The sequence below is a fragment of the Haliaeetus leucocephalus genome, unplaced genomic scaffold (genome assembly GCF_000737465.1).
Source record: "Haliaeetus leucocephalus isolate CR32 unplaced genomic scaffold, Haliaeetus_leucocephalus-4.0 Scaffold184, whole genome shotgun sequence".
Classification (NCBI taxonomy): Eukaryota; Metazoa; Chordata; class Aves; order Accipitriformes; family Accipitridae; genus Haliaeetus; species Haliaeetus leucocephalus.
This window is the reverse complement of record NW_010972620.1, coordinates 3021426-3139641: the sequence shown is the minus strand read 5'-3', so window position 1 is coordinate 3139641 and position 118216 is coordinate 3021426. Positions and strand designations below refer to the sequence as shown.

Here is a 118216-nt window from a genome sequence, read left to right as displayed (position 1 = left end):
TTTTTAAATCTAATGTGAGGTTCATCATTTGGGTGCAGAAATCCTGTGTGTGAATCACACTGGGCAACTCTGTTCTGTCCCACCCTAACAACTAGCTATTCCAGAATACTTCAGTGAGGTTTACCAGAAGGTGTTAATGATATGCATTACACCAGGCTAAATGTGAGTGATGAACAGGTGTGTTTCAAATTATGCAGCAATAATTCTGAGATGTCAGAATCCAATCACCTCTTACGAAGTTTGCCAGAGGAGCTTGCTTAGGAGGTTTGCAGCAAAGTTGACAAATCAGCTGTCTGCCTTCTCAGCCTCATTGCTTCAGTACCCTTACCATCTCCACCCGAGCGGAGTAGGATCCAGAAACCATCCCGAGCAGGGAGCTCAGCCTCCTCTACCCCTTAGGGAAACTCCTTAGGCAAGACCCTCTTCTTGCATTAAGTAGGGACTCCCTTCTTCTGCACTTCCCTGGACAAGTACAAAACACCCCCCCAGGTACTTCTGTGCAGTTGGGAAATACCTGTAGCTAGTAATTACACCATCTCTGACATCCTTCTTAAATCAGGCATGGCTCTCTGCCCCAGAGTAGCACAAATAAAGGAGACTCAGGGAAAGAAGAAGGAAGACTTATTTTCCCTTTCTTACAGCCAGGAACTGAAGCAAAGGAAATGTAAATATTTTCCTTGGGGTCACAAAAAAGCGTGCAGCAGGGCCAGGCACTGGACTGGGGCACTGGATTTAATGACATGAGACAGCAGAGTGAGCAGTGCAATGCAGGCCATCGCTTCCCACAAGAAGGAAGCACTGTCCTGTTCAACTCAAGACTTCTATAAAGCCCATCCCCTTCTGCCTCCGTACTTGGCTGTGCTACTTTGAAATTCTAAAAATTAATTTGATGTTTTTATGAATAATAAATAATCTTCTTACTTTCAAAAACACAAGCTTTCATTTTGTTTAATTTTAAGCTGTTGATTTCAACAGCATTCTGATAAAACATGACTGCTTGTATGGGCTGATGAATTCTGCTGTAAATGTGGTCCAGCTGATTAGACCACTTAAAAATATACATTTCCTCACCCAATCAGTTCAGCTAAAAATAAAATATTGCATTGATTTCTTCCCCTTCTGTTGTCCTGTTTTGCATTTTTGTCATAGACTGTTTCTTGAGGTAATTTTCATTCTTTGGTATAGTAAACATCAACACTGCACTTCTTTGCTAATAAATCTATAAACATAGCAAGAGAGATTTATTTTTATGAGCTAAAGGTGAAAAAAAATATTGACAGTAGCTGTGTGTTGCTGGTAGCAAATAGTCTTTCTCCCGTTTCTTTCTGTGTTTAAAAATTAAATTTTTACTTGTATGAAACCTTTGGATACTACCACTTTGTATTAATGGAGACAGTCAAAAAAATGCAAGGGTTTGATATTTCGCAAGACAATCTGCCTTTGACAAAGACTGGAACAGATAATTCTTTCATACCTTCACAACAAGGTAAGCCAGTTATTCTGAACAGTTTAAATTGCATCTTTAAGATGTCAAGTGAGATGCACCATTTGATAGATTTGACTGTCATGTTGAAATGTAGCTTCTTTTTTTTTTTATCAGATGTGCTTCATTTGTCTAGGGTTTTTAAAGACATGTTATGATTTGCATTCAGTCTTTTACATTACTTAAATATTCTGCAACCCTATGAGTGCTTCAGAATTACAATACAAATTTCATTTAACACTCCTTAAGCATTTGTTCACTACAAAAACTATGCCAAAGTTAAATTACTAACAAAGCCATTTTAAAGCATTCAGCCTCAGTCCCTTTTCTTTCTCATGACACTCTTTGGCAACGGGGTAAGGTAAAACACACACACGTACAAACAAACCTGTTAAATATTTTATAGAAGAAGGGAACAGCAATAATAAGTAATCCAAAATACTAACTCTCTGCTCCACTTACATCATCTGTATTTACTTTATATGTAACATCAGAAAAATAATTTTAGGAGAAAATGTATGTTTGTCATAAAGTGATATAAGCAGGTATGCTAATGAGAAAACAAGGACCATTTTTGTCAGACTTCTCCATTAACAGGAATAAAATACTCTATTGCATAGCACAGCAAACTCTCTTCTTTCCCAAAAGCACAGCCTATCAAAATGTCCCTCGTAAATATTTGTGAGCTCAGAACCAAAAGCATAAGAATAATAAAAATTAAATAGAACTAATAGGCAGAGACCTCAACGTTCAGTTTACGCAGTCATCTCTCTTCCCACTTTTGATCCTATCTATTTTATTCCTGTGGCTTTTCAGATTTTTTCATGTTACTCTAATATCTTAGAATATATTGATAAAATCCTTTTAAATGAACTACGAATTTGCAATTAACTACGAATTTGCAGAAATAAGCCTACTAAGTCCTTTTGGTCTTTCATCTTTGTTAGAGATGAAGCTTGACAAGGCTTTTGTACAGAAAGCCTCCTCGGTGCCTTCGTTCTGCCTTTAAGACTATCTCCTTTCTGATTATATCGTTTTATAGCCCAGTCACTTGCCAGCATCTTTCCTTAGAGAAACTCCATGGGAAACCATAATTTTCTCCAGGTAAAAATACATCAGGCTTTTTTTTCTTCTCTAGATAATCTGTATTTCACATGTTCCCACATGATTTTTTATCAGTTTTTGTTTCTCTCTTCAGGCTTCTGTTTCCCCAAGAAAAGCTAATTCTTTTCTGCAAAGCTGCATTTTGATAAGTTTTTTCTGACTTCTCCCTTTACATTTAATTTAGGTTAGAGTCTTTATCTCTGGTATACCAGAAGTGAGTGAATGATTACAGTGGTTCAATGCCTGGGAACACACAACCTGAAGGTACTTTTGGTAGATCTGAGAACTGGTTTTAATTTTTTCCATCCCACAGCTGTGTCCAACCCACCTGTAAGATCATATCGACTGGGAGCAAGTCTATTTTCCCAGGTAGTATTCTTGCAGGGGCATCACCTCACTCCCTTCTCTTGCATTTCCTCCTAGATATTCTTATAGCAAAATTATTTACCTACAGTTCGCCCACTGTCTTCCTTCAGTGCAAATTACTGATTTTTCCTAAAGCAGGCTTCAATTGTCAAATGTGTGTCTGTTATATAGAAGGCAAAATAAAATCTTTGGAAAGTGATTTTGCTGAGACTTTAATGCAGTCAGGGTATTTCTGGGTAACCCCCAGCTCTAACAGTTACATTTGGCAGGCTTCTGCAACAGAAGCAAAAATGAAAATCTTTGTGCATTCCCAACATTTGAGTTATTCTTCCAAAACCAAAGCTGACTGGGGTTGGAATTGCCACTGGGAGGGTAAACAATTGCTCACTGACCTATCAGCAAATCTATCTGCACGGGCTCTCTGCAAAACTTGTGGTTCTCCTATTCTTCTTTTGTAACAACACGGTATCAGGGACTTTGTAATTTCAAATAGCGTCCAAGCTCCTTCAAGTTATTCTGTTTCCAATAATTAGGAAGCAAAAGTTGATAGCATGTGCAAATCTATTTTTATGGCCTATTTCCAAGACAAAACAGAGCCAAGAGTCTGTTCTTTATCTCTAACTACCAAGGATCTCAAAACTTCCGGAAAGAACATGCATCATCACCAACCCTTGCACAAACAGAGCACGCCTACATTGCTGTGCTGCAGAAACATGTACCTCTCCTCCCAGCTACAGCAAGGTTGGATGGGGCAAGTGTCTTGCAACACCGGAAGTGTAAGCAATGCCTGAAAACACAGGCTGGCATTGGCGTCGGTCCCCTGTTCATCCCATAATTTTTTCCTTTTTTTGACACTAGGAAAGCTTGGGACCAAACGTAGGAGATGCCCAGAGTCCTAGATGGCTAGCTTTGTTCCAAGCCACTGGTCTGTATCCAAGCTGGTCAGAGCCGTTCTTTCATCGATCTAAACATTCACAAAGATTTGCATTTGCCTTTCAATCTCCAAGGCAAATCTACAGTAATTCCCTTTTATTTCACCTGCTTCTTTCAAATAAGTTTAATATTCTAGCATTAATAGGAGATCAAGCATTCAGAATAATGGAATTCACCCTCTTCCCTTTACTTCTGCCCATTACTTGTAAAGCCAGCCTAGCTGTCCCTACTGACTCCTCTCTGTCTTCAGTTACTTTCATCATCCGCTCTAAAATTCTCTCCCAGTGTTATTTCCTTTAAATGGTACTATGCTCCATCAGTCTCCAGGTCACAAAACCAGAATTTAACATTATCTTTGCTTGCTTTGACTGATTTAATTAGCAGGCAATGTGTATTATGGAAGGTCATAAATATTTATAAATTCCAAAATATTCCTTTTATTGCTGTTGTGCAATACTGGAACAGATACACTAAGGCAAATTGGGTTTGCCTCTATTTATTGTAAGATTTGTTCACTTGACCAGAATGAACACATTGGAGTTAGACAATAGAAATATCAAGAAAGTCTTTTACTCATGGCTTTGCCACTCAGAGACTAAAGGTAAGATTCTCCAAGGAGGTGAGTGGCCTTTGTCTATATGTATTAGCTGTTCTCTAGGGGATGGAATACAGAAAGCTACTTCCAGATGACCTCCATCCAAGCTAAGAAATTCATTAACCATCTTCAATCTAAAATTGAAACGAGAGAGAAAAATGTTGCTTTTATAATTTCATTCACTTGTCTTTCTATGAAAGCTTTGGTAATTTATATATTGCTGCACTTGAAACACAGTTGCTGAGATTGGAGAACATGACTCTCAGTGAGTGTTTTGATCCTCTTTTTCCTACCTATGTGAAGGCCACTACTATCAGAATGCATTTATGTCCTTGATAATTCTCAAGCTGACATTTATAAAACCACCTGGATGTGTTCAATTGCGTATTGTCAGAGGCAACTGCAGAAGTCAGCCTTTTCTGAGTGTCCATGAAAACCTACTGATCCTCTTAAGACATAAAACCAGGCCCAGAAAAACTGACCATTCCTAAAAGAAGCTAGACCTCAAAACCCTACAACATGGGCTAGAAATTCTTTCTATTACTAATTCCAACTTGTCACACTGGCCTACATTAATTTAATCTGCACCACTGTGTATTCCCTTTGAAATATGCCGGCAGTGAAACTCCGTGTTTAAAATGTATATAGTCCCCCTGTATCGACCAGGTTGCCACTTACCAATGTACAGAGTAGATCAAAAAGCAAACTAAAGAAGTTAGTAAACTTCTATTCTTGCCAAAAGCAATTTTCAGCTATTTGTGTACATTTGTCCCTGGAGGTATTCTTGCAAGCCTGTACTTCTCTTTCAATTTGTAACTGTACTGCTGGGGGGGTCTCAGTAGCACTGTTTCAACACGCACGCAAAGAACTAACTCTGGGGAAAGTACAGCAAAATATTTGAGCATATCCAGCAATCCTGGTCCCCTAAAAAAAAAAAAAAAAAAAAACACATTTCAAAGGGGCCTGATTTTCACACAAAGTTGTTCAGCAATTTCTGAAGATGTTTCATCATTAACAGAGGCACCATTTTCACTGGCTGATTTCCATTTAACTTACATGCCAGTATTTTGACAAATGGGGCACATGACATTCCTTATTTCTTTTCCATGGCACCCCAGCTTCATTCCTCCCCAGACTTATCTAAGGAGCTACGTCATTCTGAGGAGATACAGGTCCCATAACTGCTGCCAAATTTCCATCTTCCAGTCGATGAACATAGACTAGACTATAGATAATTTCTTATTAGCTAGGTCTGTTCTGTCTTATCTGAAATTACATATGTGTCTTCAGTGTAAGCAGTAATTAAATACAAGATCCACTCACTGACTAGCCACTGCTTCCTCCAGATTCCTCTGAGACTTCTTTTTAATGATTATCATTGTACATGGCACTGGCTTGCACCACTTTACCAGCAAGAACCAGACTCAGACCCAAACATTCATATAGGTGCCACGTCCTACAAGGAGTGACAGACATTCTTGACTTGGTTTTTACAATGGCTAGCAGGCTGAGTGCATTATGTATAGCTCAGCAAATGGAAAAACATACTTTTGGTGTTATTTCTGAAATTATATCTCCTCTCAGGCAATGCACTATCTCAAGACCACAAATTGGCTTCTTATATGACCTGCAGATTCAACCCAAGTTACTTCCTGCCCTTAGGCACTTGAATCACTCCTTGTATAAGGATGACAGTCGCTCTTATACAGTTGCCTGAGCAGGTGATTATGGCAGCACCCATCCTGCAGATAGCAGTGTAGTGACTTCAGGTCTTGCCCAGGAACTGAGAGACCTGGCTTGTGACATAGCTGTGACCCACAACCTCCAGAGCACAGAAGAGAACCTGAGACTTACATGATGGACAAGTCACGAAGCCATTACAGAGAAAAAGATGAATGACATGATTATCATCATCCTATCCTTCTCCTCCTGACACAGTTTGGAATGAAAGTGGCTGTGGTTTCTCTGCTCTAAGTGGATCACAATATTGTCAGTAGATGCCAGTTATATTCAGAGCCTGCCAACCGATGAGAGAGCCTGGTACAGAGACCCAGAAACTGTGAATCCCACATGGCCTAAGAGGACATAGATTAGTCAAAATGGTAGTGGGTAGACAGAGCTCGAGTAACTTCATTAGAAAAAGCTAATAAATGCTCCGGCACCTATATTTTCCCTAAGTTGTAACACAATTTTTTCTTACTCCCCCCTTTTTAAAAGAAGCTAGCCTGCTTTATGTAAAAAATATAAACAGCTTTAATTATATGAAAACGTACAAGGGTTTACTCCACAGGGCATGTACGTCAGACAGATAACAAACAGATAGCTGGTGAATTCCAGTGGGTGAGACAGGGCAGCAAAATTAAGCTACTGCTCTGAACTTCCCCACAGAGGAGGTTCAGCCCATCGCCTGAAACAGGAGTTTACGATAACCAGCTAACTCAGGTAAGCATTTCACGTTGAGTGTTACGAATGTTACATACAGGAACCCCTCTGAGGGCTAAAATGGCCTCATCCTGCTTTTCTTCAAACCCATAACAAAACTTCAAGAGGTGCAAATTTGGATGAATTAGATATGATGAGAGACAAGAAAAGGCAACATCTGTTATATCCAGCAATAAGGGTATCATTCTTACAAAGGTTCTCAGTCACCCACATGAAGCCTATAATTAGATGCCGTGTGGGCAGGTCCGCACCCACCGCCGTGGGACTGATTCCAAGTGAAAAGAGCCGGTAGCAACCAGGATTTGACAGGGAGCTGGCTGAACGGAGCTTGCAAAGCAGCAACCCTTTCTGCATTCAGAGTGGTAAGTGGCTGAAAACTTGGGAGGGTTTCTGGGCAAGTGTCCTTACTAACTCCTGGTTGGGGCTGGAGGACTGTAAGGACTCCTGCTTAAAAAAAGACCGGCTAAACGGTATGGTCTGAGTCAACAGGCGAAAAGCAAACAGCAGCACTCAGAGTGATCCTGAGAAGACCCTGGCAGCAGTTACAAGGCTTAAAACTTTTCAATTCCAGGAAATCCCAGTAGGAGACGAGAATTTCTGGGCTATGACAATGTAATGCAGCTAGGAAAACTGGGTGGATTCAGTGGGGCTAAGGTAATTTAAGACTGAATACATCACTATGTTTTTAAAAGAAGAACAAAATGGCAGTATTTGCACATGAAATCTGGACTTTTTTTTTTTTTAAGGGAAAATGCATGAGAACACAAATAACAGCTGAAATGAAAAAGGAGGACAAATTAGGCTACAAATCAAGCATTATTAGGAGCACTGCAAATTTAAAAGTGAGAATGGAAGTGGGAAAGAATTACAGAACTGTTACATGAAAGAATGTGGCAAATGATGTATTTTGGTAGAATACCATATACAGAGAAACTTGAACTAGTCATCAGCAAGGGTCATTCTGCACTTCAGAAATGGCAAAAGGAAAATAGTGTTGGTCTTGGAGATCACTAAATTTAACAACAGTCTGATCGTGAAGAGGAACAGTGAAGGTCCTCCTGGAAAGACAGACAAGTGGCCAGATGCTGGCTGCAAGTTGGATGAAGGCTCCCTAGTTAGCACAGAACTGGCACAGCCACCTCCCAAAACTGAATCATGTTTGTTGGGTTTTTTATGATGCTTGTAGTCAGGTTAAATGATCATAATTGTCTCTGTAAATTTAAATGTATGAATATCAGTATAGGGTCAAGGTGAGAACCCTATAATTTAGGAAATCAGAGCAGGTACTGCACAAAGTCCTGAAGTGGGAAGCCAAGGACTTGATATTTAATAGGTTTTCTTTACTATTATCTTGCAATTTCTTTACATTGTTCACTATTTCTAAGCAACTGACCTAAACACCTTAAAAGCCCAAATCTTACTGAATCCTCCAATGACGAACAAATCTATGTAGAACTTTGCCTACATATTAACCTTTTATTGGAACACTTCCCATGTTAAACGCCTCAAAAAAGAATTTGCATCACTATTCTGAGTCATTATTTCAGGTTAATGCCCTAGTCCACTGTCTCAGAATCAGTTTAAGAGGTCAGTAGATACACAGAAAACTCTACTACCTAGACCAGACAACATATGTGAGCCCTGCCTTGCCCTGGCTACTACTTCGTATTGGGTGGTTTGGAGAAGGAAATCTACAAAAGGTTCTGGACATCTTTGCTCCACTACAAAATTGATTTATCTAATGTTAAATTTGTGGGTTTCAGAGCTATTCAGTTAGGATCAGTTTCCTCCTGGAGAACTTAACTCTACGCAAAAACTGGTGAGCCAGCAAGAATGGAGACTGGCTAATGCCAAGATGGACTTTTACTTAGTATTACTCGTTTGTATTGAAGTAGTGCCAAAGGGCCTTCATCCAGAATCAGAACCCTACTATGGGCTATTTATGGGGAAGGAGCTGAAGGTGAAATTAAGTCTTTTATCAATTATGCCAATTACTCTGCTACCTGAATTAGTACACCATATCACCAGCACTTTATCCAGTACCGTGCACACAAGTTTTCCGTATTTGATAGTCTGTGTCTGAGCTACCAAATGGGGACTGTGCCTAGAAGAGATGATATTCTTTGTATACTTGTAAAGAATGGGCTGAACAACAAAATTACATTCAAATAAAACAGAAAAAATTATAGCATACTTTCAAGTTTTTGCATATGGGTAAATACATACCTGATCCCCTTTATGAGGCCTAAAGATATGATTGTAATATTTTTTTCCTTAGTGTCTCTTACCATTTTGGGTAATGTTACAATGCTTGGGTGTGCAATTAGCAAGTGTCCTCTAAGTGCCTCAGGCTCAAAGCCATGCAAGAATTTGCTGAGAGAACGGGAAATTTAACCTGTAACTTCTGTGCCCAAGGCTTATATGCTAAACTCTAGATGGCTTCTTCTCCTTTGTGTTGCCCTTACACTGTTAACTGAGTGCTGTGCCAAACTACTGAAAAATATGAAAGGCTAAAATAAAACACTGAAAAGACAGTACTGACAAAAATATTCTCTCTTTAAGGACAATGCCAGTTCAGAAATTATAAGAAGTATTGTTGGAGTGGTAAGGCAAGAAAAGATGGGGAAAAAAATATAAATGGTGAAAATTAAAAAGACTTGAAAGAAGGTACAGAACTTAAACTTCAGTACTGAAGGGGAAAAAGCAGACCTGAAAATTGTAAAGACAATATAAGACTGAAGGGACAGAAGATACCATGCTTAGCTTTGTTGACAGATGAAAACGAGCTAGCACTGCAGATCGTTACTGCAGAAGGAGCTGCTCCTGCTCTACTGCTGCTTGCTCTGAACATAATGATATTAACAAAGGCTGTTCCCCACCTCAGCATAGGCCGCTGAGGTGACCCTTTAACTTACCATTTGGCTTCTTTGAAACACAGGATGAAGAAGTGGAAGGCACCATCTAGGTCACTGACTCTCATCCATGCCACTTCTCACTGTCACATTAAAATGCGATAAAACTCCATCTTAAAACTAGCTATGTTTTTTGCCCTGTGACTCCAGCTGGATGGCTGTTTCAGGACAACATGCTGGACTTCATTTTTTCATGGCTAGTTCTTGTTCCACCACTACTGCTTTGTTTAAGTATCACTGCTCCTCTTCTGGTCTCAGGTTATATCTTTGGGAAACAACCATTTACACTCTGAGCCTTTGTACCTCTAGTCTAAAAGTCCTCCCTTCACTTCTTGCTCTGCAGTCCCTCTTTTCCATTCTCATGATGATCCAAGAAGACTTTCTCTCAATCTTCTCCATTTTCTCAATATCCCTCTTGAACTGTGCATGCAGCACCAATGAAATCTCTGTACTTTTTAATTAATACCCCCATCTATATATTGAATACAATATATATGCTGAAAATACTATTGTCCCAACTGTCTATGTGGAAACAGACTAACAAGTTGCCTGGCACTTCAAAAGTCACTAATAATACATTAGCAAGACTTCAAAGGCCTTTTCAGTTATTGCTTCCTCAGATGTTCACCTCCACTCTGTATGATATGCAGTGTGACAGCATTTACTTTCCCAAACAATAAAAAATAATCCCACATTCATGACCTGTATTTTTTATTTAGTAATCCCTTAGTCTGGATGTCAGTATTTTTTCAGTATGAGCTCATGTCCAGCAATACCAGTGTTGAAAGTTGGCATGCAGCGTAATGCCAGGAACTGATTCCTCTAAAACCCTAATCAGTGATGATCCATCATGAGCAGTAATTATAGGGTCAAAAAACAGGGCTAAAAGAACATGATCACAGCTTGATCATGATGTGATGCGAGGGTGCACAGTAGGAAGAGCTCTATTTGTAAATCCAGGAGTTGCCTTCTAGTTCTTTGCCTTTAGAGTCCGAGATGCAATAATTACTTAATTTTTAATCTACTTAATCCATGCATTTAATTTTTAATCTACTTAACTGTTGTAGTAGTGCATGTATATAATTTTAATTTCTTAACCAAAATACCAAGTAGCAGAGCAGATCTTATTAAAATCCGAGTATCATGAGACTTACAAAGTTGATCTTATAAAAGTGTCACGTTAGTTTGTCATGTCATGTAACTGAATTCAATTATACAACTTAATCTTTTAACAGTTTCTCACAATTTTTCTTTCATGAGTGAGTAACCTGTGGAGAGTTTCATTATTCTGCCTCAGGCTGATATCAGACTGAAACTCCATGGGTCTGAAATTCCTCAGGTCATTCATCCTATTTTTTTTTTGCCTGTTAGTATATCAGTTTTCTTCAAACCTGGACTTTTATTACTAATCAATAACTTAACAAAAATTTGTCATAAGGTCTTTCTATAGCTTCTTATTTTTTTAAGGATCCCAGCTATGAGTTACCAAAGTCCAATGATTTTAAAATATGTAGTTCCAGCAGCTGTTCTAAAGCAGATCTAGCATTACTGTCTGAACAGGGTATCTCCATGAACTTTTTTTCTGGTGTGAACATCAGCTGGTTTTGGTAAAGAGAGAAAAAGAAAAGTGTAAACATTTCACTTCAGTTGCATCATTGCCTTTTTTTTCCATTTTATCTAGTAATGGACCAAAAACATTGCATCTTTTTAATTCTTCCATGCATGAAGGACTCCTTAATTCATGTGTTAATTCTACTGGCCATAAATTTACACGTTGGCAATGCCATTTTCCTTATGAAACCTGTGTGACTTCTAGCTATTCATTCCCAGTTACCAATATTCCCCTTTTTTTTTTACTCTTGTATCCTTCCAGTTTCTTTCACTTTACCAAGTTGCCTGTAGGTTTTTAATCTCTTTTCTATCACTTTTTTTTTCCAGTATAAAGGTACCTAATCTTCATTAAAGAAAACGGTGGCTGTTTTGTATCCTGTTACTGTTCACCAGGAAAAAAGATAAGAAGAGTAATAAGAGAATGGTGAGTAAAATTCTTAGCAATTAGATAAATAACATATGTTGTTTAAAATTTAAAAAAAAAAAAAAAATCTATTTATTGTAGTGAGATTATTAGGTTAAAAATGCTGATAATTAAAACCCCTGAGATTTGGGCTTCCTTCTCATGAATAAACTGTGTGCCTGTTTGTGCGTGTCCTGAGGAAGGTGTGTGGGTATATGTGTGGGACTTAAAAATACACTGTTGACAGTCATTATGCAGACTTTCTCATATCTCAAACCATCCACTAGTGGCCCATGAATCACAGGTTGAGCAACAGTGTCCCGAAGGTGACTTGATGGCCTATTGTGAAGGACAACTACTGCTCCAGCATAGGTTTTATATATTAGGATGTCAGTCCAGGAATATTTGTAATTTATTACTATTTTTTTCTGAGCTGAACAGCAATTTGGAAATATTTAGTGCTGTTTTCCTTCAGAAGTGCATATCCTCTGTCCATTGAGTATAACAATTGAGCTCAGCATTCAGCAGCCTTCTTGCCAGCAATACTGGCTAGGCTGAGATCACATTCACAAACAAGTCATTCCAGTTCCTCTTGTTCAGCAGTAAGCTTTTTAAATGCCTAGTGGAAGAATTTTCCCCCATCAAACTGCATGTTGCCTCAACTCTTTTTACAAAGACATAATTTCTTAACCTCTTTGCAATCTTTTTGTCATTAAGTTAACATAGACCAATATAGAAAGCCTATCCACTAAAAAATTGTCTCCTACCCAAACTACACCTCTCTTTTTAACAGAATGAATCATTATTCCACAAAAAAATAAAAATTAAAAAATAATTTTCCTGCATCTTCTATTACTTACCTAGCTACATGTTAATTTCTGTTTTCTGCCTTCAAAAGAAGAACCTCTGAAAGGAAACTACTGATCACTTTTATTTGGCAACAACCTCCCACATTTTCTAAAATCATTACTCATTAGCTGCCTTTCAGATTTTGGGTCTGAAAAGAAATTATACTACCCCTCCTGCTGTAGTGTTCCCAACACGGACTATACATCTCCTGAGTATGAGAGCTCTCCATTAAATATAAGCAAATCCCACTGAGCTCTCCAATTCATTTGATGAGCCACATCTTCTGTGATTTTCCTGCACTGTCATCAGGTTCTCATCATGATGATGGGTACTTCTTGACAGATACTCCAGCTGAACAGAGGTCCTCCTTTTGGCTAACAGCTAGGACCTCTCTGTTCTTGTCTGTCACCAGCTGCTTAGAGTAACTCCTGATCCTTTATCCCTCCTACTCTTACTCACTGCCAGACTTCCTCTCCACTTTCCACTCTCCTCCAGCAGCTAGTTTTCTTCTCTGTTAACTACATCAATGGATGTGTTAGGCTTGGGAACAGAATTGTATTTCCAAGGAAATTCATGATTCCTCTCAGCTCTGCGCTTTGCAACTCCAGCTCACTGTTCAGATATTCAGCCTTGCTCCTCTGCCCTACCACAGAAACAATGAGCTATTACCACACAGGGACTTCAGAGCTGATTGGAGAGTGCTCAGAGAAACACACTCTGCCCTCTGACCTTACCCCATTTGGCTTGGTTAGAAAAGCATGTCATTACAGCCAAATAATCCAACTTCCACCAAAAAAAGCACATAGGTGGACCACATATGCCTCCTGTCTGTCATTTGACACACAAGCTTCAAGGACAAATTCTGTGAAATTCCCAATTGTTTCATGTTTGTTTCTGAGAGCATTTATTAGTATGAATGACCTTCGGAGCATTGATTTTCTAGCTTTCTCACATTGCCAAATCTCTAAAAATATCCCTTGGAGACAGTTTCCCACCAAGGAAGACTGTACCTACTAAATTTACCATTTTTTCTTAATTACTTCTAATAAGCTATCTCAGTGGCCAGGGGAGACAGCTCAAAATTTTTGCTTTACAAGAAAAGCAGTATGTTGAAAATGGGAGGCAGGTACCATAGGAAACACCTAGAAGAAGAGGAAGTTGAGACCAAGGCAAACAGGAGGGGAGAACGGTGAAATATATGGAACCCCTGCCACAGGAAAGCCAAGTGAGGAGAGGAATCTGAATAAAGTCAGGGATACAAAGGTGCATAGATGCAAAGAACCCTGGGTAAAAACAGCATAAACAGCCTGAAGATACAATCATAGAATCATTTAGGTTTGAAAAGACCTTTAAGATCATTGAGTCCAACCGTTAACCTAACACTGCCAAATCTACCACTAAACCACGTCCCTAAGCACCACATCCGCATGTCTTTTAAATACCTCCAGGAATGGTGACTCAAGCACTTCCCTGGGCAGCCTGTTCCAATGCCTGACAACCCTTCTGGTGAAGAAATTTCTCCTAATATCCAATCTAAACCTCCCCTGGCACAACTTGAGGCCATTTCCTCTAGTCCTATCACTAGTTACTTGATAGAAAAGACCAGCACCCACCTCACTACAACCTCCTTTCAGGTAGTTGTAGAGAGCGATCAGGTCTCCCCTCAGCCTCCTCTTCTCCAGACTAACCAGCCCCAGTTCCCTCAGCCGCTCCTCATAAGACTTGTGCTCCAGGCCCTTCACCAGCTTCATTGCCCTCCTCTGGACACACTCCGGCACCTCAGTGTCCTTCTTGTAGTGAGCGACCCAAGCTGTCAAGCATGTAAACTTTACCAAGTTACAGGTATCACTGTCTTCATTCTACCACACGTCCCACCTGTCTCCTCACAGCTGGCAAAAATCAGGACCTTGTGATCTGATTCACTCCCTCAGCAACGTGCATGCAGCATTGGCTGTGCAAGAAATGCAACGTACAGCAAAACTGAGTGGAGGGGAAGGATCAACTCCCTTGTTCTGCTGGCAACACTCCTCCTGATGCAGCTCAGGATGTTACTGGCTGCCTTTGCTGCAAGGGCATGTTACTGGCTTATGGTCAATTGGTGTCCACCAGGACCCTCAGGTCTCTTTCTGTAAAGCTTCTTTCTGGCTGATGGGTCCCCAGTATGTACCAACCAGTGTTCAGGTGCAGGTCTTTGCATTTCTCTTTGTATTACACTCTTTTTAAAAGGACAAATCACTCTAAATAAAATGCTTAATGTATATATTCCATTTGCTTTAGGTGGTTGGAATGTGGATTATTGCATTTTATCTCCTTGGCACAGTAGCAGGTGAGACACTATATCTATAAAAACTATCACTAGAAGGTGTATTCAGATGAAAGAATATATAGGAGATGATGACTGGTATTTTCCCTTACATTGAAGCTGTAGTATGATTTGTGGGTCATTGTATGACAATGTCTATTACTGTGCATAGAATTAATGCTAAAAGGCTCTGCTCTGTTTAAATTTTATTATTAAGAATACAAGAGACATAACTCTGTCCTGAAAATTCACAGAGAAATTCAGAGCCACGTGTCCTCCTTCTATAAAGACAGTGCACGAGCTGTCTTTACATGACTGCTGTATACAAAGAACCGCTCAGGAACAGGGTGCTTAGCACAACAGACAGTGTTAAAATATAAAAGTTGAACATAAGTGAGCAAGAGACCTGCTTGATCTAGAAAAAGCTACTATATTGAAAGAAATGATCATTTCATTCACAGTACAAGGTTACTGCTTAGATATCCTTCATTCCAATGAGCAGAGACACAATGCTTTGGAGGAGGAAGCATGCAGGAGCAATTCTAACAAGCACTTCTTAAAAGACTTTTTTTAAAAGAAATTGAATTAATCCTTTACAAGCCTAGAAAATGGTGTCAAAACAGTGTCTGGGTCTTTACTTGGTTTATCCTCAAATTATTTAGCTCCCCTCGTGTTACCTGCTTCAGGCAATATCTATAAAGGAAACAAGAATGAATCTCAGTTTCCAAATTAATCATAAAATGAAATCCTTAGTTTTCTGCTCTTCAGACTATACATCATCAAGCGTAAGAGAGTCCAACATATAAAGAAGTTGTTTCTTCTACTCTAGGTAAAGAAGTTTGCTACCCCAGGCTTGGCTGTTTTACAGATGACCCACCCTGGTCTGGGGTACCGGGGAGACTGCTGACAGGTTTGCCTGACTCTCCAGAACATATGAACATCAGCTTCAATCTCTACACTAGAGAAACAGGAAATAACTCACAGGTGACATTTATTTTTAACATCAAGAACTAACTAAACCTACAAATGTTTGTTGACTTGTTAAAAAGTCTACGTCAGTCATCATAGGCAAACAAGTCAGAATAAGAAGATAGTTTGAAAGTACAGTAATGAATGTACTTGGGGTAAAGCATGAAAAAAAAATGTTGTGAATGAACTGTAGGACACAACGGCTTTCCTGGCATTTTCCTGCATGAGGATATGGGTTATGGCAGACTACCTTTTGCATGCATTTAGCTCTCTGAGGAAAGTTGAAGACTTGTTCAAATAAACAGCTTTCTGAGTATTCAGATAGGAGAGCAAATACTGCTGACTTACAGGAACGCTGAGCTAGGAAGGTATTGTGACTTTTAAAAATAAAAGTCTGAAGAAGACTGATTTTATGCGATTTCCAAACCCACATTCCACCCTGAAATCTAAGTGATTTTACATTCTTACCTGTCTCTCTGCACTCTGAAAATAAGACAGAAGTCCTCAAGTTGCTTATGCCCTGAAATACTGAGCAGAGCAATGCAGAGGAACCTGTAAGATCAGGAGCTAGGACCACATCACTTCAGTAAATGCTTATGGAGCTACTAAATGCCTTTCCGGCTCCCAAACCTAGCGTCCCGTGAGCTGTACAGGGATGTTTAGGATTCCTCTGGCATGAACTGTGATACCATCACTGCTGTTGCAGACATCATTGCTTGCAGCAAACCTGGTTGCCACGCTGAGAATCCAACTCAGGCTCTCTAAAGATGAAAGGTTATACCCATAATAAACTTTTACAATCTGCAGAGCAGGGACAGGTGAGCACACAAGATGCATTCAGCAGCAGGTTACTCAGCACTTCTGTTGTTGATAAAATAAGTCAAAATACACCTTGCACTACTTCCTAGCCACTAAACTTAAATGTATCTATGATCTAGGGCACAGCCCTTCCACACCCAAACTCCCTGAGCTCACATCACAGACCCTGTATTTGTCTGAAAACAATACAGACAGTCAACTATCATTCTCAGAGAAAAAGGAAAGCATACAATTAAGCAGCTTGCAGCAATATGTGAAGATCAGCTTCACCCCTATTGCATGCAGCTCTTGCATGAAATTCTTTCAGCCTTTCTGGAGTAGCAAAACAGGCATAGAAACATCACCTATCCACAAAAAAAAAAAAAAAAAAAAAAAAAAGCTGTTGCTTAGATGCAGAGCAGCACGTTGAAACCAAAGGTCAGGTCAGTAAAAGAGCAAGCTGAACCAGGAGGTGCAGAGCTGGTGGGTTGCTTTCTGGAGGAACTCGTCCAACTCGGCCCAACAGGCATCATGCGACACTGTGGCCCTTTTAGGTTGCTTCATATTCCACATAAGGGGGTTCTCCCTGCATTAAGCAAAATAGATAGGAGCAGCAGAAACCACATGGGCACAACTTCTTTGGAAACCATAGTGGAACGGAGAAAGGTGAGATACAAGGGACCCTAGACCCAAAATCACAGACTTTGTCCAGTCAAAGTAGTCCCTTCAGTCCTATAGAGGGGATGACCTAGCTGACTTTTTTCAAATGTTTGAAAGTATGAATAGATAAATTTTTTTTCTATTTTTTTTTTTCTTTTTTTACACACAGGTGATCTCAGCAATAAATTCATCAACCATCCAAAACTCACATTTTTCCTCACGTAGGAAAACCTCTTTCATCATTCATGGATTTGGCAGCACTGGAAAAAAAGGCTGGGTGGTAGAAATGTGCTTGGTATGAGAGAGTATCCTCTGATTTCCATCAGCAGTTGTAACTACAATCTGTCAGTATCTTTTAGGTGCTAATGCTCGCCTTCCATTTTGCAATTCATTAGGTAATAGCAGATACCAATCAAGAAGTAAATTTCACAAAAGCCAAAATGTTCCCACTCTGGAAGATGCAGCATAGTCAAGGCTTCTTGGTCATCTCTGACATTTTGCTTCTCCAGAGAGTTTCCATCCTCAAACCCTACAGATCAGATCAAAGCCATAAACTGAACACAGATGTCCCCAGTCTCTACACCAATGTCAGAATATCGGATTAGACACACCAATTCACTACCTCTCCCATTAGGAGCAATTGAACCGTCCTTCAGTCAAAAGGCCTTCCTGAGTTGTAAAGCTCAAGTTTCATTCTGCAAATAGTATTCTTGTTCACCACTATTCAGTTCTTAAAAAAAAAACCCACACCAAAACACAAAACTTTTTGTTTGATCATAGAGTGCAACGTAAAAAGATTTGAAATGTGGAAACTACCACAAAACCAGCAGAACGTACTGTGTCAATGACAGCCTTGGCTCTGATGGATAAGCAAAACCTACTCTAGTTTCTGCTTCTTCCACAGTGGCAGGGAAAAGGACAAGCTAGAAAAAGACCACCACTGAATCTGCAGTCACAGATCTGCAGCATTATTTTTGTTCATAAATCTATGAAAACTTTTAATCTAGAATATTAACTTTCCAATTTTTTCAGTTGAAAAGAAACAGCAATTCTATCTGCCTCTCCACACTACAAACTTATGGTGCCTACAGGAGAGAAGAGAGTCCAGGATTCAATATGCTATCACTTCAAGCTTCTGTCTTCCTTGTCCTTCACCTTCAGCTGTTTATCATGGATTAATTTTTGTTTCCACTCCTTGTTCTTTCTCAAACCTTAAGTAAGCCTTAGTGACAGAGAGCTACAACTGCAGACTTTAATACATGATTCTTCCAGTGGAAAAATCACTGATGTCTGCAAGACTGACCAGTACCAAAGCGACCAATGCATTAGTTTGCTTTGCTGAAATAGCAACTTTCTACTCTGCTCCAAAACTTTCCAGTCTGACATGACTTTCTCAGTTTTAAAGGCACTTGGTAAATAAGTCTACTTCCTATGCTAGTCAGTTAAACCACCAACATCCCTCAAAGAAAGTCACATACCGTATATAGAAACTACTGTGCAGTTGTGTGGCTTTTTCATATTATTTCAAATATGTATACAAACGGCTTATAATGTAAAATATTTTTATTAAGGTCTTTCATAATTGATACTTTTTGGATGAATGCCTTGTTATATTCCACTTTGTAAGAAGATGCATGTTTCAGTGTCATACAGGCTACAGTGAAGAGTACGGGTTAGTAAAGAATGAGAAATTCCATTATTATATTACCTTTTAACATTTATTCTGATTTAAGTTGAATCTCTGTTTGTTATTTTGTTTCCTTAAATACTTTGCTTTATGTGTTCCCACATCAGCTCTTACTGGAAGTGGAAAATATCAACTGCATTGCTGTCGATTGGCACGAAGGTGCAAAAGGCACCTACGTCAGTGCAGTGAACAACATCCGTGTGATTGGGGCTGAGGTTGCTTATTTCATAAAAACTTTGCAGGTAAAAGACACAGCTACAATTCTTAAGTGTTTGTAGTGGGGTTATGATGCTGCTGCTTTGATTTTGAACCTTGTCCAGTACGGTCAGCCAGTGCTTCAGGAAGAGCTGTACAATGCATGCAGTTGAGATCCATCTAATTATACTAATTATCAACTCTGGAAGGACTTCTCACAGTCACAAAAGACGCAAATTAAGCTAATGTGGTTGAAAAGAGGTGCCAATTAATTAAAGACCAGTAGGTGGCAACATTTCCATATGATGATACAGGCAAGAAGGCATTCAATAGAAATGAGGCAAGGCCTACAAGTTCAGCGCTTACAGGATTTTTTCCAGCATTATATAAGTGTGCTAGAAGTAAATTAGTATCTCAGCACCACTGAAACGAGCAGGAGCTGGCTCACTTGATAATGCCATATTTGCCTGTCTACAGGCACCAGAAACTGTCCAGCTGTTGCCTTCTACCTGTGAATTTCCTGAAGGCAAATGTTCATTTACACATATAGCGCAGAACTGCTTAGCTGCAAAGTTTAAGAGTACCAGTATTTCCCACTGACTTCAGAAAGACTTGTGAGTACTTAGAACTGCTGAAAATCAGAACCCTGCCTAGCTATGGACTTGATCCTGGTCAGGAGGTGTTCATCTTAAAGTGCTGCAATAGAGAGTTCAGAGCCCACAAAGCAAAGCTCCAACTTTTTGAGCACCTGAGTATCAAAGAACACCTCCCCAGAATCTGCTGGGGTACAATCTACTGTTTCTACCTAGGAAACTCCTACCTAGCCTCACACGTTTGCTTCTGTATCTTTCTTCTTTGTGTACAAATCCCAGGGCACTCAAAGATGGGCTCAGTTTCTCATTTAGTATCTCTATTACTGCCCCATTTGCAGTCTAGGCCTCTCTTTCTTCCATTACAAAAATGCATAAATGATCCTTAGACTTTCTTTTCTTTTCCCCAATTTAAAAGCTTCTGAAGTTTGACTTTAGGAAAAAAATAAGCTGCATGGTAAATAGAAGCACTGCAATAAAATGTATTCAGAGGAATCTGCTGTCTAACAATAAAGGTAGACAGGCCAGTACTACCCATATTTTTTTAATTTGGTAGATGCATGACAAAACAAAACCAAACCATGTAAAAACCTCAAGCAATTAGCAACCAATCCTTGTTGTCTTTGGTCACTACAAAACCAAGCAAACCCCTGGATGAAATATGACCCTGCATGCAGCCTACACGCTGATTAATCTCCATTTCCACCTTCAACACATGCGTAATATCTCAGCAGTGCAGGTCTTGTACAGGTGACATCTGCCAAAGAGGACAATGAATGTCACCCCACTAAACTTGTCAGTGGAAATATTATTGAGTGATATGATCACACGTTCTAAGCAGACACATGGAGAACAGACTTGATAAAAAAGGGCTCCATAACAGAGTAAATAAAGAAAAAATAAGATCATTTTGATAGAAGATGAAATTAGGGGTTGATCCACATGAGAAAGAACGTTCGTATTTTGTCACCAAGGGTAGCTGAATACGGTAACCATATGCCAACACTACAACAGTGAATCTGTCATCACTAGACATTTAAAATTCTAGATTGGATCATTTTTCTTTCAAGTCTTAGTGTAATTCAAACAATAATTAACTCGTACTCTCACCCTGTTTGCTACGCAGAAAGTCAGTCTAGATGGTCCCAAAGGCCCATCATGTAAGACACCCTCTTTGCTTGCTATTTAAAGCCTGTGTTCTTGTCTCCCACCACCACCTTAACAATCAGAAAATCTTCAGATATTCCCCTCGGGAAATCCATTTAATTGGCCACAGTCTGGGAGCACATACTGCAGGAGAGGCGGGAAGAAGGATCCAAGGCATCAGACGGATAACAGGTAGGCTGTTCACCGAGGTGCAGAGCTAACATAGCACGGTTCTAAAGGAAAGAAACTTGCAACACACTGGTCTGTAGACTGGAATTAAATCATTGGCAGTGCTGGAGACACCTTGCATAAGAGCAGGCAAACTTTATGCTTCTCAGAAACAAGGGTAATTATTACATCTTCTTTCTCTAGTTAGGTTAAAAACTCTTTAGTGGAAGACTTTAGTGGAAGGACAAACATAGTTAATAAGTTTGTAACATTATTGTCATTCACTGGGTTACATCAAGCCCTACACAAAGACAAAGCAACATACCAAGAATCCTTAGTTTTTCCTATTCGTAAAGCTTTACAGGCTAGTAATAAGCTCACAGGTTATAAAATACCTCCTTCATAGTAATACAATGCCATTATACAGTCTATTGGAAAATATTTTACATCTGTTGGAATAAGTTTGCCAAAAGGTTCATAAAACCATATGATTGCATGTTTTTTTCAGTTTAGCTCAGAATTCACATCATTATTATTCAAGATGCTTTCTGCAATACTCAATATGTGATGTTGTAAGTTGGCAAAAGACATACTAACACGTGCAACACTTCTCTCCCTCCCTCAACCAATAAATGTGGGGTTTTTTTAGGCTTAGATCCTGCTGGGCCCTATTTTGAAGGTACTCCTCCTGAGGTGAGACTGGATCCTTCAGATGCAGACTTTGTTGATATTATTCACAGTAACGCTGCTCACTTCCCTGCCATAGGTAAGTGTTCATGTGCAAGTAAATATCTGCAGGGATGGGCATGCCACTAAGACACTGGTGACACATGTGTATCTCAGGGTTTGGAATGTATAACACCACCGGTCACCTGGACTTTTACCCAAACGGAGGAAGTGTGATGCCTGGATGCACTGATTTCATTCCAGAGATGAAGCAAAGTGATTTTGAAGTTATCATTGCAGGTAAACATACATTCCCAACATGCATAGTACTTTATTTTCGTTCAATCCTGAAACATGAACTGTGAAAGTAACTGTCTGTTTGGGAGAAAACAGCAAAACAAAATTGATTTTTGCTTATTTACTCATAAATTAGAAAAGGCAGTAAGAAACAATAAAGGCTGGATCAGAAAAGTGTTACCCAGGGAACGCTGTAGGGAAAGGAGGTATAATACAGGCCTAAGCTTTACTTCTGTAATTTGAAATTGGACCTGCAGAACACATAAAGGCACAGAACAGGGAGTGTGCAAGTCCAACAGCCCAACCACCCCAGCAGGAGGTTTTCCAGGCTGAGATAGGCCAGCGTCATGACTAAACCGACAGTATGTCACCACCACCTTTGGTTCCTTGCAGATGCTGCAAAGAGCATCCAACACTTTCAAAGGCATGAATTAGACAAAAGCACTCAGTGTTTCCAGGGACTGTACATGCTTCACCTCTCCACCTGAGACTTCTCTCTCTTCACAGGCTTTGGAGAGGTTGGCAGAAGGCTGGTAGATTCCTCTTGCTCTATTAAGCCTTTTAAAACTATAAATAATGTCATCTTGCTGTGACATCTCATATATATGTGGCTGTCTTCTTAAAAGGGACTATTACACCATAGCAGACTAATGCATCTCACTTGAAATTTTGGCATAACTGGCACACAGTTCTCTGGATAAAACACAGACAAAACAGTAACTTTTACTGCAACTTGAAATGTGTAAAACTGGATGAAAAATTATTACAAGACCATGCTGCTCTTCTGTTCCATGCCTTGGCTGTTTCCATGGTGAGGCAAGTGCAACTTCTTGTACCGGAGAACAGGAGGTTATTTCACAGATGCTCATAAACTTTGTTCCAACAGATGCTACAATCATTGGGGGGTGCCATCACTCACGCAGCCATGAGTTTTATTTTGAAAGTATCCTCCATCCCACTGGATACCTTGGATATCCCTGTGAAACGTACAAATCTTTTGAGGCAGTAAGTATATCAACCCAGGAATGGGTGAGCTGTAAAGAAAATAATCCAGGTCTCCTCACTCACGATAGGTCCCACTATGTGCACAGAGCGCTTGGATGCTGATGGTTGTGCTTTCATGGTGTGGTTTGGTAGGAAGAAGCACACAGCGAAGCACAGGCACAGTGGCTCCATCAACTATTCCGCTCTGAAAAATGAATCCTGAAGCACAGATGATATCACCCAATAGGAAAAAAAATTAAACCCCATACAATCCTCACTCTAAACTTTTATGCAAAGAGCACATAGGTTAGATGTATCTACCCTACTAATTCCTGGGTGAAAGAAGAGACATTTGGAGCCTCCAAAATCATTGACTCTTCTCTAATTTACACTGGGCACTGATTAGAGCACCTAAACAAATGCACTTACGAATGATGTTCCTTTTTTCCCCCTCCATATCGTGTTGCAAAGTGGATACAGGCAAGTTCCCTTCCACCGGGAGGGTAAAATTGGCTTATATTTTGTCCTAGACTCTAGCTGAAAAATATTTGAACTAGGGATTTTCAAACCATCATCCACACAGGTATTAAACCTGCTTATTCCACACACCACTGGTATGCCTAAGTGCAGACGCCGTTATCTGAAACAAGTTTATCAGGTTTTGGTGGTAAGATATGACAACACACAGCACTGCCACAGCCTTGCAAGATCAGAACAGCATCTTGATCTTTAATTTTGTCAGAGCTAGGATGAAAAAAACCCACTCCTCATTAACTGATGCTTGTCTTTTCCCTAGGGAGACTGCTTCCCATGTTCCCAGGAGGGATGTCCAATGATGGGCCACTATGCTGACAGATTCCCAGCTAAATTGAAGAGGGTAAACCAAAAGTATTTTTTAAATACAGCAGCAGACCCACCTTTTGCTAGTAAGTGGAGGAGGTTTGTTACAGTTGATCATCTGTTTGAAAAGTGATTGCCTTGATGTGATTTACAGCCATGCACTTCTGTTGCTTCTATAAACAAGTGCTAACATCTCTGACAAAAAAATGCTACATTAGTTACCAAAATTCAAGCTCACCGAGTCTTTCATTTGCCAACATGAATGAATTCCAGTTAGGAAAGAAAGAACTTTCCAGTATACTAGCATTTTTAGATCTCTCATATCAATGACAATCTAGTTTTATTTTGCTTGTCTTTATGCAGCTTGGAGACAAAAAGTATTTATCAAACTGTCTGGTGTAAAGAAAATGAGGGGGGACATAAACCTAGTTTTCCATGACACAGAGGGGAACACAAAAGAATATGAAATTGCCAGGTAAGATAAACTAATATTTCCCTATAGCATTTAATGCTGCTAACCTTAATCTACACATTTTCCACATATTTAAGCAGTGCAAACACTTATTTTGTGTTGCAGACATTCTACTTAACATCAGATATGAAAAAAAGTTATCCTGTAGATAAGACCTATGAGGGCAGATGGATGGTTGCAAAAAGGAAATGAAAGTCACTTCCTTTCCATGAATTATGTGACTTTACAATAAATTAGGAATACAGTTTGACAGAAGTGCTGTGTTTCCCTGAGTTGCTCCTAAAAAAAATAAATTTACACCTCTGGAATGCATGTAATTCATAGAGTGCTCACTCGTTACATACATGCTTTAGCACTGTCGCTCCCACATTAGCATGGCATCACACGTGTCAGCATACTCTCTCCACGTGCTGACAAGACTCTCTGCTCTGCCAGTGACTTGCTGTATGATCTCAGGCAAGGTAATCCTGTGCCTGAACTTATCAAATTTGCTAAATGGTACATTTATATAATCTGGCCAGTGAGCTTCATTCACAGCTCACATCATCTCCCACTGACTACCAAAATAGCAGCTCCCACTGTCTTCTGTACCTGCTCCAAACCAAGCACTTCCACGCATTCTCCTGCCATACTCTGTGCATGTGCAGACCAAAGCCCCACAGAAGTTCCCAGATCTTCTATAAAATCCTCCCTAAAAACTTTGCCTGGAGCTCTTCCTGCAGTGATACCTGCAAAATTCAGCACCCTTGGAGGCTGGAGGCAGCGTCACCCTTATCTCCCGGTGGTCTCCTGCCACATGCATATTTAAAGTTTCCAATATTGTTTTTCACCCTCTCCCTGTTCAGAGCATAACACCCCAGAGTCCTGGTCCAGTGCTCTGTAATGTTGCAAAGAACAGCAAAAGTGCAAATTTCTGTTGTAGCAAAGGGGAAAACCCAACTCTTGTGGAGAATGTGATTTAGTTCAGTAATCTCTAAACTGTTAAACTTAGCATTGCTGTCTTCATTTTATTTGCAGTGGAGTCCTCTCTCAAGACCAAGTTTATACAAAATACCTTGATGTTGAAATTAACCCCCAAAATACTAAAAAAATTGAATTTCTCTGGAATAAAACCATATTCACTCTGCTCTGGGCAAGACTGGGAGCAGAAACAGTCAATATAACTCATGGAGAAGATGGACATAGGTAAGTATATCCCTTTTACAGGTCAGAAGGAATGGGAAAGGAGTGCAAAAACTCTGGGACACAGGATTGAAAACTGATCTTAATAAATTGGACACATGGTTTGTAATCAACAATGTGAATTTCAGTAACGACAAGAACAAGATATTACACTGTGGACAGAAAATCAAATGTTCGAGTACAAGCCAGGGAATAACTGTCTGGAAAGGAATACAGCAGTGAATAATTTGGAATGTATACTGTTTTGCCACTGCAAAACAATTACAAACCAAGATAAAGCAAGTCTCATTCCCAGGTGCATTACCAGGAGTACTGTACAGAAGATCCAGGGAGTAATTATTCTAATTTGAATAATTGGGGTAAGACTGTAACCAGAAGCAGGGTCATTTTCAAGGTTGGAGACTATACTTCAGGAACAATGCACACAGACTGAAGTCTGGAAAAAATAGCAAAAGAGATTTAGAAAACTTGATCTGTGTAGAGCAGCTGAAGGAAATGTGTTTCTCAATAAAGAAAAGCCTGGAGAGGAGCATAAAAACATATGCATAAAGTGTCCATGAAAGGCAACAGTCAACTATTCCACATATCTACTGGGTTTAGGTCAAGGTTTAATTGATGTATTTTACAACAGAAGAAATATTGGTTAGATATTAGGAAAAAAACTTCTTCACAGTTTGGCATTGACAAGGATTATTTGGAGAAGCTGATGAACTCCCTTTCAGTGTGAGCTCCTAAAAGAAAAGCTGCAAAGCTTTGATTGGGGAAATCTAGTTAAGCACCTAGCCTAAATAAAGGGAGCTTAACAAAACGCCTTTTTGACTTTATCTAGAGCTCTGTATTTATGAATTTAGAGATTATTTTTATTCATGTATTAAAACTCAAATTTTACAGCTGCTCCCCAAAAGAAGGAAATTCAGCTTGTTACTGTTAATATGCAGATGCTAATATTCTGTACAGCAGGCTTTTAAGAAGGCTTAAGTGGGATTATGGATTGAACTAACAACCCTCAAGGTGACAGCTGACAACCTTTCGTTTTTCTTTGGGGGAAAATAGATAAATAAATCTTGATTCAAGTATTTTTTTCTTCTCAGGTCAACTTTTTGTGGCCATGGAACTGTGACATATGGAGTTCCCCAATTGCTTACACCTTGCGAGAAGGTCACCGGGTACAACTGTTCTGTAAACAGCAGCTGAGCAAACCATCAGTCCTGTGCATGAGAATGTTCGTACACAAGGCTATTAAAGCAAAAAATCAAACTGCCTATTGCTTCCTTTATTTTTTCAGTTCTTTGCAAACACACTTGTCAATTTTTTTCATGTTTGGACCAAGTTTATTGTGCTTGTAATTACGGAGGCAACTGGAAATCATATATGCTAAAATCCATTTATAACAGTGCACAGTCTTACTCTACCAGTGCCTCAAGATAAGAGCTGTTTCCCACCACGTTGATAATTTGCCAGATTTTCTGTCTATCAAACACTCTCAAGGCAGCACATTACCTCAGCACACCCCTGGGGCTGGGAATAGTCCCAAACACCTCCTTTCTGCAACCTATGCTACTGCTCAAAATTTTCCAGCCCCACACAAGAGCACTGCCCTCAGAAGATGCTGTGGGATGAGGCAGGAGCAGAACAAGACCAAGATATTTCTTCAGCGGGTCAGAACAGGACTTTGTACGCTGCACCTTCATGGAAGCAACAGATGAAGGCAAACATCAAGTGTTCCCCGCTTTGGAAGAAACGAAACAGCTCAATCACAGCACCTGGCTACTGCTTAATTTCAAACACATACCTTTGCTATGGCCTCTGACAATCCTGGAGAGAAACTCTGACTTTGAATAACTCCAGGCTTTGCAAAACCTAGGACTGACTATTTCACATTAAAATGAACACTACTGCTCTGCAAAGCATGGCACGAGTAAGCCACCTGGAGCTTTAGGAGACCAAGGCAGTGGATATTTTTCTAAGTATAAAAACCAACTTGAGCTAATGAATAGGAAGCAAGAGTTAATAATTTATTCAGTCTCATTTCCCCATGTTTGATAAACAATGTACAAGCACTTGGGCACATAAACTTCTAAGAAATAGGAGTAGAAATACAATATTAAGAACATATTTATAATGAGTATAAATATCTGAATGAATTTTTTTAAAAAAAAAGAACAACAGTCATTGTTGTATCCTTGACTAAACACTAATCAAGCCTGTATGAAATTAGAAGCATAATTAAACACAAGCCTGAGGTTCAGCCAAGGGAGACCTGCAGTCCCGAGTACTGCAAGTGCCCCAGGGACTTGAGGGGTGGCAAGGGAAACGTGAACAATGGTGGGAAGCACCGTGCCGCATCCCAGGAGAGAGACACAGCATCCTGCAGCACCAGAAATCCAGTCCTCTCCTCTGCCTGCTTCCTATTCCAGACTACAGCTTCTTCAGGACTGCAGAAACATAGCTAGGCCTTTATTTATCACTTTCTTTCTCAAAAGCTGTCTTTCTTCCAACAGCTCCTGGCTGTAAGGTCGCAAGGACCAGAACAGCTCCTCCAGGCACAGAGAGCATCCTGCATTGTACTGGGGACACACATCCCAGCCCTACCCCTTCTTCCCAAAGGAGAGGCAAGCAGCTGAAACCCATCTGACCACGGCCTAAAGAATGTCTAGTTGGTCAGTTTGCCCTGTGTTAACACTGTGTTGAATAAGAGCAGCAGACTAACTATGATAAAATCCTAACTCAGATCTTTTCCACCAGCTCTTAAATTAAATGGGAAAGACTGTTCCCCCCTCATTTTGAACAAGTGTTAAAACTTGTCAGTGTACTAGGGCATGTACCGGTTCTCCTGTATCACTGATAAGAACATGTTTATAGACTAAAATGCTACTTCAATTAAGGACGGGAGCACTGAGCTCTAAATTAGTATCAAAGGTGATATTTTAGAAAAATTTAAAACTTCACTACTGTTTAAAGAAATAAACCCCACTAGTACGGATGATAGCAGTGTAATACCTATACACACAGCTGGTATCCATTTGGTCGTTCCCAGAGGTGGAGATTAGGGAACATCAGCTCTGTAAAGATAGATGGCCACAGCAAAAAAGCATAGCCACACTGACAAAGCTTTCTCGGTAAAGAGTTAGCAGAGGTCTCGCTGCTTCTTGAGTTCACTTACAGCCTTCTCCTGGAGAAGAACAGGACCAAGGGGTTCCCAGAGCTAGTCCTGTTCATTTGCACAGGCTGTTTTTCACCTTTCATTTGATGTGTCTCATCACTCAGAGAAGAGCTTTCTCAAAACTTGGGTTACATGGGTAGTATAGAAAGAATCCAAAGGGGTAGACAATTGTCCTTCTATATCTATTTATTTCAACAAGGAAATGAAAGGGACACCAGAAGAAGGTCAGGCTCTTTCACTATGAAAAGACATACTAGGCCCACTAAGAAGTTTACCTAAAGGGATAAGGCTTAGCCAAACTGAGCTGATGTCAGGAAATGGGCACAGAAGACCCAGAAGCACAGGAGCATTCCACATCCAAAGTCACTTGATGCAAGGCAGGGGAGGGGACTTAAAGATGATGTGGCTCCCTGCTAACTTCCCCAGCAGACCCCCTACATCTCAACTACACAACACTAAAAACAAAATCCTTCCCAGCCAAGACAAGCCCATAAATGCACTGCCACACAGATCCACAAAATTCTTTAATGTCCCACTCCTGATGTGATGCTGCCTGGGGATTACCCTACCTCTGGACCTCCAATCCTATTCTGGGCTCCAGCACACCAATTCAAGAAGTCTATGTCCATGGATTTGGGAGTTTTCAGAGAAACCAACCATTAAAGCTGTTTTCCAGCTTAGTTATAAACTATAATCTGAAATAAACATTCCTATCTTTCCGGGAACATTTCCAAGGATAAAGCAGACTATAAAAAGTACATGTAAAGTTTGCACATTAGCACATGGGGCTTCAAGGCTGCAGCGTAAGTAGTTCAGGTTTGGGGGTTTTTCTTTTGCCTCATCAGGTGTATGGCTTCCCAAGACCCAGCAGTATAAAGGGGAATGGCAGCTCACATAGGCATCCTTATGCTACTTATGAATTAGCTACTATACCTCCAATTAGAGCTGTAGCCTCAGCAGGACAAAAAACACTCTGGATTTAAGCTATAGTAGATTTAGGAGCCCCACAGTCTCTAGTGGAGCAAGCAAACATAAAGCTGACTCATACATATCTCACATAGATACATGTTGCAGAGAAGAGAGACACAGCACCCTTTTCACCTTGAGAAAATTCAGCACCAGAAAGCTAAGTGCATTTGCTAATCAAGCGGGTTAGCAAATCCTAGCTGCTTCTTTTTCTACTGTTCTAGATGATTGGAATTTGGATACTTGCACTATTTCTGCTCAGCACAGCAGAAGGTAAGCATATGGGGTTAGTATTTATATAGCCTTTCTATGCTGCTATATTTTGTGAGATATTATTCTACACTATGATGCCTTAAAACTTACTGATTGAGGTTACATAGTTCACTTTCCTATACAAGAACAGTGAAACAAGTGTGTGTGCATGTTGTCCTTCCTCTTCTCCACTCTGGAAATCCCACCCTAGGAGTGTGCAAGAAATGCTGGTGGTTTCCATCTCATAGCAAAGCTATTGCTCTACCAAACCTAGGAAAGTATTTGTTGTACTCTTCTTTAGTGATGGAAATGGAGAAAAAGCCAGGGGTGGGGGGCAGAGGCAGTCTAATGAGGGTATAACTTCATATTCAGCAGAAGCCGCTGGCTTGTATAGTATAAGAGTTCTCATGTACAGTGTAGTCAGCTCTTCAGCACAGTCTCAAGTTATTGCTGATTATTTGCAATATCCTGGCTTGGTATTAGGAGAAACTCATCAGCTGTCTTTGCCTTAGGCAAAACACAGCTGGGGAAAGACCCAAGGTATGGTACAGGATACCCATGGAGAAACTTCACTGAATACTTTGTTGATGAGCAATAGGATGGTTTCTTTCCTTGGGGCAAACTGTAGCCTTTGAAGATCTGAGAGAGGGCAACTACTGGTCTTTGCTTTCTGTAAACCGTAGGAGTTTCAGGAAACCAAGAGACCTCCAGAGAAGAGGTGCTATGAGTTATGACTAGCCTGCTCCACTTCTTTGCTCATTCACATATTATTGATCTCATCTGTGGGCTACAGGCAATGAAGTTTGCTATGAAAGGCTTGGATGTTTCTCAGATGATATACCATGGTCTGGGACTGCAGAAAGACCAATCCATAAGTTACCCTGGGATCCAAAAAAGATAGACATTCACTTCCTCCTGTACACAAGAGAAAATCCTACTGTCTTTCAAGTAAGTATTGCGGTTTAAACATTAGTAAGTCATATGCAAAAAGAATAAATAAACACAGACTCCAGCTGTGTTCCTGGAAAGTATTAGAAATGGCCAAGCCTCCACTTTATGCAGGAGACAAGCTCTTCCATCTCCTTGGCAGGGTCTCGGGGACAGAATACCCTCCTCCAACCCTCACAAAGCAGCACTCCCCCATTTTTTTCCTGTATGGCCACTGAGAAGTACTGGAAAACTGTGCATTTTTTAAATTGTTGAGTAATTTTTTTTCCACAGACAAGATAAAAACACATTAAAATAAAGTCCTGGCTGCTCTAAGACATGTGTCAAAGCTTGCTTTGAATGGAGATACAGATCTCAAGCCACAGTCACATAAACACTTGCAGATGAGTTTAACATTGCATAACTTTTAAATGCCTGTACAGATGAGCATAGTTCAGGTCTTTGCAATTTTGACAAACTATTTACAGAAAGCAGATTTAAATGTTTATTAATTAATTTAACATCTACAACAGGAGATCTCTGCAGTTGATGCCGTAACAATTGACTACTCAAATTTTAATGCAAGTAGGATAACCAGATTTATCGTACATGGATTTATAGATGATGGAGAAGAAAACTGGCTGTCAGACATGTGCAAGGTAGGTACCATGGGGAAACTGTGTCCCTGTGAAGTTCCTTAGTTTGCATTTATAAACACATTCCTATAAATTGCCTGTTTTCTCTATTTCTAACCAATTTCTCTCATGGTACTTGTAGTGATAAGAAAGGTTAAAAGGCCACATTTTCAAATTGTTAGCAACTTACATATGTAGCTCTGCACCTTGAGGAAAAGCAGGAGGTAAAATGCATTCAATTCTTTTCTTTAGTGAAGTGAGTGACAACAAGATTTGGCTCGTAAGCGTCCTTTTTCTTTGTGAAAACAATACAAACCCTGGAGCAAGATACTGCTTAGGAACTAGGGTGATTCCAGAAATAATTGCAGACTCATAACTATTGCATCATATTTCTCCAAACAAGAGACAGGTTTCTAGATGTGGAAAGTCCATCACAAAGGTATGGGCTGCCACGCGGGTGTTGGAGGCTGAGGACATGGGCTGACCATTAACAGAAGCAATAAAGCTGTAGAAACGTACATCTGGAAGGGAACTCAAGGGCATCATTTAGAACAAAGCTTTCAATCTAGAACTTGCTATGAACAGTGAATGAAATAAAACACTCTGCTTTATTAATTTTGGTGCTAATTCTCCAAGTTATTTCTTAATCTTGTCCCCATATAAAGTTGCAATTCCAGCTTGTGGTCTTCTCAAATCCTATAAACATGCTTTCTGTTGCAGCTGCAGCTAACGAAAGCTACTAGTCATACAGCACAGAGCAAAATACCAGTTGATGGCACATGACACTTTTAGGATAAGATTTTTTTCAGCTAACTATTGACACAACTACATTTTTGTTCAAATTCTGTATTCCTATTTCACTTATGAGAACACTGTGAGAAACAAGTGAAAGTCCACTAAAATCAAGGTATTTCACATTTATTGCATCCCTGTTACCTGGTTCTCTTTAATACTAGGTCAAAAGAATATAAATTAAACTTATTTGACAGTTTCTTGTTGAAAAAAAGCTATGTTGATTATCAATTTATGAACATTGAGGAATGACTGTTAGATTTGTTAGTTAATAATTTGTTCAAAGTATCAGAAGCAGATTGATGTTTTTATATTTCTCAGTCTCCCATTTTCCCACTCTTAAAATAGAGATTTTTTTCTAGAACCTCACAATCTACAAGATAGCTCACATTTTGCTTCAGCTTAAATCCTTTTTATCAATTTTCACAAGGATGTAGACGCATCAGATAAATCTTTAAATTCTTTCTCTATTACGGTGACCTATGTTTTATCACAATACTCCAATTTATCGAAAAAAATAAAAATAAAAAAATTGGTCTCAGTGAATCTTTTCAGTAAAGAGCAGAGCAAATAGGATCGTGACTAGATCAGCCCCTCCTATGTGTATCTGTTATTTACTTTCCTTCCCATTAAGTAATAATCCTATCTGCACATTTATTTTTACCACTTCTAACATAGCCACAGACAATTCTATTGCCTTTTTTGTACTTTGCCAGTCGTAACTTGTTTTGGATGTTTTACAATGTCTGAACTTAAAGCAAAGAATAAATATACTAAAGCTGCTAAAGCAAAACACATTTAGCCAAACAACCCAGCTCAGAGGAGAAAAGCAAAGCTTCAGATTCTGCAGCAGACAATAAAGTATCTGCCTGCATATACATTGTCCCAATTAAAGCCATAAATCTGAAAAGAATATTCAGTGACACCAGCAATTTATGCACCCTCTTATAAAAACACAGTCTCTTTCTTACAAATCTGTATCAGAAAAACGATTATCATCAATAAATATAATTTCTAATTGAATTTGAATTAAAGAAGTACTTTTAAATCACTCGAATCAGTACAAGAGTAGAGCTCTTATTTAGTGTTACATATAAAGTTTGATTGAAATTAAAAATTAAAAGTATCAGTATTTGTAGTGTTTTCCCTTCTGCAAAAAATACTGCTACAGCTATTTGAAATGATGGTGTGGCCATTACTGCAGCATACCACCCTATTTCAGCATTGTGTGAGCACACATACACCTGTGAGCAGGCAGGGCCACATATATATGCTAAGGTTTTGGTTCTTAAAATGTTCTTATACAAATTCATGCACCATTTATGAATTGAGCTCTAATAAGCAACATGAACCAATTCCAGATTGCATTTACTGTGGGGATCTTTGGTTTTTACTTTTGTTTTACAAAACAGAGGATGCTTTCTGTGGAAGATGTGAACTGCATCTGCATAAACTGGAAAAAAGGCGCAAGATGTCAGTACACCCAGGCATCAAACAATGTCCGTGTTGTGGGCGCTGAAATAGCTTATTTTATAAATGTTCTTACGGTAAGAATCTTGCAGTTATAAAGCTATAGTTATAATGCTGATTTGAAAGAAATACTATTCAAGAACTTTCATGAGTGTGAATGTAACCAGCAGAAAACATTTTCTTCTACTCAGTGATCATTTTAGAAGTTGTGCTGAAGACAGACTTTTTTTTTTTTTTAAGTTAGAGAACTATGTCATAACAGCAGGGTTAGCCAACTTAGGGATATGAAGTTCTACAAGATGTCCCCATAGTATAGCCAAACAGTTATTCCATAGATGTTAACAGATGTAAAGTGTGTAGTTTTAAATGCGCAAATAGACACAGCAGACTGCCTTCTCAGGAAGACAAAACCTACCAAACTGCTCTTAAGAATGCCAGAAAATCAGCTGGCAGCCAGCAGCAGCTGGAGGACAACTGTTTTCCAGTGAGCAACAATACCTGGGGACAAATAGGACCCAGCCAGCTGCCTCAGGGGAAGGTCACTGTGTACACTGCCCAAATCTACAGAAGGTACCACATGCCCCCTTTCTTAGCCAGCTTCACATGGGAAGCGATGCTTGGTTTGAAGCCTTCTTTTAATCTAAGTGCTTTCAACACACAATTCCCATAAAAGAACTGTAAACTACTTAGATAGTAGGCTGGGTCTAGAAGTGCTCTGACCCATGTCTCACTCTCTACATCTGCATTGCAGCCACTGACTCACTGTCCAAAAAGGGTGAAGGCATCTCTCGTCTCATGTCCTCCTCCAGCTGCATGTGGTTCCTGACCTGCCAGGTGTAATTAAGAGTTCCTGCCTGGCTGAAACTTGCAAGCCAGATAAGCATCCTGTGAATCTTACTGGGTCTAGGATGTAAAATAGATACAGAGCCTCTCAGGACTCTGTTGACAGAGCTGTCTAGAGTTTTTGCAGCCTTCAAATGAGAGCAGCACATGAATAAGGAGTTTTGAAAAATCTATGTATTGGGCATAATTACCTAAACTGGGAAACAGATGCTGAAATACTACAGGAGTTCCTGAGTCTGTAGTCAAATTGAAAGTAGTTTTTCAGCCCCTTTTTACTCTTCCCTGTTGCAGATGAAAACAGATGTAGTGATTTTTTATATTGCTATTTTCTCAGGAAAAATATAGATACTCTCCAGCTGATGTTCACATAATTGCCCACAGCCTTGGAGCACATGTGGCAGGTGAGGCTGGCAGGAGGGTGCCAGGGATTGGAAGAATAACTGGTAAGTCAGTGACTAAAGACTTCACAGCTTAACAAAATGTTGCTGTTCAATTTCTGTTATGATTGTATCTGACTGTGGGCCATAGTTTAGTCAAGGGTAATTCGGACATTACAGAACTTAGCTTCTTTTCATAGTACACCAGGGAGTGGTACCCTGGTAAGTGTGGGAAAACAGTCAGTGTGATGATTATTTTGCTTGCATATGTTTACACAGCAAAGGAAAGGCTCTGTACAGCTAACAGAGACAGAAGGCCCCCTGCAATACATTAATTGACTTGCTGATAAACATTAATGGTTGTGGCAATCTCTGCAGAGCTTGCTTTCTGGTGCTTCAACGTAGCGGTGTTGCTGCCCAGACCAGTGCTAGTTTGGAGCAGGAAGGGAGCGATGCTATAACATAACAATACTCCATTGTCGCTGCTAAAAACGAACTTGCAATAGCTACCATACAACCAGAACCAGCTTTAGTTGCCATGATTGCTTTTCATAATGATTTGTCCAACACTAATGTAATAAAACAGACCAGGAGAGTAATCCCTACCTTCCCTGTCCTAGCAGCTTTTCTCCTGCCATTGTCATCTTTCATTAATCTGGCCTGTTATACAGCAGCACATCTGATGCACAATATCACCCACTGCTTGCAGGTCCCTCCAAAGCATGCTAGAAGCAGCACAACAGCGAGCAGTTATTTTGTACTGTAGTTTTTCTAACAAATATCATTTTCCAGAAAAGGATGGATTAAACCTGACATTTCAGAAGCTGTAGGCTAACCTTCCTGATGTACTCATTATCACCTTGCTTTGCTATGTCTACGTAAACTTTTCACCTAGTAGAGTACATTAACGGTAATTAAATTACCTTTTTTGTTGTTTTTATTTCCTGCAAACTTTCTAAAGTTTCATTTCTTCACTTAACTGTTGATACACTGATCTCTGTATTTCCTTGGCAGCAAAAATTGAGTCGCACAGGATTATATCATCTGTCCATATTCAAGTAGACTTACTAAGAAACTGCACTCATACTTAAAGAAACAGTCAGATTTCAACTGAATCCCTTTTTTTTTCTTCCTGAGGGAGATCACAGGCATTATGTTTAGACAACCTGTATTAGTTTGAGCTACATGAGCTCCCTCTTACTTTCCAGATAATATCAGAGCTGACTGATCAGAAAGCAGCCCCCCATTTTCACTATATTCCTAAGTAATAGGTGTCCCTTTTAAGTGCTCCCACATTTCAGAGTTTAGACGTTTGTAAGGAATATGATGTTGTTCTCTTAATTTTTGGTCAGCTGTACTGATTCACTTTTCGCCTGCCCAGCACTGAATTGCTCTGTTGTCTTTCCCTGTTGCAAGTTACACACTCTATGCTCTGAGAAAGTGAGAAAGCCTCTTGCTAAGCCAGGTTTTCCTGTTCAATTCTATCAGGGAGGGCATTTTTGGTTCTGGTTTGTTTTATAGCTGTCCACATATGGCTCTGAATACGCAGAATCTGGACATCCTCCACCGGTCCTATAAATAGTGTCTGTGTCTTGCAAGATCTAACAGATCAAGCCTCTGTGACTATTGGCCAGAAGCGTTTTCTTCTTCCCTTTGATCCAACAGCAAGTTTTCCTTTTTCAGCATCCTTTGGCTTGTAATCTGCTCTCTACCCACACTAGCTGAGAGCAAACGACTCTTGAAGGAACCATTTTGCAACACTGCAAGACTTAAATGATGAAAATGCGTACGGCCAAGAGGCAAAGCGAAGTTCCATGGAAGCGCAGGCTGTCTCAGATCTCTGCCCACAGCAGGAGCATCAGTGCAACATAGCCACCGCATAACCGTTCACCCTATCCCTGTGCTGTTCTTCAAGGGATAGCCCTCATCTTTCTTAAAACGTTTAACTGACTCTTTAAGAAAGAAAATGGCAATCAAACAGGCATATTTATTGCAACATGAATTCATTTCTAAAAAAGATATTCAGATATTCCAGAGACCTCACAAAGCAGAGACACCATTTCGAGCATTTTAAAACCTCCAATAATGTCCCAGAGAACAAAACTGAAGAGAGGTATTATCAGCTAAACTTGTGATCAAACCACGCCTTTCTCAAAATACAGGAAACTCACCCTGCAGTCTGCATTCTTTAGCAATTTTTTAATATGTTCAGCATTTCCAGAGTTTAAAGCTATGGGCTTGATCTCCTTATTCATCATGGAGGCAGCGCCAAGGGCGGTGTGCATTAAGCAGAGTGACCTTTCATACACAAAAGACAATTTTGGTTATTATTAACGCAGCCCTTTTCAATTGTTACTTTTCCTCTGGGATTTCAGGCTTGATGAACCTTGGACTAATAGTCTACAAAATAGTTTACTAAGAGCAAAACCAAATCTGCTGCCCAGGGACAACAAGAGATGCAAGTATAAGGTAGCAAAAATTATGCAATTTGCAAGACTTTACAAGCTCCTGAAATTGCTGCAGCAATTTGGGAAGCAAATGAATTCTGTTTTCTGCTAGGATCAAAAGCAAAGATCATCACTTCAAAACTAGATGTTTTTCCAAAACCTGACTGGAGCCACAAGTAGGCAAGCTGGTTCCAACACCTCCAAGCACATGGGGTGCTATCAGCATCAATTACTGTTTGAGTACATTGAGTTACATGGGATGCAGACGCAGTCACCTCAATTTGAGCAACATTATTAAAGGGAAGTTCAATTTTTAAAAAAAGTTACATCCGAGTGCTGGGAGTCAATATTCATGTAAATCAGTAAAATTTAATAGGCTTCACACAGATAACCCTTTCTCCTTCCTGAAAAGCCACTTGGTAAGAGAGAGCACATGTTATCATTTTATTAATGCCTATACTACTTAGATATAAGGAACCATAGGCAACTATATATGTAATATTCGTTATATACAATCATAGTGTTATGTAAAATGATACATCTATATCTCCTTATCTATACATAACACTAGTCTTTTTCTTTCAGGACTGGACCCTGCTCAACCTTATTTCCAAGATACTCCACTTGAAGTCAGACTGGATAAATCTGATGCAGAGTTTGTTGACATTATCCACACAGATTCAGCTCCCACAATCCCCTACTTAGGTGAATATTCAGCTCTACTGTATTAATACTAAATTATTTATGCTTTGTGGCACTTAAGTGCCTAATCATTCATCAAGACTCAGTTGTGCTGGGTGGTGCATAAACACAGAACAAATACACCATTCTGGTCACTAACAGCTCATATCCTAAAATACCAAGCACAGACAAACTTCAAGCCAGTAGCTATAGGTATGAGAAAATACTAGACAATATTAATTTCAAACCTACTTACCCCTGCTTTAAATGCTTCAGGTTTTGGCATGCCCACAGCTATAGGACATCTTGACTTTTACCCAAACGGAGGAAAGCAAATGCCAGGGTGTGGGAAGAACCCTGTTTCACAGATTGTAGATCTCGATGGTATCTGGGAAGGTAAGTGTGTTGATTACATTACAAATTCAGGGGAAGCTCACCCCTCAAAATGTAAGGACTTAACTTTTCTTAATTCAGGTGTTTTATATTAGCTTTTGGTGTGTCCATCAGCAATGGCAGCTGCAGAGTGCAGTGAAACTGTTGATATGCTCAAAACACACTATTTCCCAAAGCTTATTCAAAAATAAACAAGACAAAGGCGTTGCCTCTGGAAAATATGCCTCCTCTAAAGTATTTTACAGCAGAAACAAAAGTTACTGAAACTGTGCTAAAAAGTTTGAAGGGTCTGTAACAACACATTTCACTTTGTTTCTATTTAGTTGCCCAGCAGCAATACTGGGTGGAGCAGGGCAATGATGCTCACAGCTATTTCTGTTAGGGTATCTTCAGCTGCAGTTCTTCTGAGATAGAGCAATTTAATTTTTTTTTAATTACCTATTATAATCTGGGTTGCATTAAAGCAACATCATTGTGTCTATTTTTAGTCAGCTAAAAAAAAGATTGGCACATAGCTGCTCAAATACACTGTTCTCTGTTGTTTTACATGGTTCTAATAAAAGCTCTAAATATTAGAAAATTTCCTTATAAAGTTTAATTGTACATAACATTAAAAAAAACTCCAAGATTTCTGCTGTAGAGATTTTTCAGTATATTATCTGAGCTCTTTCCTACTTTACTGCAAACACCTTAAACTCTGAGAAACCATGAACTTATTTGTGATGACTAGCCTTTTTCTCCAGGTTTTATTCAATGCAGCTAGAGGCATTACTTTTTCTTTTTTTCTTTTTTTTTTTAATAAACTTGTTATCAATAATGGGGAATTAAGGCACAAAGAAATAACTGTGTTGTATATGATCTTCTTTTTAACCTAAAGTCAGGAAAATAAAGGCAACACAAAGGAAAATAATATATTCATTATTTTAATTTTAAGAGTCTCCCTTCCTTAAGCACCCCCCCAATACTAATAATTTTGTTTTGAAGTCCTCAGCTGGAGCAAATCAGCATTGCCCTAGGAAGTTCACTGTTAAATACTTTTCATTTGGTTTTCTTTTGTTATGGTAATGCAGCTGTTGCCTACAAAAGACCTGCTTCATGCAGTTCTCATTTCTATTGTGAAACTCGGTCAGATTGCTTGAATAAGTGTTTGTGAGGGAAGGTGAGGGCCTGGGCTGAGCTGAGCTGCACAGTTGGGCTCCACAAAGCATTTCAAGTTTGCATTTTATACCTGTTGAGTCAGTGACATTCCTTAGAGCATCAATTCATTGGGAGAGCAAGCTTCAAACCTTACGTTTGATACTCCAAGAATTGTGATGAGGCTTTTGAGGAGGAACGATGTATCCCAATGACATGGCAAGGGCTGTGCCAGTGTCTTTCCTCGAATGGTAACAGAAAGGGAGAACTAACCTGGGAGCATCTTTTCACAGGAACTCGGGACTTTGTGGCTTGCAATCATTTGCGGAGTTACAAGTATTACTCTGACAGTATTATCTACCCTGATGGATTTCTAGGCTATTCTTGTGCTTCATATGATGTTTTTGACACAGTAAGTATTTCTCAGAGCCTCAGTATGGACCATATCAAAAATAGTGTCTCTTATATATGCATCTGAAATTCAATTTATTTATGCTAGCTTGCACCCAATGAGTGCATCTGTAAGAGAAGTAAGGGTCAGACATCCTAAAGTATTATACCTCGTTCAGCTGACATGGGTCAAAGTAGAAAAAGGCAACAACAAACAGGGACATCCCTCGTTCTGTGCTGGTGTGACAGCCCTGAGGTACTACTGGAGCTAGTGTGGCTTCTGCAGGTCTGCTCTGCTGCATCAAACTGGGGAAGAGGTAAGGAGAAGAGCCTGTCCCTGTAATCACCAAATGTATTTATCAAACTGCAACGAGTGGAATCCCATACTGTAGCTGATGAACTTTCCAACACAGCTTAAATGTTTTCTTTTCAAAACAACAAGAAGGAAAATAACATGTGATGACCTGATGGGGTCAGTCCATGATCAAAGTACTTTGGTGACTTAAGATGGCCTCAGGGACAAAGCACAATGGTTTATGGACCAAGGTCAGGAAGCCCTTCCCTGTCCCAGACTGGGACATGAGGAGCTACAGCCCAAGAGTAGCAGGGAGGCAACGGGCTTGTCATATCCTACAGACAGAGGTATAAACTTACATAGTGCTTAGATTGACCTTTACACGTTCTGAGCAGGTAATAGAAGAGATCACACTTCTCACGTCACTTTGGGAGAAGGTGACTACCTGCTTCTGTCACCATAGTAGAAAACTGCTTTCATGACAAAAATGAGCTTTGTTTTCAAGACAAAGCCTTTCTTGGCCCAACCTGAAGGTATAAGGAGACATAATTCTTTCTCATCAGTTGCTGGGAAGGACACCTCCTCCTCCCCGCTCCAGTTCAAGACTACTCAAGGATGTCACTGCTGTGGCTGGATTGAGCTAGATGGCATGAGAAAAAACATAGAGCCCTGAAAAATCAGAACCTTTGAGAAACTTGTCTAGCTTATATGATCTTTCCTAAGTCACAGAAAGTGTTACTTCAAATTTGTTGTTGCTGTGATACAGGGCCAGTTAGGTGGGTATGTTAAAAATAAGTCCTATGACTAATTTTTTTTTTTCTTGGCTGGCTGGATAATTTTATTAATAGATATATTTGTTTTCAATAGGAAACCTGTTTCCCTTGCCCACGAGACGGATGTCCAAATATGGGTCACTTTGCAGATAAATTCAAAGGGAAAATTAAAAACGATTTCCTGAAACTTTACCTGAATACTGGAGAAGCCAGGGATTTTCCTCGTGAGTTTCAATTGCTTCCATTGCTACCTACTCCTTGTAAACAACCCTTTTAATTTTCCTGTTTTACAATTAATTTTAACAGATGAACAGACCTCATAGCAGTGCAGTGGCTGTTCAGTCCTTCATGCCTTTTTCTCTTTTGGTCCAACACTAGTGCACAATTTTGGGCCCTCCAGTACAAGTAAGATACTGACAAACTATAGAGTCTAGTGGAGGTCACTGAGATGTTTAGTGGGCTGCACTACAACGTGCAAGGAGAAAGGTTAGGCAATGCACAGAAGTTGCAGCAAGGGAATTTCTTAATTAAATAGTATGAAAATTACTGTCACAATGACAGTAGTTAATTGCAGGAAGAGGGGCCCAGAGAAGCTGGGAAATCGCCATCTTTGGAGATGTTCAAAACTCCATTTGACAAAGGCCAAGAGCAAGCTGATTGTAACTGGCCTTGTTTGAGAAGTGGATGGACGAGATGATCTCCTTTACAACCTCAGTTATCCTAAATGTCAGCTCTCACAAGACTGTTCTTCCTTCACCTTTGTAAACAAGAATCAGAGGGGGAACAGCCGCTTTTGCTAATTGCACACTCAAAGAAAGTTCCCACCCACAAAAATAATTTTCCTTGAGCTTCAGAACTTTTTTACACTCCTTCTACACTGCTTATATTCTGGTATGTATCAATATTTATTCCTAACACCTCCTTCTTTCCAACTTCACTGTATATGAAAACCTTCATGGTCAAAATGCTGAGGTCTACATTGTGTTTACCATGTTACAGACTAGCGCTTTCTTTTTTTCTTCCCAGAAAGTAACACAAATGTCTACCCATTTCTCATGTTGATCTCATTAGGGCATAATGACAGATCTGACTTGCTGGTGTTTTGTATTTGTTTTGCTAAGTTATAACCCAAGGAAGAACAACAAGCACCAAGATTAATGTGTGAGAGCATTGTGTTAACCCCTTTGAGTCCAGACAGCCTGTGATGTAGCCTTGAGCTGAAAGTGAAGGACAGCAATGATTTTCTTTTCTTTCAACTACAGTGTACAGACTGAAAAAAAAGACAACACTTGATATTTTGGAGACTGTTTCTGCCTGGGTACAATCTAACTTACTGTATTTCTTCTGTGTAGTGTGGAGGTACAAAGTAACCGTGACCCTCTCTGGAAGGAGTAAACTAAAAGGATATGTAAATATTGCCCTGTATGGAAGTGGTGGGAACACAAGACAGCATCAGATCATCAAGTAAGTTAAAAATTCAATAGAAAAGAAACTTCTCTTCTAGAATATTTAATTCATATTTTTAATTAATATTTCTGTTTAAGTTGGTCTTATTTTAGAGGTAAAATTCTACCCCCGATGTAAATGCAGCGACAGTTTGCTCACTCTGGCTTTACATTTGAAGGGAGAAGGTTAGAATGCAGGATTTTAAAATGTTACAATTTGATGTTACTTGTCTGCTGTCCCACTAAGGTCTTGCTGGACCTACACTAGTGGAGTTCTTATCTTTTTGTCTTTCACAGGCTTGTAAAATGTTCCTGCCACAGCTGCTTACAGCTAAAGTTACCTCATGATTTACCATATAAAAATCTATTTTTTTTATTGCTCATAACTTTGCCTGCTTACACTGAAGCTGCTTGCTTGCCTTATGTGGTTTTGTTTATTTGCATTTTTCTTGTTTGTTTCAACTAAAATATCTGAAATGATGAAAAATAGGGAGAAGGCATTTTGATGTGGGTTTTGAGTTTTATTTTTTGGTTTTGTTTTTTGTTTATTGACAACTATGTCACTTCCACTTTTCCAAGAAGGACTTTGCATCTTCACACTTGGCAGCAGGTGTTTGCTATGAGCTGATCCCAGTTTGCTGGCATCCATGCATTCACCTGACACGAGTCTGCCAGTACTGAATGCACTCCAGCACTCTCTAGCTGCCGTTTGCAGGGCCTGTGTCAATTCAATTGCTGGAAATGAACTTTATTTTCCTCAGCAAATCTTGCTCTAACCTACCAGGCACCACTGTGGAGCCAGTAAAGAAACAAAAGGCAAAGGGATTTTGTTCTGTCTCTCATTACTTCCCCTACCATAAGCCTTTTAATATGGAGAAGAGTAAATATCATCTTCTGAAGGCAGATGAATGAGAAAGTGCAAAGCTAGGGGAAGGAATAAAAATCCTCATGAAGCTTGTTAAAACAGTACAGGTTTCTGCTGGGTGGTTCTGCCGGGTCCTTTGCTTCTCCCCCTGCCGCCCCCCCCCCCGCCGTATCTCTCAGGTCGTGTCTAGAATAACAGTTCTGCAGTGATAAGGCATCACACATTCAAATGTCTCTTGACTTCATACAGCAGGAGTAAATTTAAGAAAGTAGCCCTTCACCTTCAGAGCATGGGGGTGGGACGGGGCAAAGGAGAGGATCAGAGAAGCATTGGCTCATATTCAGTGAGATGTAGTAGCTGAAGCCATTACCAGTCTCAGACTGCTGCCATTTAGAGCTTTGATGCGCGTGAAATGAGTAGCCAGATTAAAACTATGGTTACCCAAGAGCAGATGTACATTTGACTCGGCCACAGTGCTGCAAGTGTGGGAATCTCTGCTAGAGAGCAGGGCTGAGCAGCTGGTAGATAATCCTTTTGGCCAACCGCCAAAAATGCAACATCTGTATCATATAAATTAATTAATATTAAGTGAAAATTTCATTAATGTGCAAAAAAACCTGCCTACATAAGCAACAGGGAGCAAGCTCTACCTTCTCCACAGGGATTGTCCTGTAACTGGATCTTCATTGTGAGGTGTGACTGCGGCATATCAGGCCTACCTGCCTTTGCTGCTTCTGACAAACACTGATTTGGGATGAATTATGTTGGAAAATGGGCAATAATGATGTTACTATATTATAAGCTAAATACTGTCTCTCTGTTAACTTTCTACTTACTTGCTACCACAGCCAATCAGTTAACAGGACTGGTAATTCATATTAAATGCTAGCATGCCTCACATCCTTAAAATGTTATTTTTTCACAGGGGAACCCTCAAACCAGACAACACTTACATAAACTTTATTGATGCAGAAGTTAATGTTGGAACTGTTACAAAAGTTAAATTTCTTTGGAACAACGACCGGTTAAATCCAACTTTTCCTAAATTAGGAGCTGCAACTATCACAGTACAATCTGGACAAAATGGAAAAGAGTAAGTATATGCATTGTGAAAATCTTGAAAGTTACTCAGTAATACAGGTGACAAAATTATATGTGGGCTTTCACAAGAAAAGCTATTGAAAGCATTAAAAGAAAAAGACTCTCAAGAAAACCTTTTATTTCCTTCCTTTCAAGACACTGTTCCTCTATAGTTCAATTCACTACTACTTCAACTCTTTGCCTTAAATAACTTCAAAGAAAAACTTAAAATATTTCCAGGCTTCAGAAGAGCAAACTTCCTGTATAAACCTTTGGGTGAGAAAAATTAGCCATGGCTTGGATTATCAGCATCATTCTTGCCAGGCTCCTACTGTCCACAAGAATAGGTTATCTGTGCCTGAGCTTGCATTAGGACGTCTGACTTACTGTCAGCTGGAACCAGCAGACATTTTCCATTGATATTGATGGTCCCTGAGATCATAATTGATAAAAGAGGACAGTGATAATATGCCTACCCCTCCAATGAGCAAGGCTAATACTTGGAAGCTGCGCTTAAAAGGCTACATATAAAGTTGAGGGAGAGAGGCTAAAGCTGATTTCTCCAGACTTTGTGGAATATGGCTTGGATGTTCAGGTTATAGAATTATGATTTACTGATCCAGCTTTAGTCATTTTCCTGGACGCTTTAAACCAAACTCCCTCATTTGCCTGATCAGTTATTTTATTTTATCCACCCCACGACTGGGTATCTGGAAGAGGAGGTAGAGTATATGTTTTAGACCCATATACAAATTCATAGTTAAAATGCCATCACTTAAAAGACAACATGGGAGACGGAAACAGTTTCAAGCAAAGCAAAATGATTACAGACCAGCAGCATTACCTTTAAGCAGAGGTCCTAAGTCCAGTTGTAGTTTCTATTCACCAAAGCACATTGCTGATGAAGCGTACACCTGTAGAGAGGCCCTCACTCTTCTATTGACTCACGGCCTTTGCACAAGTAGTTGTGACAATCTGCGTAGTGATGGTAGCACAAAATCTGGAAAAAAAAAAAAAGAAACTAAAACTGAAGGAAGGCAGGCAGTGAACCAGAATGAATACAGTCCTTCACTGCTTTCCCTAGCAGTAATATTTCAAACTTAGGAGCTCAAAGTATGTTGTGTTCAGTTGTGTCAAATGACAAACCAGGTTACTTATATTAAAACAAATCTACTTATATATTCTCAACAAATGTTGACAACTCAAGGCACTTGTATCTTTTTTTCTTCAGATTCCGTTTCTGTGGTTCCGAGACAGTGAGGGAGGATGTTCTGCAAACTCTTACTGCTTGCTAACAGCACATACAGATGCCCAAAACCTTGCTACCAATAAAAGCTAGTCATGCATAAAACACTGGAGTCTGCGGTCGCTGGAGTTCTAATACTGGTGATGTGTGTTGGGGGTTTTTTTGCTGGTTTGGGAGGTGGGGGTTAAGTCTGTGGATACCTCTCTATAGACAGAATTTTTAGAGTAGCTTTAGGAGTGAATGAGCCAAAGCCTGTTGAAAAATTCCCCTGATTTCAGCCTGTTTAAAAATAATTTCAGACAAGAGGAGGAAAGTGGGCAGGTAACAGAATCTGGAGTGTGGCTCCTGGGCAGTACCAAGAGAAAGCAGACCTGCTTGTGAGTAGAAAGCTCCAGGGAGACCATATAGCAGCCTTCCTGTACCTAAAGGCAGCCTACAAGAAAGCTGGGGAGGGACTTTTTACAAGGGCATGTAGTGATAGGATGAGGGGTAACGGTTTTAAACTGAAGGAGGGCAGATTTAGATTAGGTATTAGGAAGAAATTCTTCACTGTGAGGGTGGTGAGGCACTGGAACAGGTTGCCCAGAGAAGCTGTGGATGACCTATCCCTGGAAGTGTTCCAGGCCAGGCTGGATGGGGCTTTGAGCAACCTGGTCTAGTGGAAGGTGTCCCTGCCCATGGCAGGGGGGGTGGAACAAGATGATCTTTAAGGTCCCTTCAACACAAACCATTCTATGATTCTATGAGAGGATTAAGGAAGCTGATGTTCTTAAACTGAAGGCTAAACCCAGAATTAGTGTGAGATAAAGATGAAACAGAGATAGGAGGGTGAGTGGTTACAAAATGAGGACAGAAGTTTAATTTTAGTTCCCTGTGAGAGAGGGAACAGTGAACATGATGGAGAACTGGTATTGTGTTCTGGTATGTTAATGCTGAACTAAGCTTGTACCATATAATCTGGACAGAATGAGAATCTAAAAAAGCTGCAGAGCAAATTTCAAATGTTAATGAAGTTTCACTAAAATGCTTATAATCAGAACAATCACCAAAGCATCCTGAAATCCCATATCCTGGCCCTCAGCCTTGAACAAAACTGCCAGATGATGAGGTCAAAACAGGTAATGCAATAAGGGACTCACTTTTTCCCTGCTTTTTGATAAACACATTCAGCTGAAGTGTGGATAGTTCACAAATTAATTTCTGTCCCTACGTAATCCTGTCTCGGCTCCCTCAGGCTGCTGCTGCTTCTCCTCTGCTGCCAGGGCAACCCCATCCTCACTGAAAAAAAACACAGAACCACCGGGGCCTGGAGATCTACCACTCCTTGGGACCTTTTGTCTTCACCAGTTTCTCTTGAGGTTCCCCAGACTGGGGCACTCCACTCTTTCTGCCTCTCTGTCTGGCCTTTCCTCCCCCAGAATGTCTTGTCCTGAAGGACATCAACCCCCTAGCAAGGCTTTGGATTCCCCTTGTAGTGGTGGAGGTGGAAACCGATTTATTCGGTGTTGGAGCACTACTTTACTTTTCTAATACAGAACAAAAAGCAGTTTGATTAATTCAGTGTATTCTGCCAGCTCTCGCAGGGTGATGGGAGGGAGAGGGGGCTGTAAAGAGTACAAAAAGAACCATCAGCACTGAAGACTGGCAACCTGTGGGCACGCTCAGAGCTGGAACAAGTTCCTTATGGGAAAACCAAACTGTTCCTTGGTTTAACCTAACTGAAAAGAATATGCCCCAGCAACTTCAGTTTTAGTCAGAGATGTGCAGGCTTGCTTTTATGTTTAAAAACTAAACTGCACTTGTGCTTCTTGCCCAGATTAAAAGTCGTTACCCAATTGTGCTGCCCCAGGAGCACAGCATGAACCAAATTTTGATGTGGAGAATCACTGTTTTCTGAGTCCCTGAAACCTTGGCTTTAGGAGGATAACAGGGAATAAATACATGAATTAGTAAAGGAGACACCGCTTGCTATGCTGTCATAGATGTGTGGGGTAGTAAACTGCTAAGCCAATTTCTTGTCCAACTTCTCTCAAGAGGGAAAAATGGATGTTTTTCACCCTGACGATATTACTTGTGTCTTCCCCTCGTTACATTGCTTCTCTCCCTGTGCAGCTCCTCATGGCAGCAGCAAGTGCACAGCAAAGTTTGCTTTCTGTGTTTTCTCCCCAGCCTACACTGTCTGTGAGGGGTATAAGCTAACACTTATTTTGGCTCCAGTTTTTCCCATCTGTGTTCAGCCTTATAGTAGAATAAGGGGGTAAGGTTTAATAATTTCAAGGATGTTAATTGTTTGTCCTGCATCAGGCTGTGATGAATCCAGTTTTGGGTTGCTCCTGCAAAGCCTTTCTCAGCTCTCCGCAGCTGCACGGCCACGGCTGTGCAGGAGGCAGAGGATCCAGCTGCAGGACTCTACGCGCTTTCACACTTCATTCATGTCATCCAGTCCATGGAGAAACACACCTCCCCCCTCCAGGGCGATAAATAGTTATGGGTTTACTCAGAGGACGCATAGCCATAGACATGGGAGCTGGCATTTGATGTTGGGTTTCCATGTACCTCGCGTCCCTTTGACATCGCCTGCTTCCTTCGGCCTTGACTGTTTGTCTCTTCTAGAATTTGGCTTCCTGATCTCAGTACCTCCTGCTGAGGAAACCTCAACAGGGTTATTAACTTCCTAACACTGCAGAAGGGTTTCTCCTTTGTCTTTTGTTCCTTTACCTTAGTATAAGCAGATTCTTGCCTACACAATTGTTTTGACAGTCATGATATTCTCTGCATTATCCTTTGCCATAGCCACTTCAGCAGCCCATGTAATTTTAACAAACACATAACAGAATCAAGATGTTAAAGTTGACAATAGCATAATAAAAAATCTCCTTTTAATAATGAACTGGAGCTGCCGTCATCTTGTTTTAGCAGAGTAAAATCTCTCCCCCCCACCCTGAACACTTTACAAAGCTATTACATAAAACGCAATGTTAAATGAACAACAAATTACTTTCCCTTTAGCTAGCTTTTAATGCTAATGGTGCTATTTATTCGTGACCTTTTGAAATATTAGATTTTTTAAATGACAACATAAAAAGAATTCTTGTTTGAAAACGCAAGCGACTTTAAACCACATGTTATTACTTGTAAGTATAGCATGCACATGCATCATTCATTTCAGTGTCCCATTTATGGCTAATTGGTATATATTTCAGTTGACATATATTGTTCTCCTGCAAACGTGTCAAATTCCTTAACGATGTCGGTGACAAAAGCATAGTGCTCGAGATATATAAATTACGCTCTTTACCATATAATCATTCTTATCTATTGGGAATGCTATTTGTGACAAATCATGTTCAAAAATACACACTAAATTGATTATTTTTTTTAAACTTTAATATCACACCATTCGTGGCAAGTCTTTGATTGAATCTTTAAATGTAGAAATGTTTTGATTTTTATCTGCACGATTTTGTAGCTTTTGAAAAGCTCACTTTCTTTATTAAAGGAAGAGTAACACAGCGCAGATCTTAGAATGTATCTTTTGTTATCAGCATAAGAAAAAAAATGGGCTATAATTGTGGATATGGAATGAGTAATTTGGTGAACAACACTTTGTGCTGTAGTTTAGGTTTTATAATTCCTGCCAGAAATTACTATTATTTTGTTGGTGGGCAGCATTGCAATCAGAATTTTAAATACAGGAGCAAGTTGGGCCACGTATTTTCATTACATTTTAGGTTGCCATGTGCAATGTATTTCTCTCCTGTATTACAAATCATCTGAGAACAATTAAAAAAAAAAGAAGATTTCAAGTGACTCTAATTATTACTGAGATATAGCAGTGCTCATTGTTGTCTTTAGACAATGCCGTCTATAGTCATTACTTTGCTCCATAAATCAGTAGGATAATGAGGTTCTATCTTTCAAGAAATGTTTGAGTGTATCTTAATTTGGCATTGATGAATTCTCCTTCCTGAACCTCTTGAGGTTTTTTTTAATCTAGTTTGTCATATTAGAGCTTTCATCACCTAGCCACAGCTGACAGTGTTATGTACACATATTTATTTCCATACCTTTCTGGGATGTGTCCTCAGAGGTTGCAATAGGAATTTTATGATGTTATGCCTGAAGGCTATTTTGTTCTTAATCTGAGTGTAAATCACAAGCTATTTTGCCACACCCTCATACTTCAGAAATATATACTCTGTATGGTTCTATTTAACTGTGAAAAAAACAAGGCTAAACTTGTTAACATCTTGTTACTTATAAGAATTGGAAACAGTTTCTTTGACAAAAGAGATATTTACTTGAAGAAAATACCATCTTTCGCCAAAGAAATTATATAATAAGTTCAGATACCCATTTTTTTTTCCTCTGCAAACCCTCTCAAATTTGAAGACAATGAAAGGGTAAAATGTATCAGCATTCTTAATCAGTCAAAACAGAAGGCTTCAGTAGGGGGCAGAGGAAGAAAGGAGAAGGTCGATGTGATGCTCCCACAGCCCTAAATGAAAAAATACTAATCGTGGCCTACATGCCACTTACTTCTAAATTGTGCCTGTATACAAACAGAAAGGAGAAGCAAAGTACTCTTTAAATTAGTCTAAATGTTGTATTCAATTACACAATAACAACTGAGTGGCTACTACACTTGCTAGCACACTGAAGACATATATTATGTGAGACCCAAAGACAAAAGTTGCATTCAAGTCCCTCTCTGTGCTATGGCCCTTGTAATTATTGTTGCGGTACATATCCTATGAAAAATCTTACCATTAATTGCATTAAGTGGATAATTGCTTCACAGCAAACCAATTAGGGAGGTGAAGGGGAAAAAAAGGGGATCTAAACCTCCAAAGCAATGCACTTTTTTTCATAATAATTTGCCTTATTATAATTTTGCATATAAGTTTAGATAAATGTAAGTCTCACTTGCTCTCATTAAAAACAACAGCAATGAACAATACTGGTGGCTTGGGTGCCTCAGTTTGGGGTGTGCAGTTTCAGAGTCTGGATTCCCCTGGGAGTGTTGATTATCCTCTTTGGAAAGTGAGGTCTCCCGTGAGAGTGGTACCATTTCTTACTCAGAGGAGGTTCTTCATGGAGGAGGAATATAGTCATCACCTTAATTACACAGTATACAAAATACACAGTGAGCATGTGTATGTCTTGCCTGTGATGATGGAAGAGTAGAAGCCATGCCCTCCTCTGAACATGGAGTGCTGTGTCTGCTGACCACAGCCCGAGTCAGGCTACAGAAACTTCTAAAGGAGCTGCTTAAAAATAAACCCAGTCTCTTGTTTTAGACTGACAACCTTTTCCTTACTGTCCTTAGTTCCTTACTCAAACACCAGCCATCTCTCATTTGATGAGGGAATAAAAATCAACAGGAGAGAAGCATGAAAAGAAGTTCTCCACCACATTCAGCTCTCACCAAGGCTGCTGTCAGTTCCTCAAGGAGGGTCTGTGGCCAGACCTCACCAACTTTTCTCATCTCCCCTTTGCTGGCAGTTTGGAAACTGGTGCCATCTGACTGTTTTATACCCCTGCAGAGGCACACTAAGTTCAGCAGGGAGTCAAAGAGGAGGATGCGTTTACTCCTTCTGCACCCTCACTCTGCAATCATCCTTCTCCAAACCTGCATCTCCCACAGAACATGGGGAGGGAGGGCTTGGGAAAGGAGCTTTCTCCACGTCATTAAAGAGAGACTGTAGATCCTCAAGCCTTTGCTTTAATCCAAAAAAGGACTCAAAAATGTCTTTGCCGGGTCATGAAAATCAGCTTCTCGGTTCCTCCCACTGAACCTGAATTACAAACCCTCTCCCGGCGGCTGCGACAGAAAGGACATTGAAGGGCAGTTCATCGCAGCGATGTAACATTTCTTGCTGGGTCTGAAGGGATGGCGACATGGCAGCAGAAAGGAGCATATTTTTGTTGCAAAGGGTGCTTGTAGGGGATGAAAAACTTCTTTTTAACCAAGGAAAACATTAAAAGTGAAGAGAAAAGTGACTGCACCAAAGAATAATCCTCCTTTTGACCCACAGAGAAAGAGGTGCCTAATGAAAATATATGATCACGGACAGTGTGAAGGTAACTGTCTGATCAGATAATGGAATTGTTTTCAGTGATAAGAATGAATCCATTACTAATGCAAATAACGATAATAATTATAATTTGCAATACAGTAAAAATCACCTAGTCTACCTCCTCCTCTGACAGGAGACTGTATAATAAATTATAGGCTGAGAAAAAAAAAATTCAAAGGGATAAAGGTTAAAAGATTAAAAAAAATTCTGAAACTTAAATGCTTAACAGGGAAGTCAAGACCTGAAAGCAGAAATTGGTGCTATTAAATAAAGCAATTGTAAAGAATGAGATATTATGGAATTGATTAACAAACCAGAAACCAAACGTTTCCTCATATCACTACCTCTTGTCACAGATTTCAATAATTTTGAAAGAACAAAAAATTAAGAGTTGGCGTGTAACAAGAAAATTAATTATTTAAATGTAGGTGAATATGCTAATAGTACTCTGGGAAGATGAATATAACTTAACACACAAAAGGCCCCCTAGAAGCGTTCAAAAAATTTGAGGAGTTTCACCAGTTGTTTTTGCTTTGCTTTGGTATCCAAAACAGGTCCAGCTGTTCTGTCACCCCCAACCAGGACTGCATTTGCAGACCATGCATATCTATAGGCCAGATCTTTTGGGGTTCTCTGGGCACACCAAGATGCTCATATCAATTCCATAATCTTCTTTGTTCATGTGAAGGCTTTTGGGTATGGATACAGTGTGAAAAATGCTTCATTTCACCTTTGTGGAGAAGTAGAATAGGGCAGATGAAACAAATTTTGTATTACAGAGTTTGCACTACAGTGAGCTGTTTTATTGTTTACAGCAATTCTGCTTTCTCAGTCAGTTAAGCAGAGAGGAAATAGTGCTACATACCATACATTGCTGGCATCATACCAGTCATATAAATTTAGGTGATGGAGCATTGGGAATCTACCAAGAGATCATGTGATTCTTCCACACCCATCAATTCTGAGTAAAACAGCAATTAAGTGACCAAGTCTAAAGCACTGTCTTCCAACACTCTTCATTTAGATCCTTGTTTACCAAAGCACAGTTTGTCCCGTAACAGCCACATAAGAAGAGCCGGGGATTTTTATGACCAGGGGTGTATAAGGGAGATTTAAAGACCAGAGGTGCTGACACGTAGTCAAAAGTAGGGGTGATGACCAGATGAAATTAGTTTTTAACCTCAGAGTGGAGCCCGGTTTTCTGCAGTTGGAGTATTTTATTGCATTTTAAGTTCACGGTTAAAAGCTCAATGTACCCTGCCTAAACTTCCCCAGCAAGTCATTCAGGAAGTTAAGAGATTTCTCACCCTCTTTGAAGTTTTTCATTGCAGCATGTTTCATGTCGCTGAAAAGCTCAACACACTTCAGGTCAGTAAAGCACAAGTAGTTTATCAGAACTTCCACAGTATAGGAGTTCAAGGAAAATGCTTCGATGATGCAAATTCTAAAAGCAAAATGAGTGCAAAACTCACAGTATATTTCATAATCATGATTTGTGGTTATCTCATAAGTGCAATTTATCAAAAATACACCCAGCTAATATAATATTAACTACCGTAACAAGCTCCTAAAGTTTAAACATGCACTCTTCAGATTGCACACAAGAAGGCCTTTAATCAATGTTTGCAAAAGTCAAAACCATAAAGTGCCTCAACTACTCACATCACATTTCATTGTTTGTTGATACTTCTCCACGGCTTTCTGCTTCGTAATGGGATGTGCACAACACAAGTCCTCCATGTATGTGCACACAGAATGATTTCAGCATCGGTTTCCAAATGTCCTTCCAACAATGAGATGTTAATCTGCAAGAAACCAACATCCGCTGTTGGATGTTCCATACAGAAAATCCCTTTGGTCAGTTGGGGTCAGCTGTCCCAGCTGTGTCCCCTCACAACTTCTTGTGCCCCCCCAGCCTCCTCACTGGTGGGGTGGGGTGAGAAGCAGAAAAGGCCTTGACTCTGGGTAAGCACTGCTCAGCAGTAATGAAAACATCCCCGAATTATCAACATTGTTTTCAGCACAAATCCAAAACATAGCCCCATACTAGCTAGTATGAAGAAAATTAACTCTATCCCAGCCAAAACCAGCACAACTGTCTAACCTTCAAAGCTGCCAACAGAGCCATAAAAAAGATCACAGGTCTATAAAATGTGATTGAAAGACCTGGGGTTTAATTAGGGAATTAGATTCAGGGCAAGCGTGAAACTAGTCTTCAGATATGCCAAAAGCTGTCAGAGCAGGGATACGATGAAATGTTCTCATGTTCTCTAGGGGTAGGACAGCCACAGAGAGTCAGAGTTGACATTATGTAAAACTTTAGAAAGGTGAAGACAGCAAAACACAAATAAACTGCCGGGGCAGATAGCACCATTGCAGTATCAGGAGGTTTAAAACCAGATTAACCCAAAGTTGGAGTAGCTTAGGCAGAACTGTTTTGCAGCAGGACAGTGAGATATGTCTGATGTCCTCCTTTTATGTGAGATGTTCGAGGTCCTTTCCAGCTACATGCATCTCCTGTGATGCTGATAGAGCTGCAATTGCAGCCAGCAAAAATACTGGATATGTCAGCACAGAGGTAGAGAAGAAAAAAGGGAGAAAAATCTAAAGCCACAATTAATACTATATACTACCTGACTCTGAAGGAGAGAAATTATAGATGTTTCTGTAGGATGTGATCAGTGTATTTTAGCAACATGCCCTCAGTCCTGTAGCACCTTTGGTAAGTGTGTGGTACTTTCTGATCTTTGATCTCATGTGTCTCACCGCTAAGACAAAACAAAATAACTACAAAATTAATTTAAATGTGTTTTGGAACACCCTTATTCATGTTACCTGATTCTTCAAATGCCTTACACCATTATCAGACTTAAATGCTGACCTTGTTGCCCTGAGCTGACAAAACATCTCTTCTCCTGCCCACCTATGTACTACTTGCTAAGGACTTTTTCATGGACAAGGCAGCTAGCTGTGTGTTCCCAACACCCTCCAGATACTACCGCCATCTGGGACCTCTGCTTACACAACGAACATAGGGAGAAAATTATCTGAAGTAGGATGCTGTAATGTTGTTCGTGGAAAAAACACGCTTAAATACAGGAACCCCTGCCTATGTCATGCAGGACCAGCATCTTTTCTGCTGGATTCACTTCTGCTCACAGTTAACTTCCTTCAACCCACTCAGTTTGAGGAGTCGACAGTAACTTAGATGAAGAGTGTGTGTCTGTGTGTGTGTCCCCAGGAGGGAACGGGCTGAGAAAATACATTATGATTTTCACTAGATAAAAAGTAAAAGTTCTGTGAATAATACATTATACTGCATTTCTTTAACTGCAACCTTGGTATGTGTTAGCAAATACGCAGTGATGGCACGTGTAAAGTATGCAGTGTACTTGTGTGGGGGAAGCATCAGGTCAGCATTGAGGTTGCTCTTTGTACTACAGAGGAAGAGGATATGTTCAGTCTGGTGTCCGCTCTTATCAGCTGATGGCAGACGGAAGTTCCTACTGGAGGTGCAGAGCTTATTCCTCAGAGGGAAGGAAATACTCCTTGTCCTCAGGAAAGAGAGAGACACCTTTCTAACTCCTTCATTTCTACAGTTTAGCAAACTCTGGCATTCACAGCTGTCAGTCTCACCACTCCTTTCTACTTTGAAACCTTGCCTGATCTTCAGTTACTGCTGGAGCACACCAGTGCCTCCAATCTCTCACATTCAAATCCTAGTTACACACCTCTTCAGCCAATACCTTCGGTTTCCTTACACTCAATAAAGTATTGTCCTCCTTTTACTTGTTGGCTCTGCTGCAGCACACAATATTCCTGGAGTAAGCTTATATTGTATCTTTCATTTCTGCATGTTTATGTAAGCTCACCTGTGGACACTGATAGAAGGATCATAGCAGTTGCAATCTACCAAGTTCTTAATTTTTTGCGATCACATGGTAGCGAACACTATGTCCTAGTTCGATGACTTCTGCTCTGGGCACAAAGCCAGTGCTCCTGGGATATACCATCTAGTAAACTTTTCCCTATTATTACAGTCCCTGAAAAATGAGAAGATACTATTTCAAAATTATAGCCAGCACCTACACAACTCTATGTTAAACAAAGAAGATGATACAGAATTTCTTGGTTTGCAGAAAAATGTTTGCAGTTAACTAACTTAATTTATTGCACTTAGTCCCTTTATATCAGTGAGGTATATGCTCAGCTGCTTTCGATATACCCCTTAGTGATACCAAGATCATCTTACTTTTTTTTTATCCATGAGCCTGTCCACATGTTAAGTTGCAGATATGAAAACAGATTTTTCATGAACTCATACATCACAAATACACCATGAACATCTTCACCTCCCCAGAGGCTACTCAGCACTCGTGACATTTGCTGTGATGCATTTTCAGGATGGCATAAGACTGTTTTTGCTTCAAGAAATTGATCTTTGCATCTGTGGAACTGCACAGGCTGTAGTGCAAACTTCTTCCTTTGTTTGAATACCCACTTTCAGATCTCTAATTTGAAGGAAAAAAAGCATAAAAAAGTGCCTAATGAGATTGGCAAATAACAGGCCTGAGTCCCAGTTACACAAAGCATCTGCAGTTCTCACCAATCTATCCAAGCTGCATCTCTTGAAAATCAGGCAGCTCTTGCACTGAGTAAGGGGACTCTGAATCCATTGTTTTTAAGACAGATGTCTGGGTGGTGTTTAATGTAGCTGCTTAGGAAACCGAAAGGAGAGAACCTCTTTGGGGAAATTGGACACTGCTGTCATAGAGGTTGTTTTATAAATTGTTTTATTCCATGGCTACTAACATGAAAACACCATCCGCAAATTTCAGTAAGTATTTATGTGCTCTTGGTAGAGCCAATAATTTATACAAACTCCTTCCTATCAAGATGGGGCTGTAACTTTAAATATAAATGCACTCATATGAGAAAACCTTAAGATTTAGAAAAGTCCAGTGAAAGGACCAAATTCTGAATGCACATACATGAAACTCCCCTGGAAACCAGAGCAATGTGCTAGAACACTGAAAGCAAAATTTGGTTCTTAATGTGTCCCTGAAGACTGTAATTATATTTCCCATTGTACTAGTAACATTAATTGAATGTTTAGCTGAAATCAAGTTCATTACAAGTTAAATACAGTACCTAGCCTATTAGGATGGTGTTTATAATTATAGTCATAAAGCACTTGTAAAACATCTTCATTGCAGCAAATAGGTGGAAGTTGGGGTGTAGTGGCTGCTATGCATCTCAGTTCATTCTCTTCATCTTTGCATCTGAGCAGTATTGTAGACTAAGGTCACACACACCACTGAATCTTCTCCATAGCTAGTGCCAATGCTGCCAAATTCGAGAGGGACATGGCCTGCAATGGTGAGCAGAAAAATACAATATTGCACAAACCGTTATGCAAGTTTTTTTCAGCGCAGCTGGACCTTACTAACCATTCCTACATCTAGAAACACACAATAAAGATGTACACACTCATGCAAAAATACCTGGTTATTGACCAGCTTATTGACCTGATAATACAGTTTTAACAATAAACCAGCCTTTGACAAGGCCTAAGAGACCACAGTCCTCTTTGATATATCAATTTTTATATTTGATTTCCTGGCGCTCTCAGAGCATCGTTACAGAAAATACCTAATCTGCTTTTGGTATTGTCCAAAGTCTTTCTGTCTTAACTCCAACAGACACCGTACTCAGAGCTACACCAGCTTTGGTGGAAGTCAAGTAATCACCAGCAGTGGACTTCTACCTTGGGCACATACGGACCCCCCTAGAAAGTACACAAGTGAACTAAAAATGCAGCAGCCTCTTGTCGAAGAGTTGTGTGTGCTGCACAGGGGCCTGCAAGCCCTTGGCAAAGACTCTAGGTGTCCGCACATCTAAACAGTTGAAGAAATCGCATAAGCAGTACATACAGTTGGTGTCACTTTTGCTCAGTTACACATATGAAGGAACATCCAAATGCAAGTATAACCACTTGGCCTTTCTCACTTTCATAATAGATTAAGTTTCTTTTTATAGCCATTTTCATAAAAATAGTAACACCCCAAAAGAAAAATTAGTTTTACAGTATTTTATTTGACATGACTGAAGACACAAGAACACTCAAGATACAATCCAGACAAGTTGTGAACAGCTCCAAACATCAGTGAAATCTGAATTTATCTTGCACAGAGGTGAACAAGACCACAATGGTTGGTTTTATAATATAGTTTAAGACTATTTCAAGCAGGTGAGTACTGTGACGTTATGCCCAACAACTTTTATACTATTCATCCGCTTAAGCCACTTCATATCATAAATATGCAGCTTATCTTGGCGATTAAATCTCTGCAATATATAATTAGCCTTCTCATAATAATGCATTAAAACTCCTGTATATAAATATTGGTATATTCATACCAATGTAAACTCCTAACCATCACTGCACATTTATCATATTCTAGCACAATTAATCATTCCATCACAATTAGCTGCTAACTTTCAGCCTAAAGTTAAGTAACCTGGACCCAAACTTGCAAGCTGCTGCCTAGAGCGAAACTTCTGCCAAGACTTTCTGCTTTCCCTAAGGATAGCAGGCCTTGCCTTTTCAACATCAAGTTGCACAATGTCATCTGAAACCCCTACCAAAAAAGTGCTCTGCAGGGAATCTCCTGCAAAAGTATCAGAACTACTATTCTAAAAATTACTTATTTCCTAATAAATTTCATATTAGTTTTACAGCCTAACATCCTTTATCAAAATAGGCATCCACATGCCACTTACAATGTAAAGTTGTTTAACTGGGTTATAGACTACAGACCACAGCATAATATTCTACCTACAATTCTAATTCCTTAGAGAGACAAGCTAATTTTCCATTCTTAGATTTAAAGAGGGCAACAAGGACAGCTGGGCGTTTGTTCAGTACTTCAGTGCTCTGCAAAGATAAGCTTGATAGTGCTCTCATCAGAATGAATGAGGAAGTGCAAAAATATGCCAACCACATTTTACAGTTACAGTAGAGTAATTTCAGCAAGAAACCCCTGCTTGGATCCAGATGGGATCTTACAAAAGGTGAATAAGAAAGGGCAGAGAATCACTACTGTGCAGGGAACTATGCTTCAGAAGAGCTGCAGAAACTACCCTTAGTATTCCCTGCAGACAGGCTGAAAACACCACAAAAATCATGGGCCACCTGATCTTGAAGTTCACCTTCTCTTCAGAGAGGAGAGGGGGAGGTTGCAACCATTTATTAGACCAAATTCTGTGTTAACTTAAGGCCACTGGAAACAAATCTGTGCAGAACTGGACCAATTCAGTTTAACATAGGATGCAAAGACACTGAAGCCTATTCTTTAAGGATTTTGTCTTGTGGTAGTGGTAGTCAGAGACTGGCTCTTGCCTGCAGCTACAATAAAACAGTGTTGCCTGGCTTTGGAAGTTAGTTTCGTGGGTTTTTTGTTTTTTTTTTAAACTAGAGAAGATCCTTAACAAAACCCCAAAAGCTAGTGAGGAACCTGTATATCCAGATCATACAATCTAATTTTTAGCTTGGTTTTACAGGAGAATTCATCCATTATTATGATGAACTGCTGGAGATGGAATGGTCACCATCTGAAACAAAGAAATGAAAATCCCAGCAACGTACTAGTGCATCGTGTAATATGCTTAACTGGTATGACTTGCATTGCAGGAAGAATGTTGTATTCTCTGACACACCAACATTTCTTTCCTATTATTATAAGATCAGCCTTTTACATTTCATATCTTACCATCTTCAAAAGCCTATAATTACAGAAGCTGATTGAGAAACTATGTTATTTAAAATTAACAGCTGAATGAAATCAACAGAGGCAAAGAGCATTTTTATACAAGAAAATAGCACTGTAGAAAGAAAGAGTCTGTACAATATTTAAATATTGTATATACATAAAATTATATTGTTCATAACTCATCTTAAAGTTTCTCTTGTTTGTAAACCATAGAAAGCAACACACAAAAAAATCCCAGTATTTAGCTTTTAAAGCATTTAGCAGGCAGCAGGAAACTGAATGCTAGCAAGCACACTTTGTAATTATAGAAAGTATCCAGCCGGATACTGTGACTAGCATTCTCCATAGTCCTTTTTTTTTTTTTTTTTCTTTTTTCTTTTTTAAAGCTGAATGCAGAACAGATTTCACATTTGACTAGGGAATTCTGCAGGAGACACGGAAAACTCAATGGCAAAATGCAGTAGATCAGTTCTGCAGCTCTTTACTGTGGCAACACTCCAGGCTAAACACAGAAAGCTTCAGTGCAGGATTGGAACGTAAATTAGTGAAATAATTGATAAAGCTTTCATTTCCCAAAAGTGTCAGTAATGGCTTTAACTCATGCTCAACTTATTAGAAAGGAAGGTTTAGTTTAACAATTAACATTTCAAAGTTTCAAAAATGTAATGAATTCCAGCAGGTAATCAGGCAGCTCTGTATAAAAGCTCTGAAAGTGTCAGCATTTTAGGGTGATTCTATAGGTTAGTACCAGTCTGCCAATTTGGAGTGGGATTTAGATTTGAATCTGAAGTTGTCAGCTCATGGCAGATACAGACTGTAGGTTTCAGAAGTTATCCACCTGAAGCATTTTGCAAAACAGAAACTGTTCCAGTTGCAGAAGAAATTTTCCAGGTGAATGTGCTTAAGAAAACATTTCCAGAAAGTTATTATTTGGAAAACAAGTTTCTACCATGACCATCATTGTATTTCACCTGCGTTAAGAGTTGTGTGCTTATAGCCATGTAAGGAATGTTTTATTTAATGCTATTTGTAGTTTCATTCTCTTGGCTTCTGCCTTCCACTTAACTGGCCATTCAACTCAACCCAGAAATATATTTTACTCAGTTAAAATGCTTGCTACTCAAAATATATTACGTCACTTTTGATCTGGGTGTTTCTCTCTTTTAAGTTGTTTAAATTTTCCTGGACAGCCATCATCTAACTGTACTTCCAAATCTTAACACAGGGATTAACAAGAAAAGAAATATAAACACTTGGAGAAGTGCTTGATAAACCAGATGGGTCAGAGAGACCTCAACAGGCTGGAGAAATGTGCAGACAGAAACCTCATAAAGTTCAACAAAGCAAAAAGTGCAAAGTCCTGAACCTGGGGAGAAATAACCCCAGGCACCAGTATATGCTGTGGGCCAACTGGCTGGGAAGCAGCTTGGCAGAAAAAGACCTCGGGGTCTTGGTAGACACAAAGTTGAGTGTGAGCCAGCAATGTGCCCTTGCAACAAAGAAAGCCAATAGCCTCCTGGGCTGCATTAGGAAGAACATTGCCAGTAGGTCGAGGAAAAGTGATTATTCCCCTTTATTCAGCCCTGGTGAGACCACATCTGGAGTGCCAGGTCTAGTTCTGTGCTTCTACAAGAGAGACATGGACATACTGGACTGAGACCAGCAAAGGGTCATGAAGATGATTAAGGGATTGGGGTATCTGTCATGTGAGGAGAGGCTTAGAGAGCTGAGACTGTTTAGACACGAGAAGGCTCAGGAGATGCTAGGAATGTGTATAAATGACTGATGAAGACAGTAATGGAGACAGATGTTTCAGAGGTATCCAGTGAAGGAACAAGAGGCAATGAGCACAAACTGAAACTCAAGAAATTCCTTTTAAACATAAGAAAAACTTTTTTTCAGTGAGGGTTGTCAAATACTGGAACAGGTTGCCCAGAGTTTAGGCATTTGGGGATATTCAAAACTGGACAAAGCATCCTGCTCTAGTTGACACTGCTTAAGGCTGAGAGATTGGACCAGATACTCAATGGTTGTCCCCTCCAACCTCAACTATCTGTGATTCTATGATTTCAGATGGAGACTAATAAAAATGAGTTTCAAAGACCCAAAAGGGAAATAGCTTTGTTCTTAATAATTTTCCAAAGTATAATGAGGGTAATGCTAGCTATTTAATCCAACAGCTTATTCTGAGGGCTTTGACAATAAAGGCCTTGTTTTCAAACTGCAGCAATCAATATTAGGCTCCTTATATGTATATATTTCCTAAATTTAATTTTAAGGATTTCTGAGGATTTTCTTTTCAGTATGATCTCAGAATTTAAGAAATTCAGTTCCCATTTCTTTAAGTCATTGATTTTCAGCACTTAAAATTTTGAAAGCACAGGGCAAAATCAAACAAACAAAAGAATACTATAGACTACTAATTTGTTCCCATTGACACAGGACGGTGCTGTTTAAACAGATAACCCACAGATACATCCCCTACAACAACCATGTTGGTTACTGAGTTTTTCTTGGGAGAAAAAGGAAGAGGAAGAAGAATAAGGCAAAGAGATTACAATTTTATATCTTTTTAACTAATCTTCAGGATGCACCAATAATCAGTATTTACTTAATAAAGGTAGATCTTTAAGCATGCTTGAGTAACTCGGGAACTCTTACTACCTCTGGAACTTTTGCTCCCAAAACTTTTTAAGGGTCTTTCACAATCCAGCCTTTGGTCATCAAAGGGCACACATTATGACATACCCCACCTTACTAGCTGTTCTCATATAGCCTGCTGAAATTCAAGTTGATTACGTGATATATGAAAGTCAAAAAATGGAATAGTGGAAGATCAGTCTCACAAACAGGCTGTGGTGGGGAAAACAGGCTGTTAGTAGTTTAAGAAATCAATACCAACTTTGACACTTTTAGAGGTGGCAACATCAATGGCCATGGCTTTGATCTCAGTGTCCCCAAACTGCATGAGTGTTTTGATCTCCCGCCGGCTTGGCACTGAAGCATCAGTTCCCGTGAGATCCAAACGAAGGGTGCCACACTTTTTCACTCCAGATTCGGTGATGAAGCTAACATTATCTTGTTCTGAGCTATAGATATTGATCACTATTACTAACTGAGAAGGTTTGGCAGGTGTGTAACTGCGTGTCACAGTTTCTCCAAGGGCTACAGATTGGTCAGCTGAGATAAATTTGTCAAAGACATCAGTGCACCAGCGTGTGCCATCTTTGATTAGAAGCTTCTCTGGTGGATGCTTCCCTTCCACAAACCGATTCAGCACACCCACACCGTAGGTGAGAGGTGAACGCCGCACTTTGATGACAGCAGGGTCTAGACCAAAGAGAACAGCTCCTTTGAGGATAGTGAGCCCCACATCCTGAGGAATGATGACCCGACATCTCGAACCAAAAGCGCTCTGGACAGCTTGTTGGAGCAAGGGGGATTCAGCGAAGCCACCCACCAGGAACAGAAATTTGACATTGGTCACTTCTGGCTTATCAAACACATCACCTAAACAGAAACAGAGCCCATTCAATACGGAAAAATTCACTGTGACAAGGCAATGCAGGTGAAACTCCTAATGACTGAGTGCACTGAATGTCCCATGCACATGCACAAGATCTGAAACTGCCACATCTATGCCCACACTGCCACTCTCAGCATGCACTTGTTCCCCTTCTGTAGTCTCTTCTATACTCTGTTTCACTGTGAATGGAAACTTACCTCAAAGCATACAATATTCCTGACGTGGCACTTAAAACAGAATTTTTATTTACCTTCTACTTGTAAAGGGAGACACAGTTTTCCTGCAAAGAAATCTTGCCAGTCACATTATAGGTAGTAGGGAAACAGACATCATCTTGCCACTTCAAGTATCAGTGAGATATTCCCAAATTTAACCAATTCACATACCCTTTACTGCATTCCAGATAAGTCACCCCATTTTAAATTCACTTATTATTTCTGATCCTAGCATTTTAATCACAATAAGTACCATCTGCAAAATAATACTTCCTTAAATTTTACAGATGTTCCTTCTTAGCTGAAGCCCACATCCCCTACTTTCAAGAAAACCATACAGTTCAATTGTAGGCTCACCCTTAGCTCAAATAATTGATGCAGCATGACTGAGTTATCTGTCACAACTATTCTAAGTCTGGGTCTCTCCCTCTCTGCTCAAGTACAAGCTGTTCCGTACTAGTTGTCTTACTAAGTTGTGACCTCTGAAATTTACCTAGTAATTCCTCACATATAGTGAGCAAAGCTGGATATTCCATTCCAAATGCAATTCAATTAGTGCTTTATAATGTGTAGAACAGCAATACTTTGCTCAGTATATATATTATACTCTATCTTCCTCCAGGAAGACTTTAAATAACAAATTTACCAGTAAGCCTATGTCACTTTCCATTACTGGATAAATATATTCGGTGCTGCTTAAGCCATGTCTGGAAGTACTTTTACCATAATGCATCATTTATTATTTGTGTTTTAGAGATGTCAGTGATTTGGATGGTCATGAACAAATGTGACCTTCCACTGAGGAGAAATGACCTAGAGGTCTTAATAGCAGGAATAATCAGAAACTAGTTACATCTTTGGCATTATTTAGTTGTGGCCTGAAACAGGAAAAAGAAAAGCAGGATCTGGGTTAGTAAGTGCATTTCAGCCTTCTGAATGCTTGCAGCCTTGGAAGTACAGAATAATTGAAGCTTAGGCAGTAACAGGACTGAATCACACTCAGTAATTAGTACTAGAACTAGGTAGCAATATGTGTTAAGGTGATGTCCCTTACTTCTGTTATTTTCTTAACTACTTTGTAGAGAACTGCAAGTTTCAGAACTAAATTCCTTGCCCACATTTGGTGCGTACTAGGGGAATTGTTTGACTTTAATGCCAGTTACTGGTGTGAAACAGGTAAGCAAAGCTTCAGTTTCAGCTCAGCCGCAAAGTGGAATTACATGCAGATACATACTAAGGTGCTGAATGATCTGGTCAATTGTAGGTTTGAAAAGAGCATTCATTGCATCCGGGCTCATCCTCAACATTCCCTGGGATGACCACTTCACAAAGTCCACACTGGAAAAGAACAGTTAGAAAGGACATTAAAATATTACAGCTGAGCTGTAAGAAACAGCCTAGCACTCACAAGACACACTAAATAAATAAATAAATAAATGAGTTTACAGAATCCGCATGCATTCTGCTTGGAAGAAAGTGCCTCACCACCTCGCCCTCGCCCCATATCAACTGCAGCAATGTAAAATTTCAAGGGAGAATTGTTATTTTTGCTTGTCTAATTGTTGTTTTCTTTGCCTGACTGCCTTCTGCAGCATTACCAATGCTCAGCTGCTTCCTGAAACAGCTGGCAGTCAATCCAGTGCTCGCTGATCTGAAACAGCACTGATTTATCCCCAGAAGGGCAACATTTAGATATAGCAGTAGCAGGCCAAAGCCACTGGAAACACACATGGAAAACAAGCAAGTATGGGAAGCCTCAGGAGGCAGAAGGGAGCACAGCATTTTTAATGAGGCATAACATTTGTTAAATGAATACAAGCATTATGTTATTCCATCACTGATACACATACATATAGCTCAGTAATCTCTCCATTCATGCACATTATATGTCACCTCTATGCTCTTTGTATCCCGTTACCCAATTAATTTAATTTTATTTGAAGGAAACATTTAGCATTCCCTCTAAGATTCACCATTAAGACTATTAATAAGAAGGAGATGGTCTTGTGAGGGGGAGTATTTCCAGAAATTTTTAATGATTTCAGAATCTCAGTCTCTTAGGAGGTGACTCTGAACTGAATTCCAAGTCATTTAGGCCTAAAGTACATTTACCAATAATTTTAGGAAGAGATGCAGAAGTTTCAGCCTGCATGCTTGCCCTGAATTTTTCAGCTTCTCACACCCAGCCAGCAAGAAGGCTGGAGGGCCACAAGAAGTTGGGAGGGGACACAGCCAGGGCAGCTGACCCAAACTGGCCAAAGGGATATTCCATACCATGTGATGTCATGCCCAGTATACAAACTGGGGGGAGTTGGCCGGGGGTGGCGGATCGCTTCTTGGGAACTAACTGGGCATCAGTTGGTGAGTGGTGAGGAATTGCATTGTGCATCACTTGTTTTGTATATTCCAATTCTTTTATTACTGTCTTTTTTTTTTTTTTCTTCCTTTCTGTCCTATTAAATTGTCTTTATCTCAACCTATGAGTTTTACTTTTTTTTCAATTCTCTCCTCCATCCCACTGGGTGGGGGGAGTGAGCAAGCAGCTGCGTGGTGCTTAGCTGCTAGCTGTGGTTGAACCACAACAATGCTACATTCAACATTCACTGGATTAAAAAACACAGAAAGAAGCCAAGGTACAGGTACTAAATAATCATGTTTTCTGCTCTCAGGTCCCAAGCATTCTGCCCTAGATTTGCAGGCTCTCTTGTTCATTCTCTTTTATGTCATTAATCTCCAGGTCTCCTGTAGTATATAATTTCAAAAGATGAAAATGCCCACTTCTACTTTCTCTTCACTTCCTTTTCTATAGCAGCCCATGATTAGGGTACCTTCTTGATACTGAAAATCATGAATTAAAATCTCTGGATGGGATTATGTCTCCCCACCTACCGAGCAAATTATTGAACTGGTAAAATACTAGAAGAAAAGAAAGCCTGCCATCACTTCAAAAGAAGAATGCTTTCCCTTTGCAGAGCTCTATGCAGTAGTATATGTTTTCACCAGTGATCTGGTATTGTTAATAAATTTCCTCAAGCCACGAACATATTTACACATCATTGCACTCAAGATCTTGGTTTTGTTCCAGGGCCCAGGCCGCTAAAAATTAAGGTTCTTGGTAACTAACTTTTAGACATCAAATTCTGTATTTGATCTGATGTTCCTAATCAACACATAAGGGACTCAAAATATATGGTCAAACTCAGGAAAGTGATGCAGTGGTGGCCTGACAAAAGTCATAGAAAGCAATACCAGAAGAGTGCAAGTCTTGTACAGAAAAGCTTTTGCAAGAAATTGATCAGAACTTTCCATTTTGGAAACTGCACTTCAGGCAATCCCATTTTCTCATCCTTATACTACATTTTTACATTATTATCTTGCAGTCTACATGTAATTAGGATATTTTACTTATTTGTCTTTGCTACCAGTAGTTAATTCTGCATCCATTTGTGTTCAATTGTCTACTCACTTGCTTTTCCTCAAGGCATGTTCTACACTGTGACCTCGAAACTTCTTGTAATAGTCAATGAAGGAGAAAGGCAGAGTGATGTTTAGTGGATTGGTCCTGTCTGGAGCTGCTGCCCGTTTACGGGACTCAAATGCTATCATCAGATCAACCCAGGCAGCGGGACGCTTGATTTTAAATTGCTCAATAAAGTCTTCTCCAAATATTTTACACAGAAGCTTTTCAAATTCATAGTCCACACCTAGAGAACCATATGGCCCACCTGTATTACAAACAAAACACAGTTTTAATACTCTGAACTGCTTATGAGATTTTGCGTTGACCAAATACACATCAGATCGACACTACTAGGACTATCATGGGAGAAGGTCTACAGAAAGAGGTATCTTTCCTAAATGTAACAGTTGTTCTAATACAGAACATAATCTTACCTTTGCCTCACTTTTACTCCCATACCATTATAGCCACTGTAACACTATCACTATAAAACAGAAACATTTTTATTAGAAGCAGAGGAAACTGACTCCTTATCCACACATGAGAAAGTGTGGGTTAGACTCATATTTAGGGGTAGACGGACTTGATGTACACTGTCCCATTTGCTCTTACTAGGTTGTTTCCTGAGGTAGTCTTACAGCCACCAAGACTGAGAAGGCTCAGTGACGAACCATACAGATGAAGATTAACTTGGTATAGAGACACAGCAACAAATAATAGGCTGACTCGTGTGCTTAACAGCTTAGCCACAGGACAAAGTCAAAGGGGATCTGGAGTTCAGGGACGGAATACCATTCAAGGATTGCACTTTATATCTTTGTTGGGGACCAATTATTGTACATTTTTTCCAGGGGATGGTAGACCATCCTTGTTACACTGCCTGTGAAATTACTGGACTATATAAGATTCCCCTTAAATCTAGGGAAACTTCTGTTCTGCCAACAGCCACTTTACAAGGATCTTGTGACACATCTATTTGTATCTCCATGATACATCTCTGAATACCTGGACAGAGCAGCAATACACAGGTGACCTCTCGAAGGACAGGAAGGTGACAATTCTCCTAGCAGAAGTCAGACCAGGACCATGGCAGGAGGTCATGGCCTGAATAGGAGTGAGTAACACAGGAGATGGCAGATTCTTACTCTCCCAATGTGAGGTTTACCATCCAAAAGCTTCAGAAGCATTAAGTGATTTACCAATGTCTGCTGACATGTAGCTAGGTTATACTAATTCTGAATGCTGCTCTTATTTCAGGAAGAACTTTTAGTAGTGAATAATAAAGGCATACACTTCCTTCACTGACAAGTCAAAATATTGCATAAATAAAGCAAGCAGTGGAAGTGACATTACCTGTTGCCTTGTACAGCTCCTTAAGATGTCCTTCAGGGAGCCTGATCTGATGGACAGTCATATCCACTGTGCCTCCTCCACTGTCAACAACGATGTAACGGTCACCTAGTTTGCCAAACGGTATTTACATTAGTGTTATCACAACAGCATATTGCAATGAAAGCTTCTCAGGGGCATTATCACCATGAGAGATAATGACTTACAGAAAGTCATGAATGTCTACGCTGAAGACTTGGTCTTTTTTAGTAATTATAATGCAATGATTGATAACAAATATGAAATTCAGATGTCAAAAGTTATTGATTTACACAGATAAAAAGTAGGTTAGTGGAATTGCTCACGTTGCTGGTGTACATTCTAGTGGGCTACCAACTTAATATTATGGCGTATTTACGAGGCCTATTCTGAGGAAAATATTCTGGTTGCATTTTAAAACCTGGATTGCCTTCTACCATCTCCTTAATAAACCACATTTTGCTAGAGCATACAGAATTGCAGTTCAGCCTTAGTAACTAAGAGCAGCACATGAACTTGTATTTTTTTCTTTTCCTATTTATAATCACTGTGAGAACAACGCAGCGCACAGCACATTTGTTGGAAACACAACGTTTGCCTGCAATATAAAACCAGTGAGAGCAAAGTTTATTCAAGAAAGCATACTACCTTCCTCCAGTTCAGACCAGATCTCTCCTATGACGTTTTCCACCAAAAAGGTACGACTCTGTCGATTACGACGGACGTGTTCCTTAGCTAGTCATTGACAGAGAAAAAATAACTGAGTATGAGAAAGCATGAAGAAGTTGATATCATAAGCTGCAGGAAACAAGTGCAAGCAGGCTGACAGATCTGTTTGTACTGCTTTTTAACAAAACAAATGAGCAAAAATTACTGCATTAGAATCAGCAACATTATAACATCGTTCCTAGAAAGAAGGAAAAATGTTTTTCAGCCGCACTGATCTTCATTGATACTAACTGGATTAAAACCAATAACCTCATATGAAAGGCATAAACAGGTCTGATTTATTTTTTTAATATATTCTGTTTTTTAAAGCACCGCCTGGAACCAGGGGGGGGCTTGCAGCCAGCCTGTGCCGCCAGGCGGCAGCCCGAGCCCGCTGCCAGACCCACCTGCGCTGCCCGGGGCCAGCGAGACCATCCCCACGTTTCCAAAAGCCACTGCCGATTTTGGGTGCGCAGGCAAAGATGCCTCCTGAGCCTCTCAGGATGTCAGTCTGTCTCAAAACGAGCAGCCGAAAGCTCTGCTGCTCACATTTATAACTTCTTAAGGCCACAGTGATCACCAAGGCTGACCCTCATAATATTTTAAATATACACCAGTTGAAAACTAAGCATAATCTAGCAATACTATTATAACAATCAGTTAACTTACAAGACTTAGACTTTTAGAAGATGCAGAACAGGCTGTAAAGACAAAGCAGAGTAGTGAGAGCCTTTGCTATTATGCTTCTAAATCAACCTCTACAACTGACTGATCAAAAAAAATCATTCCCTGTGTAAACTTCACTCACCCTCAAAGGCACTTCCATAAAACACTAGAGAAGAAGAGGCATTCTGTCATGCATGCAAATATCATTCTTTCTGAAAATATCAGCATGCAAATCACTGAATGCATTTTGCTTCTCATTTCTATAGTGCCTATCATCAGAAAAAGACCAGCAGCTCCACTTGCACACGCACTCTACCCTCCCCATAAAGACCCTATGATGCAGACAAGCCGCATTAGCTTTGCTGCACTGACTTAGCAGCACACAGTGAGAGCTTAGATGACGAAGCGTTCAAGGACCGAACAAGCTCTAGGTCCAAGCAAGGGCCTGACAGAGAGCCCACAGAAGTCAATGGGAGTTCTTTCATTCACTTCTGTGGGCTAGAAGTGAACACAAGAGCCAGCCTTTAGCTACGACTGAAGTAAGCTTATCCTGGCCACTATGAAAAGTAAAATTTTTCTTTTGACTTCAACAGCAATAATATGGTCCTTGGAGTACTTCTCTCTGTTTATATTTAAAGGGTTTTTCTCCTTAATCTGTTCTCAGCTTGTCTTGGGTCCCTGCCATGTCTTTATGAAATTTTAATTCTAACCCCAAATTAATTCACTCCAAACTTTGTTTTCATTAATTTTGACATGAAACCTTTCTCATCCCCAATAGCTTTTACCATACAAAGTCAGGAAGAAGAATGGTACCCCCCATCCAAGAAAAAGCCCAATAGCAGAAATCCATGATCTGTCAAATTCTGCCCAGCTTCAAAACCTTAACCAGAGAAACTCTTTTCTTTTATTATTTTCCCAGAGGCAAATCCTTGTGTAGCCTGAAAGCGAGTTCATGTAAAATCACATGGAACTAGAATGGTTCAGGACATGAACAAGGGGGTCAGAAGGTGAGGGGCTCCTGAAGGGACTGTGTCCTGAAAACTGATTTTGTCCTGTGCTCTGTATGGGCCTCCATAACGCTGAACACATCTGACAAGTGCTGGCTAGGAGAGGCACGGATTTGAGAGAATGATGTAGTGACTCTGCCTAACTAAAAAAAATACCCTCCGGTAACTACAGGAATAGCTTTATTAGCTTAATCTTCCATTTGTCTGTACTGTTTTGACCTAGTAAATACGATAAAATACAAATTCTTCTGAAAAATTCCTTCTGGCACAGATTGGCACACTACCACCAATATCAGTGCAACTGTTACAATTCACAGAGATAAGAAAACTGCATTATGCAGCAATCACGTCTTACTGCTGCTTCGTTTTCCTGTTTTGTTCCTCTCATTTTCCTCCAATCTCAGGTAGGATACCAAGCTCAAAAATCCTTGGTAACAAAGGATCTTTTGGCAAGTGACTTACACTGTGGTCCAATCTCTGTCCCTCACTGTCAGTCAGTCTTCAAACATTGATATTAGCAACAGACCCCAGGTTGATAAATCAGAAGTGCCGTATCTAGTTGCTCATCTACGAGCAGATAAATTCATTGCTTTATTCCAATACTGTGTGTTCACCTGAGTGTTGAAACTAATTAATGATATTTCATAAAGATGACATCAGAAAGCATCCGCCAAAACTCTGCAATGCCTCAGACTAAAAATCTCATTGCAGATCCAGTTATTTAACACTGTTTCAATAATGCAGCTAAATAAACCCATAATTGTTTCCAAAAAATTAAATTTAAAAAATGACACAACACAAAGTATTGATTTTAATTAAGGCAGAAAAATACTGTTGTGAAAATACTAAAAGACTCCCACAACATTCCAATAAAGTCAAGGCAATGAAGCTACCTGCATGCTAAAATTCAAGTGCATGCAAACATGTCTGCTGATCAATCCCTAAACTAGTCTAATTACAGTAAACAGCAAATCAGTTTATAAAAGCAAATTGATGCTAGCCTGAAACATCTCAAGAGCAAAGACAAGAAATGGTAAGAAAACAGCCCTCATGGACAAAGCAAACTCAGGCATAAGAATCTGAAGAAGTGAGTTAATAGAAGAAGTACCCTGTGTAAATCCAGTTCCAATAGTGTCACTTGGGCTATAACCATTGACAGGTGCCCTACTACTCAGGTCTATCATCTGGTGCAGGCGGAGCTTTCGGCAGTAGATAGAGGCAGCCTCGGGTTCCAGGGCAATGATCAGCTGCTCGGGATTTTCAGGAGATGCCATTCCTGCCTGCGAGAGAGAATTGATCAGAGAAGTGGAGTGGGAAATACCACAACCTAGCAGACCCTTTTCAGCAAGTGAACAAGCCTTTCCCCAGCTCTCGGTTTCAGTTAGGTCAGCCCTCCAAGTTCAACACGCAAAGGAGCTGCTGCTGTTTGCTAAAGATCTTGATCTGGAATGGTCCTGCCCACAATGTATAGCACAACTTCACAGGCTGTAACAGGGAAGTATGCATGCACTTACCATGCTAAGTGTCTAACCCAGCAGCTGTGTACATGACAGGTGGAGAAAGGAAGTCGTTTTGAAACCTGTAACGAATGGACTAAAACCTGAACCCCTAATTAACCCGTGAATCTGCCTGCTAAGAGGGGCCCCAGCCTCTTTTAAGGAATAAAGGAATACCTTTGGCCTCTCCTCCCCACAACAATATTTTAAGTATGCCTTTCTTTATATCTCGAATATACATAGTCCTTGCTGAAATGGACTCCCCGCACTGTGTAGTTTACTAGGAATATACGATACACTTTGCCAGCAACACTCTTCTGACTTAAAACCAACATTTTCTATTTCAAAATCCATTACTTTTAAGCACATTCACTTTTATAGCATCTTCAAAATGCTCAGTATACTCAAGGTCTCAAAATACAATAGGGCAGGTTCCCTAAAATGTAATGAGAACAAGCCTAAAAATAATCCCACATTATAAAATCAACATTTGCCATTCTTTCTATTTTCTTTCTGCATTTTCAGCCTCCAGACACATAGATTTTCAAGAATCCACAAGTTCTCATGTAACCACATCACTCTCAGAGCGGGGCTTAGAGAAAAATATCAAAGGGCAGTTGACAAAATTGTGTTTTCATTTCTTTTCTCCTGTACTTCTCCCTACTGTATGATTTTCTGTTAAAATAGATAACAGTATCTTTCAACAATTTTTGCCCAACTTTTGGTGTACCTGCTATTGTTTTTCAGATAAGTGCCTGCGTACTAAAGCATGCTAACAAACAAATACACGTATAAACATTTTTCTGCTTCCGCTGTCAGTCTCCCAGCAAACCTTCACTTCAATTCATACACAACCACTGTGGTGGCTCCAGAGCACCCCCAAAAAAAACGCAGACTCACAGGGAAAGACTGCGGACCTGGACTGGAATTTGGCTTCCTTCATAGAGCTACACTGTGGGCTGTGGGAATTGCTGGCTAATTTACACCTGCAGCTAGAAACTCAAAGTAAAGCTTGTTCAAAAAGCAATACTAGGGTAACACTTGGAGACATAAAATTGTCCTTCATGTTTACTGACTCATTTTACCCCCTCCATCTTAATAGATGAGATAAATAGATTTTTATAGAAAGCATCTTCCTCATTGTTGATAACAAAAAAAGGAAAAAAAAGTACAAATAAATTCCAAAATAAGAAAGGGTTAAACTAATCGTGATTGTTCATTATTTTAAAAGTACACCTCATGATTGGGATTATGGTCACTTTACATGCTTTATTGCTGTTGGGTAAAACCTTCTGCTTCGGTTACATCCACTGGACTCAACAGCATGATCAGAAATTAGTAGAACTGTCTGGGAAGGACAATACTGTGCAAATACCACAGAATATCAAACCTTGCAGCCTTGTGGCAATGCATATTGAAAAATATTATCTTGAAAATAATGTTTGCAACCAAACTTTCAAAATTTGGAAAGCGCTGATTTACAGCAACCAGAGTAACCCTAAACCATATAAAAAGACTATCAATCAAGTACAGGTCCAAGCCAGACTCTCCTGCCATCATACCACTTGCATGCAAGCATGTTGGCAGGCACAGGCTTAGATAAAGGTCTGGAGTTGTACTTGGGATGAAGATGAAGTTCTTGCATCATGCCTCAGTATAAACCCAATCTTTCCTCCAACTGGTCTGGATGTACTAGGCACAAGCAGGGCTGGTTTCATGACAGCTCACTTCATCACTTATTTCCAGCTGAGCTCTTCAGAGCTTTAATTTGTTGCCCTGGAAAGGGCAACATTCAAGATATGAATCAATACTTGGTCCCTGACAGATATTTATCTAATCTGTTAAAAAATTCCAAAAATGTATGGTCTCTGCACACAAACTCTCAGCCCTTTGCTGTCTTTGCCTTTGGGAAGTTTTGCTAAAAGCCTAATTTGAATCTTTCTTGCTGCAATTTTAAGGCCAGCACTTCTTGCCCTATCCAGTAAGGGCATGGAGAACAAAGAGCTCCCTACTACCCTGCTGCAGTTTTCACATATATTAAATCCATTATCATGTCTTGTGAGAGCTCTGAATCTGAGCAGCAAGTGTTTTTTTAATATCCAGCAATGTGGATAAACTTAGCGTGCTCAGTCTGCTCCATGTATTGGATAAATGTTAGTAGCACAAACAAAGCAATTCTTAGTCTCCTGTCTAACCTACGCAATAGAAGAGAAAATTGTATTTTAGGGAGAAAATAGTTTGCTGCTAAGGATATTAAAATCCAAAGGCTACATCATAAAGAATTTGCAGAGGTGACAAGAACTGAGTTGCACACGCAGGGAATGTACTGGTATTTCCTAACTTGAGGGGAGGAAAAAAAAGATCGTATTAATTGCAGTCGTCTGTTCTAGGGGGGGATTTTGGTACAAATTTCCAAGGCTGGTTCTGCTAAAAGAAAACAGTAAACCATTAACAATAACACTTGCTTCCTCCCCTCCTCCAGCAGTAGTCTGTACCATGAACTTTTCACATTGCAGCCTGCACGTCAGGCAAGGAAGGCAGTGACCTGCAGCGGATGGACTCAGATCCATGTTCTCAGACTCTCCAAGTATAGCAGATGCTATTCTTGCTACTTTTTCTCTCTAGATATTATTTTAACATACTCAAAATATCTCCTGAGGAAAACATTCAACAGAAATGACAGTTTTTAACAGTTCAAAGCACAGCTGATCCTAACAGAATTTCATGAAGAAAATGTTGGGGGGTTTTGTTAAAAAGCTTTTCTTACAGAGTTTGAAAGGCCAGTTACAATGAAAAATGTGTTATTTCACATCATAAGAAGACCATACAAAGAATCTTGTACAGTGAAAGGTAAAAGGCATCCAACATGTATGTAATTTTATATGTACATATACATATATATGTATGGATCGATAGACTATTCCATACCTTGTGTATGTAGTATTTCTACTTAGATCATCAGAGATAGCACATTACTGGACATACACATCTGTAGACAGCACAGAGAGAATGGGGGAAGGGGCGATGAGAAAGAAACATGAGCACATACATACTGCTAGGGAGGAATGGAGCAATGAGGTTGCTTTAATACAAGCTCTGAGAAGATGAAGACTTAGGAGACAGTACCTCTGGCCCATCATTACAGCCAAGGAGAAAGGGACAGATGGGAGAAAAATATCTAGTGTGCAGAGAAAGAGGAGTGAAAACAGCAGGCAGTCAACACAAAGAAACAGTGATGCATTCATTAAAAATATTAACTGTAGAAGTTTGGGAATTTGTTATATTTTTACATTTGTTCATTTCTATCATCTGCCTCACTCCATGCCCTCACCCACTGCTGCCCCAGTACTACTGTAACTAAGAACAGAGATTCACAAGTTAACAGACTTGAACAGGACAGATCTAAACAATGTCTTGGTAGTCAACATTATTATAGATCATTCTGGCAGTGGGACAGATGCATCATGTTGCTTTTGCCTAGGGCAGCTTATAGCAGACTTTATAACAGAGCCATGTCTTGACTCCAGTCTGCTAAGGAGATTTTCTTTCTCCCATTATACTCACTAGCAGTATAAACCCAGTCATCACTTAGGAAACATGAAAGCAGCAGACAGAGGTTTTCCCAAAACCACAAACGTGGAAAACCCGTCATGGAATTACAACAATTCTTTGAACACCAGAAAGTTCTTAAAAATGAATTTATTTGCAGGACATTGCTGCATTTATATACATGGAAGAAGCCAAGAACACTATGAAAAGAACTACTTTAAAAGAATGCCCCAGACTGACTTTGCTTATATGCCTGAGGACTAGGATTTCATGCTTTGACAACTGAACTCCCAGATTTTCACTCACTCCAGTAAAACAGGTCTATGAGCTGGTGCCAGTGCATTGCTGTTCAAAATGCATCATCGACAGCAGATCTCAAATTGCTTCAAAGCCTCACATACTGGAGCACAAATAATTTTACCATCCAGATGTAGCTGAATTCTCAACCTGGCGCACTTGGTCTGCTTTTATAGCCAGAGATGTGTCACCAGACGAGAGCCACAGCTGACCACAAATACATTACTGATTCCCTGAACAGCATCAGCTGCCAAGTGTTAGACTAATTCATCATTAGCAAATAGTGAGATCTGGACTGAAGCTCAGTATAGCAGTCTGAGCATTTCCAGAGAACTAAACGATATTCACTCATTCCATACACAGAATCATCATTATTACAGATTAAAAGATGGTACTTTTAAAACCCAGCCTCACATGCCATGATGCACAATGAAAAAAGCAATGCACTTTTTTTTTATAACATATTGTAATGTATATGGCCTTAAAGACAGCATTATAGTAGAATATTCCATGTAGTTTGAGCCTTTTTAAAAGGCAATGAAGCCACGAGGTAGGCCTAGATGAAAAGCTCCCATCTCTGAAAGCAGCCATAATTAGAAGCATCAGCATTTAGCTGGAGTATTCCTGTATTTCATAACACAGCCAGGCAGAATGCTGTTGCTCTATCAGGCTTTATTTATTACACCATGGTGATCTCAGAAGGAATAGCATATTAGAAAACATGCTATCATTGACAAGGTACACGTTTCCTATTATTGTCATTTCAAACTATTGAAAGCAAAAGTTAGATGTCCTTTTTTGCTTTTTCAGAAGGATACATCAGGCATCTTTTTACAGGCAAACAATAAAAAAACCTGACCACCGACGCGTAACACAAGGAACATGCCTTACATGGACTGCACCCTTGAGCCTGCATTTCCTTGAGCTATAAAACTGATTAAAATAACTGATACTAAGGTCTTAAATAGTGCAACCATTCCCCCCCTCCCCCGAAGAAAAGTACTCCATCTGTTGGATTTAAGACACCGATTTATTATTAGAATTGTATGTTAAACTGGAGTCAGCCCCATGTATTTTGTATTCATCTTTATTTCCTTGAGCTTTATCTGCCTGGAAATCCCCTCTTTCTCTTTCATGTACATACATTTCCTCTTCACTCAAAAAACTTTAAAGTCAAACTTGTTTTCTGAATACTAAAACTTCTGAAATCTCACGGCTGACTGCTATGAGGGCTGGCAGGCTCTCAGCTCACACTGCAGCTTTTCCCACTGTCAGGGAACAACACATAACCATGCTTTCCTGCACACAGCAGCCTATTTTCAATCATTTCTGAAGCTTCTGCCATTCCATCAACACTGGGTGATAACATAAGCAGGTACACACACTTTCACAAGATCACTGCATAGGTCTGTCTAGCTTACTTTTGGAACCAGATCATTAAAAAAGGCCAAACCTGCAGAATGAAACTACACGAGGGGCACAACAGCAATGATCAAAACACCACCCTGTCTTGTGCAGTTTTTTCCAAGAACTTTTCTCCGTCCAAAAGGAAAGTATTTGTGTTAAGTTTGTACATAAAATAATTAGATTGTTACATCCCTCAGGTTGCGTGGAGGTTGTGTGGAGGAAGAATAGTCCATAGCAGGGCTGTCAAACCTGACTGAAGCTGTGGGCCAGCCCCTAGGCTCCTCTGCAGGCTAGTGGTGCTACCCTGCCAAGCCAGGTAGGAAAGCAGCAGCTCACACGACCAAATCAGCCCCACACAGGCAAATTCTGAGAAAGACTGTTAGTGGAGGGATCTGCCTTGATTATGTTCTTCAGCACAGGGGGTGGGGGAGATAAAAGCATTAAATAAATAAATAAATAAATAAAATAAAGGATGAGGTAAATTTTACCCCCCACACATAGGATTAGATTCAAATGGTTCTTGCACCTCAGTGTTATGTTAACACAGGCAAAAAAGCCTCAACTGGTTAAGATGCAGCTGTACATATTATTATAAACTCAGCATCTTCTATATGGCAAAAATATGGTGAAAATATATCTTAACACAGCCTCTGAAAAAGGTCCGAAAAGTAAAAGAGAAATGGTTAAGATTTAGTATATACTGGAAATAATGGAGGTACAAAGGAGCACTACACAGATTTAGGATTAATCAAATCTGCGCAGGGCCAGAGCAAACTGCAGCTGGGTCTACTTCAGTGCTAATGCTTACATTAACTTGCAGAGTGCTGGTTTTCACCACTGCAAAAGGAACACAGAGGCCACTGTGACCCCTTGATTCCCCTTTGGTCAAGGGAGTAGTTCAGGGCACTTCTCTGAACTAGAGAAAATAATCTGATCGAGACCCATTTTTTACCCATTTAATAACATTTCCTACAGCACTTTCAGGGTCAAATGGAATAAGTAAATTATTCCAACATATACTCACAAATTTTAAAAAATGTATTTTCTCTGGATAAGAACTGTTCTTATACTCAGAAGTGAATTTTACTTTCTGTTGCAGTGCTAACCAGTGAGACGATCCTGGCAGACTCTATACTCCTTCCTAGCCCAGATTACCTATCTGTAGAACACATATACTAGTGCCTTTGTGCTTTATGCATTGAAAACCACTAAAGGAAAACATTTTGTAAACTAAGTATAGAGTAATATATGATATTACTTTCATGGCAGTTAAATTTGATCTTTGAGAAAGAGAAAAACTAAGAATGAGGTCTGATTGGATAAATTCTAATTTACTGCTCTGATAAATTTTGTAGTCATTTAAGATCGGATTCAGTACTACATCAGTGCTGTAGGCACTGCATTCACAATTAATAATTTCCAGATACAAAAATGTAGCATAAATAAACTAAACAGATAAACATGTGCAAGAGAAGAACCACCCTCATTAGACAGTTAGAAAAACAAGGCACAGAGACTAAAAGCCTTGGCTAATGTTGCACAGGAACCCACGATAAGGTGGGAATTCACTCCACAACCCCAGAACTACAGTTCAGTGTCCCAGCCAAATGCTACTCTTTGCCAAACAGCAAGCTTCAATTTCTGCATGTGACACATAGCACGAGCAGAAACTGCAGGGACAGCTCCATCACAGCCTTGGGTCCCCATTCTGTTTTCACAGTTTGCCATCTCCACCAACTGCATTACTTTAAACACTTCTGAAGCAACACTGCAGACCAGATGAGTGTAATGATACATTCTTCTGGGTAGTAGAAAGAACCTTTTAAACCTGTTTTACCACTAAAGCCACATTTGTAGGCACCAGAGAGACAATTTAAAAGTTGGAGCCCATGAAATAGCTCCATAAAGATAATGTGCTTCATTAGTAAATGAAGCTCTACAGGACAACATCATTCAGCCAAAAAACCAGAAGCTGTGAATTAACATCAACATTTTTCTATTTTCCAAGATATTTATTATAATTAGTAACAATAGGAAAGCCATGATTGCAAGTTAAGCACCACATAGCCCGCATGAAGAAAGTATTGTGTGACTGAATCAAGGCAACACAAAACAACAGTTGGAAATTAAGTGCCTTGTGAAATTTACACCGTTTAAACTAATCAGTTCATTGTGTTAAGGGATTCATGATAACACCATCCACTTAGTGCCCTGGTAAGTGAGCTCTTCTCTAATCCTCCTCCTTTTTCACTAGCTAGCACTTTCTCCAGTTCTATGGCATCAAACTGGGATGTCACAAATAAACGACTGAGATCTAATTACAGAGGCAGAGCATGCCAGGAAAGAAGATGAGCAACATGGAAAAAAGACTCCCAGCATTACCAATCACAAAGAGGCACGTAAGGGAGAGCTGGATTGGCAGAGAGTGGGGCTAGTGGACATCACAAAGCTGCATGAAAAGCACAGCACATGCAGTTTTGCTAGATCTTCAGCCTTGAGACTTAAGAAGCCTTCACAAAAAATGTTTGAAAATCATTACGCCATCACATACACTGATGCTTTACCGTTAGTCTTCAGAGTGATGAAGAGTACTGCAGCACAATAAGTATCGTGAATAAATACAACAGAGTGAGGCCAGACAGCCCATTTAGCTCAGTCCACTTATCGGTTCAAAGACAGATTCTTAAAATTGCTCAACAGCCACAAAACAAACCGGATTTTCAAAGGCACCCAGATTCCTCTTAGTGACCACAGCAAAGAGGCTGTGTTTGCCAAAGGCAGGAGGAAGAGCTCCTGGGTGCTCCCCTCCTTTCAAAAATTCATCCTCAGGATTTAAAAGCCTAGATGAAAACTGAGAATTAACATCTTTCTTTTTCTTTTTTTCTTTTTCTTTTTTTTTTTTGAAACAATGTTTGGATGGTGGTTGATCCTGCAAAGATCTAACATCTACAGTGTCACAGAGGCACTTTTTGCTCTACAGAACCAAGAGCTTTTTGCTTTCTCTTAAACAACACCTGCTATACATACATGCATATATATAATAGATATACATAAATGCATACATTTTCACACTATTGCTGCCTGTTGAGCTAAAATTAGGTTTGTGGCACAGGCTGTCCTTCGTCCTATTCTGATCAGGTGCCACTGGTAGTTTGCATTTCACAAGTGAGAACATAGTGGATAATTATCACAGCTGCAGAATTCTTTCAGTGTCAGCTTCCCTATTTGTAACATTTCACTGTTAAGTGACAGGACAAAGATGCTCATCTCTCTGTGAGAAAACTGCTTGAAAGAGCATAAATGAAATCTCAGGCTATGGTAAAATAGTAGTAACTTCATTTTGCAGACAAGAGAAATATAAATTAGGAAAGGTGAAAAGTGGAAAAGCCATAGGTTTAATGGAGGGGGCACAAAACTGTAAGTTGAGAGACCCCTGTAATAGTTTTCATTTATTCACTTGGCACTAGCGTAAGTGATTAAATAACGTGAAAGACATAGAAGGATGAAGCCCAATGTAAAAATTGGCCTTTAAATTGTCCTTAGGATTTTGGGATTATCCTGAGACCTCTCTGAGAGCCCAGATATCTTCCCTTCTGCCATGATGAAGCAGTTACTGTTACTATATATTTATACAGCTTTTCCTTGCTTTTAAAATACCAGAGTAGGCTTTGCAGTGCTTTTTGAATTCCCAGGGCTTGCCCATACCAGAAGCTCATACAAAGTAACTAACCCACAGAAAATTCAAAGCCATCCTACAGCCTTCATGTAGGCTGAACTTACTGCTGCTCACACTTCAAAGGTAGAACCCATAAGCTATGAACTCCTGTGAAGGGAGTTTTTAGACTAAATCCTCGAATCTGCAGGAAATCAGGATAGATGATAATAAGGTACCTCTCACTTGCACCCATATACCTGGTGTGGTGAACTTCACCAGATGAGATATAAATTTATTCCAGTTAATAGCAACACTACTCCCCATTTAAGAGTTTGTGCATGAATGTATATGTTGAAAGGGCAAGAGGCTTAGATTACTATTTTATTTATAATTAGACTTAGTTTTATGGTGGAAGAAACTCTTGGATACCAACTTCAAAAAGCTGGGATGAAAATATGTAATCACTGTGTAAACTATTATTATTATTACTGTTAATTCCAAAGAAACCACTAGAATCACTTACAGCCCTCTACTACAGCACTTACTTCCTTGTTATTTCTTAGTACAAGTATTCATGACTGCCAATTTCCATGAGTAACGGCTACAGAATGAGCTCTGTAAGGGCTATCCACTGAACACTTTTACACCCCTCAGTTCACGACAGACATGGAGAAAGTGGAGAGGGTTCAAGGAGGACTGCTAGAGAACATGTTCTGTAAGGGCAGACTGAGGGAGCTTGGTGTGTTTAGTCTGGTAAAAAGGCGGCCAAGGAGGAATCTAATAGCTGCCTGCAGCTATCTGAAAGGCAGTTACAAAGATAGCAGAACACGGCTTTTCTCAGTCTTGCCAGGAGATATAGCAAGGGGCAACAGCCACATATTGCAGCTTGCAGAGTTCAAATTAGGTATTACAAATTGGGTATTATTAGGAATGTGATGCAGCACTGGAACAGCTGCCCAGAGAGGCATCTCTGTCCTTGGAGATTTTTAAAACTTGGCTCAACAAAGCCACTGCTGACCTGGTGTTGGCAATAACCCTGCTTCAAATGGAAGGTCAGACTAGATGATCTCCAACAAACACTTCCAATGAATGCTTCCATGATTCTAAAATGGTGCAGGTATTACACACTGAGAAAGACCAGAACTGCTGGTAGGAATCTCCCAAACGCCAAAGACCTACACACTTTCTCATTCCTTGCCTTTGTAAATGCCATGTCAAATCATTGCCTGTATCAGTGAGAGGGAGCCCATCGTGTCTGACAGTATGACAGCAGTACCAGACTCACCGTAACAAGCCTGCAGTTATTCAGGGCATCACAGGTTTCCGTGTGGAGTTCAGTCAATTAGAACTTTTATTTAAGTGTCTTGGGATCAAAAGGAAACATTTGTCACAGTGCACTTTTTTTTTTAATCTGAAAGCTACTCTTTTAAAATCTGAAAATATAAAGAGCACAACAGTCCTAAGCAGTCCTTTAGCCTTAAACATCAGCCATCAGTCACTTTTTAAAGTGATTCAATATAGCAAAAGCAGTTAGTTTAATGCATCACGGATGCACAAGTTGAATTTACAACACTAATACAATCTGCACCAAAAAAAACCAATCTGCCTCAGTCCAGTGTCTTGTCAGACAGGGAAATTCAATTCCTAATTAATTCATTTTCCTGTATTTGGTTGTAGAGAAAAAATGGTCTTGTGCTTAAAAGCATGAGAATACAAACAGCAGACCTGGACTTGAAGCTCAATTCTTCTGCGTTCAGCTCTGCTACAAGCTCCCCACGTAACATTTTGCAAGTCACTTAGACCAAACTTTGTGAAACAATCCACTAAAGCAAATGCATCAATTTCTGAGTATCCAACTCAATACCAAGGTTTACAATGGAGCTATTGCCAAAGTTTGTTGGAATGGGGGATGCTTGGACTCTGAATAATCAAGCTATCCGTCATACACCTACCTGATCATGCTACTTAGCAAGCTGGTTTGGACCAAAGCAGAATTCATTTCATTACTGTTTAGTAACCTATCAATAAAGCTACTCCTATGATAAGAAATAAAGTACAGCCTATAACATTGCTCCCTCCTAATGGCTGTTTAGAAACTCTGGCATTATCCCATTCTGAAAAGCAAGAAGATAAATGAGGCACCTAGAACTGTAATGAATTGTGACTTTTACTTTCAGCACACTCTGAATAATGAATTTTGTGGAGCTGCACTGGCTACAGCCAAAACGGCTGTATTTGTGTGGTCACTGATTAGATGAACTGATTTGTTATAGATGGCTAGGCTGTCTTATTGAGATAAACGCCTTTGCTAAGCATGGTCAGACTGCCTCAATTTATTTTTCCTGGGGTTGCTGTTACCCAGCTAAGAGCACAGACTGCTTTACCAGTGCATTTCTATACTTTATATTTTATACATTATTTTTATAATCTATTCTTTGTATTTTCAACCTGACCTTGGAATTCTTTGGGACTGTAAGCACTGTTTGATTCTATTATTAAAACCCATACTCATGAGGTCTTCTAGATTTTGTATTATAATTTCCCTTTTTAAATTTATAAAACAATAACATTTACTAAATGTAGGCTATAATACAAACTTTTGAAACTCTCAAAATGCATAATGGAAACCAGCGAAGGAAGAGAAGCAGATAGTCTCAAAGGCTTCTGAGCTCTGTGAAGTATTACTCGTGCAAACATGAAGTTATCCTGAGCAGTAGGAGCAATGAGAGGACAGAGAACGGGAAATATTGTCAGATCCCTATATGTGACACTAGCAGAATTGCAGAATATTGAAAGAATACAGTATTCACTATATAACTGTTACAAGGATTAAGATTATACTTCTAGTCCAAATGCTAAGGTAAATGCGGCTTCTTGCAGAAAACAACCATGATGACAAAAAGGGCTCCTCTCTGTCAAGCCTTCCAAAACGTCACCCTCCTCTCACAGTTAGACGAAGTCCTTTAACCGGTCTGTCTTAGTTCAAAAACCTGAGGAAATTTATAATTTAAAACTGTACTGTGGCAGCTCTGATAGGGGAACGTCACCCTACCCCAAAACTAGCAGACATGTCCTACGACCCAAAGAAAAAGGTCCTTGGGACAATCCTGAACTATTTTATACCTGTCAGAAATCACCAAGAAATGTGTAGAAGCTGTTTATCCTAAAGTTATCCTTTCATTGAAAAAATAAATCTTTCATTTTTGAAGGACTGTTGGTCATTTGTTTACTTCTCAAAGGAAAAGACCATTCATGCTGAACTCCCCATGGAGGTGATTTCAGGGTTTTACAGGGCCCTGCAGACCTGAGGGCTAATGTGGAAGGAAAGAATCTTCTGTTCTGTCTTGGCAAAGGTGAGAGATGGAAATCAGAGATAAAAATGTAGGAAAATGTGTGTACTGCACCTGTGGGAGGATCTGGGAAGAGGGTCAGGAGGAACTGCCACATACCACTGCCTGTTCTACCCCCTCAGTCTTTAACTCCCCTCTTCATGCACATACTTGAGCAAGCTCATGAGTTTGGGCTCAGATCTGCACCAGCCACAGCCACAGGAGCGGTGTTGGCTCACTGAGGGTTCACATCTGTTTTGAACAGATTGTGCAGAGATGGGAAGGGCTGCCACATCTCCCAGCAGCACAAGACAGCACCCAAAACTCCAAACACGCTGCTATCTGAATGCTTTCTGATGCAGTCACTGAGCCTATATCCCTGTCATAAGCCTCCTGCTTTCTCTCTTCTCCCCTGTACTGGAACCTGCATCGCCAGGAGGTGCATCCATAGAACACTCTCAGTGGAAACAAAGTATTTCAGCTGCCTTTTGCCAACTACTGAGAGGAGTGGTGTGAAAATTCAGTTGCCATTTTGCACTGTATGGTGGTCTGCCCCGAATGTCTCCTAATGTAAAAAGATTCTGCTGTCCTTATTAAGACAGAAAATGAGAGCTTATCTACCCCCAGAAGGCGTGTCTGTTCTCCACTGCCTTTAGAAGATGCCCACTGGAACTGAATTTCTAGAAGTGGCTGCTTTCCAGACAGAAACAGAGATACATAAGTCCTACTTCATGGCATGATGAGAAGATTATTCCTGTTGCTATCTTAAATCCAAAAATGTCCTCTTCCAATTATACTTCACTTTTCTAGGGAAGAGCTCTGTAGTTTGCAGAGAAACAACACTCACAGGTTATAACAGTGAGATGGATGAATCCAAGAACAGATCTGAGCAGAGTGGTTTGGAAATTAGTACTGTAGCATGTGCTGATGAACAGGCCTTGAGGAAGGAAAGTGGAACATAAGGAAGGAAATATCTGAATTACGAACACTGGCTAACGATCATGAAGCAGCATTAAAACCACTTCTGTTTACAATGCATGGAGAAGGTTCTGCAGTTTACCTGTGGCTATTCCTCAAAAAGCTTTTGTGAACCACTGATAAGAAAGAAAGATGATTTGCTACATACAGGCAAGGCACAAGCTTTCTGGCTCATCATGAGAGAGAAAAGGATTTCTTGTATTTGTGAGACAGAAAAGAACACCAATAACTGCAGCAGACCTTACTTAGGACATCACCTCTAGTCTATCACACTTTGGTCTCAGAAGTAATCCCAGATATGTAGACACAATTTTCTAAGGGGAAGAATCTTGGATGCCTTACAAGGTAAGGAAAAAACACAAGACTCTGAAATCACCAACTTTTCTCTTTGCACAACAGGCTACACAAAATCTCCAGATTGCTTGTTTTGTTGTGCCCCTGCCCTTTCATTCCTCCAAATTTTTCACAGGTATTAGGACCACAAATCCAAATTAGCATTACTGAAGCTGACTCGCATACTGCCAAACAATAACGTGCTACAAGAGAGGTTATGTTTGTTGACAGGTTGATGGTAAATGGGACCACAGTGGCATTGAGTCCATACTTCCACTAGGGTGACGTTGCTGCAGCTCACTCCCAAGTGACTGTTGCCACAGATCACATTTGTGCAGTAAATGAAAGCTTAGCTCAAAGTGGCATTACCAAGAATTTTTTGCTGCATTACATTATATCCCCCAAGGTGCAGGAGGACATTAGTTGCAAATTTTATGAGTAGCATGCATTAGAAAAATGAAGCCATTAAATTCACATAAGCTTTTCAATTTTTCATGTTACATTATTCTAGAAATGGTTTCTGTACCATGGGCATGCTCCAGTTACCACAACAGCAAAGCCTGACTCTCTTCCTATTTAAGTATTCTCCTAGTGTCTTAGGCTCCCCCCTTCCCTTTGTTTCAAAATATCCTCACTGTAGGTCCTTATGGCTCAGGCTGATTTTATTAAAGAGACACAAGTGGCCCTGACTGAGAGCAGTTTCACCAAGAAAACTATATGCTTGCTATTTTCTGTTAGTTGCATCTTATTTTGTACCTTGGGCTTTCTGATTTTGCCTTAATATTTTTCAGCTTGTATTTCTTTTCCCTGCCTTTGTACTTGAATACTGGCATCTAAGATGCCTTTTAGACCTATCTATTATCCTCCTTCATTGTCCTTTCTATGAACTTGTTACAGACAATCCTACCCGCTAGTTTTAGACCTTGTCCACACTGATTTATATTTGTTTCTGGACTTCTAGCACTCCCACCACTCCTCCTGATTGTAATTTAAAGCCTTTAAGACTGTCGTTTTCTTCTTTTGGCTGGAAAACCCCGTCTAGCACAGTCCTTCCGCCAGGCAGAGGGAAGATTCTAATTTTTTGCTATTTCTGTTGGTTCAAGTGCCCTTTCAGGCAATTTCCAAGATCCTGAGAAACATGTTCCACAGCTTTCTAAGACAGGCACAGCTCTTTCTACCTATTCTTACCTAGAATGCTACAAAAACCTCCTATTTTACTTGCTTAGCAAAATAAAAAGAAAACCTCCAAATATTCCAACTTGTGCCACAGAATTGGACAAACAGAAATGTACAGAACTGGATTAGCAGATGGCTTTGTCAACTGCCTCTGCTTTCACTTGAACATGGCTGGGTAATTAAAATGCGTAAACCAAGATCAATTAGTACACGTTTCCCACTGTGCTGAGTTCCCACTCTGTAATCTTCACCCCTCAATTAGTTATCCTTTCCTAATTAAACATAGCTACAAGATGCAGAATCCTCCCTATCATATCACTTAATAAACATTTTAATCCTTATGATTAAAAAGATATTAATATCACAAAAGTGAAAGCATGGACTCAAGAGAACCCCAGAAGCTACAAATAATCAGGATGGTTGATGCATTAACGCACTTCTGCTTCATCTGCCTCCACTAACAAGTACAGTTTCAAAGAAATCACCAGCTTCCCAGTGCTGCTTATGCCTGAACATCCATTGCCTTTTTATGTAGTTTATAGCAGAAGTCTGTTACACTGTGCCTAGACAAATAAATTTCAGTTGTGTGTATTTTATGTACCAAAGATAATACTTAGAAAGGAGTTAAGCGTAGCTCAGCTTCACAGATATCGATCTGGTTAAGTCTCTCTAGTCATCTTTTTAAAAACCAAACACATTTCACATCATGTTTTTATTAGCAAGGAATTTTATGTGTCATCACATTACTCTCTCACCAAATGCGTTCACTTTTCTCCGAAGGTTTCTACAGAGCAGGCTAGTACTGATCAATGTAATGTAACCGTGGAACACAACGTGTTAAATAATTCTCATCATGCACATTCAATGATGAAACTGATGTGAAAACATTAATAAATATTCAGCATAAGAGCTGGTTAAAGAAAGCCTCTGGAATTTCAGGCTCACTGGACCTAGACTGCCTCTCTATTTATACGAGCTTAACATGCGAATGATTTTATTTGCTATTTGTAATTGAAAGATAAATCTACTTCAGAGCTCTAGAACTCCATTTCAAAATCAACAGTTCATATGAAAAAGAAAAAGAACTCTCGATATCTCTAAGTAGACCAGCTGACTGATGTTTGTAAGCCTACAGAACATTTGGGGAAAGCTTAGAAAAATGCACTATCCTTCCCTTTCCTTTGCTCTGCCTTGAGTGCATTTGGTGTGCCATGTTTTACTTTCTTATTTTATAGCTTCTGCATTCACATACTCCTGTCACACTCCTAACTCTTCCTTAAAACCTTATTCCTATTGGCATGTTCACAGAATTCCAGCCTGCAGATTCTGCTCTGCACTTACTGTGCCCAAAGAATGTGTATTAAAAGATGAGCTGGAAAAATGCCTTTACTAAAAAGAAACACTCTGCCAAGAATATTGGATGCTGTGTTCCTCTAATAAACAATCTACAGTGCCTGAATTTCATTTGGGTAAAGGATTAAAAGTGGTGCTCATAGTAATATATCAAGACAGCAAAGTGCTGTTAAGACTGAACCAACTATTCATGCCTACCTAGATTCAATGGATTTCTACACAAATCATCTTGAATACTTTTAGAGTTTCACCTTTCCATTAGAAGACACACTTTTTTTTTTTGTCATCAGTAATACAAGACTAAGAAAACACTGAATCTTCTTGTGTCAGTAGGACCTCAGATGACACAGAGGTGGGATCCTGGTTTTGTGTCCATGTTAACACACCATTCTGATGAGGCAGTAAGTGCCAGGCCATGTTCACGAGCAAGAAGTGGCTTGCCTCCACACCTAAGCCATCTTTTCACGTTGGGGTCTAAACCTCAGGGCCAGTGCAGGTAGTTGCATTTGCCTGCTTCTGCAAGGACAAGAATAAGGGCAGGTCCCACCCAAATGAGCAGGATGGAGTCCTACTACATGTTGTCCCACCAGACCATGCTGCCAAGGTCTCCAAAATAAGAAAATACATCAACAATTTGAATTTATTACTCACGATGCGAGTTCTTCATGAGAATGGGATTCCTTCTAATACTGGTAAATGCAGCACTTCTGACAACTACACCAAAGCAAAAAAATTTAAACAGAACAACTAGGACACGGAAACAAGAAAAGTTAACGCTATTTATGATGCCTTATATTTTACTGGTGGGGACAATGGCAAACCTGACTAACGCATCCCAAGAGTCATTATTCAGGATGTAACGAACACAGATGCAGTGCACACTTATCCCAGCAGACATGCTTTGAGAAAGGAAACTTAAGCCAAAGTGGGTCTTACAGAGATGATACTCTGCTCTTGCCACAGAGCTCACTCCAAGTGTGACCAGACCCCAACAAGTGTCACACAGCTTTAGAACTATCTCTGGACACATAGAAATTAAGCATGAGGGACAGGAAGAAGCATCTGTGAACTGTTATTCAGGAACAGAGCAATTTTGATTCAGCAAAGTGAAGCTGTAAAGACATGCGGCTCTACAGCCTACCAGACTTAGTCCCTCGGGAGGGCCCAGAGAGCAAGGCAAATGAGAATAAACAAACACCTGCTTCAAAGAGGTAATGACTCAAGTATAAAAAGAGTTAAGGATACAAAAAGCACAATAGATGAATACAGATGGGGCAGGCAGAGTAACAGCAAGAAGCAATGAGGAGCAGTTTTCACATATCAGTAGGTTAATCACAGTCAAGTTTTTGTATGCATGAATAAAACAGCATTTTAGAGGGGGTTTCAGAGGAGGAAAATGAGTTTGCATTACAGATGTTCATGTCCAGGACATGCAGCTTATGTCTGAGATGACACAAATGAAGGAGTCAAATGTAGGTTGATTCCCTGTCAAATGTGAGGCCACAAAACCCTTTAGCGGCAATATTCTGAAGAGATAGAGAACAGGCCAGATGACAGTTGCCAAAGCCAAGGAAATGATGTTGCAGTAACCAAGATGCAAAATCAGTTACAGCTTTGATGAAAGCTCAGCAGTATGTACAGACAGGAAAAGCTATCATGCAGATAGCATTAGCAGGATTTTGATAGGCTGGATGGAAAGAGAGAAGAACTGTGAGCTGAAGGGAACACTCAGATTACTCATTCAAATGAGAAAGCAGCACAGCAGCTGGAAGGGGGTGTCACAGGAGCCCTGGGGCAGATTAAGAGTTCCAGGTTAGCAATGTTTTGTTTAAGGCAAAACAGAAATGAGGGCATGTCAGAGATGCACTGAGATTGTAGGCTGTACAAAAGCTGATGGATGTTGAGTGCAGAAGCAGACCTACAACACTACTTACTTGACTTTATTAATTCCATGCAATATTTAGCTTTGCCTAGACAACTACTTAACCATTCCAGAAAGGCAAGTCTTTACATTGTGAACCACTGACCAAAGCCGTTAGTATTTTTGTTCTCTTAGAGCCATGTCACTTGCCACAGATTTCTACAGCTCATTAACATTTCCCACTAGTTAAATCTCAGCTTAGACTAGTGGTTGTACTTCGGTGTGTTACCAGTAACAAAATTTCTACTGCTCCCTTTTCACACTTTTCTCTACTCGATGCCCCGATTACTCTTACGACAAGCTCTCATTTTCAGGATGCTAGCATGTTCCAATAGCTAGAAAAAAGAGCTGCAACTTCTGATCCATCTGTACATATTGGTTTGACAAATGTGTTGGATCCAGCAACAGGAATATGAAAGACTGAATGGCAATGCAGAATTCTCAGTTTTCTGCACTTCTTTCTTCATCCCCATTACTTTACAAAAAATCAACCGTGTGTCAAGTAAACATCAATTATTCCCCTAAACTCATGTTTTCCTGCAATTGATCACACACCCTGAGTTAAAAGCCTTGTCAGTCCTTGCTGTTTATCAAGCTTGCCGATAAAAATACACAATCACAGACACAACCACAGACACAGACACTAATTAACAACATTCCATTGTGCCACAAATGAGAAATGCCAAGAGATCTACCTTACCCTGCCCTGCTCCTTACACAGCTCCCAGTACACGAGCACACATGCACACAGACAGCAGGCAGACAACAATATACAAAGATAATGAATGGGTCTCTAGTGTTTCAGATTTACCTACAACCGTGTCCTTCCATCAGAACTTTAAGAGTGTTTTGCTTCTGGCACTAGCATTAGCAATCCCACAATAAAGACTGTTAAGAAAAATGTTGCTCAACATTAGAGATAGTTAGAAACAGAGTTAGAAAAATCTGGGTGCTTCCCAGGAGCACTCTGCAAATTACTCATTAACTACTAGATATTTTATAAACTGTGCATCACAGAGCTGCTGCCAATGGGTTATGCAAGTCTCTGACCAAAAATAAAAAAAAAAAAAAACAAAACAGAAAATGAATATCCTGATGAAAAGAAGAATGTGTACATCTCGTGTATTAAAGACGCAAACTGAATTTGAAATAAAGGACATGCATATGGAAAGTGCATATGGAATATTTGGGGGGCATTTGGGGGGAAAGAGTTAAATGCAGATAAGCCTCTTACTGGTGAAAATAACATTTGAATTTAATTTTATATCCAGACTATCCGGTTCACAGTCCTTTCATTCCTACTGTGGGAAAATGGGAACTGGAAAATAAGTCCCACCGAGGAGGCTCTTTGCTTTCCCTCCTCTTCCTTTTTTTTTTTTTTCTTTAAAAGTCTGTGATGACCTAAAGAAAGTAACAAAACAAAACTGTACCCAGTATGTTAAAATCAGCTTTCCCTTGGGTCTCAAAACTGCATCTGTTCCATGTGCACTGAATTCAGCAGGAATACAGTGTACAAGATGACTAAAACATCAGAATCTGCAGTGAAGGAGACCAATATATAAAAGTAAATAGAAAGAAAAAGGCATTTAAGAGGTGAATGCGTATGACTTAAAGCTACTGCTTTGTAGAGTTAACACCTCTTTAAATGTTTCTAGTCTCACTCTTTTCTAGACCATTTTTATACAGTTTATACCACAGCTAATTGCCCCAAATACAGTTTATCATCTAGTCTATCAACTAGGGCTTTAAAGGGGCAATTCTATGTTCAGCCTGTAATCTTACCTTGTAGGCAGCTTGTCTCATAAACTGCTTTGCAGGCTGCTTCCAAATAGCAGGCACTGTAATGACCCATCTTACTTCAGTGTTTTCAAAGTCTGAGCCTCCTTGGTCACTGAGCTCCTAAATAAAAGGAAAATAGAAGTGAATGCAAAATGATGAGTGTCAACTTTATAAGAAAACATTATTTCCTGCTAGCTCTAGTAACAGTAACTTTCTCTTTTCAATTTTTTTCCTGTTACATCTATGCTACAAATCAGAATTATTGCCAACCTGTCAAGAATGCTTTACTGTGCCAAAAGCTGGGATTAGGGTTGATGCCTTCTCAAGGAGGCCTATAGAAAAGTTTACTGCTTAACATTTAAGTAGAAAAGTTAGTTTTTCCAAAAGCAGCTCATTCACTGCTGAATATTACAGAATGTTTATGTACATTCTTAGTCACAGTGTGGGATTTGCTGTTAGCTTGAAGAATTCACACTTGCATCTTGATTAATACCCAGAAAAATATTTGAGGTATCACTGATGAACATTATGTTTTACAATCTGGATTTTTTCAATAACTTCTTTATACACAACTCACCTTTAAATCAAATTTTTACAACTCTGTTAACAAGGGAAAAGTTACAGTTAAACCCTTTAAAAAAATTGACTGATTGCTCCTTGAAAATTTTGCTTTAAGCTAACATTCAAGTCTAGTTTAGTACTTTTATTGTCCTTTTTTTTCCATTAAAAAGAGGAAAGTCTGTATTGCATTTGCAAATTAGGTGATATACTGACATGTTTTGGGAAAGGTTCCAAGTAAAATGTCATTACCATATGTCCTATCTAAATCTCCATTCAAACAGGGAAAGGTTCAGAAAGGTGAACAAAGGGCCTTTAGAATGTAAAAAAAAAGTTTCTGCATGTGCTGTGCCAAGGTGTTGTGTTTGTTTAGCTATGCTGCAGTTTAAAACTCCATGCTAGAAAAGTAGTACCTTTATACTGCACAGGGCACTAGAAACGGACAGATTATAGTGGAAAGTAACAGTTCATTTACATCGCTTGTCTAATTAGTTTCAGCATGCACTCACAAATCACAAGGATTTATTTATTAACATCAAGAAAGGATGCAGCCCTGAAGAGGCAGCACAGCAAGTATATGGGATTGTACCCAACAGCATTCATATTCACTAAGAATTTCGCCAGGCTATGCACGGGTTCAAGTCTGTGACTCCACAATCAACCCCAAAATCTAGTTAAGTAAGTCTTTGACAAGATGAGGATTGTTTCTCTATAGCCATAAAGAATACAGTGAGATCTCATAGAGAATAAATTAAACCCATTCAAAAAAGTACATTAGTTTTTAACAACAAGGCTGTTTTAAACAATGCTTATTTGGATGAATATTCTCATCTGACCCAGCAACTGCTATGCTTACTTTGACTTTATAGAGGCACATTTGAAGCCAATGTGTACTTAATTTACATTTGACTGTTTACATGAGATTTTAAATCTCAAAAACTGTTTAATGGGGACATGTATTTCACAGGAGAATGTGAAAAAAAAATCGTGTGACCCAAGAATAATATTACAAGAAATTAGTATTGCAACATTTCAAATGGGAAATGGAAAATAAAATGCATTTTCCTTACCAACACCAGCCACAGTTGAAAGAAAAGAAAAAAAAGATAGAAAAAAAAAAAGGCAACATAAATGGAAGCAGTCCATACAGCAGAACACAGTATGAATTTACAAATTAAACCCCTGACAGATGTCTGTCTTACTTTTTGTTCTCCTCAATGCTTGTTAGATTTTCTGCATAAACATGCATTCAGGATCAGGGCAACCAAATAACACAGATGACACCAAGTTGGGCAGTGTTGATCTGCTCGAGGGTACGAAGGGTCTACAGAGGGATCTGGACAGGCTGGATCAATGGCCTGAGGCCAGTTGTATGAGGTTCAACAAGGCTGAGTGCTGGGTCCTGCACCTGGGTCACAACAACCCCATGCAACCCTCCAGGCTTGGGGAAGAGTGGCTGGAAAGCTGCCCGGCGGAAAAGGACCTGGGGGTGTTGGTTGATAGCCGGCTGGATATGAGCCGGCCGTGTGCCCGGGTGGCCAAGAAGGCCAACGGCATCAGAAACACTGTGGCCAGCAGGAGCAGCGAAGTGATCGTCCCCGTGTACTCGGCACTGGTGAGGCCGCACAACGAATACTGTGTTCAGTTTTGGGCCCCTCACTACAAGAAAGACATGGAGGTGCTGCAGTGTGTCCAGAGAAGGGCACCGAAGCTGGTGAAGGGCCTGGAGCACAAGTCCTGTGAGGAGCAGCTGAGGGAACTGGGGTTGTTTAGCCAGGAGAAAAGGAGGCTGAGGGGAGACCTTATCGCTCTCTACAACTACCTGAAAGGAGGTTGTAGTGAGGAGGATGTCAGTGTCTTCTCCTAAGTAACAAGCAATAGGACAAGAGGAAATGGCCTCAAGTTGCAGCAGGGGAGGTTTAGATTGGATATTAGGAAAAATTTCTTCACCAAAAGGGTTATCAAGCATTGGAACAGGCTGCCCAGGGAAGTACTTGAGTCACCATCCCTGGAGGTATTTAAAAGATGTGTGGATGTGGCACTTAGGTACATGGTTTAGTGGTGGACTTGGTAGTGTTAGGTTAACAGTTGCACAAAATGATCTCAAAGGTCTTTTCCAACCTAAACGATTCTACAGTTCTATCTCACAGCACAGCGACATGAAATTCACCCCTGCAAAGGGTCAGTGGTTCTTTGGCACACATACTACAGTTTAACTGTGTAAAACAGAATAAAGGAGTGTTGTGCAAAGGTACCTGTGTTGGTAATGGAGGCTATTTATCTGCGCTGGTGCAGAATTCCACATAGGCTACTATACTGAATGTCTCAGTGCAATCAAGTGGTCTGTAGAAATCATTGTACAGGCATAATTACACTATTTCCACCAGGTTAGCCAGCTTGTACACCTCAGCACGTCATCTTTGTACAGACTTACAGTGAGATTCAAGTCACCAAATTATAAATGAGCTTTTAATAATCTTTCTATTACAAAATAAATCCAGCTCATCCAACTTCCCTTTGCTTAATCAGTGAAGACAAAGTCAGGTTGGGGCAGGAGACACATCTAGGTGCCCATCCTATTGCGTTTCACAGTGCCAACTCTTTAGCATAAGAGAGAACCTTGTGTGAACACAGAATAACCCATCAACCCAGCAGCAGAAGTGCAGGGGACAAGGACAGGACCCAGTCTCAAATTTAATTCCTGAGCTTCAGCTCCTACACTTTTAAATTTTCTTTTCAAATCAATGTTTTTCCATGAAAAAAGCAGTAGAAAATATTCAAGCCAGTAAGAAGATAATCAGAACTCTGCACCACAGTGATACACTTACTATTAATGAATCAAGCTTCCCTTGTGTGAGGGGAAATCACTTCAGGCTATTGTGAGCTCTCCGGAGTCCACAGCTTGCCTAGAGTTTCTACAGCTGCCTTGCTTTGTTTACATCAAGTACTACTGAGGTCAAAGCTTGGCAAGGTTAGAAGTGTTAAGCTCACATTTATACCAGTTATAAATACAGAAAATCCAGATAAGGAAACATTACCCTACCTTTAATGCCTGTTCCTTAAAGAACTGCAGAGCGTAAGCAAATATCTCAAGTGCTTTGACTTTTTTGCCATTTGCAGCTGTCAGGTCTGTCTCCATGGTAAGATTCTACATGAAAGAAAATAACTGGAAGTTATTAAAAGGAAAAGGTAAACATGAAATTAAATACCACTGCTTGAGGAAAGGGAACTCTTCATTATCCACCCGGTTAGGAAAAAGTGACAAAATTGTTCTGAAGAGGATCTAACTCATCACTTGAATTTCCTGGAGCATGACATTTGCTGCTTATTTTAGACTTTGTTTTTAAACACTTACCATGTCTAGACAACTGCAGGCAGAGAGAGAAATATGGACTAAATATTAAATAATAACAATAAATCTATCTGTAATTAACTGCAACAAAGCTGCATATGCATGATATTTAATCCAAGTTAAGAGTTAAAAGTGTAGATTTTTGGCTTCCCACTAACACATGAAACCAGGAAACACCTCAATGCAGAAAGTACTGGCCGAATCCCAAAACTCTCCAACACGTTAAAGTAAAAAATATAATCAGTAGGAATAATGTCAAATTAACAACATGATTTGCACTTGCACTTTTGACAGTGAAATCTGGCTAAATTTGTTCCACTGTGCTAGAGTTCAGTATGGCTCTTCTATTTCTGCTTTCTGAGTAAATTTATAGAACAAACCAACTTCACGCAGACTCCATAGACAGCTATGAATTTCACCCAGGAAAATTAGGACATGAAGATCTAAGCAAAGCAGATATTGGACTTCTAAGATCTAGAAAGAAGGCTGGCAAAATACACTTGGCAAATGCAGTGAAAAGCAAAATGAATCATAATGTTAACTGAAGAATTTAATTTACTTTATTTACTCTCTAAACTTAGAAATAGAGCTGCTTCACATCTAGTTGACCATCTTTAGGCAAAAACCTAGTACTGTCCACAGGAAGATAATCTGAGTAGCAAATGCACAATTATCCAAGAGAATTGGTTATTACTTACACCGGTGGTATGTAGCTTCATCTTAAACTTTTCAAAATACAACCAGTGCTTTGATTCAGTGGGATCCAAGTCATGGTAGAAATCTCTTGCTGCATACCCAAAGCTATGAAACTTTCTCTCTGGTGTTAGAAGGATAGTGGTTGGTGTCTTCTGATTGGATACTCCTGGATCTCCACCTTCCCATCGTCTATCCAACAAGTGAAAGAGCTTCAGTAAGTGATACTAATGTTTAGAGCAGCAGAAAAAATAGTATATTGTGAGAAAAACAATGTGGTGGCAGATTGCACAGACTTCTTTTCCCTCCAGAGATACTAATTTCAATCCTTATAATACCAAAATCAAGTGGTTTTATTCACATCCAAGAAAAGATGAGAGTAATTTTCATTCCCGATAATTCAATAAATTTTGCATTTAGTTGTATAATTTTTAAGGACATAATCATACTCTCTCTTTGATAAGAATACAGGTTCCCTGAAGTAAGCCATACACAATTAACAAGGAAACAGTTTTGCACTTAAATTTTCAAACTAAGCATATACATGTAATAAATATTCTACAGAAAAAATATCAAGTAATTCTCCAAGAACACTACTAATGAAAATCCAAATCTTCAAACTGAGTGACCTATCCAACTGTCAATCAGACTCCATGAATGCTTACTTGTACAGGATATTTTCCCCATTTTGAATTAGGGACCTGTTTAAGTCATCTGAACACCACTGTGGAGAAGTCAATTAAATCCCTGTTTTTGTCACAGAAAGCTCTCAAGCAAAACAAGCCAGTTCAACCAACGTCTGATCATATGCCTAATTTCCTGGACACCTGAAACTCTGAAGACATGTTTGCAGATGTTGGGCTCTCTGCATTGCACTCTCTACTCACCTGAAGTTGATGGATTTTGTGTTTTAAATGCCAAAAATGCTGTAAAATTTTTAATCTGTCAAAAATAAAGCAGACTCCCCCAATCCCCAAGTATCTTATAGGCACCAAAACATTTACCTCACTACTATCTATTAAAATGGTGAATAAAACTATCCTATCTGATCAAGATTGTGAAGTTATCTTCAGGAAGACCCAAGAAACACAGAAGTTTTAAGGCAAAAGCAACCCAAAGCTTGTTTCACTGAATGGATAAGGAAATAAATAAGAACATTGAATATGGGAACACCTAGCAGCAGAAATTGGGGAGGTGCATGGTGGGACGACAAGGTCAGACAGTAGAAAGTTGTACCACAGAGACAGCTGTGAGCACTCTTGTCTTCTCCTCACTTCTCCATCACAAAAAAAGCAGAATGGAAGAAAAAGAAAATCGCTTTACTGCTCCTCTTCGCCTCATATACAAGTATGTTCAGCATGGGAAACAAACACTTAACAGAAAACATTTTCTTAAAAAGGCATCAGTGGAAAATCTGCTTTATGCCATCAGATATATAATCATAACACAGCTCAAACACAAGCCAAGTTAAGATCAGACAGGCAACTGCATTCATTATTAAACCACATGTTGATTGCTTTTTTCTAAAGATAGCAAAATACACTTTCATAATATACTACTGCCAAAGTCCTTGTTCTGAAGCACCAAAAGGTTGCCTTGTTCTGTGGTAATTGTTTATGTGACACAGGAAGATTATGTAGAAGTAAAATCTTTTCCATTTCATTCTCAGAAACAGTTGAACCAATTGAAAATGAATTGGCCTCCAGACCAAGGCAGACAACTGACATGGAAAACTGCAATCTAAGGGGTTAACACTTGGCAAAGTAACAAAGAACAGTGCTGAGAACCCTTCAGACCATTCAACTAGATCAAACAGCAAAATATGCCCTTTTTTCCACCAGCAGCAGCGATGGCAGGGAATCACATGACTATGAATTTACTTCAGTGTAGAGGGCAATTCCACTGCTCTGAGAGCAGAAACAGCATGATGAGAAGTAGAATGATTTCCACCTTCAACCATTTGGAAAAACTTTCCTAAACCTCCTTCGTCCTGCTGCTCAGCCCCTGAGCTATTATCAGCTGGCAAAGGCTCTGCTCCAGGCCATTTCTTCTAGCCTGCTTACAGAAATGTACTTGGTCAACTCCAAAATCTTTGAGTAGGTGTTACAGCAAACATACTGTTCCAATGTGAAAAACCTGGGATCCCGCAGCCCATGAACAGAAAACACTGCCTATTTCACCAGATTGTTAAATCCCACACACCCACTGCAAGCAGAGAGGAGACAGACTGGTATCGGTTTTGCTTGGAATCATTAATGATTCATTCTGAGTCACTGGTGGGAAATTCCATAAATGGCTAATAACAATACTTCTTCATTTTTCATTATGGCTAGGCATATTTTCTCTTTCTGGAATAAGTACACTTATGGTGCAGTTTAAATGAAGACAAACTGATGCTCAGTGGGTATGGGCTGAAGCTTTCAAAGCCACCTAGAGAACTGGATGTTCACTTCCTGATGAGTTTCTGGTGGAAACTAGACACGGTAATTGCTCAGCACGTTCTAAAGTTCTCAGCCTGTATTACTGTTCAGTCACAGAAGGAGCAATAAGGAAACAGGAGGCGAAGTCCAGCTTTACCACTCGCAATCAGAGATTTAAAAATATTCCTGTGTGACATCTTTTCTAGAGAGAAGCAGCTGAAAAGGCATGTGCGTGGTAACTCCTGATGGTGACACTCTTCTCAGGTGGAGCCCTAGCCTCACTCCAGTTAGCGGAGGCTTCTAGTCAGCAGGGCTAGGATTTCAGCACCTTCATTTGCAGTTTTCTTTCATGGTCGCAATACAGGCAAAATAATGGTAATATTGCTCTTAGGAAAAAAAGATATATGGAAATGCCTATTAAGAGCATGAACTAATACAAGCCAGCAGTACTCTAAATGCATGTGGGGTATATTTTCTCAAAGCAGGGTCTGAGCTAAAAATCTATTAAATCAGAACCCAAGGTAGATTTCTGCCTAAATTCAGACATACGAGACCAGTTCTTAGGCCGATATCAAGTGGATTAACTCAACAGAGCAGCATAGACCCATTTATAGCCACAGAGGATCTAACTGTATATTAAAAGTGAAAATAGACAGAGGAGGAAAGTTAGTGTGGAAAGGATAACAGGGTTATACTAAGGTTAGAGAAATGCCCTTCCTTACACATGAATCTGGCTAACAGACAGAGCAAAGAGAGTGATCCTTGCAGAGTGATGAGAATTTGATCCAGAGCTGCAGCATAACAGTCAAGGAGACAAAGCAATGGGGTCATCAAAACGTAGCTGAATGCCACTAAGAGTGTGTATGCAGAAGAAAGGCAAGCATGTGTCTGCCAAGAATTACAATTAAACAGGGAAGAGAAGGAAAAGGAAAAACTTGAAGGTTTAAGTAAAGTTACACTGAAAAAAGACCACATTCTCCCTTCTTCCAAAAACAGGTTGCAATTTGTTTCATAATCACAAGCATTTTTCCATTTGTTTTTCTCCATTTGTGAAACACTCACATTCAGTTTGTTGTTATTTAACCAGTAGCCAAAACATTTATAACTTCACATAAGTGCATGTAAATCAATAGGAGTTTTCCAAAACTGTGTAAGACCTCATGTGTTCCCTTCAAAGGAGATGTTATTAACTCATTCTACAGCACCAAACTGTCTTTCATTATGGCTCTGGCACTGCCCTGTCCACTGAAATGCTTGAACTCATGCCCAGACTGTTCATATGCATTTACTCACAGTCTCAAGGTACGCAGAAAACAGCACTCATTGTTACATATACTTCTACCCTGCAACAAGAGCCTGAAAGTAACCACAACTATCTTTACAGAAGCCGTGGGCAACTAGCAAGAGTTGACAGATGTGAAGTATTACCTAAAATTGATAAAACAGTAACTAATGTTATGCAATCAAAGTGAAGTCATTCATTGGTCATCTAGAAACACACACCCAACTCCAAACACATGCTTTAGTCTACTGACATGACTGAGGCTACTCATACTTTTAAAGCTAAGTATATGCTTAAAGAACTTTGTTATGTCAATGCTTATATACTCATTTTTAGTACCAGGCATCACAGCAAATAAACACACACAGTCAAAAACATGACTTTGTTTGTCTACTAACTACACTACTAGAATCACAACTTTGCAGACACTACAGTCAAACTCAGTACTAAAGCCCTGTGTATTCACTCTTTTCCGAAGTAGGACCTTCTAAATAAACCCATCTTACCCTTCATTGAGACATTTACAGAAAAGCAGCTTTGTTAAAAGGCAGTCAGAAATCTAAATGTCTGGAAAGGATCAACACTAAGGAAGGAAGGTGGAAAAAATGTTAGGAAGCAAAGAGGACCATGCATCATTGGTATGCTTTATTTTAATGTAAACCTTCTTGAGTGCGGGCAGGAAGTTACATTTACTCTGCTGAAATATTTGTAAATTATCCTACATGTAAGCCTCATTATATATAAAGTTTGAACCTCTTAATACCTGCTGAACTACTGAAGCCTTATTTTGAAACATAGACCATTCTTTTAATTGAATTTCATTATTTCATGAGTGTTTATATATAAATATATATAAAAATATTATACACATTAATTCATAAGTCAGTTTCAGCTGTATCTTCCCCAAAATCCTTCCCTGCCAGCAATATTTATTTAAAAAAAAAAAAAATCTTTCTTGATATTAAAATATTTTCAATTGTTTGAAATACCTGTTGGAAATCTGAATACATTTACCCCCCGCAAATATGTTACTCCCTTCTGGTTGGAAATATATGAATTAATTTATTTCATTTCTTTTTACATCAGCATCTCATACAATATCTACCCAGGTCTGAAATCACAATCATGCTACCATTATTGCATAAGGAAGAAAATATGGTATTTTGAACCACAAGTAGCAAAATGTCAATTAAGATTTGGAATATACTCTCAACTGGCCACACAGCACCTACATTTCAATGTCCCAGTGATCTACAGCAGGAAGCCTGGTACCCTGGAAGGAGAATCTAGCCTGTAATTTGCTGCAGTATAGTGTGCACCCAATAGCAAAATCAGGTCCAAAGCGCTTAAAGGACATCCCTAGAAACAGTAGTGATTTCACATAGTAAAATCACCACAGAGATTATAGCAACAACACAGTATATAGGATTTAGGCTTGCTCAGGTACAGCTTCAGAGATGTCTTCCCTCATTTCATCGAAATTCTTTAAGAAATTTCATTAATTATTTGCTGTCAAAAGAGAGTAGGAATTGATAAACATGGGTTCTGACTTGACAACCTGTAACCTGTCGGAGACAGCAACACATGGCCTGTCCTTTGACTTCTAGCCTCATACAGCTTCCTGCGCTATTCAGAGAACAACAGATGCATGAGATGCATAAAAGGCCTTGAAGGATTACCTGTCCATACTGAAAATGGCAGGTATCTTTGCAACTGGATGGCGTAATACCATTCCAAAATTTACCTCCCAGTAGATAGTATTTCAAATCACACGGTTGCATTAGATGTTTGAAATACTTTGCAACCACATACAAACCAACTATGCAGGCTGACTGCTCAATCAATACAGTCTGCTGAGATTGAGAGTGCTGCATTCAGCTAGCATCTTTGCTTAAAAAAATTACAGTGTATCACACTGGACTACAGCAAGTTAGTCTTTTTTGCGCTTTTTTTCTCAGTATTACAGTGCTGCAAACAGTACATTACCTACTGCTATAACAGCAGTGTTGTTTAGAAGAACTTCTATGGCTAAGCTTTTCTTACATACCTTGTTTATGTCTGAAATTATCTATACCTTGGTCTTGTTACAATATAGTAATTTGGAAGATACTTTAATAAGAACTGTATATGTTTTTAGTTATAAAAAAAAACTTTAAAAAAACACTATCAAACACTATACAAATGGTTTGTAGGGCAATCCTTTCAGGTACCTGCCATAATAGTTTTTGCATCTGTGATTGCATTAGATTTATATGGATGGGTTTATATTTTGTTGGTTTAACCAAGAAATAAAAAAATAAAAAACCCTACATAACAGCATCTGAAGTCTGTCCCTTACATACATATAATACAGAACAGATTTCACATCAAACCTTAATTTTCATATTCATGCCTTTTGATTGCTTATTTCCCAGTATCACTGGTTCATTATCAGGGATTTGATTCAAATTTAATTCTAAAAAGCTTAAATTAGCCAAATGAAAACCAGTTTCCGGGTGCAAGTAACTAAGTGCTGTACATACAACTGTATAGAAGCATGATTCCAGGGGACAGGCAGCTTCTGGAAAATGCCATGACCCTTAATAAATGTGTAGCTTCTCTCAATCTCTGAGATAAGGGCATCCTGACTTAATAATTATTGCTGTTCCTTGAACAATTCTAAATACTCACTGATCCCTCCTTTTACTCATGTCATCTTGTAAAATAACAATGTCATCAGCAAAATAACAGATAGAGGACATGTTCAAATTTATTAAAGCAAATTAGAATACAGTAAGATGCAACAAAATACTATAACCATGAGAAAGGCATACACTGTGGCAACACTAGACAAATCTAGACGCTTCAGGCTCCTGTAGAAAATACCTATAGCTACTGCAGACAATCCATGTTATCACGATTGAAAACTAAATGCTGCATTGCAGCCCTTACCTCATTACATGAATACATTCTGGTTCCTTGGTGAAGCTGTAGGCGTAGCCACTGGATGTTGTGCCAAAATCAATAGCCACAACAACAAGAAATAACTGTTCTACAGCATCATCTGCATCAGAGTCCTTCTGTTAAATAGCAGAAGCAAAATAGACACCAAGTCACTGGTTAGAGTAACTGTAACATGTCTCACCCTCCAGTATTCCTGCTCTCTGAGACATGTATATCTCTTCAGTGGAAATAAGGACTTCCTTAAAGTTGCATTTGTGACCGAAGTTGATACCAGAAAGCTATACATACCAATGGAAGTGGAAATTCAATATACAACTCAACATATTTGCTGGAGCCTTTTATACATAACCTTCTGAATCAAGAGTTACCTTCATACTCATTTTTTTGAATAGCTATTATCCTGTATCATTAAAATTTATGGCTAAACACTAGATTATTGGGTTTGGGGCTGTTTTTTTGTGGGGTTTTTTTCCCCTTAAATTGATCAACTGAAGAATATGTTTATATCCATCAGTGTGGTACATTTGGGAGTTATTTGGTGGTTTTAGGAGCTAACTATGTCATAGCCTTGAACATGAGGTACTACTGTCATTCAAGACTAGTGGAGACAGAACAACCCAAAATACAGAAACAAGCTTTATATCCCATGATAATTATTTATTTATGAAGAATTTACCTAACACTTATCCTGTAAGCACTATATGCATTCTTTCCTCCTGCCTGTGCTGGTGTGTGGAAAGCTGTTCAGCTGCTTATAGTGAATTTGAATCCTTCTCCCTGCCTTTTACCTGTAATCCTGCAATCCATGAAAAGCACAGTCAAGGGCAACATGGGAACATTAACTAGAAGAGGTGAAAAGGTTATGGCCCAAATCGTAATGGTGTGATATAAATCACGACATGAATAAACAAGGAATTGTACCACTCCCCATATGCTGTTGCCTAACAGAAATCCTGTATAAAGGAGGAATAAGTAATGAACAGCAAGGAACTACTCTCCACATGCTGATGGTGGTTAAAGGACTAACAGCTTAGCGAGACAGGAAGACAACAAGCCGGAAACACTGGTGAAAGGGCTATGTGCTACAGGCAGGTAGTGAAGGAGGGTAATACATGCGTCTGCGCACACATCATCTTGGCTAAATCACCATGGAACAGACCTGTCGACCTATACTATACAGGTCATGTCTGAAATTCCACCACTGCTGCTCAGCCTGTACTGTCAATAACATTTTGAAGTAATTGTTATTATCTTTTACAGAGGAACTGCCAAATGTCCTCACTCTATGAGCAATGTTCCACCATCTTTCTCACATATCTGCATTACCTCCATGCCTGCTACGTCCAGCACCTTTCTATTGTACCCCTACATTTTCCAAGATCATCCCATAGGCCTGCTACTTAAAATGGAGAAACGAGAGTAATAACGTTTGGTCAAAATAATGAAAGACTTGTTTGGATTCTCCTAATAAAGCTTTTCAACTAGGACAATATGTTATTTGTATGTTTTCCTCAAAGTGTTTAAGGAACAAATCTAACTGAAAGAGGAAATAAAGTCATCAGTATGACAGAAGTAAAAGGGGGAAGTTCTAGAGTATATGGAGAAAGAAGGGAATAAAAGCAAAAATTTATGAGAGACAACTCTGAAAATCCTGAAGAGGGATCTTGTACAACTCTGAACTTGACTCAGAAAGCTAAGGAAGAAATTCAACAAGGGTAGCAATCTGTTCTGAACATGATCCCTTGCAATATCAAGAAATACACTGTGCATATAACTGTGTTATAGATGATGCCAATGTTCTTAAAAACAGATGGGAATTAGTTTTAATGGGAGTTTATCAACAAAATGAGCATGATGTACAAGAGATTAAAACACACTACCTTTATGGGACGTTTGCTTGCTTCTAAAAGCTTACAGAAGTGGCTATTTTCCTTAAGAAACTAAACTAGTTCTATTTTGAGCTTCTCTCTCTATGTTGGAGGAGATTCTTTCCTCTGGGAATTTGGATCTTACTGTTGAGTATCATATATACCCTTCTTTTTTTCTGAACAGAATGAGACTTTTCAGGGGCTGCCTAAACAAATCAATGATAAAGACAGGGACAGAACTTGGGAACCCTGAGGATCAAGAAGCCCCTGCATTTGATATAAAAATATGCAGGAACAAATCTATCAGCTCAGCAAGTAGACAAAAAAAAAAAAGGAAAACCAGGACCCCAACAAAATTAATGAGATCTCTGTTACCAACCCAAGCATAACTAAAATTTCACTTAAGACTATGGATAGCATAAAGGGGATCACTATGTGAAGAAATAACAACTTTCCAAAGAAATTACGTCCCATTAAACAGGCGGGAGAAAGTAATGTCAACATACAGTATATGTTAAGAGTGCGTTTCTTACCACAATATGTGATGGAGACAATGGAGTTATTCCAGGGTCTCCCAAACTTTTGGCTGGTGATGAGTAAGCAGATGTGGAAACTGCATCTGAAAGGAAACAAAAAATCTTCAGTGTCCATAAGCAGAATGAGTGGGATAGGAGAGTTCCTTTGCATACTGCTACACTATTTTCCTGTTGTAACAAATGTGCTAAAAAGAAAGCAAATTCCACAGTCACCATGTAAAATATATTTTTTGCCCTTACAACATGCTAAGACACAACAACTGCAGTTTTGCTTTTAAAATGTTTGTCTGACCTTCATGACTAACTTCCATTCGTCTGCCTATTACATCACCATGTATAATTTTAAAAGTCTTCCTAAATATATTCAGAAGTCATAGTTATACAAGCAGCTTGAACACTATACACTCACATTAATGGCCTAAGATTTAAATGTGTGAATGCAGAAACTAAACACAAGTTTTGAGATCAGAAAAGACAGACTCATTTTAAGAAAAAAAGAGGAGTTGGTATCAATTTGACAACACAGTAAGAATAAGTTGCAACTATTCCATCATGAACCTTTATTCTGAAACTTTCCCAATACTGTGTCTGTTTTTATTCTTCAATACTCTGCACTGAAACATCTTGCAGCTGTTAATATGACTGCAGGACAGAATCCAGCTGGGAAAAAGGAAAGTATTATTAACAAATCATCAAAGAAATATTTCTATCCTGCATACAATACTGAAATTTCATTTAAAGGAACATACCAAATGAATGACAAATACTGTAATGCACTATTTGTATTTTTCCTTCTTGTATTTACCCCATTGATGATAGAAAAGGAAATGGCTTATTAAAATAATTAAGCACTGATGACTCAGATGGATTTATATATAATATATTCTCCTATGAAGACTGCAGTAGTTTATCAAAATGGAATGCAGAAAAGGTACCACACACCCTGTCCATGCTTGTAACCCTCTGCCCCCAAATTTAAGCTTTGAGTTTACTGAATTCTCTTCTGTAAAACACAAGCTAATTAGAAGTAAAGCAGAATTATTTAATGTCTCTAAAGACTTTATGTGTAGCGTGTAATTCCTAGACATGATTGACAAGTCAGAGCATTATTCTAAGATGACACAGGAGCTACTGTCTAAGAAAAGACCTTAGAACTACTTAGTGAAGAATCCTGTTGTTCCTGGTAATCAAATATGTGTTGTTCCCAGGGAAAATGCAAAAACTCTGCAGTAGGCAACTAAGGGATAATCTGCCCACAGGAAAAAATCTTCCTCCAAATCTTAATACTGCTCTTGTAACAACATTTATTTTTGTTCAAGTTATAATATGCATTTTCAGCCTGATCTTCAGAAGCATTTGCAGAAGCAAAATATTCACATTTCCTATATAAATTCTTCAGGAATATATTATGTTACTCCTCTTGTGGTGAAGTACAAAAAGCCACAGGCCAAATTTGACAAGCACAGAATCTGCTCAGTTCGTTAAGATATATTTGAATCAGATGCTGTTATCAGCCTCAGATGCTGTGATCAGCCTCCTTTGTGCAATTTCTTCCTCTTTTCAAAACATTATTTTTTATACCATCAACATGGCATTTTTCATAGAATTAAGAACGATATTTCAGCACAGAAAAAAAAGGGAATTAGTAACAAAACATGTTCCTTGCATCCTGCTGTCATTCCTGAGTGAACCTGAACCAATACTTCCTGAACAGATCAGGACACTGCAATACTGACTCAACATCTTTGGTAACTGGTACATTTCTCCCACTTAGTATGCTGGCTTTGAAGCACAAAAATGTAGACATTATATCACTATCTATGTGTTTCCAGTGTTTCTCTTTGTTACTAATTCTTTTTGTTACCTGTTTCAGCACTCATGTTTCAGTCATCTATTTTCCAGCCTGTCTTCAGTTATCAGCCTGGGTGTACCTTGAGAAGTTATTTATAGCTCTAATGCAACTCAGAAAATCCTCTGTGACAGTGTACACATTTTTTTGTCTCTCAGACAGCAGTGATTAAATAACCACTGCAATATTCATATTTATCCAATGTGCTAACTTGGGTGGTGGTCTATCAAGAATTTATTCAACCCAATTAACTTGTGGTAATCCAGAGGTGTAAAATGTATTTAAGGACACTTACAGTATCCACAAGTATAGAAATATTTGCTAACAAATAAAAAATGTTAAGCAGAGATCAGAGGTCTGTCTTAGCTACCTGTAGAAAATACCGCTTAAAACAGACTTAGATATTTTCATCAAAAATCTTTAAAATAAATTGTCCATTTCAGTTTCAGAATCCTTTTGAAAACTTGTCCATAAAGGCTGGATTTGTGGAGCGGCTAACTTTTTCTAATTCCCATCAACTGCTCAACTCTGCTGCAATGTTAAGCTCTTGGTGATTTATCACTGGTTTTTGACCAGAGGAAAAAAAATCCTTCCAAACCCATGACCATTCTGCACTGTATTCACTGCTGCTCCTGCAAATATCCAGGTAAACAAAATCATTCTACAATGAGTCCTACATGCCACCAGCCTAGAGTTTTGTTGGATCAAGAAAGGAAAATCATGGAAGGCAGTGCTACAAACTCTAAAGCAGCAAACTAAAATTTTAACCAAAATGTACCGTTACAGTAATTCTGTAGAGTTGCTATCATGTTGGCACAAGTAGCCGGTGCATTACATTACAACTCATTTCATAAGACTACTAACTAATCATGGGCAATAATTGGGGAAGCCAGAATTGTTATATTGTAACTCAGCTGTTAAAAGAGGCCCTGACACTATCAGAGAGTTTGCAGAGCTAATAAGTGAGTAAGTGCAGTTCAGAATACTGGGAAGTTAAAAAGTCATTTAACAGAGCAGTTGGCATTTACAGAAAACGGCTTACAAGGCAGTCACCCTGAATTTAATGCCAAGAGTTCTTTTAACAAGTAGTGAAACAGTTGTTAAAAGCAAATGAAATTAGGAAATTTGTAATATTATACTATCTGCCCTATGTAAACTGAAAGGTGTTAAAATATACTTGTCCATGTGGCAGCTTTAATATTTTGTTGAGTTAGTGTTTGCTTGGGGAAAAAATGTGCATGTCTCACAATCTTCACAACTGTGTTCTGAAGAGCAGTAAATGCATGGATATTCCAGGATATTTAAAAAACTCTTATTTCTAAAGGACTATGATTGGTTGATCTGAAAGAAAAAAAAAAAAAGGGCATCTTTTCCAGCCAGGGAATGGGAAAAGTGTTGCAAGGAACCTGATTTGCAATTATGCAACAAAAAAAAGGATGCCTAGCCTTTATGACTAAATTCCTCTTCTTAACAATTTAAAAAGATGTCCTGGATAGTATCATGGTATTTGGAACATCTCTTAAAAGCAGGATGACTTATTAAGGCTTCTTTAACAAAAAAACACAACCAAACAGTGTCCCACATAGCTTAAGTTCCAGCTTTATCTCTCATGTTTACTAAGGATGTCTATCTGTGTCAAACTACACGCTGTGGAAAAAAGCGTACAGCTAATCAGCATGCATTAAATAAACATTTAATTCTTGACAATTTGCACAGCAAAATAAATGGAGGAATCTGATTTAGAATCCAAATTAAAGTAAGTCTTCAAACACACCAATATTTAAAATAATCTTTTTTCTAAATACGAAGAAAACTTCTTGAATAGAAACTCTTTTAATTTACTTATGAAACAATAATATGAACATTAACCTGAAATAAGACTGTCTATATCAGGGGTTTGGATAATTTAACTAAATGTGCATAGAAAGAATTTGACCACATCATTACAATTTCTGACTTTAGTCCTAACCTAAGCAATTGCCAAAAAACACCTTGTATATTTTCAAGGTGACCAGAAGAGGAAGAGAAAATAGAGAAGACTCATTTTCAGCATTTTTTTTTAACATTCAGAGGGTTCTATCTGATTTGCAAATCCCCAATTACAGAATTGGTGAAATTATGAGATCAGCAGATACTGTATTAATAATGAATCATGTCTATTATCATATTAGCTGCAATTACTGGTTTAACAGATTTAATTTAAATTATTCCTTCTTTTCATCTAAACACATGCAAGAGTTTATTCTCTGTGGTTTCCTGTAATAGCTAATCAGTTTAGCTTTTTCTGTATTTCAGTAAATGATCAGCCACGTTCTAGATTTCAACAAAATGCAACGAAGCTGATGACAAACACAACGAAGGATTAACCTTTAAGTGTTACAGAATACAGAGTAAAAGCAAAGTCCAGCACATTTGTAAAATCTTAGCTGATGCAGTGTGAACATTTCACTGATAGCATCTTCAGATGAATCTCATTTTCTAATAGATCTAGAGAGCAGGACCAAGCTCTTTATTTAATTAGATCAGTTAATGGCAGCTGATATCCTCTGGAAGACTATCAGTCTGTTCTGAATATTTGGGAGCCCCCCCACAGATTCCTAGACTGGATAAATGAGTTTTAGTGAACCACTGAAAGTATCAGACATGGACCACTACAGTCTTAGATAATCAGTTTTAAGACAGCAAGCTTAAACCTGCTTTAGGAAAGATGACTACTAAACCTTGCAGTCACAAGTCACTAAGGTGCTACTAAACCAACAATTTTTCAGCAGCTACACAAAATCTTTTCTATTAATTTCAGCTTTTATTAAATATTTAACTTCATGTAATTCAGCTACACCAGGCATCAGCAAAATTTTCTGCTTCACTTATTAGGGAAATTGTTCATTTCAACAGCAAAGCAACATGCCATAGCAGTGGATTCTCTGCTAACAGAAGGTTCCCTGCAACCCAAGTAACATAGACAACAGATAAGCTAAAGTTTTTGCAAGCGTGCATTGTCTCTAAGTAAGAATTTAACAAGACAAGTAAAAGCAGGAATTCAGGAAGCAGGATATGCTGCTCAACAGCATAAAGCACAGAAATGCAGTCAGGTCATGGAAGGGGGGAAATTTCTGACTTTATCTCATGTCACCAGTTCATCATATGGAAAAGAAACAATTTTAAAAAAAAACAAAAAAAGAAAAAGAAAAAAAGAAATAAGGTACCAAGTCCCAAGTCTGCCATCAGAAACCCCAACATGGACCTTTTCAGACACATTCTGCAGTACTTTACAGTCATGCCTACAAAAGAGAAGGTTTGGCCAGGAAAGAAGTGTACTTTCCAAACCTTCGCAGACCTCACTTCCAAGTGATGGTGAAAGAGACTCATCATGGTCTGGATCTCCTACAGCTGTTCTGCAAACCAGAAAATAGGCAGCATCACTAGGATATCATCTCTCTGCAGGAACATGCCTGAACACTATGTATATGTATGTTATATCCCAATCAATGTACCTTAAGTTCATTTCTATCCTGCCAGAGTTGCCACAAACCCAACACTTGCTAATTAAACTCTTCTCATGATTTTCTTAATCAACAATAGGATCAATACAATTCCCTATTCCAGATCATACTTCTAGCATTTTAAGACGTGCTCTCACAATAATAAGTCATTTTTTGCAATCCATAATATACAATTCAATGAATTCCATTCATTGTGCAGATCTGAACCTCTGGCTGAGCCTGGGGACCCACTGGGAAGGCCTACATACCACACCCTTTTCCAGGCTCTCCCAAATTCCCAAATGAGAATGCCTGCAGTACACCACCCTGCCTCAAAAGGAAAGCTGCAATAACTCTTCTTGATTTGTATAATACATAGCCACTGTTCCATACGACAAATCCATTCAGCCTCTCAGTCATTTGTAGGCTGATGAACCCGATGCACAGGGTAAGTCAGGACGCATTAGTCCTACTAAAAATGCCACTATTGCAGCCGATCTTTATGGCTCTAATAAATCCAAGTTAACTGAATTTACTGTGTACGTGCTGATCATTTTCACAGATCAAACACTTGCACATATCTGATGACTATTTTTCTGGAATTTCTAGCCATCCAGCAGCTAGTAAAAGTGACTGCTATATGTAGCTATGATCTCAGTCAGGTTGCTGGTCATACCAAAATCTCAGCCAAATTCTTCATTTTTCATTCAGGCAATATCTCTGGATTTAAAAAAAAAAAAAGATAAAAAAAATAATTAAAAAGAGGACTAACTGAGTCAAATATGGGTATAATGTATCCATTAGGCAATAAAAGAATGGTATTAAAACATTGTTTTTCATTTAAAACATTGTATATCATTTTGCGCATCAGTAATTCTGCCACAAGCAAGCTTGCTAATGATGTTTGCACAACAGGAAAAGAAGGGTTTACCATATTGCTATTAGCTGGCAACTGCTGCATTGAAGAAGAAAACCTTATTCAGCTTTTCCTATTGCTGAGATTTTGCTTTGCATTAAGCACAAAATGTCACAGCTTCCAAATGTAACATGACAACCTAGAGCATTTTACTGTAAATACAAAGGTGGCCTTTGAAAATAATTATAGAACAACAACAACAAAAAAGATAGAGTGAAGCAAATACAGAAAACCACTTAAAATATTCTTATGCATAATAAAAAGATCCCCTATTTCATATCAGAAGTAAGAACCTTCTGTTTCTACTGAAACCAGCGACACCACTGCTATTGCCATCAATGGAATCAGAGTTCTTTGTTTTAAAATGCCAGTAGGCATCCTGCTAGGTTGTTGAAGACTGCAATACCCTTCCCTTCTATGAATACGGCCATAGCTAATCTCTGGTATAAATCCAAGTTTCCTGATACCCTTTCACAATAACTGGTCATCCAAAGAGCTGGTATTCATCACATCGATACCAATTAGAGTATAGTGATTTCCTAAGTAAAACAAATCTCCCAATTCTTTGGATAAAATTCTAAAAATAAGACATGTTCCTCATTACAACTTTGACCTTTTTCATTTATGCTTTTACATTGTCTCCCATCACAATTACAGTTTGACTGTAGGAATTACTTTTCCACTATGCTATCAAGCTTTATAAGATAATTTAAGTTTTTAACATTATTGTTAAAGAGTATTAAAAAACAATCCCAGGTTCATCCCATCACTCACTTTGTGAATAATACTAATTTTCCTGCACCTCACCAGCAAAGGAAAACCAAAAGACACTATGTATTTTCTGTGAACTTAATTTAAGATGAAAGAAACACACGAGAACACGCAATAACCTTCTGAAAATGCCACATGGGTTACGTTCACTTCTCTTTTTGACAGGATGTAGGCTAAACTATTTTACCTAGATTTGATCTGACCTCGCTAATGCTTGGTAAGCTGGACTAAAACAGAACTATCACACACCCTTGCACACTTCACAACTGGATCTGTACAGCCTCAGCCAGGTCCTTACCAATAGCTAAGTCTGCCCTTAAAGCTGCTTTAAACTCAAACCCGTTCACCATCTACAGTCTAACATCTCAAATCCAGCTCTACCTTGGATGATCTGAGAGCCTTCCCACTTTTGCAGTCAGTCAGCTCCCTCTCAGTCAGCTCCCTCCTCCCTCCCAGTCGTGACACGGTTCCACCTTGCACAGAACCTGCTCACCCCCCAGAGCCTGGGGTTCAGGGAACTCACCAGCAGCACCTTGCAGTGATTGCTCTCTTCCTAGGTTCCAGCTCTTCCACACCCATGTACTACTGCCAGGAGAGACAAAACTGATCCTGGTTTACATGTTGGAGAGGGCAGGTTGCATGTTGTGATAAAGGTGGGTTAACAAAAGATTTCGCAGCTCAAAGTGGTAGAAGACAACTCTCCAGGATCTTTCTAAATATTCCACAGATATAGTTCTGTGGTAGACACCTTTAATATGCACTAACTAACCTTCTCTTCCCTCAACAAGCTCTTCTATGAACTTGCTTCCTTCAGGCTTCCTTGCACTGTTTGCCCCTGTGCAAGCACTGTTCTCCTGCATGTCTCATCTCCTCCCTCCTTGCTTCCAAAGAGAAAGACACATGAAACAGAAAACAAAACACAGATGTACGGAACCTAGTCAAAATATACCTTCCTGGAAAAGGTTTCCTGCTCCTTCTCCTTCATCACGTCTGTCATCATCTACCTCATCTACCTGGTTCACTGCAAGGTTGTCAGCAATGGCACTAATAAGATTATGCTCTAATTCCCAGGACCACACTCATAAAACAGAACATTTGTGATGCTAATCACTTTCTTTGGGAAAAACACCATTTACCAGCAGAGGGTAGGCTAATTGGTTGTTTTTTCTTTTTAAAAAGAAAGATCAAAATATTACAGAGTTATAAAATCCCTGTTTTACTGCAAGTTCCTATTTAAGAACATCTCAAGATGCAATTGTATCCTGAAAACAATGCAATCGTAGATTCACCTTTCTAGATCAAGATATTCAAAGACTGAACAAGAATTACTGTTCAGCTTTTCTGGGCTGTATGTCCAGCACACATGGAATAAGAACACTTTGGGGGGTATTTGTTTACTTAGAAAGCAAAAAGGTTATTTAGTTATCAAGCATTCCCAGATTCATGAAGTATCTTGCAATGCATCAAAGCTGGATGAATGCATTGACTCCATTTTCCTAAAGCATGAATTGGAAAAAATGCTTGAAAATATTTATCTTCTTCATTTTGACAATCTTCAGGAATGCCAAACATGATTCACACATTTGTAGACTCTTGACAAGAGAAAACAAACCTCTCTCCCTCCCCCCACCAGAAAAAAAAAAAAAAAACAAAGAAAGAGGGAGACAGGGTAAAAGGAATAGCCAAACTAGAATAACCATTACTTCTCACAGTAGTCAGTATAAGTGATGCTGTATATAAATCTCTTTATGTTCTTCAAGGCTATTAAACCCGATTTTGTTCAAAGATGGGAAAATAAGAGAATATTAGTTGTTGCAAAACTGCAAAAATTAGTATCATATTTGACAAGTCATTAGCAAAGTCATCTATGAATCTGTAGTCTACGGCTATTGATTTAGCTTCTGAGTGACACTTTATAGCTAAATCAAAAGTTAGTATGTATTTCTTTATTCTTTTTATTTTACAATCTTGAAAACAGATCAGCTATCAGTCTTAAAGGAAAATATCTCATGAGAAGAGAAGCCGTGGACAGAAGAAAGTACATGTTTAGGATTTGTAGAGCAGATCACAAAATCATGAAGTCACTGACCAAAATCCATTTCCAGAGGTTTTTATACTAGCACCAATCAGGCTTACATCCAAGTGCCATGACTGTGCATACACATCACACAGAGACCAACACTGACCAGCCAGATAACCAACTAGAAAGTCACAGTGACAAGCTGATGATACAGCCTGCAAAGGAGTTCTTATGGCTAAAATGATAACAGGAGCACAGCTGAGTAAGCAGGAGAGCTACTACAAAAGGTTGATTTTTGAATGCAGCAGTTCCATAATGACAATACTGAAAGCTTTTGTAAACGGCACGCCCTGCCGTTCTGATTACAGCGTGTGCTCTACTAAGGTATCCATGGAAACTTGAGAAAGAGATGTTAAATTTGTTGGATCTGTTTGGCACCAGGGAATGGGGCTAGATGCCAGTCAACCTAGTATAACCACAGGTATTTTGATCTTTAAGTGTGGAGAAAGCATCAAGAGTCCTCAAATGGTGATGAAATCCACAAGACCAAATTGTCACAGGAATGCATTTCCCAAACAACGACAAGGAGGTGGCAAGGACATACTAAAGAAACTGTGATTTTAATGTTGTTATTATCTCTTAACAGAGAAAAATAGCTCAGTTGCTGTAGCAAGGAGAGAGACATCCAAATACTCACTCACTCTTCAGACCTCACAGGGAAAAAGAAAAAAAAAAAAAAAAAGTGAATACAAATGCACAGAGCCCCACCAGGAAAGGCTGTGTGGGACAGGTGGACATGGAGTGCTTGGGACTGTAAAACCCTTCAAGAAAAACTGCTTCAACCCTAGACAGTAGTTCTGAACAGCACTAAGAACATAAGATGTATCCAGAAATGGACAAATCGAAGCAGTGTTCCCAGATTATTCCCTATGGGAGAAGGAAGTAGCATAAGGAGAATAATTTATTTCTGCTTCCTTCCCCAAGGAAGCTAGTGCAAGGTGGTTAGGCTACTGCGGTAGAGTTTTTCTTCAGAGAGAGTAAGTGAATAAACTCCCTTAGATGACATGAAATTGCTATTATGAAACTCCATTCACATACATACTTCTTTCCGGACCCCAACTGATAACAATTACTAGAAGTCTCTCTCAATATTCCTCAGAAACTGCATCTGCAGAGCACAGTCTGAGAGTGTTGACTCAGGCACTGAGGAACTACTTACAGAAGCAGCAGCTGTAAGAAAAACCCTCTCCAGGTCTCCTGTTGTTGTAAATTAAGACACCTTTAGAACTGATCCATGTGCCCAGAGCCCTGCAAATCAATCACAATAGAGCTACTGATTTGGGCCAGCAAGCAGCAAATGACTCTCGCACACAACCAGCTCACAGCAGCGTGCTGATGACGGGGCACACCAATGCAGTTCATAAAGCCGCTCTCTGATGTCCTTGACACACCCTGATGCAGTCCTAAGTAAGGACATTTAGTCAAGTCCTTAGTAAAGAACAAAGGCTTTCTAGCTTGAATGCTGGCGTCCATATTCTGAGTACTTTATTTATTTGCTTACTTTATTCGAACTGACTGTATTTTCCTTTTCATTTACATGAAAACCTTTCTCAAATCCCTCTGAGACAAACTTTGAAGGAATTTCCTGTTTTAATACCGATCACTTACACAGTTCACCACTGCCATCCTAATTTTAAAGCATTGCAAAGTCACTGCTTTAATCGTAGTTATGGCAAAATTAAAAATTGCATTTGTTTATTTTAAACACATATCACAATGTTTCTTAACAGCACAGCACATGGGCCATAGCTGACATATTTTGAGTAATGAGAGCTATGGAATGTTCTTTTTAAGATCAAAAATGTGCCTGGTCACTGAGAAGAGGCAGTTTCAATTTAATGACCCAGGAGCCAGGACATTTGTCACAGTAAAGAAGATGAAGTCTGTAGGTATGTCACAGGCGTCTCAGATCACTGAAGTTCATACCTGGCAGCAGCATTCCCTCAGCGCAACACTAACATCTGTGAGCTTACATCACCAAACAGCTGCACACTCTTCAGTAAAACATCTGTGAAGCGAGCATACCATTTACAGTCACGACCGATGGACTTCAGAGCTCATTACTGAAAAAGATTCCAAGTCCTCCTGGTACCTCTCTCTTTAACCACTGCAGAAATACAGCTGAACAAGCCTGCATGATAGTGATGCAGTCTGGAGTTTCACCCATTTCTGTTTTCAACTAGCAAGGCTGTTTAATAGAAAAGTGACAAGTGCCATACAGAAGCTGAATAAGTAAGCAACTGAAGTCACTTATGGATAGACAAAATACTCTATAAAGATTTCACTAAGCTGCATATGGAAAACATCAACATCTACTTTACTTAAAAAAATAAAAAAGGAATAGATCCAAACTCCCCCAAAAGGTCATGTTGCTTCATGCATAATTAAGGTCATGACTGTTCTTGTTCTCCTACTCGGAAGTAAGATCGTTTGCGTGCATTGTTTTTTATTCCTTTCACATTGTTTACTGAGAGCCAGTGCAGCTTTTTTGAATACCCAAGAAAGCCAATTTGCTCCTTCACGATACCTACAGACTAAAACAGCCACAGAGAGAAATTTCTAAAACCATAAATGGTGTGCTCTTTGAAGTCAAACACTTGTGAAATCCCATCTGACACATTGTCAAAAGGCAGAACCAATTCAGGTACAGAAAATGGAGGTGATGGGATCCTTTGGATGTTATTGTTTTAAAATAAAAAATATATTTCTAAGATTTATTTTTTTTTAAGAAAGGGATGGTTGTTTGGTGCAATTATAGATAGAATAAGCAAAATCATAATTGAGGACAGCAAAAAGGGAACTAATCACCCAGAACAGCTTAGAAGAATAAGGAACTGGAAATTTTAAAATACTTGACCATACCTGTAGCTTTAAAGGAAAAAAAATCCAGAGTCAATTGCAGCAGCAGATATAACGTCCAGAAGGGGCCTCAAAAATTGCAACAGCTTTCCCATGAAAGTAGGAGAAGTTGGCCATGGCAGGTCACATCAACTCAATGAAAAAAAAAAGCATTTTGCAGAAAAGAGCAGAAGATGAGACACCAGTCAACCCGCATATAACCCTGTCCTGGCTTCAGCTGGAATAGAGTTAATTTTCTTCTTAGTAGCTGGTATAGTGTTATGTTTTGGATTTAGTATGACAATAATGTTGATAACACCCTGATGTTTTCAGTTGTTGCTAAGTAGTGTTTACACTAAGTCAAGGATTTTTCAGCTTCTCACACCCAGCCAGCAAGAAAGCTGGAGGGGCACAAGAAGTTGGCAGGGGACACAGCCAGGGCAGCTGACCCAAACTGGCCAAAGGGATATTCCATACCATGCGATGTCATGCCCAGTACATAAACCAGGGGGAGTTGGCCAGGGGTGGCGGATCGCTGCTCAGGAACTAACTGGGCATCAGTTGGTGAGTGGTGAGCAATTGTATTGTGCATCACTTGTTTTGTATATTCCAATTCTTTTATTATTATTATTATTATTATTATTGTCATTTTATTATTATTATTATCATTATTCTTATCTTCTTCCTTTCTGTTCTATTAAACTGCCTTTTTCTCAACCTACAAG

The 118216-nt window shown here is 39.3% G+C and overlaps 3 protein-coding genes across 3 annotated transcripts; 2 read left to right on the top strand and 1 right to left on the bottom strand.

The window, feature by feature from the left end:
• The first annotated feature begins 4411 nt into the window (after positions 1–4411).
• LOC104830203 (pancreatic lipase-related protein 2-like) lies at positions 4412–26848 on the top strand. The gene is made up of 14 exons (XM_010564981.1): positions 4412–4487; positions 7495–7577; positions 14976–15024; positions 15830–15984; positions 17597–17722; positions 19222–19356; positions 21129–21237; positions 21863–21979; positions 22057–22179; positions 23063–23181; positions 23957–24086; positions 24364–24475; positions 25490–25657; positions 26746–26848. Exons 1-14 carry the CDS (start codon positions 4412–4414, stop codon positions 26846–26848), a joined length of 1605 nt encoding a protein of 534 aa, XP_010563283.1.
• A 3159-nt stretch (positions 26849–30007) lies between these two features.
• Positions 30008–45877, top strand: LOC104830046 (inactive pancreatic lipase-related protein 1-like). The gene is made up of 12 exons (XM_010564710.1): positions 30008–30056; positions 30829–30983; positions 31496–31621; positions 33802–33936; positions 35037–35145; positions 38112–38231; positions 38484–38603; positions 40028–40146; positions 41287–41416; positions 42545–42656; positions 44428–44595; positions 45814–45877. Exons 1-12 carry the CDS (start codon positions 30008–30010, stop codon positions 45875–45877), a joined length of 1407 nt encoding a protein of 468 aa, XP_010563012.1.
• A 16664-nt stretch (positions 45878–62541) lies between these two features.
• HSPA12A (heat shock 70kDa protein 12A) lies at positions 62542–107435 on the bottom strand. The gene is made up of 12 exons (XM_010564709.1): positions 107420–107435; positions 105553–105638; positions 103140–103267; positions 96512–96698; positions 95505–95609; positions 91907–92023; positions 71739–71910; positions 68898–68984; positions 68235–68339; positions 66888–67146; positions 64656–64759; positions 62542–63190 (listed from the first exon to the last, which is right to left on the bottom strand). Exons 1-12 carry the CDS (start codon positions 107433–107435, stop codon positions 62556–62558), a joined length of 2001 nt encoding a protein of 666 aa, XP_010563011.1. The 3' UTR covers positions 62542–62555.
• Between the last annotated feature and the right edge of the window lie 10781 nt (positions 107436–118216).

Bases quoted from the DNA above. Each gene is read 5' to 3' on its own strand.
- LOC104830203 (XM_010564981.1), top strand. From the start codon at position 4,412: ATGAACACATTGGAGTTAGACAATAGAAATATCAAGAAAGTCTTTTAC. The intron at 22,180-23,062 runs GTAAACATACAT...TTGTTCCAACAG, and splicing joins TTTTGAAGTTATCATTGCAG to ATGCTACAATCATTGGGGGG. The intron at 23,182-23,956 runs GTAAGTATATCA...TCTTTTCCCTAG, and splicing joins CGTACAAATCTTTTGAGGCA to GGAGACTGCTTCCCATGTTC.
- LOC104830046 (XM_010564710.1), top strand. From the start codon at position 30,008: ATGATTGGAATTTGGATACTTGCACTATTTCTGCTCAGCACAGCAGAA. The intron at 30,057-30,828 runs GTAAGCATATGG...TGTGGGCTACAG, and splicing joins TCTGCTCAGCACAGCAGAAG to GCAATGAAGTTTGCTATGAA. The intron at 42,657-44,427 runs GTAAGTTAAAAA...ATTTTTTCACAG, and splicing joins AGACAGCATCAGATCATCAA to GGGAACCCTCAAACCAGACA.
- HSPA12A (XM_010564709.1), bottom strand. The intron at 68,340-68,897 runs GTAGTATGCTTT...TTGGCAAACTAG, and splicing joins CTGGTCTGAACTGGAGGAAG to GTGACCGTTACATCGTTGTT. The intron at 64,760-66,887 runs GTGAGTAGACAA...GTTCTTTTCCAG, and splicing joins CATGCCTTGAGGAAAAGCAA to TGTGGACTTTGTGAAGTGGT.